At 40.2% G+C, this 110,928-nt stretch overlaps 5 protein-coding genes across 21 annotated transcripts in view; 2 read left to right on the top strand and 3 right to left on the bottom strand.

The window, feature by feature from the left end:
• Positions 1 to 2,627: 2,627 nt before the first annotated feature.
• Positions 2,628 to 21,135, top strand: LOC133550844 (PABIR family member 2). Of its 13 annotated transcripts, none has more exons than XR_009806387.1 (9): positions 2,628 to 4,490; positions 4,573 to 4,642; positions 14,068 to 14,117; positions 14,233 to 14,330; positions 17,317 to 17,398; positions 20,239 to 20,303; positions 20,366 to 20,424; positions 20,492 to 20,567; positions 20,652 to 20,721. XR_009806387.1 is itself a non-coding variant. In XM_061896923.1 (8 exons), exons 1-8 carry the CDS (start codon positions 4,402 to 4,404, stop codon positions 20,722 to 20,724), a joined length of 531 nt encoding a protein of 176 aa, XP_061752907.1. In that variant the 5' UTR covers positions 2,638 to 4,401; the 3' UTR covers positions 20,725 to 21,135. The 13 variants fall into 13 exon arrangements, 11 of the variants coding, with proteins under 11 accessions (XP_061752907.1, XP_061752910.1, XP_061752913.1 ...); XR_009806388.1 differs by having other exon boundaries at positions 2,709 to 4,490; positions 20,369 to 20,424; XM_061896923.1 differs by lacking the exon at positions 14,233 to 14,330 and having other exon boundaries at positions 2,638 to 4,457; positions 20,652 to 21,135.
• Positions 21,069 to 36,692, bottom strand: lg04h17orf49 (linkage group 04 C17orf49 homolog). Its single transcript, XM_061896917.1, has 6 exons — positions 36,363 to 36,692; positions 25,903 to 25,997; positions 25,734 to 25,835; positions 25,446 to 25,666; positions 25,278 to 25,382; positions 21,069 to 21,446 (listed from the first exon to the last, which is right to left on the bottom strand). Exons 1-6 carry the CDS (start codon positions 36,381 to 36,383, stop codon positions 21,382 to 21,384), a joined length of 609 nt encoding a protein of 202 aa, XP_061752901.1. The 5' UTR covers positions 36,384 to 36,692; the 3' UTR covers positions 21,069 to 21,381.
• Positions 36,693 to 37,763: 1,071 nt separating this feature from the next.
• Positions 37,764 to 45,169, top strand: rnasekb (ribonuclease, RNase K b). The gene is made up of 3 exons (XM_061896930.1): positions 37,764 to 38,014; positions 44,717 to 44,799; positions 44,869 to 45,169. Exons 1-3 carry the CDS (start codon positions 37,937 to 37,939, stop codon positions 45,011 to 45,013), a joined length of 306 nt encoding a protein of 101 aa, XP_061752914.1. The 5' UTR covers positions 37,764 to 37,936; the 3' UTR covers positions 45,014 to 45,169.
• An 11,936-nt stretch (positions 45,170 to 57,105) lies between these two features.
• On the bottom strand, positions 57,106 to 97,370 carry nup98 (nucleoporin 98 and 96 precursor). Of its 5 annotated transcripts, none has more exons than XM_061896910.1 (35): positions 97,188 to 97,370; positions 93,433 to 93,542; positions 93,064 to 93,159; positions 92,767 to 92,952; positions 92,558 to 92,697; positions 88,027 to 88,134; positions 84,012 to 84,192; positions 83,762 to 83,928; positions 80,504 to 80,641; positions 80,285 to 80,420; positions 80,130 to 80,222; positions 79,921 to 80,061; positions 78,024 to 78,157; positions 77,734 to 77,921; positions 75,543 to 75,659; positions 73,232 to 73,421; positions 73,061 to 73,160; positions 72,876 to 72,989; positions 72,660 to 72,798; positions 72,417 to 72,594; positions 68,560 to 68,703; positions 68,220 to 68,444; positions 68,034 to 68,160; positions 67,727 to 67,959; positions 65,334 to 65,518; positions 65,014 to 65,249; positions 64,005 to 64,265; positions 63,657 to 63,814; positions 63,443 to 63,583; positions 63,229 to 63,383; positions 60,166 to 60,387; positions 59,859 to 60,100; positions 59,643 to 59,797; positions 57,765 to 57,879; positions 57,106 to 57,693 (listed from the first exon to the last, which is right to left on the bottom strand). In XM_061896910.1, the coding sequence occupies exons 2-35, from the start codon at positions 93,509 to 93,511 to the stop codon at positions 57,494 to 57,496; spliced, it is 5,424 nt and encodes a 1,807-aa protein (XP_061752894.1). In that variant the 5' UTR covers positions 93,512 to 93,542; positions 97,188 to 97,370; the 3' UTR covers positions 57,106 to 57,493. The 5 variants fall into 5 exon arrangements, with proteins under 5 accessions (XP_061752894.1, XP_061752895.1, XP_061752896.1 ...); XM_061896911.1 differs by having other exon boundaries at positions 80,130 to 80,219; XM_061896912.1 differs by having other exon boundaries at positions 80,285 to 80,417.
• A 2,310-nt stretch (positions 97,371 to 99,680) lies between these two features.
• scp2a (sterol carrier protein 2a) overlaps positions 99,681 to 110,928 on the bottom strand; it is a 37,636-nt gene continuing 26,388 nt past the window's right edge. The window contains exons 14-16 of the mRNA XM_061896909.1: positions 105,598 to 105,730; positions 103,258 to 103,337; positions 99,681 to 100,110 (exon numbers count right to left, since the gene is read on the bottom strand). Coding sequence (XP_061752893.1) covers positions 100,015 to 100,110; positions 103,258 to 103,337; positions 105,598 to 105,730 — 309 coding nt within the window. The 3' untranslated portion in view covers positions 99,681 to 100,014. The remainder of the gene's footprint in view (positions 100,111 to 103,257; positions 103,338 to 105,597; positions 105,731 to 110,928) is intronic.

The raw sequence follows: 110,928 nt of genomic DNA, 5'->3' as shown, positions 1-110,928 counted from the left end.
ACCGGACCCCCTCCACAAAGGAGAGTGGGAGATAGAAGAAAAAGAAAAGAAACGGCAGATCAACTGGTCTAAAAAGGGAGTCTATTTAAAGGCTAGAGTATACAAATGAGTTTTAAGGTGAGACTTAAATTCTTCTACTGAGGTAGCATCTCGAACTGTTACCGGGAGGGCATTCCAGAGTACTGGAGCCCGAACGGAAAAAGCTCTATAGCCCGCAGACTTTTTTTGGGCTTTGGGAATCACTAATAAGCCGGAGTCCTTTGAACGCAGATTTCTTGCCGGGACATATGGTACAATACAATCGGCAAGATAGGATGGAGCTAGACCGTGTAGTATTTTATACGTAAGTAGTAAAACCTTAAAGTCACATCTTAAGTGCACAGGAAGCCAGTGCAGGTGAGCCAGTATAGGTATATATGTATGTATATATGTATATAAAGGTATATACAGTACAGGCGTAATGTGATCAAACGTTCTTGTTCTTGTCAAAAGTCTAGCAGCCGCATTTTGTACCAACTGTAATCTTTTAATGCTAGACATGGGGAGACCTGAAAATAATACGTTACAGTAATCGAGGCGAGACGTAACAAATGCATGGATAATGATCTCAGCGTCTTTAGTGGACAGAATGGAGCGAATTTTAGCGATATTACGGAGATGAAAGAAGGCCGTTTTAGTAAGTAAGACCTACACTGTTTCAATGTCCATTTCTCTGTTGATGCAATTGTTGATGACTGAAGTTCTGATATCAACCAAAACTCCTCATCCCACCCCCTGGATAGTAAATAATGTAAATAATTCAATGTATATACTATGATGATTAACTTGTGTGATGACTGTATTATCACCCACTGCGCTCCCCTTACTCACCATTGTGTCTTATACTCAATGGTTAAATGTACATCTTTATGTGCTCGACGCCTCAATCATCAGTATGTTTTCCTCTACAAAACCATTCTTTGTATCACTCCATCTTGTCTTTTAACAAAAAAACAAGAAAGTCCCAATCCGCGTTCAATGAATGTGGTTCAATTTGTCATCCCCAAAGTAAGAACTGAACTGGGCAAGAAAGCATTTAGATTTTCAGCACCGAAGGCTTGGAATAACCTACAAAGGAATATTCAACTTCGAACCCTTGTGACATTGAATGAGTTTAAAGGATTGCAGTCTACCTTGTCTGTGTGCACATGTGTCGTGTCAGCAAGTTTTAATGTTGTAAATGTGATGTTGTATGTGTTCTTTACTGTTTTTATTGTAACCTTTCCCTTGGAAAAGAGATCTTTGATCACAACGGGATTGTTACCTGGTTAAATAAAGGCTGAATAAAAATGATGCTGATAGTATATATTTGTACCATGAATTGATTAACATGGACCCGACTTTAAAAAAGTTGAAAAACTTATTGGGGTGTTACCATTTAGTGGTCAATTGTAGGGAATATGTACTGTACTGTGCAATCTACTATCCATCAATCAAATACGTGTACTTTTAAACAGACTAATTTATTGAAAAGTGTCGATTATTTAAGATCAGCGTACAAAATTCCCATTTCTACTACATACTATATATTCAACTTTAATACATATATGTATATTATTCTTTTAAACACAACTTTGTGTTAAAAACGACCATGTTTTTGAATGAATGGTTTATTTTGAGCCATGCAAACAAAACAAAAGAATGACATAAAATACCAAAGAAATATATAAATACATTATTTTTACACCTACATTGAAAACATTGCATGTGACTAATCTTTTGTAGATGTCAAGATTGGCTCAAAAGGGAGTGGGAAGAAGTAAAGTTATTAGGTCCCACCCCTATACATATTGATTGATTGATTGATCGATACTTTTATTAGTAGATTGCACAGTACAGTACATATTCCCTACAATTGGTAACACCCCAATAAGTTGTTTAAGTCGGGGTCCACGTTAATCAATTCATGGTACAAATATATACTATCAGCATAATACAGTCATCACACAAGTTAATCATCATAGTATATAAATTGAATTATTCACATTATTTACAATCCGGGCGGTGGGATGAGGAGCTTTGGTTGATATCAGAACTTCAGTCATCAACAATTGCATCAACAGAGAAATGTGGACATTGAAACAGTGTAGGTCTTATTTAGTAGGATATGTACAGCCAGCAGAGAACATAGTGAGTTCACATAGCATAAGAATAAGTACATTAGGTTATTTACAATCCGGGGAGATGGGATGTGAATGGAGGAGGGTATTAGTAAAGTGTTGAAGTTGCCTGGAGGTGTTGTTTTAGAGAACTTTTAAAGGAATATAGAGATGCACTTACTTTTACACCTGTTGGGAGTGCATTCCACATTGATGTGGCATAGAAAGAGAATGAGTTAAGACCTTTGTTAGATCGGAATCTGGGTTTAACGTGGTTTGTGGAGCTCCCCCTGGTGTTGTGGTTATGACGGTCATTTACGTTAAGGAAGTAGTTTGACATGTACTTCGGTATCAAGGAGGTGTAGCGGATTTTATAGACTAGGCTCAGTGCAAGTTGTTTGACTCTGTCCTCCACCCTGAGCCAGCCCACTTTGGAGAAGTTGGTTGGAGTGAGGTGTGATCTCACTAAAAGTAACCGGACTAGCTTGTTCTGGGATGTTAGGAGTCTAGATTTGAGGGTTTTGGAGGTGCTGGGGTACCATTATATATATACAATATATAATACATTAATATATATATATAATATAATTCTATTCAGTGGTTTCTGCGTAGATGCTATATATCATCTATATATAACACATTTAAATTCACACACACTTACATATATACATATGCACACACATATATCAATCAATCAATAAATCAATCAATGTTTACTTATATAGCCCTAAATCACTAGTGTCTCAAAGGGCTGCACAAACCACTACGACATCCTCGGTAGGCCCACATAAGGGCAAGGAAAACTCACACCCAGTGGAACGTCGGTGACAATGATGACTATGAGAACCTTGGAGAGGAGGAAAGCCATGGACGTCGAGCAGGTCTAACATGATACTGTGAAAGTTCAATCCATAATGGATCCAACACAGCAGCGAGAGTCCCGTTCACAGCGGAGCCAGCAGGAAACCATCCCAAGCGGAGGCGGATCAGCAGCACAGAGATGTCCCCAGCCGATACACAGGCAAGCAGTACATGGCCACCGGATCGGACCGGACCCCCTCCACAAGGGAGAGTGGGCACATAGAAGAAAAAGAAAAGAAACGGCAGATCAACTGGTCTAAAAAGGGAGTCTATTTAAAGGCTAGAGTATACAAATGAGTTTTAAGGTGAGACTTAAATGCTTCTACTGAGGTGGCATCTCGAACTGTTACCGGGAGGGCATTCCAGAGTACTGGAGCCCGAACGGAAAAGGCTCTATAGCCCGCAGACTTTTTTTGGGCTTTGGGAATCACTAATAAGCCGGAGTCCTTTGAAGGCAGATTTCTTGCCGGGACATATGGTACAATACAGCCGGCAAGATAGGATGGAGCTAGACCGTGTAGTATTTTATACGTAAGTAGTAAAACCTTAAAGTCACATCTTAAGTGCACAGGAAGCCAGTACAGGCGTAATGTGATCAAACTTTCTTGTTCTTGTCAAAAGTCTAGCAGCCGCATTTTGTACCAACTGTAATCTGTATATACAATCTATATATATATATACCCAATGCATTTTTAAGCACTTAATAGATTTCGAACATGATAAAACGGTCATCAAAGTGTCCCTTCAGAGACGTAAACAGGTCACTGCAGTTCCCCAGACGAGCACACGAGGGCGCTGTTCCCGCCAGCTGCAGATCGCTAGTGTTTGCCGAAGGATTGTGTTGTGTTGTGTTGTGTTGTGTTGCTTCCCAAAGCTTGGCCAACTTGACTTTGCTGCTACCGAACATGTTGTGGAAGTGTGCTGGGCGGGCCGTGTGACCGAGCGTGGCCCGGGGAAGCTGCGTGGCGGCGTCACGTCAGAAGCAGCAAAAGTTAGCTGCGCGGCTAAAAAAAAAACCCCGAACCAGGTCGGTGTGGATTGTGGACCCCATGGAAAAGTTCGAGCCGCCCTCCTGACTTTGGACCTCATGCCTTGACACAACTGCGCAGGCTTTAAATTCGCCTTCTTACGGGCTTTTACGCAGTTTGACACAAAACGAGACGTTGTGGATTTGGACCGGACGCTCGGAACCGCTGTTAACCGGACCGGTTCTTCTTGGGGCAGCGATGCGGTAGACAGGGAGGCCGCAGCGTCGCCCGTCCGAACCGCTGATTTGGCGGCAGGAGGTGAGCGGCGACCGGGGCCTGCTGGTCAGGCTTCTAGCGGGCTCGAGTAGGGCCTCTCGCCGCCCAGCGGGGCTCACTGGCCGGCGCTGACTGCCGCCTCCGCCCGGGGACAGGAGATGGAGCGGATGGAAGTGGACCATTGCGCAGGCGCAGCCGGCGGGACTTTACGCAGGTCCAATAGCGCCCCCATGATTACGAGTGTCGGGTTAGTGCTACTACAGGGTGCGTTTGTTGTTCAATGCCCGCAAGGGTCAAGTGGTCACCTCTGACTCTTCTGTGTCCATCAGCGAGCGCATGGCCGCCTCCAGCCAGGTCTCCGTCCGATACCGACGAGTGTCCGTCAACTGCAGCTCTCAGGTCAGCGTGCGTTCTTGTATTTCCACCCTTCTTGAGACATGAAGGAAAAGTATCTTCCATATGAGGAGGTGTGAACATAATCATGGTCCTCTGGTCAACATATGAAATAACAAGTGTGTGTAAAAATTTGAAGTGCTCCCCTCTCTGGTCAACATATGAAATAACAAGTGTGTGTGTAATAAATTGAAATGCGCTCCCTTTGGCTAAAAATGTTTTTTTTTAAAGATACATGTTGAAATAACTTCAAGTAAATAATGAAGATTACAAACAAAAAATGTAAATAACTAAAAGTAGTTTTTATCTTTTAACGTGTCGACTTTTTTTCCTATAAAAATGGGAACAATTTCTCTTTCAGTTTCTGTAATATTGCAAAATTTTCTTGTAAAATTATGACTTTTGTATGTAAAATTATTACTTTTTACTGCAAAAAGGTGACATTTGTCATAAAATTCTGACTTGTATCACAATATTGCCCTTTTTTTTTAAATTATTGTAAAACAGACATTTTTGGAGTAAAATTATGACTTTAGTTTCCCCCAAAAATAGTTTTCTTATAAAATTGTGACTATTGTCGAGTAAAATTACAACTTTTCATAAATTTGCCAACATTTTTCAGCCTTTCTTGTAAAACTGTAATTGAGTAAAAGTCTAACATTTATCATATTATCGCACACAAATGTTCAGTTTTTCTTGCGTTGAGTAAAATGACAACTTTTGTAATAATGCTGCCAAAATTCTACCTTTCTTGTGAAATTCCAATTATTTTTTCACAACAAGCTTTTTTAGATTTGCATAATATGTACATATTATTAATTTTGTAAATACACATCTTTATCTATTTAGAAAGGGTGGTCCTAAAGAGGTCTCAAGAAGGTCAGAAATACAAGAATGTGTGTGTGTGTGTTCTTGTATATCTAACCTTCTAGAAACATGAAGAAGGAAAAGTATCTTCCATATGAGGAGGTGTGAACATAATCATGGTCCTCTGGTCAACATATGAAATAACAAGTGTGTGTAAAAATTTGAAGTGCTCCCCCCTCTGGTCAACATATGAAATAACAAGTGTGTGTGTAATAAATTGAAATGCGCTCCCTTTGGCCAAAATGTTTTGTTTTTTTTAAGATACATGTTGAAATAACTTCAAGTAAATAATGAAGATTACAAACAAAAAATGTAAATAACTAAAAGTAGTTTTTATCTTTTAACGTGTCGGCTTTTTTCCTATAAAAATGGGATCAATTTCTCTTTCAATTTCTGTAATATTGCAAAATTTTCTTGTAAAATTATGACTTTTTACTGCAAAAAGGGGACATTTGTCATATAAAATTCTGACTTGTATCACAATATTGCCCTTTTTTTTTAAATTATTGTAAAACAGACATTTTTGGAGTAAAATTATGACTTTAGTTTCCCCCAAAAATAGTTTTCTTATAAAATTGTGACTATTGTCGAGTAAAATTACAACTTTTCATAAATTTGCCAACATTTTTCAGCCTTTCTTGTAAAACTGTAATTGAGTAAAAGTAACATTTATCATATTATTGCACAAAAATGTTCAGTTTTTCTTGCGTTGAGTAAAATGACAACTTTTGTAATAATGCTGCCAAAATTCTACCTTTCTTGTGAAATTCCAATTATTTTTTCACAACAAGATTTTTTATATTTGCATAATATGTACATGTTATTAATTTTGTAAATACACATCTTTATCTATTTAGAAAGGGTGGTCCTAAAGAGGTCTCAAGAAGGTCAGAAATACAAGAATGTGTGTGTGTGTGTTCTTGTATATCTAACCTTCTAGAAACATGAAGAAGGAAAAGTATCTTCCATATGAGGAGGTGTGAACATAATCATGGTCCTCTGGTCAACATATGAAATAACAAGTGTGTGTAAAAATTTGAAGTGCTCCCCCCTCTGGTCAACATATGAAATAACAAGTGTGTGTGTAATAAATTGAAATGCGCTCCCTTTGGCCAAAATGTTTGTTTTTTTAAAGATACATGTTGAAATAACTTCAAGTAAATAATGAAGATTACAAACAAAAAATGTAAAGAACTAAAAGTAGTTTTTATCTTTTAACGTGTCGGCTTTTTTTCCTATAAAAATGGGATCAATTTCTCTTTCACTTTCTGTAATATTGCAAATTTTTCTTGTAAAATTATGACTTTTTACTGCAAAAAGGTGACATTTGTCATATAAAATTCTGACTTGTATCACAATATTGCCCTTTTTTTTAAATTATTGTAAAACAGACATTTTTGGAGTAAAATTATGACTTTAGTTTCCCCCAAAAATAGTTTTCTTATAAAATTGTGACTATTGTCGAGTAAAATTACAACTTTTCATAAATTTGCCAACATTTTTCAGCCTTTCTTGTAATACTGTAATTGAGTAAAAGTCTAACATTTATCATATTATCGCACAAAAATGTTCAGTTTTTCTTGCGTTGAGTAAAATGACAACTTTTGTAATAATGCTGCCAAAATTCTACCTTTCTTGTGAAATTCCAATTATTTTTTCACAATAAGCTTTTTTATATTTGCATAATATGTACATGTTATTAATTTTGTAAATACACATCTTTATCTATTTAGAAAGGGTGGTCCTAAAGAGGTCTCAAGAAGGTCAGAAATACAAGAATGTGTGTGTGTGTTCTTGTATATCTAACCTTCTAGAAACATGAAGAAGGAAAAGTATCTTCCATATGAGGAGGTGTGAACATAATCATGGTCCTCTGGTCAACATATGAAATAACAAGTGTGTGTAAAAATTTGAAGTGCTCCCCCCTCTGGTCAACATATGAAATAACAAGTGTGTGTGTAATAAATTGAAATGCGCTCCCTTTGGCCAAAATGTTTGTTTTTTTAAAGATACATGTTGAAATAACTTCAAGTAAATAATGAAGATTACAAACAAAAAATGTAAATAACTAAAAGTAGTTTTTATCTTTTAACGTGTCGGCTTTTTTTCCTATAAAAATGGGATCAATTTCTCTTTCACTTTCTGTAATATTGCAAAATTTTCTTGTAAAATTATGACTTTTTACTGCAAAAAGGTGACATTTGTCATATAAAATTCTGACTTGTATCACAATATTGCCCTTTTTTTTTTAATTATTGTAAAACAGACATTTTTGGAGTAAAATTATGACTTTAGTTTCCCCCAAAAATAGTTTTCTTATAAAATTGTGACTATTGTCGAGTAAAATTACAACTTTTCATAAATTTGCCAACATTTTTCAGCCTTTCTTGTAAAACTGTAATTGAGTAAAAGTCTAACATTTATCATATTATCGCACAAAAATGTTCAGTTTTTCTTGCGTTGAGTAAAATGACAACTTTTGTAATAATGCTGCCAAAATTCTACCTTTCTTGTGAAATTCCAATTATTTTTTCACAACAAGCTTTTTTATATTTGCATAATATGTACATGTTATTAATTTGGTAAATACGCATCTTTATCTATTTAGAAAGGGTGGTCCTAAAGAGGTCTCAAGAAGGTCAGAAATACAAGAATGTGTGTGTGTGTTCTTGTATATCTAGCCTTCTAGAGACATGAAGAAGGAAAAGTCTCTTCCATATGAGGAGGTGTGAACATAATCATGGTCCTCTGGTCAACATATGAAATAACAAGTGTGTGTAAAAATTTGAAGTGCTCCCCCTCTGGTCAACATATGAAATAACAAGTGTGTGTGTAATAAATTGAAATGCGCTCCCTTTGGCCAAAATGTTTTTTTTTTAAAGATACATGTTGAAATAACTTCAAGTAAATAATGATTACAAACAAAAAATGTAAATAACTAAAAGTAGTTTTTATCTTTTAACGTGTCGACTTTTTTTCCTATAAAAATGGGAACAATTTCTCTTTCACTTTCTGTAATATTGCAAAATTTTCTTGTAAAATTATGACTTTTGTATGTAAAATTATTACTTTTTAGGTGACATTTGTCATATAAAATTCTGACTTGTATCACAATATTGCCCTTTTTTAAAATTCTTTTAAAACAGACATTTTTGGACTAAAATTATGACTTTAGTTTACCCCAAAAATAGTTTTCTCATTGAATTGTGACTATTGTCGAGTAAAATTACAACTTTTCATAAATTTGCCAACATTTTTCAGCCTTTCTTGTAAAACTGTAATTGAGTAAAAGTCTAACATTTATCATATTCCATCCATCCATTTTCTACCGCTTATTCCCTTTCGGGGTCACGGGGGGCGCTGGCGCCTATCTCAGCTACTATCGCACAAAAATGTTCAGTTTTTCTTGCGTTGAGTAAAATGACAACTTTTGTAATAATGCTGCCAAAATTCTACCTTTCTTGTGAAATTCCAATTATTTTTTCACAACAAGCTTTTTTATATTTGCATAATATGTACATGTTATTAATTTTGTAAATACACATCTTTATCTATTTAGAAAGGGTGGTCCTAAAGAGGTCTCAAGAAGGTCAGAAATACAAGAATGTGTGTGTGTGTGTTCTTGTATATCTAGCCTTCTAGAGACATGAAGAAGGAAAAGTCTCTTCCATATGAGGAGGTGTGAACATAATCATGGTCCCAACAACATTGCATCTAATAGACAATGTCTCATTTGCATCCCTGCTGGTGACATCTATCAAAATGAGGGTGGTTCCAAAAAGGAGGGATTTTTAAAAGTGACTGTGTCGCTTTTAAAAGTGCCCCCCCTCTGGTCAACATATGAAATAACATGTGGTGTATACAATGGTAAATGGGTTATACTTGTATAGCGCTTTTCTAGTACTCAAAGCGCTTTGACACTAGTTCCACATTCACCCATGCAAGGCCCTAACCAGGACCCATCAGGAGCAAGGGTGAAGTGTCTTGCTCAAGGACACAATGGACGGTTGGTAGAAGGTGGGGATCGGACCAGGAACCCTCAGGTTGCTGGCATGGCTATTCATGTACTCAAGTAAATACATAATTATCGTACATAACGATGCCTTTGACCCCGCCCGCTCCCCAACATCTCCTAACTTAAATGTGCCGGCAAAGATTCTCACATTTAAAACCAAAATGACGATTGTAGACGACGACCATGTATCCACTTGTTCACATCGAAGCCTAAAAGGTGTCCAAGACAACAATCTTGTTCTGATATTTTAAATTAAATTTTCCAACTGCGCCTCCTTTGGCCAAAATTCGTTTAAAAAAAATGTAAATAAATATGTATATAGAGACAAACGGTAATAACTTGAAGTAAATAATGAAGATTAAAAACCAATTGCAAATAAAAAATGAACTAAAAGCAGTCTTTTTCTCACAATGTGTCGACTTTTTTCTTATAAAGTCGGTAACAATATCTCATTTCTGTTTATGTAATATTGCAATATTTTCTCGGATTTTTATGTTAAATTTTTACTTTTTAATGCAAAATGGTGACATTTGTCATATAAAATTCGGACTTTTATTACAAAATTGCAGGGTTGTAACGGTACGTGTATTTGTATTGAATCGTTTCGGTACAGGGGTTTCAGTTCGATGCGGAGGTGTACCAAATGAGTTTCCACACGGACATATTAAGTAGCGTAAACAATACTCAAAATGCCGGACATTTGAGGCATTTAAGAAACTCCACCCGGACAGCCCCGCAAAAGAGGACATGTCCAGTGAAAAGAGGACGTATGGTAAGTCTATCCTAGCCCGATAGCTGCTAGCATGCTAGCAAAAGAGGTCATGTTCGGTGCTAGCAGCAATTCACCGGACATGTCCTCTTTTGCGGGGCTGTCCGGGTGGAGTTTCTTAAATGCCTCAAATGTCCGGCATTTTGAGTTATGGTTGCGTGTATTGACAATGTACGTTCAGGGTTAAAAAGGGGTTAAAAACAAAAAAAAACAATGCTGCTGCATTCGTGAAAGAGGGGCAGAGAGCGAAAGAGTTATGATAAACGTGCATGCGCCTCCAGGCTCTGCTTTTTATCTTTGTACAGTGGAGCAAAAAAGTATTTAGTCAGCCACCAATTGTGCAAGTTATCTCGCTTAAAATGATGACAGAGGTCTGTAATTTTCATCATAGGTACATTTCAACTGTGGGTGATAGAATGTGAAAAAAAAATCCAGGAATTCACATTGTAGGAATTTTAAATAATTTATTTGTAAATTATGGTTGAGTTGAGTTTATACCAAAATGGATACATGGATGATACAGCAGAGGATTGGGAGAATGTAATGTGGTCAGATGAAACCAAAATAGAACTTTCTGGTATAAACTCAACTGGTGGTGTTTGGAGGAAGAATACTGAGTTGCGTCCCAAGAACACCACACCTACTGTGCAGCATGGGGGTGGAAACATCATGCTTTGGGGCTGTTTTTCTGCTAAGGGGACAGGACGATTGATCCGTGTTAAGGAAAGAATGAATGGGGCCATGTATCGTGAGATTTTGAGCCAAAACCTCCTTCCATCAGTGAGAGCTTTGAATGGTTGACCAAATACTTATTTTCCACCATCATTTACAAATAAATTCTTTAAAATTCCTACAATGTGAATTCCTGGATTTTTTTCCACATTCTATCTCTCACAGTTGAAGTGTACCCATGATGAAAATGACAGACCTCTGTCATCATTTTAAGTGGGAGAACTTGCACTAAATACTTTTTTGCCCCACTGTATTTATCAGATTTAATGTTTTATTATTCTATAGCAGGGGTGTCAAAAGTGTGCCAGAGGTCATTTGGGGCCCACAGCTAATGTTTTAAAGGCCCACGGCACATTCTAAAATTACTTTTAAAATAAACAAAAGTGAAATAAAAAAGCTTGAAGGTTAATGTAAATGTAATTTGGAAAAAGTTGCAAGGTTGACTAATAAAACAAAGCTTGTTTTTTTTTTTCTTTCAAACTGTCATTGCTCAAAACATAATATTGAATCAAAATCAATGTTATCATGAATTATTGACCTATCCAAGGTTCCCCTTACTTCACATCAAATGTTCCACTAAGAAAAATATTTTTGGTGGAAGATTTTGCAAATGTAGTAAATAAATAACCCCAAAAATTATATTTCGTTGTTTTCTTACTGTACCGAAAATGAACCGAGGTACGTACCGAACCGACTTTTTTTGTGTACCGTTACACCCCTACAAAATTGCCTTTTTAGGGTCCGCCCTGCCCATGGCAAAGGACTCCACAGGAGTCCTTTGCCATGGGCAAGGACCCTATTGAAACTGCTGTGTTTTATTATTCTTTCTTTCTTCCGCACCTATACTCGCCTATGCGCTGTATTTTGACCCCCTTAACATGCTTTAAATTTCACCAAATTTGACACACGCGTCGGTCGGGGATGCCTTCCCAACATATTAGGCAGCCAAACCAGAAAAATCAAAATTGCGTGCTAGCGCCCCCTAGGAAGAGACAAAAAACAGACTGCTTGTAACTTCCGTTAGGAATGTCGTAGAGAGATGAAACAAAATCCTCTATGTAGAACTGACTTAGACCTAGATTCCCCATTAGAAAGTCCTATACCTAAAATCAACAGAAATTTTGCAAAAACTCTTTAAAAGCAAAATTTTCGCAAAAAATGCTATTTTTGCCTCTTTGAGCTGTAATGTGACCCCCTTAAAATGCTTCAAAACTCACCAAACTTGGCACACACACCAGGACTGGGAGGAATTGCGATCTAATGAAAAAAAATAATAAAACTCAAAATTGCGCTCTAGCGCAATTTTTTAATAAAACACAGAAAAAACTGCTCCGAGGAAGAAAACACAAACAAAATTGCTTGTAACTTCCAGTAGGAATGCCGGAAAGACATGAAACAAAAACTTCTATGTAGGTCTCACTTAGACCTACGTTTAGTTAGTTGACATCCTTCGGCAAAAATCTACAGGAATTTGGCAATTACCCCTTCAAAATAAAAGTTTTGTAAAAACCCGTCACCTTTTTCAAATCGAAACTCCTCCCAGTGCGTTTGTCGTTTCGGCTTCAAACTCGCACAGGAGAGAGATTAAACCCTTTTGATAAAAGTGGTCGAACAAAGTTTTGATTACTGCTCCGGTTTGGATTTTATGCGCCTTCAAAGAACCCCTGCGCAAAGTTTCCTAAAAAATGTCATTTTTGCCTCTTTTAGCTGTAATTTGACCCCCTTAAAATGCTTCAAAACTCACCAAACTTGGCACACACATCAGGACTGGCAACAATTGCGAGCTAATAAAAAACCAAACCCCAAAACTCAAAATTGTGCTCTAGCACCCCCTAGGAATACAACACAGACAAACTGCTCCTAGGAAGAAAACACAGACAAAACTGCTTGTAACTTCCGGTAGGAATGTCAGAGAGACATGAAACAAAAACCACTATGTAGGTGTCACTTAGACCTACATTTGAATGATTAACATACTTTAGCAAAAATCAACAGGAAGCTTGATATTTTCACTTCAATACAACAACTGCATTACTTTCACAATGCATTAAATAGTGGCACCAAGGCGTTTTCTACCGTGGGTCTCGGGGGCAGCAGCCAAAGGCGCGCTCGCACCTTCGCACCCTAATTTGACCCCCTTAACATGCTTCAAAGTGCAAGTTAAAGCTATACTATGCCAAGCGAAAACCATTTATCAACAACATCCAGAAACGCCAATCTGTAATTTGACCCCCTTAACATGCTTCAAAACTCACCACATTTTACACACACATCAGGACTGGTGAAAATTGCCATCCAATAAAAAAACAAACTCCAAAAATAAAAATTGTGCTCTAGCGCCCCCTAGGAAAAAAAACTGACAAAACTGCTTGTAAATTCTGTTAGGAATGTCGTAGAGTGATGAAACAAAAACTTCTATGTAGGTCTGACTAAGATCGGGACTCGGGACACGGCGGCAGCAGCCAAAGGCGGACCCGACCAACGCTGCTTGCAGCTTTAATGTTTTTGTTCCTGTAAAATAGTGACATTTTGAGTAAAATTATGACTTTTGTCATAATTGTGCCAAGTAAAATTCCGATTATTATTCTAATATTGCCATTTTTTAAAAGTTTTCTTATAAAATTGTGACTTTTGTCGAGTAACATGTTGACTCTTTCCATAAAATTGCCCACATTTTTAAGCTTTTCTCGTAAAATTGTGAAACGTCCATCTTTTATTGTAATATTGCACAGACGTTCAATTTTTGTTGTATAATTTGGACTTGCGTTGAGTAAAATTTTGACTATTATTAGAATACCGCCAAAAGTCTCAAGTTTTTCTTGTGAAATTCCAACTCATTTTTTCACAACGAGCTTTTTTATATTTGCGTAGTTTTGTATGTATTACTAATTTTGTAAATACAAATCTTTATATATCTCGAAAGGGTGGTCCCAAAGAGCTAGGCTTTTTTCTCAGGTCTCAAGAAGGTAAGAAATACAAGAATTTGTGTGTGAGTGTGAGTGAGTGAGTGAGACCTGGTGGCGACACAGCTAACATGTACGTCTACAGGAGGACAACATGGACGCAGCATTGGGAGGAACCCTGCAGAGAACACAAGTGTAAGAAACATCTCCACACCACACTCCACTCGGGTTGTACGGCAGTTTAGTATCGCGCTACTAAAGAATCAAAAACGGTACTATACGCTGTTTGAAAAATACCGTTTCCCAACAGGCATGACGGCGCGTCGTCACCTGGTGACATTGCTGGTTTTAAGAGCAGCGGAGCATGTTGGGCAGCGCACACACACAGAGTACTTACAAGCAGACACGGTGTGTAGACAGAAAAGGGAGAACGGACGCATTTTGGTGTAAAAAGTCAAGATAAAGGTGAAGTTATAACACTGAAACAGGAAGAGGCTAACATCTATCCGCAGTGTTTTAGCTACTTCTAAATCACTAATCCTGGCCTCCGTGGCGACAAAGTTAGTTTATTACAAGTATTATTATCACTGGAGGACGAGGAATAGAAAAACATGCTTCACTACACAGCGTAGGAGGATACAATAGCTCACCGCAATCACAATGTAAACAAACACCATGGGTGGATCTACACCTGACATCAACTGTAATGATACCAAGTACAAAAGCGTATCTAGTCGATACTACTATGATTACATTGATATTTTCTTATCGTCACAAAATCTTTTCCATTTTTTTTTTTTATTCATATTATGTTTATAAAGTCAGTAAATACGTCCCTGGACACAAGAGGACTTTGAATATGACCAATGTATGATCCTGTAACGACTTGGTATCGGATCCATACCTAAATGTGTGGTATCATCCGAAACTAATGTCAAGTATCAAAGAAGAGAAGAATAAGTGATTATTACATTTAAACAGAAGTGTAGATCATGTTAAAAGAGAAAACAGTGCGACGCCTACCCTTTACATCACTATTTCTTCATCAGTATTGGTATATTAGGTATTTTATTGTATGATCCTGTAACTACTTGGTATCGGATCGATACCTAAATGTGTGGTATCATCCAAAACTGATGTCAAGTGTCAAAGAGATAAATAAGTGATTATTATATTTGAACAGAAGTGTAGATATTTTATTGTATGATCCTGTAACTACTTGGTATCGGATCGATACCTAAATGTGTGGTATCATCCCAAACTAATGTCAAGTATCAAAGAAGAGAAGAATAAGTGATTATTACATTTAAACAGAAGTGTAGCTCATGTTAAAAGAGAAAACAGTGCGTCGCCTACCCTTTACATCACAATTTCTTCATTAGTATTGGTATATTAGGTGTTTTATTGTATGATCCTGTAACTACTTGGTATCGGATCCATACCTAAATGTGTGGTATCATCCGAAACTAATGTCAAGTATCAAAGAAGAGAAGAATAAGTGATTATTACATTTAAACAGAAGTGTAGATCATGTTAAAAGAGAAAACAGTGCGACGCCTACCCTTTACATCACTATTTCTTCATCAGTATTGGTATATTAGGTATTTTATTGTATGATCCTGTAACTACTTGGTATCGGATCGACACCTAAATGTGTGGTATCATCCAAAACTAATGTCAAGTGTAAAAGAAGAGATAAATAAGTGATTATTATATTTGAACAGAAGTGTGGATATTTTATTGTATGATCCTGTAACTACTTGGTATTGGATCGATACCTAAATGTGTGGTATCATCCAAAACTAATGTCAAGTATCAAAGAAGAGAAGAATAAGTGATTATTACATTCAAACAGAAGTGTAGATCATGTTAAAAGAAAAAAACAGTGTGACACCTACCCTTTACATCACTATTTCTTCATCAGTATTGGTATATTAGGTATTTTATTGTATGATCCTGTAACTACTTGGTATCGGATCGATACCTAAATGTGTGGTATCATCCAAAACTAATGTCAAGTATCAAAGAAGAGAAGAATAAGTGATTATTACATTTAAACAGAAGTGTAGATCATGATAAAAGAGAAAACAGTGCGACGCCTACCCTTTACATCACTATTTCTTCATCAGTATTGGTATATTAGGTATTTTATTGTATGATCCTGTAACTACTTCGTATCGGATCGATACCTAAATGTGTGGTATCATCCAAAACTAACTTCAAGTGTCAAAGAGATAAGTGATTATTATATTTGAACAGAAGTGTAGATATTTTATTGTATGATCCTGTAACTACTTGGTATCAGATCGATACCTAAATGTGTGGTATCATCCAAAACTAATGTCAAGTGTCAAAGAAGAGAAGAATAAGTGATTATTACATTTAAACAGAAGTGTAGATCATGTTAAAAGAAAAAACAGTGCGACACCTACCCTTTACATCACTATTTCTTCATCAGTATTGGTATATTAGGTATTTTATTGTATGATGCTGTAACTACTTGGTATCGGATCGATACCTAAATGTGTGGTATCATCCAAAACTAATGTCAACTGTCAGAGATAAATAAGTGATTATTATATTTGAACAGAAGTGTAGATATTTTATTGTATGATCCTGTAACTACTTGGTATCGGATCGATACCTAAATGTGTGGTATCATCCAAAACTAATGTCAAGTATCAAAGAAGAGAAGAATAAGTGATTATTACATTTAAACAGAAGTGTAGATCATGTTAAAAGAAAAAACAGTGCGACACCTACCCTTTACATCACTATTTCTTCATCAGTATTGGTATATTAGGTATTTTATTGTATGATCCTGTAACTACCTGGTATCAGATCGATACCTAAATGTGTGGTATCATCCAAAACTAATGTCAAGTATCAAAGAAGAGATAAATAAGTGATTATTACATTTGAACAGAAGTGTAGGTAGAACATGTTAAAACAGTAAATGAACAAGTAGATTTAATAATATTTTTTTACAGTTTGTCCTTTATGTGTACAAAATAGGTGTATAAATGACACAATGTTACTGCAGACTAAATAAGAGTCGTTGTTTGTTTACTTACTACTAAAAGACAAGTTGTCTAGTATGTTCACTACTTTATTTAAGGACTAAAATAAACATGTTTCATGTAGACTAAAAAAATGTGTTCAAATTAAGACAATAATGACATTTTTTCGTGGTCCCCTTTTATTTAGAAAAGTATCGAAATACATTTTGGTACCGGTACCAAAATATTGGTATCGGGACAACCTTACACTCCACCACCCTCACTTTCACCGTCAAGGCCGACGTTTGTAAGACCGTGTTCGGTCACGCCAAGACGTTTTTCATTTTGCCGACACGTGCGCATATTTGTGTGTGTGTGTGTGTGTGTGTTGAAAGGTGTAAACACTTCCTGTGTGCGTCTCCCAGCAGCGACGGGGCGGTTCCTGTCAGCAGCTCCTGGCACGAGCACCCTCGTGAGGTGAGTGTTTCGTTGCAGGCCACTCAAGAGTAGAGATCGACCGGTTATCGTGCGTACTGATATTTGCCGTTTTGACCTATCTCTGTATCTACTTTTTTTTGCTGCAACATCTGCAGATAGAGCGTACACAGTGTTTAAATATCAGTGAAATATAATAATAAGCAGCTCAAGCAGCAGACATTTTGCCATGCATGAAAAAAGTTTGCCTTTTAAAAAGTAAAAAAAAAAAAATTTTTTTTTGCAAGGACATCCGTTTTTGTCCTTCTTTCCTGGCATCGTCTTAGTACGTTTTGCTTTTTGCTACTGGAACTCTGCTTCTCAAATATTTTCTTTTACGCCCTCCCGAGCCATGACTATAAATAGTATAATTTGCCTGTAAAATTGCTGTAAGTACACCTCTGCACAATATTGTAAGTGTATTAACATTAGAGGAAACAACACAGTTGCCAAGTGCTACGTACGCCTCGTCATATTGTGATCCGGCCAAAAAAAAAAAAAAAAAATGAGAAGGACTGCTTCAAACACTTGTAGGCTCATCAAAGGAGCACCACGAGTTTCATGTTCCATCATTCCATCAAATAACACGGCAGAAACGGGTGGACATGAAAACATCCATCCATTTTCTACCGCTTATCCCTTTTTGGGGTCGCGGGGGCCGCTGGCGCCTATCTCAGCTACAATCGGGCGGAAGGCAGGGTACACCCTGGACAAGTCGCCACCTCATCGCAGGGCCAACACAGATAGACAGACAACATTCACACTCACATTCACACACTAGGGCCAATTTTAGTGTTGCCAATCAACCTATCCCCAGGTGCATGTCTTTGGAGGTGGGAGGAAGCCGGAGTACCCGGAGGGTATTCACGAAGAGAACAGAAAATGTAAATATCTTGACAATTAGATTGTTTTTTAAGTGAAGAGGAGCAGGCAGCAGCTCACACATTCTCATACTTTCTGTAACATCCAGGAAGAAATTAAGAAACTATAATCTACCTAAATGAGCCCAGAATTGTTTTATTAAATGTTGTCAATAGATAGATGGATATAGATAGATAAATAAATAAATAGTACATTAATGATTCCTTCAGAAGAGTTCGCTCTGGAAAATTAAAATGTCCTCACCAGGAATCCTTACAATGCTTTATATCCATAAACTGCTGTAAAATTAAGTATCCATCCATCCATCTTCTTCCGCTTATCCGAGGTCGGGTCGCGGGGGGCAACAGCCTAAGCAGGGAAACCCAGACTTCCCTCTCCCCAGCCACTTCGCCTAGCTCTTCCCGGGGGATCCCGAGGCGTTCCCAGGCCAGCCGGGAGACATAGTCTTCCCAATGTGTCCTGGGTCTTCCCCGTGGCCTCCTACCGGTCGGACGTGCCCTAAACACCTCCCTGGGGAGGCGTTCGGGTGGCATCCTGACCAGATGCCCGAACCACCTCATCTGGCTCCTCTCGATGTGAAGGAGCAGCGGCTTTACTTTGAGTTCCTCCCGGATGGCAGAGCTTCTCACCCTATCTCTAAGGGAGAGACCTGGAAACTCATTTGGGCCGCTTGTACCCGTGATCTTATCCTTTCGGTCATGACCCAAAGCTCATGACCATAGGTGAGGATGGGAACGTAGATCGACCGGTAAATTGAGAGCTTTGCCTTCCGGCTCAGCTCCTTCTTCACCACAACGGATCGGTACAACGTCCGCGTTACTGAAGACGCCGCACCGATCCGCCTGTCGATCTCACGATCCACTCTTCCCCCACTCGTGAACAAGACTCCTAGGTACTTGAACTCCTCCACTTGGGGCAGGGTCTCCTCCCCAACCCGGAGATGGCATTCCACCCTTTTCCGGGCGAGAACCATGGACTCGGACTTGGAGATGCTGATTCTCATTCCGGTCGCTTCACACTCGGCTGCGAACCGATCCAGTGAGAGCTGAAGATCCCGGTCAGATGAAGCCATCAGGACCACATCATCTGTAAAAAGCAGAGACCTAATCCTGCGGTCACCAAACCGGAACCCCTCAACGCATTGACTGCGCCTACAAATTCTGTCCATAAAAGTTATGAATAGAATCGGTGACAAAGGACAGCCTTGGCGGAGTCCAACCCTCACTGGAAATGTGTTCGACTTACTGCCGGCAATGCGGACCAAGCTCTGGCACTGATCGTACAGGGAACGGACCGCCACAATAAGACAGTCCGGTACCCCATACTCTCTGAGCACTCCCCACAGGACTTCCCGAGGGACACGGTCGAATGCCTTCTCCAAGTCCACGAAGCACAAGTAAACTGGTTGGGCAAACTCCCATGAACCCTCAAGAACCCTGCCGAGAGTATAGAGCTGGTCCACAGTTCCACGACCAGGACGAAAACCACACTGTTCCTCCTGAATCCGAGGTTCGACTATCCGGCGTAGCCTCCTCTCCAGTACACCTGAATAAACCTTACCGGGAAGGGTGAGGAGTGTGATCCCACGATAGTTGGAACACACCCTCCGGTCCCCCTTCTTAAAGAGAGGAACCACCACCCCGGTCTGCCAATCCAGAGGTACCGCCCCGTAAAATTAAGTAGATGGTACATTTTTGCGATGTGGAAAAATCACAAATTTTCCCATATTTTGCAATGCAAATGCTCCTCTTAGACCCATGTAGTAAATATGTTTTTTTGCTGCTAAATTAAACCACAACAGTGTTAAAATGTTTTTTAAACAAGCTTATAATATTCATGTTGAAATGCCTAATACCACAAATATCGGTAATCGGCCCCTGAAAATAACCACGCGGGTCGATCTCTAACACGAGTGATAGTAGTACAGAAAGGATCTGTTTAGACCAGCCTTCTTTCTCCAGTGGGTTCGCTCGGACGACAGCACCGTCACGCCAAACTCCTCGCCCAGTCCCAGCCGGAGGTTCAGGTACACGCCAGTAACCCAAGTCCAGGTGGCCGTGGTTCTGTCACTGACTTGTGCTTGTCCAGCAGACCTGCGGGCAGAGCCTGTGTCCGATGGCCCTCCTTGACGCCGCTCAAGAGGAAAGGTAACCTTCGATATTTGCCCATTTTTTTTGTTTCCTTTGCTCAACCTGAGCTCTTTGTGTCTTTCAGGGGGGGCGGAGTCAGATGGTCCGCCCAAAAAGCTTTTTGTCACCGGCGTCCTGGACCCCGCCGCCCACGCGGCCAGGTGACGAACCAATCAGTGCGCTCCGGCTTTCGGTGAAGTGTCCGAAACTTTAACCTGAGTCTCCCCACCCCCCTCCTCCCCCAGCGCCTCGCTTGCAGACTCTGCCCCCAGCCCTCAGTCGTCTCCGCTCGCCCCCCACCTGCACCCGGCGCATTAACAACCCTTTCCTAAAGGCAGTGGGCGGAGCCAGAAGTGCCTTAGAGCGACATCCAGCACGTCTTTAGCCAGCAAGGAGCAACACGTGCACAAACTCTACCGCGCACGTTCAAACCGGACGCTTCTTTTTATTTTTTAGGCGTCCGGAGGGTCCTTATTTCTCCACTTGAAGTGAAGGATTTGCACTCGTATGAAGCCAAAGAGCACCTCGGCGCTCATTTCCAGACTTTTGGAATTCAGCTTGCCGCCTCGAATGTGTTTGTCGGAGGCCAGCGAGCGAGGCAGTCGTCGTCATGGCGACGGCTTGAAGTATTCGGTTTGTACGACAAGACTTTTCACAGGAAGGAAAAAGAACAAAATGTATTTTTATGCAATGTCGATACAGGATTAATAAACGTGTCAAACAGCCGCACTTTCATCAAAAATGTTTGAGATGACTCCCATCAGCCACAATCTCACAGGCTTTTGTTTTGAAAAGCTAGCGGGAGCTAAATAATAGATATCAGCAATGTCCAGTTGTGCCATTGTGAGGTGTACTTCCTAAATGTACGCCATGGCATTTTGGGAGATAAAAAAAAACAGTTAAATACACCACCGTGCCTGGCTGGTTGCCTGGGGGTCAAAGGTCATCCGCCCGGGGTCTGACTGGCGTGGAAGGTCAGCGGGACAGCAGCGGAAGGTCACTGGAGTTCATGATGAGGCTGGAGTCCAGGCTGAGGCTCTCTGAGGAGATTCAACAAACAGAGAAAATGTTAGCGGCCTAGCGACCACGCAGTCTGATAGTTTATACATCAATGATGAAATATTAACATTGCAACACATGCCAATACGGCCGTTTTACTTGAATAAAATTGCAATTTAAAATTCCCCGCGAAGTGTCCTGTTGAAAATGTTGCGGTACGATGACGTGTATGATGACTAAGGTTGGGTATCGAGTATCGATTGGAACCGGGACTAACTTTCCGAATCGTTCAAAAGTTTAAATTTCGATTCCTAGTTTCGATACCCGGTCCACCAACCGGAAGAAGAAGCCGCTGAACACCACCGAAGAAGCGCCCACCGCCGAGCGAGTCAGTCAAGCATGGATAGCGGGCGTCGGCGGTCCAAAGTATGGCTTTATTTTACTAAAAAAAAAAATGAAATATCGGCACAATGTAACACATGCGACAGGACTGTTTGGTGCTTAGGAGGGTGCACGTCGAACATGATGAAGCACCTCCGAGTTCATGGAGTACAAATAAATGCGTGTCCCGTCTTGGACGCGCTGCGCCGACCGTCCTCCTCTGCCTCTTCCTCTGGCTCCGGCTCCGACGCCCAGCCTGGCACCTCGGTGACTGCACTGCAGTCCGAATCCGGTAAGTAAAACAATATATGTGCAATAAATAAATGATAAATGAGTTGTACTTGTATAGCGCTTTTCTACCTTCAAGGTACTCAAAGCGCTTTGACACTACTTCCACATTTACCCATTCACACACACATTCACACACTGATGGAGGGAGCTGCCATGCAAGGCGCCAACCAGCACCCATCAGGAGCAAGGGTGAAGTGTCTTGCTCAGGACACAACGGACGTGACGAAGTTGGTACTAAGTGGGATTTGAAACAGGGACCCTCGGGTTGCGCACGGCCACTCTCCCACTGCGCCATGTGTTTTGCGCCAACGTTGAGGCAGCTAACAAATTAGCGCGCGTATTTTTTCATAGACAATTTACAACCTGCTAGCCAGGCTCCGCCATGTGCTCAGCGTGCTCCGTTCACCGTAGCGGCAAGGGGGAAGATGTCGGTGCCACAGAAAGGTCACAGCACACATAGTCAAAAGACTGCATCCTTTCTCAGAGGTGGAATCTCCAACATTTAGGTTAGTTAAGCAATAACGTTAGAGCTAAGCTAATTGATACTGGGCTAAACAGTAACAGCAACATTAAATGTTTATGTTTGCAGGGATATGGTGAAAACTCTCAACACAAAATACATACCACCTTCCAGGGACTACCTGGCAAACACATTGGTACAAGAAAAATCAGAATCGAGAATCGTCAGGAATCAGAATCGAAACAAAGAATCAGAATCGTTCGGATTCAAACGATACCCAACCCTAATGATGTAGCGGACATTTTTTTTCCAGCCCGATCCAAACTATAAGTTGTCTGCTCTCATCGCATAATTACACAGTATTCTGGACTTCTGTGTTGCTGAATCTTTTGCAATTTGTTCAATTAATAATGGAGACGTCAAAGAAGAAAGATGTAGGTGGGAAGCGGTGTATTGCAGCTGCCTTTAGCAACACAAACGCAGCCGGTGTTTCATTGTTTACATTCCCGAAGGTGAAGCTTTAATACGGAACAGAGCGGTCAAGCCAACATGGTTCCCGACCACATGTCAACCGGCAGGTGTTGGAGAGGAAATTGTGCTAATAAGTCGGCTCTTACCAGAGACATGAGCGGAGTTTCATCCTGCAGCTGCAGACTATTACCTCCTGCCACCGGAGACACTGGCGGTCACCACACCCGTGGCCCCACGCCTCCGACTTTCAGGTACCATATAATCTCACAAAAACACTAGTAACACAATAAGCAGATAAGGGATTTTCCAGAATTAACCTAGTAAATGTGTTGTTTTTTTTATAACTTTTTTCTTCTAGTTCATCACTCTCACTATCCTCATCCACAAATCTTTCATCCTCACTCAAATTAATGGGGAACTTGTCGCTTTCTCGGTCTGAATCGCTCTAGCTGCTGGTGGCCATGATTGTAAACAATGTTCAGATGTGAGGATCTCCACAACCCGTGACGTCACGCACACATCGTCTGCTACTTCCGGTACAGGCAAGGCTCTTTTAATAGCGACCAAAAGTTGCAAACTTTCTCTACTAAATCCTTTCAGCAAAAATATGGCAATATCGCGAAATGATCAAGTATGAAACATAAAATGGACCGGCTATCCCAGTTTGAATAAGAAAATCTCATGTCAGTAGGCTTTAAAAAAGGCTTAATCCGCACACAAGTGCCACATAAAATCTATTAGATCCAGATCCAAAACCCTATTTTCATCAGAAAAGAACATTTTGAAAACTACAGTTCTTGTAATTGGGTGGACTTCCACACTATATTTTACTTTTAGATGTAGTTTCATCTGTCGTGGCTGTCTTTTTTGACACTTGCATGTAATAATAATGCACGCAAAGAACACCATTTCCCATCTGGCACCTCGTTCATGTAGCCACGCCCCCAGGGTAATACTCTTCCGGTGTTGTGACCGGTTTACATTCCTTCTCTTCGGCTACGTCTAAATGGTCGACAACTACAACTGGTTCGGGAGGAACAGTGTTCAGATTGTAATCCTCCACATTTGATGAGCGGAAAAGTAGAATGTTGTACCTCTGAGAGCGGCAACAAGCAGGCTAACTGGCTAGCTTTTTTCCGTCCTTAGACTTACATTCAAACTTAGACAAGTCAGTGCGGAGTTTAAGCAAGAGGAAGCGCGAGTACCAGTGGCTAAGGCGACAGTTTTAACAAAATTAGTTTAAATCCTTTTTTTTTTTTCATATTGGAGTGAGTTTACATTATCACCCACGGAACTTTTGTCAGAGTTCCGGTCGGACGGGTTTGCATGGAGCACATTTCCGGTGCTATTGCGCTGACAATCCACGGATGTTTACAAGCTGCTCGATAGCTGATGTCAATCAAACAATTAGCTCCATTTTTTTTTGACACTCCTCCTTCGAATCCCGTCTATTTCATTTAATTGGTCAAATAAATTAGTAAGTTACTGCTAGTCGATACAATCTGCTGTGTGCTTGTGTCTGCGTTGCAGAACACTTCAAGACTCGTCCACCAGAGGGCAGTATGTAGCTTTTTTTATGCAGAGCTTTAGCGATCTGATAAGTGTACCTAATGTTGTGTCTGACACACTTATAAACTGTTTATGAAGTTTATTTTCAACCATGACTAAAAAAAAATATAGTGGTGATGTTACTTTAGGAAAAGGTGGAGTGAGTATATATATATATATATATATATATATATATATATATATATATATATATATATACACATACATATATGCATACATACATATAAATATATATATACATACATATGTGTATATATATACATATATACACATATGTATGTGTATATATGTACACACATACATATATTTATATATATACATACATACATATATGCATACATACATATAAATCTATATATACATACATATGTATATATATACTTATATATATATACCTATATACACATATGTATGCGTATATATGTACACACATATTTATATATATACATATATGTATATATATATATATATATATATATATATATATACATATATGTATATATATATATATATATATACTTATATATATACATATGTATATATATACATACATACCCCTAACATATGTTAGGGGTATGTATGTTAAATTGGAATAGTACACGCAGAGCAAACGGGTTAAGGTTTGAATTTCACGCCGAACCAAACATGACAAGCACGCCAGATCAGAACACGCCCCCTAGTGGAGGTGCCGCGAGGTTACCTTGGTCGAAGTTGAGCTTCTTGCTGGAAGCGCCGTCGCCGAGTCCTTCGATGTCCACCAAGTCGCTGTTCACGTCCGAGTCATTGAGCGCGCTTAGCGTCACGTCTGCAGACAGGAAGTCAGGTCAAGAAGCGAGGCTCGGCCGCCTGTGCCACACCCGCCACTCACCTGCCGTCTTTTGCTTCTTAATGGGCGGGGCGCCGCTTTGCATTCCTGTCGCCACGACGACCTGGGAGGCGGACACTGGGTTCATGGCGGGCGCCGCTGAGGCAGGGGTGGGCGTCTGGGCGACCGCAGCCTTCTTGGGCGTCTTTTTGGGCGACTCGGAGGAAATGGGCACTCGGCTGTCCTCGTACAGCTTCCGCTTCACCGTGCTCTTGATCTGAGCGCTGCACGGGGCACAAGACACGCGTTCAACATTGGCGCCCGGCGTGCACTCGCCGGCCAAGCACGTACACGGTGCGCTCCTTGATCACGCCGCTGATGCTGTTGAGGTCGTCTCCAAATCGCCGCACGGCCAGGCGCAGCATCTCGATCTCCGTCTCTGTCCACTTGGCCCTGGGAAAGACGGCGTTAGCAAGGAGGCGGTATCGGACACGGCGAGGGCGGGGGGGGGTGGGCTCACCCTGCGGGGCTGCTGTCAGACACCGGGTGCAGCTGCATGGTCAGCTCCCCCAGCTTGCTGAAAGCTGCTCCGGCCGCAGAGAAAATCTCACCAACCTGAAATTTGTTGACATTATTTTAGCATTAGAGCACATTATTACAGTAGCAAACTTTGGACTCGCTTTCTTGATTTAAAGGCCTACTGAAAGCCACTACTAGCGACCACGCAGTCTGATAGTTTATATATCAATGATGAAATATTAACATTGCAACACATGCTAACACCTTTTTACTTTACTAAACTGCAATTTTAAATTTCACGCGAAGTTTCCTGTTGAAAACGTCGCGGTATGATGACACGTATGATGACGCGTGAGCATGACGTCACCGGTGGTAGCGGACATGTTCTCCCAGCACCGAACACGGCTAAAAGTAGTCTGTTTTCATCACATAATTACGCGGTATTCTGGACATCTGTGTTGCTGAATCTTTTGAAATGTGTTCGATTAATAATGGAGACGTCAAAGAAGAAAGATGTTGGTGGAAAGCGGTGTATTGCAGCCAGCTGTAGCAACCAAAACACAACCGTTGTTTCTTTGTGGGGCGGCATAGCTCGGTTGGTAGAGCAGCCGTGTCAGCAACTTGAGGGTTGCAGGTTCGATTCCCGCTTCCGCCATCCTAGTCACTGCCGTTGTGTCCTTGGGCAAGACACTTTACCCACCTGCTCCCAGTGCCACCCACACTGGTTTAAATGTAACTTAGATGTTGGGTTTCACTATGTAAAACGCTTTGAGTCACTAGAGAAAAGCGCTATATAAATATACTTCACTTCACACTTTGTTTGTTGTGAAGCTTTAATATGGAACAGAGCGGTCGAGCGAACATGGTTCTCTACCACATGTCAAACGGCAGGTTTCGGTGAGAAAATTGTGGTAATAAGTCGGCTCTTATCGTAAACATGAGCGGAGATGGTGTCGTTCCTCCTGCAGCTGTCAAAGAGGCAGCCGCGACTTTCTTGGCTCCTCCGTGGCTTCCCTCAGAGACACTGGCGGTCACCACACCCCTCCGACTTTCAGGTATGACTTTATAATCTCACTAAAACACTAGTAACACAATAAGCAGATAAGAGATTTTCCAGAATTATTCTAGTAAATGTGTCTAATAACACCTGAATCGCTCCCACTGTCCTCGTCTTTTTTTTTTCTAGTCCTTCACTCTCACTATCCTCATCCACGAATCTTTCATCCTCGCTCAAATTAATGGGGAAATTGGCGCTTTCTGTGTCTGGTGGTGGCCATTATTGTAAACAATGTAAGAATGTGAGGAGCTCTACAACGAGTGATGTCATGCGCACATTGTCTGCTACTTCTGGTACAGGCAAGGCTTTTTTATCAGCGACCAAAAGTTGCAAACTGTATCGTTGATGTTCAATCAATCAATCAATGTTTATTTATATAGCCCTAAATCACTAGTGTCTCAAAGGGCTGCACAAACCACAACACAAACCACTACGACATCCTTGGTTGGCCCACATAAGGGCAAGGAAAACTCACACCCAGTGGGACGTCGGTGACAATGATGACTATGAGAAACCTTGGAGAGGACCGCATATGTGGGCAAGTCGATGTATATTTGTTACTTCTAACAACTCTAATAAAAAAAACAAGTTAAAAAAAAAAGGAATAAAAAAACAACGTCTACATCAAACCTGAAGTTATAGCATACTTTTAAGAAGTAAAAGCCCCACAGTGAGAGAAATACATGAGTGGGATGCCCAAGAGAAAGTTGGTGGACTGAAAAAGTACATCACGCTGTTTATTAAACGTCGGCCACCATACGTTTTGCCCCAAAAACATTCTGTTGTTTTTGTTTGGAAGCAACACAAACAAAAAAATGTAACACATTTTTATTATCAGAATCACACTTTTGTTGTCATAATCACAATTTTGTTGTCATAATCGCACTTTTGTTGTCACAATCGCACTTTTATTGTCATATTTTAACTTTTGTTGTCATAAATCACACTTGTCATCTTAATCCCACTTTTGTCTTCTTAATCACACTTGTCTTAATCATACTTGTTATCATAATCACACTTTTATTCTCATAATTTAACTTTAGTAGACATAATCACACTTTTGTTGTCATAGTCACACCTGTAATATCATAATTACACTTTTGTTGTCATAATCACACTTTTTATTGTCACAATTCTACTTTGGTTGACATAATCACACTTTTGTTGTCATAATTACACTTTTGTTGTCATAATCACACTTATTATTGTCACAATTCTACTTTGGTTGACATAATCACACTTTTGTTGTCATAATTACACTTTTGTTGTCATAATCACACTTATTATTGTCAGAATTCTACTTTGGTTGACATAATCACACTTTTGTTGTCATAATCACACTTTTGTTGTCATAATCACACTTATTATTGTCAGAATTCTACTTTGGTTGACATAATCACACTTTTGTCATCTTAATCACACTTTTGTCGTCTTAATCATACTTGTTGTCAAAATCACACTTTTATTGTCATAATTCAACTTTGGTTGACATAACCACACTTTTGTTGTCATAGTCACACCTGTAATATCATAATTACACTTTTGTTGTCATAATCACACTTTAGTTGTCATAATCGCACTTTTTATTGTCATAATTCAACTTTGGTTGACATAATCACACTTTTGTTGTCATAATTCAACTTTGGTTGACATAATCACACTTTTGTTGTCGTAATTACACTTTTGTCATCTTAATCACACGTTTGTCGTCTTAATCATACTTGTTGTCAAAATCACACTTTTATTGTCATAATTCAACTTTGGTTGACATAATCACACTTTTGTTGTCATAATTACACTTTTATTGTCATAATCACACTTTTATTGTCATAATTCAACTTTGGTTGACATAATCACACTTTTGTTGTCGTAATTACACTTTTGTCATCTTAATCACACGTTTGTCGTCTTAATCATACTTGTTGTCAAAATCACACTTTTATTGTCATAATTCAACTTTGGTTGACATAATCACACTTTTGTTGTCATAATTACACTTTTATTGTCATAATCACACTTTTATTGTCATAATTCAACTTTGGTTGACATAATTACACTTTTGTTGTCATAGTTACACCTGTAATGTCGTAATTACACTTTGGTTGTCATCGCACTTTTGTTATCATAAGTACACTTTTATTGTCATAATTCAACTTTTGTTGTCATAATCACACTTTTGTCATCTTAATCACACTTTTGTCGTCTTAATCAGACTTGTTGTCATAATCACACTTTTGTTGTCATAATTACACTTTTGTTGTCATAATTACACTTTTGTTGTCATCACACTTTTACTGTCATAACTCAACTTTGGTTGACACAACACTTTTGTTGTCATAGTCACACCTGTAATGTCGTAATTACACTTTGGTTGTCATAATCACACTTTTGTTGTCATTATTCAACTTTTGTTGCCATGATCGCACTTTAGTTGTCATAATCGCACTTTTTATTGTCATAATTCAACTTTTGTTGTCATAATTACACTTTTGTCATCTTAATCACACTTCTGTCGTAATCATACTTGTTGTCATAATCACACTTTTGTTGTCATAATCACACTTTTACTGTCATAATCCAACTTTGGTTGACATGATCACACTTTTGTTGTCATAGTCACACCTGTAATGTCATAATCACACTTTTGTTGTCATAATTACCCTTTTGTCATCTTAATCACACTTTTGTCGTCTTAATCAGACTTGTTGTCATAATCACACTTTTGTTGTCATAATTACACTTTTGTTGTCATCACACTTTTACTGTCATAACTCAACTTTGGTTGACACAACACTTTTGTTGTCATAGTCACACCTGTAATGTCGTAATTACACTTTGGTTGTCATAATCACACTTTTGTTGTCATTATTCAACTTTTGTTGCCATGATCGCACTTTAGTTGTCATAATCGCACTTTTTATTGTCATAATTCAACTTTTGTTGTCATAATTACACTTTTGTCATCATAATCACACTTCTGTCGTAATCATACTTGTTGTCATAATCACACTTTTGTTGTCATAATCACACTTTTACTGTCATAATCCAACTTTGGTTGACATGATCACACTTTTGTTGTCATAGTCACACCTGTAATGTCATAATCACACTTTTGTTGTCATAATTACCCTTTTGTCATCTTAATCACACTTTTGTCGTCTTAATCAGACTTGTTGTCATAATCACACTTTTGTTGTCATAATTACACTTTTACTGTCATAATTCAACTTTGGTTGACATAACACTTTTGTTGTCATAGTCACACCTGTAATGTCGTAATTACACTTTGGTTGTCATGATTACACTTTTGTCATCTTAATCACACTTTTGTTGTCTTAATCATACTTGTTGTCATAATTACACTTTTGTTGTCATAATTACACTTTTGCTGTCATAATTCAACTTTGGTTGACATAATCACACTTTTGTTGTCATAATCACACTTTTATTGTCATAATTCAACTTTGGTAGACATAATCACACTTTTGTTGTCATAATTACACTTGTCATCTTAATCACACTTGTTGTCTTAATCACACTTCTGTTGTCATAATTACACTTGTGTTGTCATAATCACACTTTTGTTGTCATAATTCAACTTTGGTTGTCATAATCGCACTTTTTATTGTCATAATTCTACTTTTGTTGTCATAATCACACTTTTGTCATCTTAATCACACTTTTGTCGTCTTAATCAGACTTGTTGTCATAATCACACTTTTGTTGTCATAATTACACTTTTGTTGTCATAATTACACTTTTGTTGTCATAATTACACTTTTGTTGTCATCACACTTTTACTGTCATGACTCAACTTTGGTTGACACAACACTTTTGTTGTCATAGTCACACTTTTGTCGTCTTAATCAGACTTGTTGTCATAATCACACTTCTGTTGTCATAATTACACTTGTGTTGTCATACTCACACTTTTGTTGTCATAATTCAACTTTGGTTGTCATAATCGCACTTTTTATTGTCATAATTCTACTTTTGTTGTCATAATCACACTTTTGTCATCTTAATCACACTTTTGTCGTCTTAATCAGACTTGTTGTCATAATCACACTTTTGTTGTCATAATTACACTTTTGTTGTCATAATTACACTTTTGTTGTCATAATTACACTTTTGTTGTCATCACACTTTTACTGTCATGACTCAACTTTGGTTGACACAACACTTTTGTTGTCATAGTCACACTTTTGTCGTCTTAATCAGACTTGTTGTCATAATCACACTTCTGTTGTCATAATTACACTTGTGTTGTCATAATCACACTTTTGTTGTCATAATTCAACTTTGGTTGTCATAATCGCACTTTTTATTGTCATAATTCTACTTTTGTTGTCATAATCACACTTTTGTCATCTTAATCACACTTTTGTCGTCTTAATCAGACTTGTTGTCATAATCACACTTTTGTTGTCATAATTACACTTTTGTTGTCATAATTACACTTTTGTTGTCATAATTACACTTTTGTTGTCATCACACTTTTACTGTCATGACTCAACTTTGGTTGACACAACACTTTTGTTGTCATAGTCACACCTGTAATGTCGTAATTACACTTTGGTTGTCATAATCACACTTTTGTTGTCATTATTCAACTTTTGTTGCCATGATCGCACTTTAGTTGTCATAATCGCACTTTTTATTGTCATAATTCAACTTTTGTTGTCATAATTACACTTTTGTCATCTTAATCACACTTCTGTCGTAATCATACTTGTTGTCATAATCACACTTTTGTTGTCATAATCACACTTTTACTGTCATAATCCAACTTTGGTTGACATGATCACACTTTTGTTGTCATAGTCACACCTGTAATGTCATAATCACACTTTTGTTGTCATAATTACCCTTTTGTCATCTTAATCACACTTTTGTCGTCTTAATCAGACTTGTTGTCATAATCACACTTTTGTTGTCATAATTACACTTTTACTGTCATAATTCAACTTTGGTTGACATAACACTTTTGTTGTCATAGTCACACCTGTAATGTCGTAATTACACTTTGGTTGTCATAATTACACTTTTGTCATCTTAATCACACTTTTGTTGTCTTAATCATACTTGTTGTCATAATTACACTTTTGTTGTCATAATTACACTTTTGCTGTCATAATTCAACGTCATAATTCTACTTTTGTTAACATAATCACACTTTTGTTGTCATAATTACACTTTTATCGTCATAATTCAACTTTGGTTGACATAATCACACTTTTGTTGTCATAATTACACTTTTATCGTCATAATTACACTTTTATCGTCATAATTACACTTTTATCGTCATAATTACACTTTTGTTGTCATAATCGCACTTTAGTTTTCATAATCGCACTTTTTATTGTCATAATTCAACTTTGGTTGACATAATCACACTTTTGTTGTCATAATTACACTTTTGTTATCTTAATCACACTTTTGTCGTCTTAATCAGACTTGTTGTCATATTCACACTTTTGTTGTCATAATCACACTTTTGTTGTCATAATCACACTTTTGTTGTCATAATTACACTTTTGTTGTCATAATTACACTTTTTATTGTCACAATTCTACTTTGGTTGACATAATCACACTTTAGTTGTCATAATCACACTTTTTGTTGTCATAATCACACTTTTATTCTCATAATTTAACTTTAGTAGACATAATCACACTTTTGTTGTCATAGTCACACCTGTAATATCATAATTACACTTTTGTTGTCATAATCACACGTTTTATTGTCACAATTCTACTTTGGTTGACACAACACTTTTGTTGTCATAGTCACACTTTTGTCGTCTTAATCAGACTTGTTGTCATAATCACACTTCTGTTGTCATAATTACACTTGTGTTGTCATACTCACACTTTTGTTGTCATAATTCAACTTTGGTTGTCATAATCGCACTTTTTATTGTCATAATTCTACTTTTGTTGTCATAATCACACTTTTGTCATCTTAATCACACTTTTGTCGTCTTAATCAGACTTGTTGTCATAATCACACTTTTGTTGTCATAATTACACTTTTGTTGTCATAATTACACTTTTGTTGTCATAATTACACTTTTGTTGTCATCACACTTTTACTGTCATGACTCAACTTTGGTTGACACAACACTTTTGTTGTCATAGTCACACTTTTGTCGTCTTAATCAGACTTGTTGTCATAATCACACTTTTGTTGTCATAATTCAACTTTGGTTGTCATAATCGCACTTTTTATTGTCATAATTCTACTTTTGTTGTCATAATCACACTTTTGTCATCTTAATCACACTTTTGTCGTCTTAATCAGACTTGTTGTCATAATCACACTTTTGTTGTCATAATTACACTTTTGTTGTCATAATTACACTTTTGTTGTCATAATTACACTTTTGTTGTCATCACACTTTTACTGTCATGACTCAACTTTGGTTGACACAACACTTTTGTTGTCATAGTCACACTTTTGTCGTCTTAATCAGACTTGTTGTCATAATCACACTTCTGTTGTCATAATTACACTTGTGTTGTCATAATCACACTTTTGTTGTCATAATTCAACTTTGGTTGTCATAATCGCACTTTTTATTGTCATAATTCTACTTTTGTTGTCATAATCACACTTTTGTCATCTTAATCACACTTTTGTCGTCTTAATCAGACTTGTTGTCATAATCACACTTTTGTTGTCATAATTACACTTTTGTTGTCATAATTACACTTTTGTTGTCATAATTACACTTTTGTTGTCATCACACTTTTACTGTCATGACTCAACTTTGGTTGACACAACACTTTTGTTGTCATAGTCACACCTGTAATGTCGTAATTACACTTTGGTTGTCATAATCACACTTTTGTTGTCATTATTCAACTTTTGTTGCCATGATCGCACTTTAGTTGTCATAATCGCACTTTTTATTGTCATAATTCAACTTTTGTTGTCATAATTACACTTTTGTCATCTTAATCACACTTCTGTCGTAATCATACTTGTTGTCATAATCACACTTTTGTTGTCATAATCACACTTTTACTGTCATAATCCAACTTTGGTTGACATGATCACACTTTTGTTGTCATAGTCACACCTGTAATGTCATAATCACACTTTTGTTGTCATAATTACCCTTTTGTCATCTTAATCACACTTTTGTCGTCTTAATCAGACTTGTTGTCATAATCACACTTTTGTTGTCATAATTACACTTTTACTGTCATAATTCAACTTTGGTTGACATAACACTTTTGTTGTCATAGTCACACCTGTAATGTCGTAATTACACTTTGGTTGTCATAATTACACTTTTGTCATCTTAATCACACTTTTGTTGTCTTAATCATACTTGTTGTCATAATTACACTTTTGTTGTCATAATTACACTTTTGCTGTCATAATTCAACGTCATAATTCTACTTTTGTTAACATAATCACACTTTTGTTGTCATAATTACACTTTTATCGTCATAATTCAACTTTGGTTGACATAATCACACTTTTGTTGTCATAATTACACTTTTATCGTCATAATTACACTTTTATCGTCATAATTACACTTTTATCGTCATAATTACACTTTTGTTGTCATAATCGCACTTTAGTTTTCATAATCGCACTTTTTATTGTCATAATTCAACTTTGGTTGACATAATCACACTTTTGTTGTCATAATTACACTTTTGTTATCTTAATCACACTTTTGTCGTCTTAATCAGACTTGTTGTCATATTCACACTTTTGTTGTCATAATCACACTTTTGTTGTCATAATCACACTTTTGTTGTCATAATTACACTTTTGTTGTCATAATTACACTTTTTATTGTCACAATTCTACTTTGGTTGACATAATCACACTTTAGTTGTCATAATCACACTTTTTGTTGTCATAATCACACTTTTATTCTCATAATTTAACTTTAGTAGACATAATCACACTTTTGTTGTCATAGTCACACCTGTAATATCATAATTACACTTTTGTTGTCATAATCACACGTTTTATTGTCACAATTCTACTTTGGTTGACATAATCACACTTTTGTTGTAATAATCGCACTTTTTATTGTCATAATTCAACTTTGGTTGACATAATCACACTTTTGTTGTCATAATTACACTTTTGTTATCTTAATCACACTTTTGTCGTCTTAATCAGACTTGTTGTCATATTCACACTTTTGTTGTCATAATCACACTTTTGTTGTCATAATCACACTTTTGTTGTCATAATCACACTTTTGTTGTCATAATTACACTTTTGTCATCTTAATCACACTTTTGTCGTCTTAATCAGACTTGTTGTCATAATCACACTTTTGTTGTCATAATCACACTTTTGTTGTCATAATTACACTTTTGTTGTCATAATTACACTTTTATTGTCATAATTCAACTTTGGTAGACATAATCACACTTTTGTTGTCATAATCACACTTTTATTGCCATAATTACACCTTGGTAGACATAATCACACTTTTGTTGTCATAATTACACTTTGGTAGACATAATCACACTTTTATCGTCATAATTCAACTTTGGTAGACATAATCACACTTTTGTTGTCATAATTACACTTGTCATCTTAATCACACTTGTTGTCTTAATCATACTTGTTGTCATAATCACGCTTTTGTTGTCATAATTACACTTGTGTTGTCATAATCACACTTTTGTTGTCATAATTCAACTTTGGTTGTCATATTCGCACTTTTGTTGTCCTAATTACACTTTTATCGTCATAATTCAACTTTGGTTGACATAATCACACTTTTGTTGTCATAGTCACACCTGTAATGTCGGAATTACACTTTGGTTGTCATAATCACACTTTTGTTGTCAGAATCGCACTTTAGTTTTCATAATCGCACTTTTTATTGTCATAATTCAACTTTGGTTGACATAATCATACTTTTGTTGTCATAATCGCACTTTAGTTTTCATAATCGCACTTTTTACAGTCATAATTCAACTTTGGTTGACATAACCACACTTTTGTTGTCATAGTCACACCTGTAATGTCATAATTACACTTTGGTTGTCATAATTACACTTTTGTTGTCATAGTCACACTTTTGTTGTCATAGTCACACTTTTGTTGTTTTGCACCAAGATCGTTCTGTTGTTTTTGTTTGGAAACAACACAAATAAAATAGTGCAACAAGACCAACACCATCAATCCATCCATTTTTTCTACCGCTTATTCTCTTTGGGGTCGCGGGGGGGCGCTGGTGCCCATCTCAGCTACAATTGGGCGGAAGGCGGCGTACACCCTAGACAAGTCGTCACCTAACACGTACTTCCGAATATTGGTACTACACTTGGTATTAATCGTATTGAGCCACCCATCTCTGGAAAATAGTACAAATGAAGTAAAAATAAATTTAAAAAAATAGGTAAGTGAGAACTTACCTTTGCAGAGGCTGACGTCATGTCAAGAAAAGGTTAGTAAACTTGTTCCTCAGTCCAGAAATAACATGAACTAGCACAGCGAGCTAGCTGCTAGCCGAGGTGAGCTTGGTTGCCTTGAGCCCACAAAAGCAGTTACCGAGTTTCCATCGAGGAGGAGCATGAAGTACTTTTATATGTATCCGATTCGACACCATAAAGTCACTAAAGTTATTTTACAAAGTTCTATTACTCAATGAAAACGTTAAAGCGACAATACAACAAAGCAAGGCAGCAGCCGCAGCTCATTCGCAGGCCTGACGCCATTGGTTGGTGTTCTACGAAAAGGGGCGGGACTTCTTTCGTTTGTCGTTTTCATTGGCCGCTTCACTGGATGCGACACTCCATTGGTTGGTGTTATACAGAAAGAGGCGGGACGTCTTTTGTCTTGTGCGTTTTCATTGGCCGCTTCACTGCATGCGACACGCCATTGGTTGGATTTCTACGGAAAGAGGCGGGACGTCTTTGATCCGTTGCTTCACTGCATACGACACGCCATTGGTTCGTGTTCTACGGGAAGAGGCGGGACGTCTTTTGTTTTGTGCGTTTTCATTGGCCGCTTCACTGCATGCGATACTCCATTGGTTTGATTTCTACGGAAAGAGGCGGGACGTCTACGATCCGTCGTTTCACTGTGTGCGACACGCCATTGGTTGCTGTTCTACGGAAAGAGGCGGGACGTCTTTTGTCTTGTGCGTTTTCATTGGCCGCTTCACTGCATGCGATACTCCATTGGTTGGTGTGTTACGGGAATAGGCGGGACGTCTTTCATCTGTCGTTTCACTGTATGTGACACTCCATTGGTTGCTGCTCTACGGAAAGGGGCGGGACGTCTTTTGTTTGTCGTTTCACTGTGTGCGACACTCCATTGGTTGCTGCTCTACCAAAAGAGGCGGGACTTCTTTCGTTTGTCGTTTTCATTGGCCGCTTTACTGCATGCGACACGCCTTGGTTGGTGTTCTACGGAAAGAGGCGGGACGTGTTATATGTGTCTTTCACTGTTGCGACACGCCATTGGTTGGTGTTCTACGGAAAGAGGCCGGACTTATTTAAATAATAAATAAATGGTAAATATGGTAAATAAATAAATGGTAAATAAATAATATTTCGTTTGTGTTTTTCATTGGCCACTTTACTGCATGCGACACTCCATTGGTTGGTGTTCTACGGAAAGAGGCGGGACGTCTTTTATCTGTCTTTCACTGTTGCGACACGCCATTGGTTTGTGTTCTACAGAAAGAGGCGGGACTTCTTTCGTCTGTCGTTTTCATTGGCCGCTTCACTGCATGCGACACGCCATTGGTCAGTGTTCTCCAGAAATAGGCGGGACGTCTTTCGTCTTGTCGTTCTCATTGGTCGCTTCACTGCGGACGACGAAGGTTGTCGACTTTCACCGAGCAAAGCCGAATGACGAAGAGATCAGCTGACCGCCTCTCCCACGACAGGCTGTCCTCTTTCGTTGTTATTTCGGTCTCTTTTTTTGCGGCGAATCCAAGAAAGAAGCAGCGTGTGATTTGGAAAAGAGACTTGCGGACACAATGCCGTCGTTGCTCTTCTGCGGGCCGAAGATGGCCGCGTGCGGCATCGTGATCAGCATCTGGGGAGTCATAATGCTGGTAAGAGACGAAAAGCCGGGATGCGACTAATTCCTGGACACGCGTGTCAACATCGACGTTTTATTGTCCTGTTTTTTGTGGTGAGAAGTGAGCTTGTCTGTCTCCATATTATCTACACCATCATTCACGTTTAATTAGCGAATCATTAGAAAGAAAATCATCTTAAATCCACGACAGCCGTTGTTTTCCAGCGTTTAGACTGATCCCGTTTTAACCGTGTACGCTGAATCACTTTCACGTTACCGTTACTTTGTGTCTGTCAATGTAAGACAAGAATGAGGAACTTCTGACAAATGTATTTTTTTCGTCTTATCATGTGATTTATTCTCGTTGTCATGTGACAAAACAGGAAGTGTTCTGATCTTGGAAGTGTGAATTTTGTTGGCCTTTGGATTATTAGTTACCGTATTTCCTTGAATTCCCGCCGGGGCGCTAATTAATTTAAAACCTCTTCTCACTCCGGCACTTACCAAAGGCATGCAGTAAAAATTTGAGTGTGATGTAAGGATACCATCATGAAAAGCAGATTTTATAAAAATAAAAATAAAACGTTATCATGGTCTTACCTTTACTTATAAATGAAGTCCATGCTAGCTCCTGATCAAAAGCATCAATAACTTGTTTATAGAAGTCTTCCTTATCTTTCTTCAGTTTTAAAAAACTCAATGGAGATCTTCCTATATCACCTCCACCAGCACATATCACGTCATTAATTTCACTTCTTCTGCAGCCGAGTAGTCGCAAGAAGGATCACTAGCGCCCTCTACCACCAGGAGGCGGGAGTCATTTAATGACTCATATTTGACACACGCAGCTACGGTATTGTGACGGTCTCAAGCCGTCGTCTTGCGGGTTCCCAGGACCGCCAAGGAAGGACATGGCTTGAGCAGTTTGACTTTGTTCGTTTTTCAATAAAACTTTAGTCCAGGTCGCTCTTCCGCTCCTCCTCTCCGCTCGCTCTTGGACTTTAAATCCTACTGAATAGCTCTTAATCTTCTTCCCTTTATGCGATTTCAAATTACCGGTATTGAAATCAGCCTCCTCCATTTTGAAAATGATGACAGAGGAAGTGTCACTCGAGTTTGAGCCGGTGGTAATAGTAAGCACGCGCTAATTATTTTGCAAAGCAAGTTTGACCCGGCAGTAATTCTAGACAGGCGCATACTATATGCCCGGCGGCAATTCAAGGAAATAGGGTATTTTGGGTTAACAGCGCAGAGCCTTCTGGGTAATGTAGTATACAAACATTTAGAAAAACACAGTAAAAATACTTATGTTGTTTTCAACCTTTATTTATCCGTGGTAAGAAAACCACTCTCAACAAATTGTTGCTGACCTGGCAAAATTACATGTTAGAGGTGTTGAAGTGTGATGATAATCCCTCATCGTCTCTCATTTACCAACAAACAGTCTTGCACTTTACAATAAATGTAAATGAGTTGGACATTTTCAATGTTTTCAACTTGTGGACAACAGACAATAAATAAATAAATGAAGCCTTTGGTGTTGTTCCTTTTCTGTAATTGTAATTCTTTATCACATTTAAGTCATTTGACAATGAGCTGTGAGGATGTGTGCTTATACTGCCACCTAGTGTCCATTTTTAAGTATTTGCCGTTTTAAACAAGTGAAACATCCAGATTTTGTTTTCCAATTTTTGTTTTTTTGGATTAAAAGAAACTTATAAAACATTGATAACAAATTCATAACATGTTAAATTGATTAAAAGTAAGCCTCAAAAGATAGTCTTTGCCGTAGCTTTCTCACAATACTGTTGCCAATTCAAGAATTTTGCAACTTTTGTTGTTAAAATTATACTTTTGTTTGACAGAATCACACTTTTGTTGTCATAATCGGACTTTTGTTGTCATTATTGTACTTTTGCTGACATAGGTCAACATGTGTTGTCATAATCACACTTTTGTTGTCATAATCACACTTTTGTTGTCATAATCACACTTTTATTATCAGAATCACACTTTCGTTGTCATAATCGCACTTTTGTTGTCACAATCGCACTTTTGTTGTCATAATTCAACTCTGGTTGACATAATCGCACTTAAGTTGTCATAATCACACTTTTATTGTCATAATTCAACTTTGGTTGACATAATCACACTTTTGTTGTCATAATCACACTTTTGTTGTCATAATCAAACTTTTGTTGTCATAATCACACTTTTATTATCAGAATCACACTTTTGTTGTCATAATCACACTTTTATTATCAGAATCACACTTTTGTTGTCATAATCACACTTTTGTTGTCACAATCGCACTTTTGTTGTCATAATTCAACTCTGGTTGACATAATCACACTTTTGTTGTCATAATCGCACTTAAGTTGTCATAATCACACTTTTATTGTCATAATTCAACTTTGGTTGACATAATCACACTTTTGTTGTCATAATCGCACTTAAGTTGTCATAATCACACTTTTATTGTCATAATTCAACTTTGGTTGACATAATCACACTTTTGTTGTCATAATCAAACTTTTGTTGTCATAATCAAACTTTTATTGTCATAATTCAACTTTGGTTGACATAATCACACTTTTGTTGTCATAATCACACTTTTGTCATCTTAATCACACTTTTGTCATCTTAATCACACTTGTTGTCATAATCACACTTTTGTCATCTTAATCACACTTTTGTCATCTTAATCACACTTGTTGTCATAATCACACTTTTGTCATCTTAATCACACTTTTGTCATCTTAATCACACTTTTGTCATCTTAATCACACTTGTTGTCATAATCACACTTTTGTCATCTTAATCACACTTTTGTCATCTTAATCACACTTGTTGTCATAATCACACTTTTGTTGTCATAATCACACTTTTGTCATCTTAATCCCACTTGTTGTCATAATCACACTTTTGTCATCTTAATCACACTTTTGTCATCTTAATCACACTTTTGTCATCTTAATCACACTTGTTGTCATAATCACACTTTTGTCATCTTAATCACACTTTTGTCATCTTAATCACACTTGTTGTCATAATCACACTTTTGTTGTCATAATCACACTTTTGTCATCTTAATCCCACTTGTTGTCATAATCACACTTTTGTTGTCATAATTACACTTTTATAGTCATAATTCAACTTTTCTTGACATAATCACACTTTTGTTGTCATAGTCACACCTGTAATGTCATAATTACATTTTTGTTGTCATATTTCAACCTTGGTTGCCATAATCACACTTTTATTGTAATAATCACACTTTTGTTGTCGTAATTACACTTTTGTTGTCATAATCACACTTTAGTTGTCATAGTCACACTTTTGTTGTCATGGTCACACATAGGTTGTCATAATCACACTTTTGTCATAATCTCACTTTTGTTATAACCTCACTTTTGTTGTCAAAGTCACACTTTTTTTTGTCAAAATCACACTTTTGTTGTCATGATCGCACTTTTATTGTCATAATTCAACTTTGGTTGACATAATCACACTTTTGTTGTCATAATCAAACTTTTGTTGTCATAATCAAACTTTTATTGTCATAATTCAACTTTGGTTGACATAATCACACTTTTGTTGTCATAATCACACTTTTGTCATCTTAATCACACTTTTGTCATCTTAATCACACTTTTGTCATCTTAATCACACTTTTGTCATCTTAATCACACTTGTTGTCATAATCACACTTTTGTCATCTTAATCACACTTTTGTCATCTTAATCACACTTTTGTCATCTTAATCACACTTTTGTCATCTTAATCACACTTGTTGTCATAATCACACTTTTGTCATCTTAATCACACTTTTGTCATCTTAATCACACTTGTTGTCATAATCACACTTTTGTTGTCATAATCACACTTTTGTCATCTTAATCCCACTTGTTGTCATAATCACACTTTTGTCATCTTAATCACACTTTTGTCATCTTAATCACACTTTTGTCATCTTAATCACACTTGTTGTCATAATCACACTTTTGTCATCTTAATCACACTTTTGTCATCTTAATCACACTTGTTGTCATAATCACACTTTTGTTGTCATAATTACACTTTTATAGTCATAATTCAACTTTTCTTGACATAATCACACTTTTGTTGTCATAGTCACACCTGTAATGTCATAATCACATTTTTGTTGTCATATTTCAACCTTGGTTGCCATAATCACACTTTTATTGTAATAATCACACTTTTGTTGTCGTAATTACACTTTTGTTGTCATAATCACACTTTTGTTGTCATAGTCACACCTGTAATGTCATAATCACATTTTTGTTGTCATATTTCAACCTTGGTTGCCATAATCACACTTTTATTGTAATAATCACACTTTTGTTGTCGTAATTACACTTTTGTTGTCATAATCACACTTTAGTTGTCATAGTCACACTTTTGTTGTCATGGTCACACATAGGTTGTCATAATCACACTTTTGTCATAATCTCACTTTTGTTATAACCTCACTTTTGTTGTCAAAATCACACTTTTTTTTGTCAAAATCACACTTTTGTTGTCATGATCGCACTTTTGTCATAATCACACTTTTGTTGTCTTAATCACACTTTGGTTGACATAATCACACTTGTCATAATCACACTTTTGTTGTCATAATCACACTTTAGTTGTCGTAGTTGTCATAGTCACACTTTTGTTGTCATAATCACACTTTAGTTGTCATAGTCACACTTTTGTTGTCATGGTCACACATAGGTTGTCATAATCACACTTTTGTCATAATCTCACTTTTGTTATAATCTCACTTTTGTTGTCAAAATCACACTTTTTTTGTCAAAATCACACTTTTGTTGTCATGATCGCACTTTTGTCATAATCACACTTTTGTTGTCTTAATCACACTGGTTGACATAATCACACTTGTCATAATCACACTTTTGTTGTCTTAATGATACTTGTTGTCATAATCACATTTTTGTTTTCATAATCAAACTTTTGTTGTCATAAATACACTTTTGTTATCAATCACACTTTAGTGGTTTTTAACTTTTGTTGTCATTATTATACTTTTGCTGACATAGGTCAACATGTGTTATAATTCAAGTTTTGTTGTCATAATTACACTATCATATTGTATTGTATTGTATGATGTCACTCTCCTAGTGTTTACAAAAGAAGGTTTATGTTTGTGTTACTGTATGACTAGTAAGTGTGTGTCAAAGAGAGGTTTATGTTTGTGTTGCTGCATGACTAGTAAGTGTGTGACAAAGACATGTTTATGATTGTGTTGCTGTATGACTAGTAAGTGTGTGACAAAGACATGTTTATGATTGTGTTGCTGTATGACTAGTAAGTGTGTGACAAAGAGAGGTTTATGTTTGTGTTTCTGTATGACTAGTAAGTGTGTAAAAGAAGGTTTATGTTTGTGTTACTGTATGACTAGTAAGTGTGTGACAAAGAGAGGTTTATGTTTGTGTTGCTGCATGACTAGTAAGTGTGTGACAAAGACATGTTTATGATTGTGTTGCTGTATGACTAGTAAGTGTGTGACAAAGACATGTTTATGATTGTGTTGCTGTATGACTAGTAAGTGTGTGACAAAGAGAGGTTTATGTTTGTGTTTCTGTATGACTAGTAAGTGTGTGACAAAGACATGTTTATGTTTGTGTTGCTGCATGACTAGTAAGTGTGTGACAAAGTTTGTGTTGCTGTATGACTAGTAAGTGTGTGACAAAGAGAGGTTTATGTTTGTGTTGCTGTATGACTAGTAAGTGTGTTACAAAGAGAGGTTTATGTTTGTGTTGCTGTATGACTAGTAAGTGTGTGACAAAGAGAGGTTTATGTTTGTGTTGCTGTATGACTAGTAAGTGTGTGACAAAGAGAGGTTTATGTTTGTGTTGCTGTATGACTAGTAAGTGTGTGACAAAGAGAGGTTTATGTTTGTGTCGCTGCATGACTAGTAAGTGTGTTACAAAGAGAGGTTTATGTTTGTGTTGCTGTATGACTAGTAAGTGTGTGACAAAGACATGTTTATGTTTGTGTTGCTGCATGACTAGTAAGTGTGTGACAAAGTTTGTGTTGCTGTATGACTAGTAAGTGTGTGACAAAGTTTGTGTTGCTGTATGACTAGTAAGTGTGTGACAAAGACATGTTTATGTTTGTGTTGCTGTATGACTAGTAAGTGTGTGACAAACACATGTTTATGTTTGTGTTGCTGCATGACTAGTAAGTGTGTGACAAAGACATGTTTATGTTTGTGTTGCTGCATGACTAGTAAGTGTGTGACAAAGTTTGTGTTGCTGCATGACTAGTAAGTGTGTGACAAAGTTTGTGTTGCTGCATGACTAGTAAGTGTGTGACAAAGTTTGTGTTGCTGCATGACTAGTAAGTGTGTGACAAAGTTTGTGTTGCTGCATGACTAGTAAGTGTGTGACAAAGTTTGTGTTGCTGCATGACTAGTAAGTGTGTGACAAAGTTTGTGTTGCTGCATGACTAGTAAGTGTGTGACAAAGTTTGTGTTGCTGCATGACTAGTAAGTGTGTGACAAAGTTTGTGTTGCTGCATGACTAGTAAGTGTGTGACAAAGTTTGTGTTGCTGCATGACTAGTAAGTGTGTGACAAAGTTTGTGTTGCTGCATGACTAGTAAGTGTGTGACAAAGTTTGTGTTGCTGCATGACTAGTAAGTGTGTGACAAAGTTTGTGTTGCTGCATGACTAGTAAGTGTGTGACAAAGACATGTTTATTTTTCAGGCCATGTTGGGAATCTTCTTCAGCGCCAAGTCAGCCGTGCTGATCGAGGACGTCCCGTTCACCGAAGAGGACATCAAGAACGAGTGAGTAGTTTCCAACAGGAAGTGAGGCCGATGTGTTTATTTGACGTGTCGCCGGTTGTCCCCGCCCAGTAAAAACCCTCCTCAGATCATCTACGGCCTCTACAGCCAGGTGGGCATCAACTGCTTCATCGCTGCCGCCGTCTACGTGGCCGTGGGCGCCGTCTCGCTGTGCCAGGTGCGCCTCAACAAACGCCAGGAGTACATGGTCACATAACTACCTCGTTGGCCCGGAGAGGACATCCCATAATTTATTCCAAGTGTAAATGTCTATTCTGCATCATTCCTCAGCTTGGTGATGAAACGTGACAGGAAGTGTGCTTTTCAAAATAAGTGTTTGTGTCCAAATAAAGAAGTAAGTGTACACCCAGAATGCATGGTTTGCTTGTCCTGGCTGTGATGTCACTTCCTCTCCAGCCTCTCACCACCTGGTCCTGCCATCACAGATCTGGAGAAGGTTGTCTACAATCTTTAGTTCTGTTGAAAAAAAATAGCAGTTGCATAATTGGATAGCATTGTCAGTCTAGACCAGGGGTCACCAAAGCCGTACCCGTAAGGACCAGATGAGTCGCCCGCTGGCCTGTTCTAAAAATAGCTCAAATAGCAGCACTTACCAGTGAGCTGCCTCTATTTTTTAAATGGTATTTATTTACTAGCAAGCTGGTCTCGCTTTGCTGGATATTTTTAATTCTAAGAGAGACAAAACTCAAATAGAATTTGAAAATCCAAGAAAATATTTGAAAGACTTGGTCTTCACTTGTTTAAATAAATTCATTTATTTTTTTGACTTTGCTTCTTATAACTTTCCGAAAGACAATTTTAGAAAAAAAATACAACCTTAATGATTTTAAGATTTTTAAACACATATACCTTTTTACCTTTTAAATTCCTTCCTCTTCTTTCCTGACAATTTAAATCAATGTTGAAGTATTTTTTTATTGTAAAGAATAATAAATACATTTTAATTTAATTCTTCATCTTAGCTTCTGTTTTTTCGACAAAGAATATTTGTGAAATATTTCTTCAAACTTATGATTAAAATTCAAAAAAAAATATTCTGTAAAATTCGTAGAATCAAATTTAAAGCTTATTTCAAAGTCAATCAATCAATCAATGTTTATTTATATAGCCCCAAATCACAAATGTCTCAAAGGACTGCACAAATCATTACGACTATGGCATCCTCGGAAGAACCCACAAAAGGGCAAGGAAAACTCACACCCAGTGGGCAGGGAGAATTCACATCCAGTGGGACGCCAGTGACAATGCTGACTATGAGAAACCTTGGAGAGGACCTCAGATGTGGGCAACCCCCCCCTCTAGGGGACCGAAAGCAATGGATGTGGAGCGGGTCTAACATGATACTGTGAAAGTTCATTCCATAGTGGCTCCAACACAGCCGCGAGAGTTCGGTTCAAAGCGGATCCAAGACAGCAGCGAGAGTCCCGTCCACAGGAAACCATCTCAAGCGGAGGCGGATCAGCAGCGTAGAGATGTCCCCAACCGATACACAGGCGAGCGGTCCATCCTGGGTCCCGACGAGCGGTCCATCCTGGGTCTCGACTCTGGACAGCCAGTACTTCATCCATGGTCATCGGACCGGACCCAGGTCAATTCAAAAGTCTTTTGAATTTCTTTTAAAATTTTTGTTCTGGAAAATCTAGAAGAAATAATGATTTGTCTTTGTTGGAAATATAGCTTGGTCCAATTTGTTATATATTCTAACAAATGTCAGATTGGATTTTAACCTATTTAAAACATGTCATCAAAATTCTAAAATTACTAGTGATGATCCATAAATTATTTTTGCAAAAAAATTCGAATGATCTAGTTTTTCTCTTCTTTTTTTCGGTAGAATTTTGAATTTCAAAGAGTCGAAATTGAAGATAAACTATGTTTCAAAATTTAATATTTTGATTTTTTTTCGTATTTTCTCCTCTTTTAAACCGAAGTGTTTTTTTCATCATTTATTTTCTACAAAAAACCTTTAAATGGGAAAAAAAAAATGTCCGACGTAATGACAGACAGAAATACCCATTTTTTTTAATATATATAGATATATATATTAAAGGTAAATTGAGCAAATTGGCTATTTCTGGCAATTTATTGAAGTGTGTATCAAACTGGTAGCCCTTCGCATTAATCAGTAAAAAAGGTTGGTGACCCCTGATCTATTCACTCTTCCGCCTCAAAAATGCTGAAGTTTAAAAAGACACCAAATGGAGAGGAAGTCGCTGCTACTACAAAATAAAAGAAAACAGTGTGGGGGTTTAAATGTTAAAAATAAAGTAATATATTAATTTATTCCGGCAGACATACATATATATATATAAGTATGTATATATATACATATATATATATATATATATATATATATATATATATATATATATGTATGTATGTATATAGCAACACTTCATCACTCTTTTGTAAATTGCCAGACATGCAACAGCACCCACCTGAAATGGATACGGGGAAAAAGCATGAATATTTATCCATGTCCCGCCCCGAATTTTCCAAAAAATTTTATGTTTGTTATATATATTTAATAGTGTGTGAATGGGCTTATATGCTGCAATATATGTGGAAGGGTTGTAATCTTTTCATGGTTGTATATGTAGAGGAGGCATGGACACAAGCGTGGATCTATCCATCCATCCATCTTCTTCCGCTTATCCGAGGTCGGGTCGCGGGGGCAACAGCCTAAGCAGGGAAACCCAGACTTCCCTCTCCCCAGCCACTTCGTCTAGCTCTTCCCGGGGGATCCCGAGGCGTTCCCAGGCCAGCCGGGAGACATAGTCTTCCCAACGTGTCCTGGGTCTTCCCCGTGGCCTCCTACCGGTTGGACGTGCCCTAAACACCTCCCTAGGGAGGCGTTCGGGTGGCATCCTGACCAGATGCCCGAACCACCTCATCTGGCTCCTCTCCATGTGGAGGAGCAGCGGCTTTACTTTGAGTTCCTCCCGGATGGCAGAGCTTCTCACTCTATCTCTAAGGGAGAGACCTGGAAACTCATTTCGGCCGCTTGTACCCGTGATCTTATCCTTTCGGTCATGACCCAAAGCTCATGACCATAGGTGAGGACGGGAACGTAGATCGACCGGTAAATTGAGAGCTTTGCCTTCCGGCTCAGCTCCTTCTTCACCACAACGGATCGGTACAACGTCCGCATTACTGAAGACGCCGCACCGATCCGCCTGTCGATCTCACGATCCACTCTTACCCCACTCGTGAACAAGACTCCTAGGTACTTGAACTCCTCCACTTGGGGCAGGGTCTCCTCCCCAACCCGTAGACGGCATGCCACCCTTTTCCGGGCGAGAACCATGGAGGTGCTGATTCTCATTCCGGTCGCTTCACACTCGGCTGCGAACCGATCCAGCGAGAGCTGAAGATCCCGGTCAGATGAAGCCATCAGGACCACATCATCTGCAAAAAGCAGAGACCTAATCCTGCGGTCACCAAACCGGAACCCCTCAACGCCTTGACTGCGCCTAGAAATTCTGTCCATAAAAGTTATGAACACAAAGGGCAGCCTTGGCGGATTCCAACCCTCACTGGAAACGTGTCCGACTTACTGCCGGCAATGCGGAACAAGCTCTGGCACTGATCCTACAGGGAGCGGGACCGCCACAATAAGACAGTCCGACACTCCTCACAGGACTTCCCGAGGGACACGGTCCAATGCCTTCTCCAAGTCCACAAAGCACATGTAGACTGGTTGGCCAAACTCCCATGCACCCTCAAGAACCCTGCCGAGAGTATAGAGCTGGTCCACAGTTCCACGACCAGGACGAAAACCGCACTGTTCCTCCTGAATCCGAGCGTGGATCTACGTGAGCTTTATTTTACACCACAACGTCAATTCTGGTCTTTCAAAAAACGTTATTTTCTTCGGAAGCAAAATACATATAGCTACATATTATTCATTCGGTCGTCTTAAAGTCCTACTGAAAGCCACTACTAGCGACCACGCAGTCTGATAGTTTATATATCAATGATGAAATATTAACATTGCAACACATGCTAATACCTTTTTAGTTTACTAAACTGCAATTTTAAATTTCCCGCGGAATTTCTTGTTGAAAACGTCGCAAAATGATGACGCGTGCGCGTGAGGTCACCAGTGGTAGCGGACATGTTCGCCCAGCACCGATCATGGCTAAAAGTAGTCTGTTTTCATCGCATAATTACACGGTATTCTGGACATCTGTGTTGCTGAATCTTTTGCAATTTTTTTCAATTAATAATGGAGACATCAAAGAAGAAAGATGTTGGTGGATAGCAACACAAACACAGCCTGTGTTTCTTCGTTTTTTGTGAAGCTTTAATATGGAACAAAGCGGTCAAGCGAACATGGTTCTCTACCACATGTCAACCGGCAGGTTTCGGTGAGAAAATTGTGGTAATAAGTCGGCTGTTACGGTAAACATGAGCGGAGCTTGTGTCGTTCCTCCTGCAGCAGCTGTCAAAGAGGCAGCTGCGACTTTCTTGGCTCCTCCGTGGCTTCCCTCAGAGACACTGGCGGTCACCACACCCCTCCGACTTTCAGGTATGACTTTATAATCTCACTAAAACACAATAAGCAGATAAGGGATTTTCCAGAATTATCCTAGTAAATGTGTCTAATAACATCTGAATCACTCCCACTGTCCTCGTCTTTTTTGTTTCTTTCACTCTCACTATCCTCATCCACGAATCTTTCATCCTCGCTCAAATTAATGGGGAAATCGTCGCTTTCTCGGTCCGAATTGCTCTCGCTGCTGGTGGCCATGATTGTAAACAATGTGAGGATGTTAGGAGCTCCACAACCCGTGACGTCACGCACACATCGTCTGCTACTTCCGCTACAGGCAAGGCTTTTTTATTAGCGACCAAAAGTTGCAAACTTTATCGTGGATGTTCTCTACTAAATCCTTTCAGCCAAAATATGGCAATATGGCGAAATGATCAAGTATGACACACAGAATGGACCTGCTATCCCCCTTTAAATAAGAACATCTCATTTCAGTAGACCTTTAATATCCTACCGATGCGTACAGACCAGATTTGAAGCACTTCGCAGCGTTTATACTTGCAGAAATAAAATAAAAAACGGATCTGAATCACTTGAGGGGGTAAAATCCAATTTGGTGCGGCGTGTAAACAACGTAGTTCCTCACTTAGTTCCATGTGAACTTGCTCATCCCGCTGTGACTGCCTCCATACTTACTGGTCAGAATGCCAAGAATATACTTGAAGTGATGACCTGCGGCTCCAGGGTCCAAGTCAGCTAAATCTCCAGCCGGTGCCTCATTTCCACCGGCAAACACGTTTAGCACCGTTGCGCATGCGTGCACATGCTCGGGAGCCTATAAATGATTCGATTTATTTTTTTTTTTAAATCTACATTTCTATTTTTATGTTTATGATTGCTTTTTTTTTCATTAAATATCCTTTTTGTTTTTTAATACAAAAAAATAATTTAAAAGATGGCGACGTGTGACGTCGCAGAAGCTCCGCCGTAAAATTGACCTGACATTGCGCATGCGTCTCCCGGCACCGATGAGGAAGACTATATTTGATCATTTAGCATATATGGACCATCAAATTCATAACTTTGTAAATATGGACCATATATATTTTGTAATTTAGCATATATGGAGAACATATTTATATATATATATTGATTGATTGATTGATTGATTGAGACTTTATGAGTAGATTGCACAGTACAGTACATATTCCGTACAATTGACCACTAAATAGCAACACCCCAATAAGTTTTTCAACAGGAACCACGTAAATCAATTCATGGTAAAAAATTTAGTTTGTTGACCGGGAATCTTACCCGGGCCGTGGCAGTGAGGGCGCCGAATCCTAACCACTCCACTATATACCACTAAATATATATATATATACATATATATACATATACATATATATATATATATATATATATATATATATATATATATATATATATATATATATATATATATATATATACATATATATGTACATACATATGTTAACATATATACATATACATATATATATATACATATACATATATATGTACATACATATGTTAACATATATACATATATATATATATACATACATATACATATATATATATATACTTATATATACACATATATGTATATATATGTGTGTGTGTGTGTGTATATATACGTGTATATAGAATGTGTATATATGTGTATATATACACATTTATAAACACATACATATATATATATATACACACACACACATATATATATAGACACATATACATATTATATATATATATATATATATATATATATATATACACATATATGTGTGTGTGCGTGTGTGTATATGTGTTTATATATATATATATATATATATATATACGAGGGTTTCCCGCAGCGCTTTGTTAACAACAAAGACCCACCGCCTGAACTAAAGGTTTTTTTGTTTTGTTTTTATGTTTGTGTGTTTTTGTTTTTTTGTTTGTTTTTTGTCCTGTCCAGCTTGTCAGGCAAATCATATAGTTGATGTAGATGCCCATATCGGCTGTTCACATTTACTTTACAAAATAGAAGTGTAGGATACTTCTTTGTATTTGACTTTATTAAATGTATTTATATTATCATTTGGTGTTAATCCAAAGTCTTAACAAGCTGCTACGCTTCATAATGCCTCTGCCTCTGTCAGTTCATCTCTGCAGGAAAGAAATGGAAAAAACTCTACACTTCACAAGTCCAAGGATAGCTCAGTGGTAAAGACTGTTGACTGGAAATGAAAGGTACTGGTTCAAATCCCATTCAAGTTAAGGCTATTTTGTTGTAACCCATCATACTTTACTGAGCCAGGAGTCCTTGATAACATTTTTGTATGAAAAAAAAAACTTTCTTTCCAAGACCCAGGATAGCCCAGTAGTTAAGACTGCTGGCTCCAAATGAAAAATACTGGGTTCAAACCCCACTCTGGTTGATGGTATTTTGCTCAATCTCTTCATACTTTACTGAGCCAGGAGTCCTTGATTACATTTGTGTATGGAACACAATCTGTCTTTCATAAGTCCCAGGATAGACTAGGGGATAATACTGCTGACTGGGAATGAAAGGTACTGGGTTCAAATCCCGCTCTGGTTACTGTTATTTTGTTCTACCTCATCATACTTTACTGACCCAGGAGTCCTAAATTACAATAGTGTATATAAAAAAATCTACGATTAACAAGGCCCATGATAGTCCAGTGGTTAAGACTCTTTACTCTGATTCAAGAGTGCTGGGTTCGAATCCTGTTTGGGTTAACATGTAATTTGCCAAACTGGCTGGAGGGTTTAAGGTGAAATATATTGTGACTGTGTCTCCTATGTAATGTTAAAATTATTATTAAATTACCTTTTTTTTTTTTTTTATCCAATTAACCTATTTTATTTTAATTGTACCCAGGAGAGCTCATTGGTCAACGCTCTTTATTTACTTTTTACTCCTATTCCCACCCACCTCAGGGATTACACTCACTCCCACACACACACACCAACACACACCAACACCCACAGGTAACCCCTGAGGTGTCATCAGTGACTATTTGAGTATTTATTTTTGATTATTATTATCTTTAGTGTTGACTTAATTTTTAACATAACATTACTCTGTGTGGGGGAGAAGAAACAGCCCACAATGTATGTCGTTTTGATGCCATACAGACAAATTACTGATTCCATGCGGGGTTTGAACTCAGTACCCCTGTATTAAGAACCCACAGTGTTGACCATTGAGCTATCCTGGGTCCCATGAGGGTTTAGTTTTCCCTCATATACAAATGTAATCAGTGAACTATGATCGAGGCGAAACAAAAACAAGATCTTCCAAGTTATGGATTCGAACCCAGTTGTACTGCATGAGAGGCAGCAGTCTTAGCCATTGAGCTATCCTGGACCCTGTTGAAATAGGATTTTGACAATCATTTGTTTCACGTCTGTCATACTTTACTGAGCCCGGAGTCCTTGATTACATTTGTTTATAGAACACAATCCTATCTTCTCAAAACCCAGGATAGACCAGGGGTCAAGACTGTTGACTAGGAATGAAAGGTACTTGGTTCAAATCCCACACAAGTTGATGGTATTTTTTTGTAACTCATCATACTTTACTGAGCCAGGAGTCCTCGATTACATTTGTGTATGAAAAAAATCAGTATTTCTCAAGACCCAGGGTAGACCAGGGTTTAAGACTGCTGACTTGGTATTAAAGGTATTGGGTTCAAACCCCACTCAAGTTGATGGTATGTTGTTTTAATTCATCATACTTTACTGACCCAGGAGTCTTCGATTACATTTGTGTATGAAAAAAAATCTATTCTCCACAAGACCCAGGATAGGCCAGTGGTTAAGACTGTTGGCTTGGATTGAAAGCTACAGGTTCAAATCCCACTCAAGTTAATGGTGTTTTGTTGTAACTCATCAGTCTTTGATTACATTTGTGTATGAAAAAAATCCATGGTTCCCAAGACCCAGGGTAGACCAGGGGTTAAGACTACTGACTCGGAATGAAAGGTATTGGGTTCATACTCCACTCTAGTTGACGGTGTTTTGCTCTATCACATCATACTTTACTGAGCCATGATTCTTTGATTACATTTGTGTATGGAACACTGGGTTCAACCCCACTCTGGTTACTGGAGTTTTGTTCTACCTCATTATACTTTACTGAGCCAGGAGTCCTAAATTACAATAGTGTATAAAAAAAAATCTTTGCTTAACGAGACCCAGGATAGCCCAGTGGTTAAGGCTGCTCACTGAAGATCAAGGGTGCTGGGTTCAATTCCTGGTTGGGCTGACATGTAGTTTACAAAACTGGCTGGAGGCTTCAAGGTTACATATATTGTGGCTTTGTCACCTCTCCTATGTAAAGTTAAAATAATTATTGAATTAACTTTTTTTTTATCCAATTAACCTATTTTATTTTAATTGTACCCAGTAGAGCTCATTGGTCAACGCTCTTTATTTATTTTATACTCCTATTCCCACCCACCTCAGGGATTACACTCACTCGCACACACTCATTCATTCTCACACGCACACACACCCACCCACAGGTAACCCCTGGGGTGTCATCATTGACTCTTTGACAATTTATTTTTGATTATTATTATTATCTTTAGTGTTGACTTAATTTTTAACATAACATTACTCTATGTGGGGGAGAAGAAACAGCCCACAATGTATGTTGTTTTGACGCCATACAGACAAATTACTGAGTCCATGAGCGGGGTTTGAACTCAGTACCCCTGTATTAGGAGCCCACAGTGTTGACCATTGAGATATTCTGGGTCCCACGAAAATTTGGTTTTTGCTCACATACAAATGTAATCAGCTAACTATGATCGGGCAGAAACAAAAACAAGACCTTCCAAGTGATGGATTTGAACCCAGTTGTACTGCATGAGAGGGAGCATCCCTAACCATTGAGCTATGCTGGAACATGTTGAAATTGGATTCTGACAATAATTTGTTTCACGTCTGTCATACTTTACTGAGCCAGGACTCCTTGATTACATTTGTTTATCGAACACAATCCTATCTTCACAAGACCAAGGATAAACCAGGGGTTAAGACTGTTGACTCGGAAAGAAAGGTACTAGGTTCAAATCCCACTCAAATTGATGGTATTTTGTTGTAACGCATCCTACTTTACTGAGCCAGGAGTCCTTGGTTACATTTGTGTATGGAACACAATCCTCACTCCACAAAACCCAAGATAGACCAGGGGTTAAGACTGCTGACTCGGAATGCAAGGTACTGGGTTCAAACCCCACTCTATTTAATTATATTTTGTTCTACCTCACCATACTTTGCTGAGCCAGGAATCCTCGACTACATTTGTGTAAGAAAAAAAAATGTCCTCACAAGACCCAGGATACACCAGGGGTTAAGACTGCTGACTTGGAATGCAAGGTACTGGGTTCAAACCCCACTCTATTTAATTATATTTTGTTCTACCTCACCATACTTTACTGAGCCAGGAATCGTCGATTACATTTGTGTACAAGAAAAAAATGAATATACACATACATATATATATTTTTTCTTCCTTTCATTTATATAGCGCTTTTCTTTAGTGACTCAAAGTGCTTTACATAGTGGATGAGACCCAATATCTAAGTTACATTTAAAACAGTGTGGTTGGCACTGGGAGCAAGAAGAGGGTAAAGTGTCTTACCCAAGGACACAACGGCAGTGACTAGGATGGCAGAAGCGGGAATCAAACCTGCAGCCCTAATAGTTGCTGGTACGGCCACTCTACCAACCGAGCTATGCCGCCCCATTATATATAATATATATATATATATATATATATACACACGCACGCACACATATATACATATATATACACATATATACATATATATATATATATATACACACAAGTGTATATATATATATATATATACACACACAAGTGTATGTATATATATATATATATATATATATACACACACAAGTGTATGTATATATATATATACACATATATATATACACATATATACATATCTATATATATGTATACACATTATATATATATATATATATATTATATATATATACACACATGTATATATATACACACACATATATATATATATTTATATATACATAAATATATATATATATATATTTATATATACATATATATATATATATAAATATATACACACACACACACGGGGCTTCACGGTGGAAGAGGGGTTAGTGCGTCTGCCTCACAATACGAAGGTCCTGCAATGCTGGGTTCAAATCCAGGCTCGGGATCTTTCTGTGTGGAGTTTGCATGTTCTCCCCGTGAATGCGTGGGTTCCCTCCGGGTACTCCGGCTTCCTCCCACTTCCAAAGACATGCACCTGGGGATAGGTTGATTGGCAACACTAAATGGTCCCTAGTGTGTGAATGTGAGTGTGAATGTTGTCTATCTGTGTTGGCCCTGCGATGAGGTGGCGACTTGTCCAGGGTGTACCTCTGCCTGATTGTAGCTGAGATAGGCGCCAGCGCCCCCCGCGACTCCAAAAAGGGGAATAAGCGGTAGGAAATGGATGGATGGATGGATGGATGGATAGTCGTGTTTGGAGGAAGAAGAATACTGAGTTGCATCCCAATAACACCATACCTACTGCAAAGCATGAGGGAGGAAACATCATGCTTTGGGGCTGTTTTTCTGCTAAGGGGACAGGACGATTGATCCGTGTTAAGGAAAGAATGAATGGGGCCATGTATCGTGAGATTTTGAGCCAAAACCTCCTTCCATCAGTGAGAGCTTTGAATGGTTGACCAAACACTTATTTTCCACCATCATTTACAAATAAATTATTTAAAATTCCTACAATGTGAATTCCTGGATTTTTTTTTTCACATTCTGTCTCTCACAGTTGAAGTGTACCTATGATGAAAATTACAGACCTCTGTCATCATTTTAAGTGGGAGAACTTGCACAATCGCTGGCTGACTAAATACTTTTTTGCCCCACTGTATATACACATACATATATCCATCCATCCATTTCCTACCGCTCATTCCCTTTGGGGTCGTGGGGGGCGCTGGTGCCTATCTCAGCTACAACCGGGCAGAAGGCGGGGTACACCCTGGACAAGTCGCCAACTCATCGCAGATATACATATATATACACATATATATATATATATTTACACATGTACATATATATACCCACACATACATATATATTTATATAGACACATTAATGTAGATATACACACGTATATGTATATATATATATATATATATACTGTATATACACATATGTATGTATATATACACATATATATGTATGTATACATATATATTATATACACATATGTCCATCCATCCATCTTCTACCGCTTATTCCCTTTGGGGTCGCTGGTGCCTATCTCAGCTACAATCGGGCGGAAGGCACTGTACACCCTGGACAAGTCGCCACCTCATTGCAGATATATATATTTACACATGTACATATACACACATATGTATTTATATATATATCTATATTTACATATACACACACACATATGTATATATACATATAGACATGCTCCGTACACAAAAAATACTGCTGTAAAAAAAGTTCTAAAAGGCGCACTAGGGACACGTCCAGTTCAGCCCAAGATGAGTCAAAATGATGTAGTACATAAGTCCGCCTGTAAGTGGCACTGTGACGTCACCACTAGAAAAAAGTGTGGATGAAAATGACAAATATAACTATTCCCACAAGGATGTCTCTAACCGGGTTGGCACTTTAGTTGTTGATGTATTTGACATGTTGGCAAAGAGAAGAATGGAGAGATATTTCCACTAGACTTTATTAAAAAGGTTCACATGCACTGCGTCAAGATAACAAAAATATCACCTTTCCTGACTTAAGGGCTTCTGTACAAAAGTGATTTTACTCGTGACTTTAAAACTTTCATCTCTTTCCAGAACATTAGTCGACACTTCCTTCCTGTACACTGACAACAAGACTTCTTTATGTGACTACAAACACTCCCAAAGGAAAAAAATAATAATACAAAAATAGAGCACTTTTAGTCCTTCCTCACACATGCTCCTGTGAGCTAACAGTCATGTGACATGTTGCCGTGGTGACCTGTTTGCTTCTCCCGAGAGCAGCACGTCTTCGCCAGAGGAAGGAGCCTCGGAACGCTGCGACGGACAAGGGGGCGCCGCCGTGGTTCACTGGCCGACGATGAGCTGGCGCAGGTACGACTGGGTGAGTCCTCGCAGCTCCTCCAGGGCGTAGTCCTCCGGCATGGGCAGGCGGGTGATGTGCGGCGCCAGCTGGGCCAGCGGCACGCCGAGGGACCGCGAGGGGCCGTCGCCCTGTTGCAGGCGCAGCACCACACGCAGGATGTTGGCCACGCACTTGGCCATCTCTGGGGGGGAGGGAGGAGCCAGGTGAGCATGGAAGGACAGGTGTGGTCACGTGTGAAGGAAGTGGGCGCACCTGACTGGGCCAGGCGCTCTTTGGCGCCGCCGCAGGACAGAAGCTCGATTCTGCCGCACAAAGACGTGACTTTGGTGTGCAGGCGTTCCAGCTCGTAACCGCCGCCGCTCTCCATCTGCCACGTCACAAAGAGGGTTCACTCGATTCTCATTACAGCTCCAATACTAGGATTCTTTCAGGGCCGCCAGGAGGACAAGGACACAGACGCACTTCCTTGTAGAGTTGCACGGTATAGCGGTACTAAACAATCAAAAACGGTACTATACTGTTTGAAAAGTACCGGTTCCCAGGCATGACGTCACTTTTAGGAGCAGAGGAGCATGTTGGGCAGCGCACACACACAGAGTACTTACAAGCAGACACAGGGTGTAGACAGAAAAGGGAGAACGGACGCATTTTGGTGTAAAAAGTCAAGATAAAGGTGAACTTATAACACTGAAACAGGAAGAGGCTAACATCTATCCGCAGTGTTTTAGCTACTTCTAAATCACTAATCCCGGTCTCCATGACGACAAAGTAAGTTTATTACAAGTACCATTATCACTGGAGGACGAGGAATAGATAAAACATGCCTCACCACTTTAGCTCAGCGCCGTCACAATGTAACCAAACGCCATGGGTGGATCTACACCTGACACCCACTGTAATGATACCAAGTACAAGAGCGTATCTTGTCAATACTACTACAATTACATCGATATTTTTTATCGTCAAAATGTTTTCCTTTTTTTTTAAAATTCATCTTATGTTTATAAAGTCAGTAAATACGTCCCTGGACATATGAGGACTTTGAATATGACCAATGTATACTTGGTATCAGATCGACACCTAAATGTGTGGTATCATCCAAAACTAATGTAAAGTGTCACAGAAGAGAAGAATAAGTGATTATTACATTTGAACAGAAGTGTAGATAGATCACGTTGAAACAGAAAACAGCGCGACACCTACCCTTTACATCAGAATTTCTTAACCACATTATTATTGGTTTATTTGGTGGTATATTTTATTGTATGATCCTATATTTTATTGTATGATCCTGTAACTACTTGGTATCAGATCGACACCTAAATGTGTGGTATCATCCAAAACTAATGTAAAGTGTCAAAGAAGAGAAGAATAAGTGATTATTACATTTGAACAGAAGTGTAGATAGATCATGTTGAAACAGAAAACAGCGTGACACCTACCCTTTACATCAGTATTTCTTAACCGCATTATTATTGGTTTATTTGGTGTTATATTTTATTGTATGATCCTGTAACTACTTGGTATCGGATTGATACCCAAATGTGTGGTATCATCAAAAATGAATGTAAAGTATCAAAGAAGAGAAGAATAAGTGATTATTACATTTGAACAGAAGTGTAGATAGATCATGTTAAAAGAGAAAATAAGCAGATATTAACAGTAAATGAACAAGTAGATTGATAATCGATTTGTACAGTTTGTCCCTCATAATAGGTGTATAAATGACGCAATATGTTGCTGCAGACAAATTAGGAGTCTGTTTGTTTACTTACTGCTAAAAGACAAGTTGTCTAGTATGTCCACTACTTTATTTAAGGACTAAATGACAATAATAAACATGTTTCATGTACACTAACATTTTTTGTTGAAATAAAGACAATAGTGACATTTTTTGTGGTCTCTTAAGTAGAGAAGTGTCAAAAAGTACGGAAATACATTTTGGTACCGGTGTCAAAATATTGGTATGGAGACAACCCTACTGCAGTAAGAAACTACCATGATGTTGAGGATTAGTATTTTAGGAGGCGGCTTCACACTGTGGATAGACACGTTAGGGCCAATATTAACCTCTAAAGGGGATCTGGACATATTGAGTACAGAAAGGTCACACGGTGGTAAGAATCTGACCTGCTGAATGTCCCGCAGAGTCTTGGTGACCCGGATGTAGTCCAGGTACACTCTCCCCGCGCTCTCCCAGTCCTGAATGGTGGTGCTGTGCTTGGGGAGCGCCAGGCCCTCCAGGAACTCCAGCAGGTAGTCGTGGTTGTCGTTGATGATGCAGTCTGTCAGACGAGTGCAGAGGGTTCATTCAGGGCACAGACTGGGTGGGTGTGGGTGTAGTACCTGAGGCCAGGTGCTGCATGAGCAGCCGGTGACACTGGCTCCAGTGGCCAGCTCGGTACAGGTGCAGCACCTCCTGGTGCTTGTCCCCTTCATAGTGAGCGCGGGTGCTCTTGGCCTGGTGGATCCACTGCTCTGGGATCAGTAGTCTGCTGGTCAGGAAGCGCTCCCTCCTGAGGGATTCTTCCGTTTCCTCCAGGGGGCAGTGTAGGGTCAGCACGGCCCTCACCGCCCGCTCTCGCTGCCTGTGGAAGACGCCAGAGCGTCAACACACCCGCAACAAAGACGGGGGATGGGGGGGACAACCTACGTGTGGTCGGGGATGTGGAGCAGGATGAAGACGGACAGGTGCCAAAGGCCGGCGCTCTCCAGCTGGGCGGCGTAGCTGGCGTGCAGCAGTCCTTGGCGCGCGTCGCTCAGGTGGCGGTAGTGCAGCGCCTGCAGGACGCTCCACAGGTGCCAGCTCAGGCGGAAGTCCAGGCGGTCCCAGGTGACGCTCAGAGGGTCCAGGAGCTGCTGCAGGCCGTAGTGTCTGCACCAGAAGACCACGCGGGTGACACACGGGCAAGCAGGACGGTTTCCCACATGGTATTGAACACAAGGGGACAGGAAATACAGAGAAGCTAGCGACCGTGCCGAAGAAAACCCTCATATGTGTATATATATATATATATATATATATATATATATATATATATATATATAAAAAACAGCGTGACACCTACCCTTTACATCAGTATTTCTTAACCACATTATTATTGGTTTATTTGGTGGTATATTTTATTGTATGATCCTGTAGCTACTTGGTATCGGATTGATACCCAAATGTGTGGTATCATCCAAAACTAATGTGAAGTGTCAAATATATATATATATATATATAATATGAGGGTTTTCTTCGGCACGGTCGCTAGCTTCTCTGTATTTCCTGTCCCCTTGTGTTCAATACCATGTGGGAAACCGTCCTGCTTGCCCACATGGTATTGAACACAAGGGGACAGGAAATACAGAGAAGCTAGCGACCGTGCCGAAGAAAACCCTCATATTATATATATATATATATATATATATATATATATACACACACACACACATATACATATATATATATATATATGTATATGTGTGTGTGTGTGTGTATATATATATATATATATATATATATATATATATACACATATTTATATAAGTGTGTATATATATATATATCAATCAATCAATCAATGTTTATTTATATAGCCCCAAATCACAAATGTCTCAAAGGACTGCACAAATCATTACGACTACAACATCCTCGGAAGAACCCACAAAAGGGCAAGGAAAACTCACACCCAGTGGGCAGGGAGAATTCACATCCAGTGGGACGCCAGTGACAATGCTGACTATGAGAAACCTTGGAGAGGACCTCAGATGTGGGCAACCCCCCCCCTCTAGGGGACCGAAAGCAATGGATGTCGAGCGGGTCTAACATGATACTGTGAAAGTTCAATCCATATATATATATACACATATATACACACACACATATATGTATATATATTATATATGTGTGTATATGTATATACCGTATTTTCCGCGCTATAAGCCGCACCTAAAAACCAAAAATGTTCTCAAAAGATGACAGTGCGGCTTATAGCCCGGTGCGCCTTATATATGTATTAATATAAATATTTATTTTCATAGAGTTTAGGTTTCGCAACTACGGTAAACAGCCGCCATCTTTTTTCCCCCGTAGAAGAGGAAGCGCTTCTTCTTCTACGGTAAGCAACCGCCAAGGTAAGCGCCCGCCCCCGTAGAAGAAGAAGCGCGCGGCTAATCCGATTCATTTCATTTGTGTGTTTCTGTAAAGACGACCACAAAATGGCACCTACTAAGAGACACGCGTACAACGCAGAATTCAAACTCAAGGAAATAAGTCACGCAGAAGAACACGGAAATAGAGAAGCAGCGAGAGAATTGAACATAAATGAATCAATGGTGCGCAGGTGGAGGAAGCAACAAGATGACCTGCGCCAAGTAAAGAAGACAACACAGAGTTTGAGGGAACAAAGCAAGATGGCAACAGTTGGAGGACAAACTCGAGCAGAGAGCAGCAAGCAGAAGTGTCAGTACCATCACTATTCCAATGAAGGCAACAGTGCCAGCAAGCGAACTTCACTTGGATGATTTTAAAGGTGGTGTTTCCGCTTCATGAAAAGACGCAATCTCTCCATCCGCACACGGACTACTATTTCACAGCAACTGCCAAAAGACTTTCAAGAAAAGCTGTCTACTTTCAACGCATATTGTAAAAACAAGATAGCTGATAAAAGATCCGGCCAGGAAGGCAGGATTCATGGAACTGCCGGACAGCAACAGCGACACTGACTCTGATGACTTCGACGAGACGGAGCCCGCCATTTTGGATGCCGTATTCGCCCAATTTTTTAATTCAGACACCAAACAAGAAAAATTCGAGGGATTTATGGATGAGGAATAACTTCTGAAGGTGAGCTGTAAATGTTTATTTTTTAATTCAGACACCAAACAAGAAAAATTCGAGGGATTTATGGATGAGGAATAACTTCTGAAGGGGAGCTGTAAATGTTTATTTTGTGTGCTGTGACATTAACGTTCGAGCAAAGTTGAGTTACTGATGTTGCTATTGCTCTGCAATATTTTGAGTGTTACTATTGTTGTGATTGCACATTCGCACACAGGTTTGTATTATTAAAGTTTGACTGACCTATCTGACTGTTTTTTTGATATTCCCTTTAGCGCAGCGTGGGCGCGGCTTATGACCCGGTGCGGCTTATAGGTTTACAAAGTTTTTAAATATGCCATTCATTGAAGGTGCGGCTTATAACACGGGGCGGCTTATAGCGCGGAAAATACGGTGTGTGTATATATATACGCACGCACGCACGCACGCACGCACGCACGCACGCACGCACGCACGCACGCACGCACGCACGCACGCACGCACGCACGCACGCACGCACGCACGCACGCACGCACGCACGCACGCACGCACGCACGCACGCACGCACGCACGCACGCACGCACGCACGCACGCACGCACGCACGCACGAGCAGTATAGCTCGGTTGGTAGAGCGGCCGTGCTAGCAACTTGAGGGTTGCAGGTTCGATTCCCGCTTCCGCCATCCTAGTCACTGCCGTTGTGTCCCTGGGCAAGACACTTTACCCACCTGCTCCCAGTGCCAGATATTGGGTTTCACTTTGTAAAGCACTTTGAGTCACTAGAGAAAAAGCGCTATATAAATATAATTCACTTCACACACATATATATATATATATATATATATATATATATATATATATATGAACTTAGACAAACTAATGATCTACAAGAGAAATTGTTCAACACTTTACCTGTCACTGTAGAGTCTGAGCAGATGGAAGCAGACATCATATAGAGGCTGCTTTGGCTCCGCCTCCTCCTCTTCGTCCTCCTCCATGTCGGGCTGTTCCCCCTCCAGGTAAGGGGGCAGGGGTGCACATGCATACTTGCCCCCCTCACACGACCCCTACGGGACACAAAATACAGATGAGGACAGGACTCCCCCACAGGAAACGCGAGGCTCACCTGGAAAGCGGCTTCATATTTGGCGAGGGCGTTGGCCACGGAGGCGGTGGGAGGCAGCATGAACCAGAGGTGGACGGCCACGCAGCGCTTCCAGTCCAACTGCGAGCACACGTTGACCACAGAGTCGGACGTCTGCCACACCTGCTGGGACACAGATCAGGACTGAAATGGCAGGACTTTCGATGAGCATAAAAACCGAGTAATGATAGCGTACAGGCTTTCCGGCGAGCAGGGAGAAGATCCGCAGTCGCTCTTCGGTCAGGTAGCTGTCAGTCTGCATGCGGTTCCAGTCGGCCAGCTGCAAGCCCAGCAGGTCGCGGCTGTACTGGGAGCCCACGGCCTGAGCCAGCAGCAGCGCCAAGCGGTGGTCTCCTGGCACCAGAACGTACACGTGAACACGATGTTTGTACCTCCGCTAAATATGAATATTTCTATTCCACATTTTTAGTGTTGTACCCGTCTTTCTTTCAGGTAAAATGAGCTTTCTCCATTCTTTGTTTCTTACAGCTCAAAATGCGAACACGCGCCATTGCATACAAATAAAAACAAAAAAAATATTCACCTTCCTTCTGCGCAAGTCGACACGCCTCGCTGATGCGGTTTCCAGTCAGGTAGCTAAAGACGGCCTCCGTGTGGCGACCTTTCTGGGCCAGCGCCACTTCCTCCTCCACCCTGTGGGCGGTGCCACGGCTCAGCCAGGCCGAGAAGGTCCGCCGCCTCTCCAGCTGCTGCTGATACTCGCTCAACGACTCCAAGGGCAGTGGTTGCTGGCCCCAGAGGGCCTCGCACAGGGTCCAGACCTCGGACCAGTACCCCAGCAGAGCTGAAGGAAGGAAAACAGAGCTGTGGACCTGAATTCAAATTAGGGACGGGTATCGTGTACATTTTAAACCGATCATGGTAGATATTGGTGGTCCAGGCCTATAGACACATCACTTTTAAATTCGATCTCAATTCTGTACACAGCTGTTGGAATTTAAATTTTCCTGAGGGAACTCTCCTGAAGGAATCAATAAAGTACTATCTATTCATCCATCTATCTATCACTACACCCTGGACAATGGGCATATGCACCCCTCCGCCCCCGCCCCACGCCTTCACCACAGCTTGATTCCCGTTAGGGACGATGGACGGCTGAGTAGCGCTTATACAGCGGCAGCCGGCCCTCCGTAGCTCCCACTATCCCCTCTGTTGCAAGTTTTGTTGATTCTATGTAACATGTTTATGTGTGCTATGGCTAAGAGTTTTTTTTCTCTTGGCCTCAGTCTGGACCCTGTCGCAGGAGTCCAGCCTTTGACTGAATATTTTTTTACTCTCCCAATATTCACCTGTTTCTCGTCTCCCTGTAATGTATGTCTGCTCTTAATTGGACCGTGCTGAAAACGTAATTTCGGTACGTATATGTCTTGTACGTGTGAAGAATGGACAATAATAAAGGAACTTTAACTTGTCACAAATCTGCACTTGGAAAACATGCCCATGTTTACAAATGAGACATTTTTTGGAAGGGACTAATAATTTAAATACTTCAATTAGATAAACTAAATAAAGATTGACCCCGCCTCACTTACGGTCTGTGTCCCCTTGCTGGTCGCTGAGCACGGTGATCCACTCGGCGTAGTCGTGCAACGCTGCCACGCCAGCTTGGGGCCGCACAAAAGGGCAGGCGGAGTCCTCTGTGCTGACGGTGCTGTGCTTCAGGCATATCTCCAGGGGGCGCTGCAGCACTTCATGGCTCTCCTCTTGGCTGTCCTCTCCTGGAGCCTCCAGCTGCTCCAGAAACACCTTGTATGGGCTTTCAGTCAGCCTGCAGGACCACAGAGCACAGACACCGTGTCGACGACCTCGCAAGCTTTAAACAGGGGAGAGGAGGCGAAACTGTGAGTCGTACGGTTTATTTCTTGCTGGTTTTGGCAGGAAACTGAAGTCCATTTTGGCCATCAGGTCTTGCTGGTGGAGCTGCTTGCCAGGGGGCGAGCTCAGACTGTGGCCGCAGTGCGCCAGCATCCAGCCCGGACCCCAGCCCACTCGAAAGGACCGACCCGCAAACAGCCCAGCGTCCATCAGCAAACTTCCCTGCGGCGACACGTCACATGAAGCTACCACACACTACAATGCAGACTCTCCGGATTTTCCGGACCACAAGGCGCACTTAAATACTTAAATTTTCTCTAAAAATCAACAGTGCGCCTTATAACTCGGTACGCCTTATGTAAGGCATTATTCTGGTTGTGCTTACTGACTTCGAAGCAATTTGTTTTGGTACATGGTGTAATGATAAGTGTGACCAGCAGATGGCAGTCACACATAAGAGATACACCAGTAAACAAAACCACAACTTTAAATTAAGTTAAAGTACCCATCATTGTCACACACACACACTAGGTGTAGCGAAATTATTCTCTGCATTTGACCCATCACCCCCCCCCGGGAGGTGAGGGGAGCAGTGAGCAGCAGCGGTGGTCACGCGCGGGAATCATTTTTGGTGATTTAACCCCCAATTCCAACCCTTAATGCTGAGGGCCAAGCAGGGAGGTAATGCCTCCCAATATTTTTTTATAGTCTTTGGTATGAATGTTCACGAACATTACACACGGCGCTCAAAAATCTGTCAAAAGTTTTTAGTTTCGAAGCCGCACCTCTTGATGGATGGTCGGCGCATGAAACATACAAGTGTTATTATGGTGTGTGTATAAAGACAACCATTAGCAGACATTATCTGGCGTTTTGTTTCGCATCATTATGCGAAACCATCTATTCCTACCTTCTAGTATCTGCTGATGTGTATTTGGGATCTGCATAATTCCTGAAAATGTGCGCGGGTCCGCAATCGTAGTCCGTGCCGAAAACGTAGTCATAAGCGTCTTCTTTTTCTCTATCTTCTTGTTATGGGACAATCATCCTCTGCTGTTGCCATTTCTAAAATTAAGTAAAGTTCTTACTTATATCTGTCAGTAAACTCACCATGAAAGCACTAAAACATACTGGTGTAGTGAGTTTACATTATTCACCGAAGGAACTTTAGTTATTAGAGAATTCTGGTTGGACGTTTTTTCACGGGTGTTGTTGAGGTGCTGCTGCTCCATTATTGATTGAAGTAAAGTCTGAATGTCATTAAAACAGTTAGCACCATCTTTTGAAACTTCTTCCACTCCCGTCCTTGCACGGTACACCGCCACAACAAAGATGAGGGGGCGACGACAGTGTGGAAGTGGAGGCACGTAAATAAGACCGCCCACAAAACGGTGCATCCTGAAGAGACTGTCATGATGTGTAAAACATCATCTAGGCAACATTTCGAGCAAAGAACCACAATTACATGTTATGTAGACCAGTGTTTTTCTACCTTTTTTGAGGCAAGGCACATTTTTTGCGTTGAAAAAATGCGGAGGCACACCACCAACAGGAATCATTAAAAAAAAAAAATACTCAATTGACAGTAAAAAGTAATTGTCGCAATTGTTGGATACGACTTTAAAACATAACAAAGCATGCATCAATATAGCTCTAGTGTTTTAGTTCTTGTTTTGCGCTTCTATTTTGGTGGCTTTTTCTTTTTTGGGGGTATTTTCCTGTAGCAATTTTAATGTCTTCTTTTGAGCGATATTTCCTGCATCTACTTTGTTTTAGCAATCAAGAATATTTCAATTGTTTTTATCCTTCTTTGTGGGGACATTGTTGATTGACATGTCATGTTCAGACGTACATTGTGGACGCCGTCTTTGCACTGCAGTAAGTCGTTGCTGTCGTCCAGCATTCCGTTTTTGTTTACTTTGTAGCCATTTCAGTTTTAGTCTCGTTCTGAATAGCCATCCCTAAGCTTCAATGCTTTTTCTTAGGGGCACTGACTTTTTGGTTTAAGCATTAGACACCTTTTTACCTGCACCCTACTCCCCACTGTTTCCCATGTCTATAAAGCAATTAGCTATTGGCTGCCACCTACTAATATGGAAGAGTATTACACGGTTACTCTGCCGAGCTCTCGAGACTCAACAACAACATATAATTTGCAGACTATAATTACTGGTTTGCAAAAAATATTTTTAACCCAAATAGGTGAAATTAGATGATCTCCCACAGCACACCAGACTGTATCCCACACTGTGGTTAAAAAACACTGATGTAGACCACAAGGAAATGTTTTACATTCAGGGAAAATCATAATATGACCCCTTTAATGCGCCTTATATAAGAAAATAGACCCGCTCATCGGCAGTGCGCCCTATGGTCCAAAAAAGACGGTACCCACAAGAATGCCACCAAGCGTGTTTGACGACGACCAACCTTTCCTTGTGTGATGGACTTTTCAATGGGAACAGGCCCTCCTAACCGTCGGACCCCAACAGTTCTAACTGGGGGCTCTGCGGGTCTGGAGGGCAGAGGGAAGGAGGGACCAGGCCTCGCCCAGTGTGACGAGCGGGGATGTTCAGAAGACCGAGACAAGGCAGCAGGTCGGCTAGAATCCGGGAGCTGGGAGAGGAGGCCGGAGGAGAAACGAGCCTGAAGAAGACCGCTGGCTATGAGGAGAGGAATCACAATTCAAACATGGACCTGCTATAACCACAATCAAGTACAGTTCAAAAGTTCAAACCTGGGGGTCGACTTTGAGTTCCCGGTACGACGAGGCGAGGGGAGGAAAAGTCAGAGTAAATCTTCATCTGATCGTAGACCATGTCGCCCTCTTCCTCGTCCTCAGCAAAAAGGGATGCCTTCATGATCTAGCACAAGCCCAACAAGGTTATTGAGGACACTTTGAGTGGGCGGGGACAGTCTTCACCTGGAGCGAGTGGGGGTTGATGCCCAGTGAGGATGCTATGTGGCTGGATGCAGGGACGCCATCTGGCTCAGCGTAGGTCATACTCCCGTGTTTCCCAGGCGTCGCCTCCGACGGGCTCACCGGCATGTCACAGTCACCCTCGTTTCCTAGAGCGCTCTCAGTAGGAAAACCCTGGGTGATGTCGGCCATGTCGCTGTCCAGCTCAGAGACGTCCACGACTGTGGCCTGACAAGACACCGCCGGGTCATCATCACCTTCTTTTAGCCCCACCAAAAAACTGAACTTTCAGAACAGACTGATGGAAGCACCACAAGTCAAGTGCGCCACGGGCAGGAGGTACCTGAGCCTGCTGCTGAGAGGGGGAAGGAAGCGGAGGTAGTTTGGTTGGCGGAAATGACATCTTCAGCTTCTTGGGATCAGCCTTAAGCGGAATGTCCTCCTCTTCATCAGAGTCCTGCAGGCCATACTTTGAAAAATGGGCGACCTGAAAGAGAGGGAGTCGGTAATACCAGCATTAGAGATCGAGCGATATGGTTTTTTCAGGGCTGTTTTAGTAGTCAAGGTCGATAACTTGGCTAAAGATGAATATTATGTCAGTAAACAGCTGGACAAGGATTCACCTTGTTTTAACATTAATATTTTTTTAAGCAAACCTCGGACTTGTAGCGGCGTGTTTTATACAACGCCAATGTTGACATCCACTTAGTGCCAAAAAACATCAGAGGAGCATCGACACTTTTCTTGTATAATAAGTCTCCTATTTGTCAAGTACACAAAGTTTGGATTTTTGGCAGGTAGATATGTCTCTTTTTTATGTCCTATGTTGAAACAAAGAACTTGAAACTCCGAGCGTTGCTTTAATGGCCGCAGGCTATTTGTGTCACTCCATAGCTGCGGTAGCAAACACAAACAGGGGGAAGACACCAGGAATGTAATACGACTGTTGTCCGGGACAAGTTCATGTAAGACTGTGGTCCGGGACAAGTGCATGCAAGACTGTGGTCCGGGACAAGTGCATGCAAGACTGTGGTCTGGGACAAGGTCATGCATGACTGTGGTCCGGGACAAGTTCATATAAGACTGTGGTCCGTGACAAGTGCATGTAAGACTGTGGTCCGGGACAAGTGCATGCAAGACTGTGGTCCGGGACAAGTGCATGCAAGACTGTGGTCCGGGACAAGTGCATGCAAGACTGTGGTCTGGGACAAGGTCATGCATGACTGTGGTCCGGGACAAGTTCATGTAAGACTGTGGTCCGGGACAAGTTAATGTAAGACAGTTGTCCGGGACAAGTTCATGTAAGACTGTGGTCCGGGACAAGTGCATGTAAGACTGTGGTCCGGGACAAGTGCATGCAAGACTGTGGTCTGGGACAAGGTCATGCATGACTGTGGTCCGGGACAAGTTCATGTAAGACTGTGGTCCGGGACAAGATCATGTAAGACTGTGGTCAGGAACAAGTTCATGTAAAACTGTGGTATGGTACAAGTTCATGTAAGACTGTGGTCTGGGACAAGTTCATGTAAGACTGTGGTCTGGGACAAGTTCATGTAAGACTGTGGTCTGGGACAAGTTCATGTAAAACTGTGGTTTGGGACAGGTTCATGCAAGACTGTGGTCCACGACAAGTTCTTGTAAAACTGTGGTTTGGGACAAGTTCATGTAAGACTGGTTTTGGACAAGTTCATGTAAGACTGTGGTCCGGGACAAGTTCATGTAAGACTGTGGTCCGGGACAAGTGCATCTGTGGTCCGGGACACGTTTATGTAAGACTGTGGTCCGGGACAAGTTCATGTAAAACTGGTTTGGGGCAAGTTCATGTAAAACTGGTTTGGGACAAGTTCATGTAAGACTGTGGTCTGGTACAAGTTCGTGTAAGACTGTGGTCTGGGACAAGTTCGTGTAAAACTGTGGTTTGGGACAGGTTCATGCAAGACTGTGGTCCGGGACAAGTTCATGTAAAACTGTGGTTTGGGACAAGTTCATGTAAGACTGTGGTCGGGGGCAAGTTCATGTAAGACTGTGGTCCAGGACAAGTGCATCTGTGGTCCGGGACACGTTCATGTAAAACTGTGGTTTGGGACAAGTTTGTGTAAAACTGTGGTTTGGGACAAGTTTGTGTAAAACTGTGGTTTGGGACAAGTTTGTGTAAAACTGTGGTTTGGGACAAGTTCGTGTAAAACTGTGGTCCGGGACAAGTGCATCTGTGGTCCGGGACAAGTGCATCTGTGGTCCGGGACACGTTTATGTAAGACTGTGGTCCGGGACAAGTTCATGTAAAACTGTGGTCCGGGACAAGTTCATGTAAAACTGTGGTCCGGGACGTGTTCGTGTAAAACTGTGGTCCGGGACGTGTTCGTGTAAAACTGTGGTCCGGGACGTGTTCGTGTAAAACTGTGGTCCGGGACGTGTTCGTGTAAAACTGTGGTCCGGGACGTGTTCGTGTAAAACTGTGGTCCGGGACGTGTTCGTGTAAAACTGTGGTCCGGGACAAGTGCATCTGTGGTCCGGGACACGTTTATGTAAGACTGTGGTCCGGGACACGTTTATGTAAGACTGTGGTCCGGGACACGTTTATGTAAGACTGTGGTCCGGGACACGTTTATGTAAGACTGTGGTCCGGGACAAGTTCATGTAAAACTGGTTTGGGACAAGTTCATGTAAAACTGTGGTCCGGGACAAGTTCATGTAAGATTGTGGTACGGGACAAGTAAAACTGTGGTCCGGGACAAGTGCATCTGTGGTCCGGGACAAGTGCATCTGTGGTCCGGGACAAGTTCACGTAAAACTGGTTTGGGACAAGTTCATGTAAAACTGTGATTTGGGACAAGTTCATGTAAAACTGTGATTTGGGACAAGTTCATGTAAAACTGTGATTTGGGACAAGTTCATGTAAAACTGTGATTTGGGACAAGTTCATGTAAAACTGTGATTTGGGACAAGTTCATGTAAAACTGTGATTTGGGACAAGTTCATGTAAAACTGTGATTTGGGACAAGTTCATGTAAAACTGTGATTTGGGACAAATTCATGTAAAACTGTGATTTGGGACAAATTCATGTAAAACTGTGATTTGGGACAAGTTCATGTAAAACTGTGATTTGGGACAAGTTCATGTAAAACTGTGATTTGGGACAAATTCATGTAAAACTGTGATTTGGGACAAGTTCATGTAAAACTGTGATTTGGGACAAGTTCATGTAAAACTGTGATTTGGGACAAGTTCATGTAAAACTGTGATTTGGGACAAGTTCATGTAAAACTGTGATTTGGGACAAGTTCGTGTAAGATTGTGGTACGGGACAAGTTCATGTAAGACTGTGGTCCGGGACAAGTTCATGTAAAACTGTGGTCTGGGACAAGTTCATGTAAAACTGTGGTCGGGGACAAGTTCATGTAAAACTGTGGTCGGGGACAAGTTCATGTAAGACTGTGGTCTGGGACAAGTTCATGTAAAACTGTGGTCCGGGACGTGTTCATGTAAAACTGTGGTCCGGGACGTGTTCATGTAAAACCGTGGTTTGGGACAAGTTCATGTCACAAGTCACAAAGTGCAATATTTTGGGGTAGTGGGGGTGTATATTGTAGCGTCCAGGAAGAGTTAGTGCGGCAAGGGGTTCTGGGTATTTGTTCTGTTGTGTTACGGTGCAGATGTTCTCCCAAAATGTGTTAGCCATTCTTGTTTGTTGTGGGTTCACAGTGTGGAGCATATTTGTAACAGTGTTAAAGTTGTTTATACGGCCACCCTCAGTATGACCTGTATGGCTGTAGACCAAGTATGATTGCATTCACTTGTGTGCGTGACAAGCCGTAGATATTATGTGACTGGGCCGGCAGCAAAGGCAGTGCCTTTAAGGTTTACTGGCGCTCTGTACTTCTCCTTACGTCCGTGTACACAGCAGCGTTTAAAAAAGTCATATTTTACTTTTTGAAACCTATACCGATAATTTTGAAACAGATACCGATTATTTCCGATATTACATTTTAAAGCATTTATCGACAGTCTGATATTATCGGAAATCTCTAGTCTTTGAGCTTAACGTTTCTGTGCTTTGTGCCTTTAAATAAAGACAACTCAAAAAGGCTGACACATATATACGCCGAAATGCCAAATATTGGCACCGATAACTGGTCGATCACTCATCAGTATGGATTAATTAGATCTTTGACAGTAAAACCGGCCCCTATAACACTGACCTCAAACACCCAGGACCCAGTCTCAGGTCTGTACTCCAGGAAGCGAGCTCCTTGTTTGCGGGAGGCCTTCTCCAGCCGTCCTTCGTAGTTCATGTCGGTCAGACGATCAGGGCTTCGAATTTGCGTGCAGCTCGTCTTGTCGTTTGGCCAGACGCCATCCAGAGTCACCTCGGCACGCCTGTGGCCGTGTGGGGGACGACTCGGATCGGTTACGAGGAAATTGGCCAATGATTCCTAACTTACCGATTCAGCCCCTCGCCCTCGGGAGGCTTGTTTTTATCATCGGGGTAAACAATGACCTCCTTGCGTCTGAAGTGGACAATCTCGTCAAGGTTGAGTCCGGTCACGTTCACCACGCCGGCAAAGAAAATGGAGCCGTAGCCTGCCAGGGACGTCACAATAAGGCGGTGAGCGGTCCGCCCAATCAGGGCTCTGCGCGCGACCCAAACATTGCGTCACCTTTACGGCCAACAGTGAAGTTCTCCACCACGCACACGGCGTTGTCGTCCACCATCTCGGCCAGTTCGTCCATAGAAGGGATGGTGTAGTAACCCACACGGTTCAGAACGATGCCTGAAAGCAGGAAACCACGCGGTTAGCCGAAGCCTGGCGAGGTTCCGTTGCTGGATGAGCAGTTATCAGACCTGCTGGGTGAGGAGACGTGTTGGACTCCTGCAGTAAGTCTCCCCGCTCTTCCTGCAAAGACTCCTCCCCCAGGGACACGGACACATCCTCGCTGCTCAACTGTCGGCAGGGAAAGAGCGTGGTGGTAAGTCTTGTGAAGACACACGTCACATGACATCATGACCACTGACCTCCAGGCCGTTCCGAGCGGCTTTGTGCATGTTCAGTTCGCAGATGGTGTCCTGCAGGCTGGCCTGGGTGCGTCCTTGCGGTATGGGCTTTGCAATCGGGTTGACATAGAACTGGGTGACCTCGAGGTCATCCTCCCCCCGGCTGTTGTGACCCGGACCATCCCTCAACTCACTTTCGTCCCCCATGTTGCTGTAGAGAAGAGTGTGTGACGTCAAGACAGAGTGGATAAGTTAGTCAGAAATAGGATAGCATCAACTTTATCCCACAGTTACAGTGGAACCTCAATTTGCAGAATGTTCGGTTTCCAAACTTTTACATCGTGGAACGTATGCCTCTGTGTGCAAACGCCTCTTTATTTATTTTGAGTCCCGTTGGCAGCCATGTAGTTCTTGCTCATACTGAAGATTGAGGAAGCCGGCTTTAATTATGAAGAGTAAACTACCTCTCGTTCAGCGGTACCTCTTCCAAGAACGCACACACACACAGCCCCTCGGTTACGCACTCCTCATTCCCCCTGTCTGCTTCTTTCTTTCCTCTCAGGAGCCGCTCCTCCGCGATGGTAATGTACAGTAAGGGGAGTTTACTTCTTAAAATGTTTATTGTTGTAGCAATACGGTCGAAGGATTTTATGATCGTTTGTGAGGGCACCACAGGGTACTTGCGTGTGTGTGTGTTGGCAGAGCAGACCAACAGCACAGTTCAGCTTGTTGATGTTCTAGATTGTTAATAAAGACATATTGAATTAATCACCTCCTTGTTATGTTTGACATTTAGTATTGTATAGCACTTTATATTATGTTCAAAGCGGACAAACCTTTACTAAAATAGGGACTTTTGTCGAGGAATTGCCTCTTCCTATGAAAATGTCGATTTAAGAACCCTATTCAAGTTTGTAAATTGAGGTTCCACTGTACGTCCACAATAAGGTAAAAACATGAAAACAAGGGGGAAATGTAAAGGAACACAAAGGACTAGGGTTGTCCAGATACCAATATTTTGGTACCGGTACCAGAATTTATTTGGATACTTTTCTAAATTAACGGGCCGACAAAACATTGCATTATTGCCTTTATTTTAACAAAACATCTTAGTGTAAATGAAACATGTGCAATGCGTTATTACAATTTAGTCCTTAGATAAAATAGTGAACATACTAGAAAACCTGTCTTTTAGTAGTAAGTAAACAAACAAAAACTCCTAATCAACATTATGAGGGACAAACTGTAAAAATGGTTTATTAACCTACTTGTTCATTTACTGTTAATATCTGTTTATTTTCTCTTTTAACATGTTCTATTTACACTTCTGTTAAAATGTAAATCACTTAGTTACAGGATAATACAATAAAATACCTAATATATTAATACTGATGAAGAAATAGTGATGTAAAGGGTAGGTGTCACGCTGTTTTCTGTTTTAACATGTTCTATCTACACTTCTGTTCAAATGTAATAATCATTTATTCTTCCCTCCTTTGATACTTTACATTAGTTTTGGGTGATACCACACATTTACGTATGGATCCGATACCAAGTAGTTACAGGATCATACATTGGTCATATTCAAAGTACTCAAGTGTTCAGGGACGCGTTTACTGACTTTATAGATATAATATGAAAAGGAAAAAAGATTTTGTGACGATAAAAAATATCGATGTAATCATAGTAGTATTGACTAGATCATTACAGTGGATGTCAAGGGTAGATCCACCCATGGCGTTTGTTTACATTGTGACGCCGGTGATCTATTGTATCCTCCTATGGTGTGTGGTGAAGCATGTTTAGCTATTCCTCGTCCTCCAGTGATAAATGTACATGTAAGAAACTCACTTTATTCGTCACCAAGAAGACCAGGATTAGTGATTTAGAAGTAGCTAAAACACTGTGGATGGATGTTAGCAGATAGCTAACTAGAAATGTCTTAAAGCAGCTCTTCCTGAGGGTGTTTCAGTGTTATAACTTCACCTTTATCTTGACTTTTTGCACCAAAATGCGTCCGTTCTCCCTTTGTCTACACACTGTGTCTGCTTGTAAGTACTCTGTGTGTGGGCGCTGCTCAACATGCTCCTCTGCTCCTAAAACCAACAATGTCACCATGTGACAATGTGCAGTCATGCCCGGGAGCTGATAGTTTTCAAACAGAGTATGGTACCGTTTTTGACTCATTAGTATCATACTAGTACCGCTGTACCGTACAACCCTACATACAGCAACAAAACTCAAATTAAATAAAAACCTTGCAATTAATACATATTGCGCACATATAGATAATCCCAATGCAGATGTGGCAGAGTGTGTGTTAGTTCCAGACCTGTGTCCGTTCTGAGGGTACTCAGATGGCGAGGCCAGATCGTCTGCATCCTTGTTGGCAGGACTGCTGTATTGACTGCTGTTCAAATTCTTCAGCACAAGTTTCTTGATGCTCTTCCTATGGGCGAACACACAACTTTTAGATAAAACACAAAGCGACTTCACACCACTTTGTTGGGTTCAGCAGCTTCGTTTTTTTCTCTTAAAAAAAGGCTTAGCGGCCACATGCGTGGACAGCACCTTTTAGCTCTTATTTTCAAAATTGTATACACTACTGAATTGGGGTCTTATGGCCACATATGTGGACACTTATACTGCCATCTGGTGGTGTCAGAAGAGTATAAAGTACAATGGATTTTAAAAATAAAAAAGTGTAATAAGAAAATAAGAATTAGCATGTCACTAAAAATGAAGTACACGTTTGTGTATTTATGGACTAAGTACATCATATCAAAAGATTATTGTTTTTATTGTAATTCGGGTCCAATAAGCCCAAATAGCAAAAAGAAATAAAATAATACGTAAACAAACAGCTTGGGCTTTAAGAGGTTTATCAGGACTAAAAAGAAAAGTTGTTTTTTTGAACTGGAAAAATTTCCAGTTTTCCCAAAATTCCGTAAATTTTCTTACTACTTCAACATTTCTCGACCGATTTGAAAAATGTCAACGCCAATCGTTTCAAGTCATTCAGACCATTCAAGGTTTTTTGTTTCACCGTTTTCAAAATAAATTCCTGCTTTCCTCGAAAGTCCCAAATTTTGGGGAAATTTCTATTGAACTAAATGGGACATTCTTTAAAATCCCACAACTCTCACATGTTTAATCTGATTCAAACTGTTCCAACTTCAAAATATTCAGCTTGTTTGGGAATTGTGTGCTTTACTTCCCATAATACCATTTTTTAAATGTTTTATTTTCACCATTCTTAATGAATTGTCCATTTTTCAAACTTCCACAAACTCCCACCGAATTCCACCTTCAACTCATCCTGGATATTCTAGATACCATTTTTCAGCGTACAACGAATTTCCAGGAATTTATTTTTCTTTTTTCTAACCCTATTTCCAACCTTTTTTGCTTGACTACTCCTTGTCCTTTTTTCAACCCATTTGAACTGTTTAGTCAAAACATTTTTCTTAGTCAGGAAAAAAGAAAATATTCCCGGCTTCCCCGTAATTCCAGGAATTCGCCCAATACAATTTCTCAATTAAACAACTGTTAATATTTCAACATTTCTTGACCCATATAAACGATTCCAACACCAACCAATTCAGCTCATTCATGCTCCTAATCATTTAAAAAACAAACCCTGCTTTTCCCCAAATTCTAAAAAAATCCAGGAAGCTCCCATTTAAATGAATGGGACATTTTTCCCAAGTTGCACAATTCCCACATTTTTCAACTGATTCAAACCATTCCGACGTCAACACATTCCACTCAACCTGGACATTCAAACCAACACTTTCACAAGTTGTAAACCGGATTACGGTTTTCCTGGAAATTCAAACTCTTCAACATTCAAACCAACATTCAAACTATTCTTACATTCAACCTACATTCTGTCAGCATTTCACTTCAACTTCAGCATTTAGAACCTTTACTAAACCAGATAAGAAACCCATTGAGATCAAGGTCTCTTTCACGAGGGAGACCTGGCCAAGAGGTCAACAGCACATGTCACAGAGCAGTCTCAAAAAAGTATTACGATAAGACATACATTTTAAAATACATAGAACTGTAAAACAATAATGATTTAAACCTTTTAAAAACACAGGCACTGTCCAAACGTCCATTGCTGTCTGTCCCTCAGAACAGAACGGAAGGCTCTGAATGGAAGTAGTTTAGTGAGTTTTAGTTTTGTCTGCAATGCATTCCATGCCATAGGGGCAGCAATGCCAAAAGCTTTTTTGGCAAATTCAATCCGTACATGGGGAACAGTTAAAACATACAAATTGTTAGAACGTAATGCATAAGAGCTGTTTTTTCTTTGTAACGAAGTACACAAGTATGGAGGTATTAAAACTAAAAGAGCTTTATAAATGATAGTCAGCCAATGTGTGTCTGCGTGCACTCAATGAATGAACAATGAGCATTAGAGCATTCACACACCATTCCTTCAGGAATTGCCTCTTCCAGTTAAGGCTAAGCCTTGTGCCTAAAAACGAGAACCACATTCATCCAGTATCAGTCACCTGGGAATGAAGGCTCCATTGGTGAGCGAGGGCTCGTCGTCATCCAGGCCGTCAAACAGCTGCGACTTGGTGGTGCCCGAGGAGGTCAACGCTTTGGGACGGACCCTTGTCGCAGGTCGCGGGGTCAACTTGTAATGAGTGGGTGTGGTCAGCGCTTTCTGGGCAGTTGGATTTGTCGGTTTCATGCGCTGCCAAGACAAGGAAAAAAACATCACATGGATTGGGGTGACTTCCCTGTCCAACAGTACACTTTTTTCACAGCAGAATATAGAAGTTGGATAAAACCACACCTCCTCCTTTTTCTTCAGGTCAGACAGAGGGTTTCTGAAGAGCGGCGAGTCTCCATACGGAGAATAAGCCAGCACGCTGAACTGCTGCTGCAGCAAGGCTTGCTGGGCCGCCGCAGCGTTGGGATCGGTGAGAGCTGGGAGGAACAACAACAAAACAGGAACATCAGAAGTGTCGCATGTGGACGTCAGTGCGGCACAAATTTGCTCCAAAACATCCCATTTTTTGTGATTGGGAGGATTATATCAGGACTGGGCGATTTTTTTGACTCGTGGGGGGAGGAACTTACACAAAAAAATTAGTCTGGGGGCCGGTATATCTATTTTTAGAAACACCAGTTCAAAACCTGATTCTAAAAACGTAATGACAGACCACCTTAAAAAATGGAATGGAATTTTACATGTTTTACTGAATGAGACAACCACAATGCAAATAAAGAATGTGGGATTTACAATATCAACTATGAATGATAAAACACTGAATATTAACATATGAACGTCACTCACCCTTTCCATCCACATATTTTACAATCAACAAAAATGCAACAAACAGAGAAGTATGAAAGCGAAGGGTTAAAAAAACAAAAAAACACCTACAATCTGATATATCACTAAGCTTTAGAACTTTGTTGTAAAAATCTCCTTCCGCGTCTGTCCTTGACACCCGCATTTTCAGGCTCGCTCTGGAAACATTCTGTGGAAACGCTCCCCACCCACACTGCTTGGTTCCTCATCGGACTTAAATTACCATAGTACCTAATTAGATTACCACAGTAACTAGCAAATCAGTGCTTTTCAACCTTCTTAGAGCCGAAGCACATTTTTTGCGGTGAAAAAATGCAGAGGCACGCCACTAGCGGAAATCATTAAAAAAAACGAAACCCAGTTGATCGTAAAAAGTTGTTGACGCAATTGTTGGATATGACTTTAAACCAAAACCAACCATGCATCAATAGAGTGAAGTGAATTATATTTATATAGCCCTTTTCTCTAGTGACTCAAAACACTTTACATTGTGAAACCCAATACTTGAGTTGCATTTTTGTATATATTATATTTTATATATATTATTTGGACTTTTTTGCGGTTTTCCTGTGTGTAGTGTTTTACTTCCTGTCTTGCGCTCCTATTTTGGTGGCTTTTTCTCCTTTTTTGGTATTTTCCTGTAGCAGTTTAAATGTCTTCCTTTGAGCGCTATTCACCGCACCTGCTTACTGTGTTGACAATCAAGACTATTTCAGTTGTTGCTATCTTTCTTTGTGTGAACATTGTTGATTGTCATGTCATGTCATGTACGGATGTACTTTGTGGACGCCCTCTGCACCACTCGCTGTAAGTCTTTGCTGTCGTCCAGCATTCTGTTTTTGTTTACTTTGCAGCCAGTTCAATTTTAGTTTCGTTTTCCATCGACATCCTTGAGCTTCAATGCCTTTTTAAGGGGCACTCGCCTTTTTTGTTTACTTTTGGTTTAAGCGTTTAGCATTTAGCTACCTGCTGCCACCTACTAATATGGAAGATTATTACACGGTTACTCTGCCGAGCTCCAGACAGCACAGACACTCAACAACACATTATTTGTAGATTATAATTACCGGTTTGCTTAAAATCTTTTTAACGCAATTAGGTGAAATTACATAATCTCCCACGGCACACCAGACTATCTCACGGCACAGTGGTTTAAAAACACTGTAGTATATAATGGAAAAGCGCATATTCCAACCATTGAAATACTTTGCATACTTCAAGACTTACTGTCATTAAAAAAAACATCACTGCGAATTATAATGGCAGCTACACTTTCCGTCTTTTAGATCTAGAAAACAATTATTTGGGAACGTCTGGCAGGCCAGATTGAAAAGATTAATTTGCCCAGGTCTGGATTATATGATCAGATGCTGACCAACAGGTTGTTGAGGCGCTCCAAAGCCCAGCGTGCCAGTGCCAGTGTTGAATCCTGTTGTCCCAAATGCGCCCATGGTTCCCAGCGCAGAGCCCAATTTGTTCTGGTTATTCCCAAACAGCGACGTCTGTCCGGCGCCCACTGCGGGACAAAGACAACAGGCCCATTAACAGTCACATCGATAAGTGAGGCACTACGTTGACATGCACCTGTTCCAAATGTTCCCAGGCCGGTTCCCAGTGCTCCAGTGGCCGGCTTGTTGCCGAACAGATTCCCACCAGCGGGGTTTGCGCTGAAGCCTGCTGACGGCAGAAGTCAATTATATCGCATAACTTCCAACCTTTATATCTCCTTGGGCACTCACCAAAATTTGAGGGGTTGGTTCCACTTCCCAGCGTTAGCGCAGTCTTGTTGCCAAAGAGTCCGGTGCCGGGGCCGAAGGAAGTAGCGCTGGTGGTGGTGGTGCCAAAGCCGCTGGTTTTATTCCCAAATATGCTCTGCTGTAAAAAAAAAAGGCAACAAAGAACCCGGTGAAGGTGTGTCACGTCAACACCGTTCCAGCAACTGTGCTCAATGGGGGTACCTGAGCGCCCACGTTCCCAAAGCCACCACTGCTTTGGCCAAAGAGTCCGCTGGCGGCCCCAAAGCCGGGCGCGGTGCTGGTCTGAGCCGTTCCGAACAAACTGCCAGTCTGAGACGCCGCTGTGTTGCCAAACAGACCCTGAAACACCCCAATGAAACCAGGAGGGAATTAAAAAGGGAGGATTTTGATAGCCAACTGATACACGTTTAAAATTAATTCTAAAAGCGGTGGTTGAGAATACGAACATCACATACTCAGTCCTGCTAAACTTGAAAACATTTTATCTATTTTGTTACTTAACTCTAAAGGCCTTATATGGCCACATGCATGGACAGCACCTTTTAGCTCTTATTTCCAAAATTGTGTACACTACTGAATTGGGGTCTTATGGCCGCGTATGTGGACACTTATACTGCCATCTGGTTGTGTCAGAAGAGTATAACATACAATGGAATCTGGAAAAAAAGTGTAAAAATAAGAATTAGCATGTCACTAAACATGAAGTACACATTTTTTACTTATGGACAAGTACATCACATCAAAAGATGATTCTTAGTTTTAATTCTAATTAGGGTCCCATAAGCCAAAATAGCAAAGAGAAATAAAATAAGCACGTAAACAAACAACTTGGGCCTTAAGAGGTTAATATTGGGGATAGCTACCGAATTTGGGACTTTTTTCAGGTACCGACCAAATCCTGTTAGTACTACTGGGTACAGATTCATGCTAAATTAAACAGCACTAGGGTTGTAAAAAAAAAAAAAAAAAAAAAAAGATTTTCAGATTAATAACATTTTTTATTTAAAACAACAAAGCTTTTTTCTTATCTCTTCTGTGCAGCCACTCAGGAAAATCATATTGTTAATGTAGATCAGGGATCTCAGACACGCGGCCCGCGAGACGTTATTTTGCGGCCCCCACCTTTATATGAAAGTTTCATGTTAGTGCGGCCCGCAAGTTTGATATGAATGGCGCTTGACAGCGTTGTGATATTTGGCTCCAAAATGGCTCTTTCAACGTTCTGGGTTGCCTACCCCTGCGTTAGTGGAAAAGCGGCAAATGAGTGAAAGCGACAGAGACGTTGCCATGGAGACGAGGGTTTTCTTACGTGCCTGGGCGCAGTCACACTGTGACACCTGTCCGTCAATAATAACAGTCCTGACAACCTGGACCAATTCAAACCGTTGTTTGTTTTTCTATTGTTTGATTTGCATTGCCTCACACGATGGGCACTACATATATTTCTATAGGACGCCGGATAACACTCTGGAAGCCGTCCTTTTTTTGCGCTCGCTATCCAGGTACTTTCCCGGCTATTATCCGCCGACCGCCGTGTTGCTGTAGTGAGGAAAAGCGGAACGACACACATTGCGGAAATAACATTATTCTCTCTGGGTCGGCTAAATACATGTATAATTGGCGCCTTGCATGGCAGCTCCCTTCATCAGTGTGTGAATGTGTGTGTGAATGGGTAAATGTGGAAGTAGTGTCAAAGCGCTTTGAGTACCTTGAAGGTAGAAAAGCGCTATACAAGTACAACCCATTTATTATTTATAATCCACAACCCCAAACATGTCTTTTTCAAAGCCTGCAGCGAAGAGAAGGGTTAGTGATGTGCAAAGACAATTCCAGGAAAAGTGGGAGATGCGATATTTCTTTGTTGAGCACAGGGAAACGCTGACATGTCGTATTTGCACAGAGAAAGTTGCGGTTCCAGAAGGCATACAATTTGAAACGTCATTATACAACTAGAACATGCTGAGGAGCATGCAACATTTTTTTAAAGAAATCTTTTCTTGCACTCTTCGTCCAGCTGCCCCCAGGAAATTGAGTTTGAGACTGCTGATGTAGATAATCTATATCTGCTTTACACGTTTACTTTAGAAAGGAGAAGTGTTGTCTTGTTGCCTTGTTTGTACATCACTATTTAAAATGTTTGGGAAGCATTTTACTAAACAAAACCAGTTTTCTTTTCAGTAATAATATAGATACTGATCAGAGAAGAAAGCACTGAAATGCAAGTGTTTGCACAGGCAGGTAAAATCTGTTGGAATTGGGTCACTAGGTAAAAGCTTGGGAATAAAAGTAAAAAAATTGCGTCAGACTGTCTGACTTCTTTAATTTGTTTTCAAGAAAAAAACAACTTGCTTTTTTAAAGTTGTGGCGGAAATGAATGCGCCACATTCTGTTTCATTAAGGAGGAACCCTGCAATGGTAGAAAAGCGTATGTGTGTACTTGAAAAATTAAAATATGTGCGAGGTAAAAAAACAAAAAAAAAACATGCACATTTTGGAAGGTCAGTGTACCGTATTTCTTTGAATTGCCGCAGGGTATACAGTATGCGCCTGCCTAGAATTACTGCCGGGTCAAACTCGTTTCGCAAACTAATTAGCGCATGCTTAGCATTACCGCGGGCTCGGGATTAACGCTGGGTCAAACTCGTTTCGCAAAATATTTTTTTTATTAGTGCATGTCTACAATTTCCGCCGGGTCAAACTCGTCACGTCAAAAGTGACACTTCCCCTGTCGTCATTTACAAAATGGAGGAGGCTGATTTCAATAATTTGAAATCCCATAAAGGGAAGAAGATTAAGAGCTATTCAGTAGGATTTAAGGTCCAAGCTATTGAATGTGCTAAAAAGAACAGTAAGCAGCTATGTTTTATTAATATAACGTAGCTGCGTGCGTCAAATATGAGTCATTAAATGACTCCCGCGTCCAGGTGGTTGAGGACGCTAGTGATCCTTCTTGCGACTACTTGGCTGCAGAAGAAGTGACAACCAAGCAAGAGTGAGCAGCGATCGTTTATTTTTTCCTCTCGCTTGCACTTTTAACATGGAGGATTACATATCTAAAATAAAACAGTTTTCTAAACTGGATTTTCAATCAAAGCAGGAGGTAATAAAGGAAGATCTCCATCGAGACAGAGAATTTTAAAACTGAAGAAAGATAAGGAAGACTTCTTTAAACAAGTTATCGATGCTTTTGACCAGAAGGAGCTGCGCATGGACTTCATTTATAAGTAAAGCTAAGACCATAATGGTTTTTTTTTTATTAAATGTGCTTTTCATGATGGTATCCTTACATCACACTCAAATTTATAAGCGCAGGCCTAAATTTACCGCATGCCTTTGGTAAGTGCCGGAGTGAGAAGAGGTTTTAAATTAATTAGCACCCCGGTGGCAACTCAAGGAAATACGGTATGTGGACTTCATAAAAATGTGATCATCCCTAATCAGCATCCCTTTGGCTCTTACCATGGTGCTGGTACTGGGTTGGCCCATGGTGTTGGTGTTGCCAAAGGTGAAGCCGCTGCTCTGTGCGGTGGTTGTCTGGCCGAAGGGTTTGAAGAGGCTGGCAGCTTGCTGCTGGTTCTGTTGGCCAAACAGACTCCCTGTGGTGGCATTGAAACCTCCCGTTGAAGCTGCAGGGAGAGACAGGAGATTTAAGTGAGCTTGTTTGCGTGACAAATCAACAAAAAAGCAAGCCTCCTTCGGCACAAGTCACCTTGACCAAAGGTGCTCTTGTTCTGTCCAAATGAGAAGCTGTTGTTGGGCGCCGCCGAGCCAAACAGGGCGGTGGGGGCAGTGGATGTGGCTGCGGCGGCACCGAAGATTCCACCAGTCCCAGCAGGCATTTGGTTAGTGGGGCCCTTTCTTCCCGCCTGGTAGTCCTCCAATCTCAACTCCTAAAGTACAAAACAAAAAGGTTGTGGTATTGCTGAGTGCGTTTGCTTGGTCGCGGTGTAACGCAAGTGGGGGGCACAGCTTGAGCCTGGCGATAAATCAAATGGCAGGAAGACACGTCAATGTTTGCGATGAAAAATTCCGCTTTCAAATTGAAAGATAGGAAAACGCTTTTATAAGAGTCCCGAAAGAAGTGGTTTATAAAGAGATTAAAGTCAGGGAAATGACAAAAGCGCGTCCAGGGAAATGGCTCTCAAACATCTCTCTTTCATCTTGTTGAAATGTGCTTGTGTCTGCAGCCATCACTTCTTTTAAAACGGTTTGTTTGAACATTTGATTTGTTTGACAAACTTTCTTTGGCGCAATCAGGTTTATTATTTACTGACTAATTATGAGCAGAACTAAGCGTCAACTAAGGACAAGATATGGCATTTGTTTGATCTTTTATGGTTGCTATGCCGAAATGTAACTACGGAGAGCTCTGATGGTGGAAATAAACCAACATCATGTAAAGTCCTAGTCATTTTTTTTTCCTTTTTTGGCTCTTGCCAAAGACTCCCTCCCCTCTCTGTGTCTGCCCTGTTTGCCTCTTGTCCTTCCGGTCTTGTTTAACTTTCTCGTTGCCTCTTTTTGATTTGCTCTTCAAAATCTAAACAATGAAATTTATCAACTGCCCTCACAACAAAATTGACAAGACCTCGGGTTCAGGGGAACCTGTCGGAACGGCGGCAAACACGAACACTTGAAAGAAGCAGAGTGTCGCGTGACAGCCGACCTTTTCAGTCAAGGACGTTTACGATATGTACCTATTTGAAATCATGATACCAGGACATCTGCTGATTTCCCTGTATCGACAAATTGGAAGAGGCTGGCAGCCATTCAAGTCACCCTAAAACTGCCACAAACGATTGGAGGTTGCGGGCAGAACGGTGGACACTCAGACATTATAACATGGCACCACCTGCCCTGCAGGATGAATTTGAGGACCAGAAACAGACAATTACAAATGTAAAGTTTAAATTTCTTCTCGCTTGTTCAAACAACAATTTTAATCTTGTTGAAAGGCCCTTCCATCAAGATTCCCTTTGAGGACAATGCAGCGAAATGAAACAAACTCCTTACTTGTCAAGAATACCCGGGAAAAAAAAAAAACCTCTTGTTCCTTTGCCACCACTTGCATAGCAACTCCAGGCCTAACACACATACACCATGGACCACGGCTACATATGCTAACCCCATCCCACGCCTTTGCTATTTTATGATGGACAACAAAGCAGCGTGCTGGTGGCAGGCAGTTTCGGGCCGGATGCCTGCCCCCCCCCCCTGTTGCAAGTCTTGTGGTTTCTGTGTTAAAATGTTTGCGTGTGCTCATTGGCTACCAAGTTTTTTTCCCCCCTCGGCCCCAGTCTATGCCCCCCCGACCCCCCGTAGGAGCCCAGACTATTTTTTATTTTTTTTACCTCACCCTTCTCCAGCGTCTACATTTTTTCAACATTTTTACAGGACGCTGTAGTGGTGGCCCATCATCGTTCCTGTTATGTCTACCTGTACCACGTTTGTCTAATCTTGAAAATGAAATTTTGTTGTGCTAGAGCAGGGGTGCCCATTACGTCGAGCGAGAGCTACCAGTCGATCGCAGAGGGTGTGTCAGTCGATCGCAAGCGTGGCATTAAAAAAATAGACATAGACGGAGGGTACGCTTGAGCCCGGCCCAAGATGGCGGCAGGGATGGCGAGCGAGCGGCGAGGCTGGGGGTGCCGGTTGCGACGCCACAATCGAGATCAGGTGCGTGAATCGCGCACCTGGATACGATTAATGAATCCTCTCGCACTGTTTAAAAGGGCGTCAGCCGTGAACGTCAGGGTGAGAGGTGGAGAAACAACGAAGGAACGAGAGGGAGAGACGACAACACAAGCAGCAGCGCATGCAACCCGGAAGAGAGTGAGAGGCAGACGCAGACAACAGGGAAGGCTGAAAAGCTACACGCAAAAGAGTTTGCTTATTGAAAAATAAATAAGTCTACACCTGATCAAAGTCATGTCCTTCCTTGGTGGTCCCTGGAACCTGCACGACGGCTTGATACCGTCACAAGTGTTTAAACATAAGTATGCAAGTTGGACAAATGAGATGGCAAATCAAACCACTTTCATGTGGTATTGGACAGAAAGAAGGACTTTTTTTCTCCTCCATTTGAAAATGCGGACGTTATCAGCACCACTGTCTGTTTCCAATCAATACAAGTCATCAGAATCAGGTAATACACCAACTTATATTCTTGTCTTCATGAAAGAAAGGAATCTATATGTGTTAAACATGCTTGTGTTGTCATTAAACACCATTAACTTGTTAACAAAATTGTATCTTTCATAAATAAATAAATATAAATTATAAATATGAATGAGGTAGATCTCCTCGACTAGGTCAATTGAAAAGTAGCTCGCCTGCAGAAAAAGTATGGGCACCCCTGTACTAGAGCAATGACAATAAATGGGCATACCATAAATACTGTGATTGTTGGTTCAATCAAATGTATTTTCATTGTTGATTTTCATGGCAGAAACTAAAAGCTTAGTTGCTGTGCAGGAAAGCAAAGTGCATAAATCGACGTGGATGACCACGCTGTAGCGTCTGTAGTGCTATTTGTTAGCATCAAGAAAATATCCTCAATAGTATTAACAGTAGATTTATATATCTTATGGAAGTAGGCTCAACAGAATACTAGAATCTTGATATCGCTACATGTGTTTGGAAAGCAAACATTGCTGAACTGAGAAATTTAGCTTAATGATCACAAAATATCAACTTCACACCATTACACAACTGAATCGTAAATGACGGTGAAATATTTGTACCGAAAAATCAACTGCAAAAACTAAACTTATCATTTTTCCCATTAGCAGTGAGATCACAGCAATACAACACTCGTTAACATCGATCAAATATGTCAGTTGCAGGACTTCTTGCCCTGGTGTGGGACCTGAGTGGAGGATGTTGTTGTGGCTTGTGCAGCCCTTTGAGACATTTGTGATTAAGGTGTGATGATCCGTTGCCCGGATCATGTTTTGTTTTAGTTTAAGACTCAATTAGTTCTGCTTCAGCACCCGTGGGTTTTTGTTTCTTGGTTGCCATGGGTTTCTGGGTTAGTTTTCCAGTGCTAGTTTTCTGCCTTAGTTCATCCGTGCATGCTCGTCTTGTGTTTGTTGTATTTTTCCTGCGTTTTTGTGTTACGGAAAATTATTGTCCTACCTGCACGCTGCCTCCGGTGTTCCGTCTGCATCTTGGGGGAACGATCCGCGCACAAACATGAGACCCGGACGTAACATAAGGGCTATATGGGTAAACTTTTGATTGATTGATTGACTTATCGATGCACAAATAAGTCCAAAATTGCTTTTACAAATGAATGCTTAAGTGGTGAACCCCTCCACATGTAAATAAATGATGTGCCTCCAGTCTTAACTTCAACAGTCGACTTCGGTCATGATGAAAGGTTTAAACCTTTAGAAAATATTTTTTCTTAAAAAGTGCATACATCCACTGCATCCCATTTTCAATATTTCTTCATGACATCTTGTTTATTGGCTTCTAAACTTTTCAAAAGCTTCACTGATGCAGGTAGATAAACAAAAAAATAACAAGAGTACAAGGTACCAATGTACTAACAAATTAAAAAGCTTCCATACTTTTTTTGTTCTCAAGTACACTAATTCTCCACCAATCACCTTCAACGAACTCATCAGCAACACCAGCAGGTCGTTAAAGTACTCAGATGCGGCATTGACATTTTTTTGTGTTCCCCTTTGTTTGGAAAAGAAGCGAAAAAGTTTAGAAGTCACCTCCAAGGACTTGTTCTCGTACTCCTTCATCGCGGTGATGCACTGATGCTTGGTGTTGATGTTTGTGGTCACGCCCCCTTTCACCATGGTGTCATTTGCGGTTGGGGCCTGAGGATGAAACATGGCAATCACTTACATTACCTTCGCAATATAAATGATAAATAAATGATAAATGGGTTGTACTTGTATAGCGCTTTTCTACCTTCAAGGTACTCAAAGCGCTTTGACACTACTTCCACATTTACCCATTCACACACACATTCACACACTGATGGAGGGAGCTACCATGCAAGGCGCTAACCAACACCCGTCAGGAGCAAGGGTGAAGTGTCTTGCTCAAGGACACAACGGACGTGACGAGGTTGGTACTAGGTGGTGATTGAACCAGGGACCCTCGGGTTGCGGCCGGCCACTCTCCCACTGCGCCACGACGTCCCATATGGACTCATTTTCACGGTCACCACATTTTGCCCTGTCACAGACTGGGGGTGACACCTTCCAGGTGGTCTAGGACTTGAACGTGTGACCACCAAATTATTTTTTTTTATTGAATACTCCAGTGATTTTCAAACTGCTCCATCTAGTAGTACGCTTAAGAATCAATTCAATATTATAACAGTCTTACTGTTCAAATTGTGTGTGATGTCATTGGCCAAAAATAAATGTTTTTAATGAATATTTAGGCCTACTATGCTACTGTATTCTAATGTCGGTCATTATGGTGGTACTTGGAGAGCCAAGTGATTTCTGACGTGGTAGTTGGTGGAAAATTTCGAGAACCACTGGATTAATCCATCAATTATTTTTCAACCAAAGGACCACGCTTCAAAGTGGGAACTACAAGTGATTTTTTTCTGTGATAACCGTTGAAAGGCATGTATTAGGATCTGTTGATCAGAAATTAGCCAATAATAGGCCCTTTTCCACAGGAACTTTCTCATTTACCAGGGTAAATAAAGTCCCACCACCAAAAACTACCCGGGTAGATTTAGTTCGAGAACTTTTTGGTGTTCCAAACAGCAATGTGGGACTTTTGGAAAAGTTCCCGGAAGCTTATCAGTGGCAACAGTGCTGTCGAACGCTGATTAATTGAACACATTTGGGTGGGTTCCTAAAACACGCGTCTGCCCTTACAGTGTGCGAGCACGACTTGTTTAGGTCTTATTTCGACTTGCCACTTGCAGAAACTTTAGTGGGGCATCTTTGTGCTGATTAGTTGGACTATCTTGCAGTGTTTGTGTATTGTTTAGATTTTTAAAAATGTCATTTTGTTACACAAACCTACGAGAAGTGAACAAAATTTAAACGTTCTTACAGAAGAGTATGAAGCCAAACACAAAGCAACGACCTCAGCTGATTAGTAAGACTTTGTTAGATGAATGTAAAATAAAAGGAGGAAGTACAGGAGTAGAACGAAGGCAAATAATAGGGATGCACCGATTAATCGGTAACTGAATATATCCATCCATCCATCATCTTCCGCTTATCCGAGGTCGGGTCGCGGGGGCAACAGCCTAAGCAGGGAAACCCAGACTTCCCTCTCCCCAGCCACTTCGTCTAGCTCTTCCCGGGGGATCCCGAGGCGTTCCCAGGCCAGCCGGGAGACATAGTCTTCCAAACGTGTCCTGGGTCTTCCCCGTGGCCTCCTACCGGTTGGACGTGCCCTAAACACCTCCCTAGGGAGGCGTTCGGGTGGCATCCTGACCAGATGCCCGAACCACCTCATCTGGCTCCTCTCCATGTGAAGGAGCAGCGGCTTTACTTTGAGTCCCTCCCGGATGGCAGAGCTTCTCACCCTATCTCTAAGGGAGAGCCCCGCCACACGGCGGAGGAAACTCATTTGGGCCGCTTGTACCCGTGATCTTATCCTTTCGGTCATGAAAGGATAAGATGACCATAGGTGAGGATGGTAACGTAGATCGACCGGTAAATTGAGAGCTTTGCCTTCCGGCTCAGCTCCTTCTTCACCACAACGGATCGGTACAACGTCCGCATTACTGAAGACGCCGCACCGATCCGCCTGTCGATCTCACGATCAACTCTTCCCTCACTCGTGAACAAGACTCCTAGGTACTTGAACTCCTCCACTTGGGGCAGGGTCTCCTCCCCAACCCGGAGATGGCACTCCACCCTTTTCCGGGCGAGAACCATGGACTTGGACTTGGACTGAATATATTCGGCCGAATATGGCAAAAAAAGCCACATTCGGCCTTCGGTGGAATGAGTTAAAAACAAGGCCGAATAGTGGCGTGTGACAATTTTTTGACGCGGTGACGCTATCAACCAACGTGTAGTGACGTGGTGACGTTGGGATATGTTGTGTACCTGTATAAGTGTATGAGGTTACAAGCACACACTTAATTGACATTTACTTAAGCCTTCTGTTTACATTATTATCATATCTATTGTGGCTAAGCAGACTTTTGCCAAAAGGACAATAATTAATTTGTTGTGGGTTTATCCACTTTAATGCACTTTATTTTTTTTTTGGAATGCATGTTTTGTTTGAAGGCCTAATATAAATGAAAAACTGTGCTTTTTTTGAAAAGCAAAGACTACTGGAATATTAAAAAAATGTCAATATTCAATAACAAATTACTTTATTTGAAAAAAATATCTAAATATTTATTCTAGGCTATTTATGCTATATTAAAACAATTGTGAAAAACTGCATTCATTATTCGGCCAAGCGTTTAAATTTTATTCGGCTTCGGCCACAAATTTTCATTTCGGTGCATCCCTAGCAAATAACATCCTATTTACTTTATTACATGTTTTAAAAGTAGTCAGTGACACTTCATTTCTGTAGTTATTAGCCTCAATCACAGTGGACATAATGCAAATGTTAACAAGCTAACGCTAAAAGCCGATGTATTCGTGTTGTCGGCGTGAGATAAACACAGTCATGTATTATTGATATATTGTTATTTACAGAGAAACACTTATATGTATTATTGATTTATTGTTATTTACAGATAAACACTGACATTTATATTTGATATATTGTTATTTACAGATCAACACTGACATTTATCATTTGTTTATTGTTATTTACAGACAAATACTGACATTCATATGTTATAGTTTAAAGATAAACACTGACAAGTATTATTGATATATTGTTATTTACAGAGAAACACTGACATGTATTACTGATATATTGTTATTTACAGATAAACACTGACATTTATATTTAATATTTTGTTATTTACAGATAAACCCTGACATTTATATTTAATATTTTGTTATTTACAGATAAACACTGACATTTATCATTTGTTTGTTATTTACAGACAAATACTGACATTTATATATTATAGTTTAAAGATAAACACTGACATTTATTTATATTTTATTATAACAGATAAACACTGGCATGTATTATTTACATATTATTTACTGATAAACACTGACGACAATTGATATATTGTTATTTACAGATCAACACTGACATTTATCATTTCTATATTGTTATTTACAGACAAATACTGACATTTATGTATTGTAGTTAAAACATAAAAGCTGACATTTATTATTTGTATTTTGTTATTTACAGATAAACACAGACATGTATTATTTATATATTATTTACTGATAAACACTGACGACAATTGATGTATTGTTATTCAGATAAACACTGACATTTATTATTCATAGTGTTATTTACAGATAAACACTGACATTTATATATGATGTTATTTACAGATAAACACTGACATTTATTATTGATATATTGTTATTTACAAATAAACACTGACATTTCAATATGATATATTGTTATTTACATACAAACCCTGACATGTATTATTGATATATTGTTATTTACAGATAAACACTGACATGTATTATTGATATATATTGTTATTTACAGATAAACACTGATATTTATCATTTATATACTTATTTACAGACAAATACTTACATTTATATATTTTAGCTTAAGATAAACGCTGACATTTATTATTTATATTTTGTTATTTACAGATAAACACTGACATGTATTATTTATATATTATTTACTGATAAACACTGACGACGATTGATATATTGTTATTTACAGATCAACACTGACATATGTCATTTCTATATTGTTATTTACAAATACTGATATGTATGTATTGTAGTTAAAAGATCAACACTGACATTTATTATTTATATATTGTTGTTTACAGATAAACACTGACATGTATTTACTGATAAGCAATGACTACAATTGATATATTGTTATTCACAGATAAACACTGACATTTATTATTCATAGTGTTACTTACAGATAAACACTGACATTTATATATGATATGTTATTTACAGATAAACACCGAAATGTATTATTGATATATTGTTATTTACAGATAAACACTGACATGTATTATTTATATATTGTTACTTAGAGATAAAACATCTATCGACTTATGTCTTTGATGACGTGGATGCAGATGGCCCAGCCCTACATGTGACCACAGCGGGACCACCTGGTATATTGTCATTCCTTCTACAGGCTAAATGAAGAAGAAAACTTGGGAAGACTCACGTTAAACTTGACTGTGGTTCCAGGTTGCTGCGTGGCCGTGAAGCCTGCACTTCCAAACAAGGACGTGGCTCCTCCAAAGGGGTTGGAGGTGGTGTTGGTTGACCCAAAGAGCCCGCCAGTGCTGGTACTGGTTCCAAAGCCTAAGATAACAAAAACATAATCAAAGTGCCATCCTGGGAAGTCAAAAGCGGATGGTAGGAAGCGCTTACTTCCAAAGGAGGTGGGTTTGTTGGCGCTAAATGCATTGTTCTGCTGGGAGAAGAGTCCGCCGCCGCTTCCTGCCGCCGTGTTGCCAAACAGATTGCTCGATGTCGCACTGGGGGTGCCGAACCCAAAGCTGGTGCTGGTGGATGACGTCGCCGGCTGGCTGAAGGTGCTGGTTCCAAACAGACCGCCTGCATGAGAGCACGGAGCATTGAGAGAAAGGCAGGTACCATGACTTCATGTGTGCGGACAACGACACGTCAAAAAACAAAACAAAACCAAAAAAACAACAATCGACCAACCGGGTTTAGTCTGAGTGGTGCCAAAGAGCCCTCCGGTGTTGGTGGTCGCCCCAAACGCGGTCGTACCGAACCCCCCTGTGGTCCCAAAGCCTGTGTCTGCGCACACAGAAATGACGTGAGTACATGTCGCACAAGGATTAAAAAATAATAATAGGCGCCGCAAGTTTCCCTAGCTGACCCAACCAGTGTCGCCCCCAACTGTCTGTCTGCCAAAGCTACTTGAGTCATCCTTGATAAGACCGTGTCTGAATGGCCAGAAGTCAGAACAAAGCTACAAATCTAATTGGAAAGCGCAAATATCACATTTGGCCCGACTGATCGGTCTGTTTCATAGAATGATAAAGAAAAGAAACACAAGGTGGAACTTACTTTGCTGTCCAAATGTTGATGCGGTGCCAAACCCTGAGGAGCCCCCGCCAAAGGGAGTACCAAATGACTTGTTGAACATCTTGCCCTGCTAGCAGGACAGCACAGGCTCACTGGACACAAGCAAACAAGGTCAGTAAGTCCTTTGTCCACAAGCCCTGAAAAAACAAAGCAACACAAGGCACCAAGTACAAAACAAAAAAAAAGCAGTGACGTTGTCATGTTGAGTAAATGGTAAATAAAAAGAGAATACAACAAATCCTTTTCAACTTATATTCAATTGAATAGACTGCAAAGACAAGATATTTCATGTTCACACTGGAAAACTGTTATTTTTTGCGAAGATTAGCTCATTTGGAATGTGATGCCTGCAACATGTTTCAAAAAAGCTGGCACAAGTGGCAAAAAAAATGGAGGAAGTTAAGGAATGCTCATCAAATACTTATTTGGAACCTCCCACAGGTGAACAAGCTAGTTGGGATCAGGTGTGTGCCATGAATGGCTATAAAAGCAGCTTCTATGAAATGCTCACTCGTTCACAACAAGGACGGGGCGAGGCTCACCCCTTTGTCAATAAGTGCCTGAGCAAATTGTTTAAAAACATTTCTCAAGCAGCTATTGCAAGGAATTTAGGGATTTCTCCATCTACGCTCCGTAATATCATCAAAAGGTTCAGAAAATCTGGAGAAATCACTGCACGTAAGCCATGATATGACACACCCTGGATGCCTCAGGCAGTACTGCATCAAAAAGCGCCATCAGTGTGTAAAGGACATCACCACAGAGGCTCAGGAACACTTCAGAAAACCACTGTTGGTAACTACAGTTGGTCGCTACATCTGTAAGTGAAAGTTAAAACTCTACTATTCAAAGCCAAAGCCATTTATCAACAGTCTCAAACGCCACCAGCTGGGGGGCCGGGCTCAACTAAGATTGACTGATGCAAAGTGGAAAAGTGTTCTGTGCTCTGACGAGTCCACATTTGTAATAGTTTTTGGAAACTGTGGACTTCGTGTCCTCTGGACCAAAGAGGAAAATAACCATCAGGATTGCTCTAGGCGCAAAGTGTAACAGCCAGCATGTGTTTTGGTATGGGGGTGTATTAGTGCCCAAGGCATGGGTAACTTACACATCTGTGAAGGCACCATTAATGCTGAAAGATCCATACAGGCTTTGGAGCAATATATGTTGTTATCATGGACGCCCCTGCTTATTTCAGCGAGACAATGCCAAGCCACGTGTTACAACAGCGTGGCTTCATAGTAAAAGAGTGCGGGTACTAGACTGGCCTGCCTGTAGTCCAGACATTGAAAATGTGTGGTGCAATATGAAGGCTAAAATAGTCAAAGGGAGACTGTTGAACAACTTAAGCTGTACATCAAGCAAGAATGGGATATAATTCCACTTCAAAAATGTGTCTCCTCAGTTCCCAAACCTTTACTGAGTGTTAAAAGGAAAGGCCATGTAACACACTGGTAAAAATGCCTTTTTTGCAATGTGTTGCTGCCATTAAATTATAAGTTCATGATTATTTGCAAAATAAAGTTTTTCAGTGTGAAGATTAAATATCTTGTCTTTGAAGTCTATTCCAATGAATATAAGTTGAAAAGGATTTGTTGTATTCTATTTTTATTTACCATTTACACAACATGACAACTTCACTACTTTTGGGGTTTGTAATATTCGAGATCGCCACATTTCTTGTCGTCGGTTTACAAAACACTTTATATACATATTTATATAATATGTAACTATAAGCTCCATTCACAGACAGAGTCCTATTGCTTTTATGAGCGGTTGAGCAAGTCAAAAGCCGAAAAAAGAAAAGAAAAAAAATATATATATATTTTAATTTTTTTTATTTGTGGCGGGCCGCCACAAATAAATTAATGTGTGGGAAACCCTAATGTTATATATGTTATAGGGCACTACCAACCGGTAGGAGGCCACGGGGAAGACCCAGGACAGGTTGGGAAGACTATGTCTCCAAGCTGGCCTGGGAACGCCTCGGGATCCCGCGGGAAGAGGTAGACGAAGTGGCTGGCGAGAGGGAAGTCTGGGCTTCCCTGCTTAGGCTGCTGCCCCCGTGACCCGACCTCGGATAAGCGGAAGAAGATGGATGGATATATGTTCTTAACAAAAAATGAGGAAAAGTCAGTGAGTCTCAGTTTGACAAATTAATTGTATCATTTTTGTTTCCATAAAAAATGAAAACGGGTCCCACAGACCCAAACAAACACCACACTCATTAATTGTGTTAAAGGCCTACTGAAAGCCACTACTACCGATCACGCAGTCTGATAGTTTATATATCAATGATGAAATATTAACATTGCAACACATGCCAATACGGCTGGTTTAGTTTACTAAATTGCAATTTTAAATTTCCCGCGGAGTTTCTTGTTGAACACGTCGCGGAATGATGACATCACGGACTGTCAGGACATATTAGCGCAGCACCATTTGCGGCTAAAAGTCGTGTTGCTGAATCTTTTGCAATTTGTTCAACTAATAATGGAGAAGTCAACGTAGAAAGATGGAGTTGGGAAGCTTTAGCCTTTAGCCACACAAACACACGGTGATTCCTTGTTTAAAATCCCGGAGGTGAAGTTTTACTATGGATCAGAGTGGTCAAGCGTACATGGTTCCCGACCACTTGTCAACCGGCAGGTTTCGGTGAGGAAATTGTTGTAATAAGTCGCCTCTTAACGGAGATCAGCTGAGCTTGCGCCGTCCATGCAGCTGACGTCGACTTCCCCTCAGAGACTGGCCGTAAAACACCCTTGGACACACACCTACGACTATCAGGTACTATTTAATCTCACTAAAACACTAGCGACACAATAGAAAGATAAGAGATTTTCCAGAATTATCCTAGTAAATGTGTCTAAAAATATCTGAATCCGTCCCAATGCAATCGCCTTTTTTTTTAAACTTTATTTTATATTTTTCTAGTCCCTTGCTATCAATATCATCCTCGCTCAAATTAATGGGGAAATTGTAGTTTTCTTGGTCCGAATAGCTCTTACTGCTGGAGGCTCCCATTATAAACAATGTTCAGATGTGAGGAGCCCTACAACCCGTGACGTCACGCACACAACGTCTGCTACTTCCGGTACAGGCAAGGCTTTTTTTATTAGCGACCAAAAGTTGAAAACTTTATGCTCGATGTTCTCTACTAAATCCTTTCAGCAAAAATATGCCAATTTCGCGAAATGATCAAGTATGACACATGGAATGGACCTGCTATCCCCGTTTAAATAAGAACATCTCATTTCAGTAGGCCTTTAATTTAACATTTGATAGGTCGGCACACAAAAATGATTGGACTGATATCGAAACTCCTCGAGTCGAATCGAAATTGGATGGAGCACGATACCTTCAGGCACACCCTTGCTTCACATCTTGTTCGGGCAGCAGCGACACAAGTTGACAAATGTCCATGTGCAGCAAATACACGTCGTTGCACAACACGATGACGTCACTCGGTGCCATAAAGCTTTGAAAGTAAACATGACGTCACTTTTTTCCTCGCCGCGGCGTTACTTTCCGCTACCACGTCGAGCTGGAGGAAATCCACCGCCTTCACGTCACCAACCAAAAGGTCGTGACACGACGTGTTTGTTTATCTTTTTAAAAATAAAATTGTTCTATCCGAACCTTCAAGCGCATGTTAGCCGCCGAGCTAGCGCGCTAGCTTAGCGGGAATGAGCAAAAAAAGACGCGCGAACGGACACGACGTCTTCCTGTTACGTTACCTTTGACGAAGATATCTCTTTCTTTACCGGCCCCTTTGTACAATGTGAGTACTAAATGGAGGTCGGAGGCTTCATAAAGCCCCGCAGTGAGAGCTTATCGCTAGCTGGCCGGCTAGCTTTGTCAGCGCGGAGGGAAACTGTCTCACAACAGACGTCATGACGCACTGACATACTTCTTCATCTCATGGCGGGTCGCAACTCACCTTATTTATGCTGAGCGCCACCTACTGTACTGGAGGGTGCATGCCAAACGCCGCGCACACTTCCATTAACTGCATTACTCGTCTTCACCGCGAGGTGGCGACATATTAGCAGTAACAGCAGTATTTGAGCATTAAGATGAAAGCAGATTCATGAGGTTATACGTGCATTATATCAAGTTATACGTGCATTATATCAAGTTATTGGTGCATTATATAAAGTTATATTTGCAATATATCAAGTTATTGGTGCATTATATAAAGTTATAGGTGCATTTCGTAAAGTTATAGGTCCACTATATCAAGCTATTGGTGCGTTATATGAAGTTATAGGTGCAATACATAAAGTGTGGCACAATATAAAGTTATATGTACATCATATAAAGTTATATGTGCATTATATGAAGTTATAGGTGCATTTTATGAAGTTATATGTGCATTATATAAAGTTCTAGGTGCATTATATAAAGTTATTGGTGCATTATATAAAGATAGGTGCATTTTATGAAGTTATATGTGCATTATGTAAAGTGATAGATGCATTATATAAAGTTATATTTGCATTATATAAAGTTATTGGTGCATTATATAAAGATAGGTGCATTTTATGAAGTTATATGTGAATTATGTAAAGTGATAGATGCATTATATAAAGTTATATGTGCATTTTATAAAGTTATATGTGCATTATATAAAGTTATTGGTGCATTATTTAAAGTTATAGGTGCATTACATAGTTACATTTGCATTATATAAAGTTATATGTGCATTATATAAAGTTGTATGTGCATTTTATAAAGTTATATGTGCATTATGTAAAGTGGTAGATGCATTATATAAAGTTATATGTGCATTATATAAAAATAGGTGCATTTTATAAAGTTAAATGTGCATTATATAAAGTTATTGGTGCATCATATAAAGTGGGGCACAGTATAAAGTTATATGTGCATTATATAAAGTTATTGGTGCATTATATAAAGTTATTGGTGCATCATATAAAGTGGGGCACAATATAAAGTTATATGTGCATTATATAAAGTTATAGGTGCATCATATAAAGTGGGGCACAATATAAAGTTATATGTGCATTATATGAAGTTATAGGTGCATTATATAAAGTTATAAGTGCATTATATGAAGTTATAGGTGCATTATATAAAGTTTTAAGTGCATTCCCACCACTTACTGTATTGTTGTGAGAACCAAAGTCCCCTCCCATGACCTTCACTCATTAATTGTATTATTTACAGACTTATTTTTCTTTTAATCTCCTTTTTTCAGTGCCGATGGCTCCAGGCCCGTCGGGTAGGCAAAGCCGGAAATAGTCCACGGCCCCCAACTGAAAGGGGGCCCCTTGACGACAACTATTTATGTATTCTAATTTAACAGCAACTTTGTGTTTCTCTGGTTATAAAACACAGTGACAATGTCAAAGACACAGTAAGAACCCCTCCTTTACCTGACACATGAAACGTGACAAATTATTTACCCACTGTGGGTAAATTAAGAGTGAACAAATTATGCTGACAATTTTATTGAATGAAAAATTGTGAGCAAATGCGTGTTTAAAAATCAATTTACATTTTATATTGTTTTTATTAGTATTTATTTTTTGTTTTTATTCAGTCATTGGTGGAGCTCAGGATAGTATTTGAATGTTGTTTTTAATATTGTTGTGCAGCACTTTGGAAACATTTTGTTGTTTAAATGTGCTATATAAATAAAGTGGATTGGATTGGATATAAAAATTCAGTGTAAAAATAAAATAAAATACAAATTCAGTGCCAAATAGGCTGCTTCAAAACGCAAAACCCACTTGGGGTGAATGAACATATTATGCTGACAATTTCATTAAACAACTGGGGTTGGTTTGGACTTGGAATTATGTTGTTTTGTTGGACTGATTAAAACATGAAAAGCTAAAAAAAAAAAAGAAAAGTCAAAGAAGCATTGAATGAAAAATGGGGTAAATGTCCACTGTGAAGAGACTGAGCCGACAGCGGGCTAGGAAATATGATTGTCCTGACCAAGATGGAGGCCAGGAGGCGGGGCATGCAGCAGAGTGGAGAGGCGGGGCACGCCTGGAGCGACATTACAGCCATCAGCGTCAGGTGCGGACACAACACACCTGCGCCCAATCGCTATATCTTCTGCTGCAGCATAAAAAGGGGGAAGGAGGAGCAATCTAGGCAGAAGAAGTAGGAGACAACCAGACAGAAGATCAGACGAGCGAGAACCACGGAGAGCCAGACGGAAAACCAGAGAAGGAGGCACTGAAATAGCGACCGACTGACTGCGGGCGACTTTTATTTGCAAAAATAAAGAGTCAAACCTGTGCAAAGCGATGTCCTCTGTTGATGATCCATGCAACCCACACGATGGCGACAGGAAGTCCGTTACATGCACTTATTGAACATGTTGGCCAACAACCACAAATACAAAACGCAGTAACTATTGAACATTAAAGGCATTTTAATTAAAGAAGAGTTTTTTTACTACAATGTTTTATTTGTCTTCTTCAAGCACAACAGAGGTGCAAATACCAGGTTCCAGTTCCAAAAAAAACACTTTTTTGCTTCACAGGAAGTGGATAAGAAGTGACGGATGTGTCCGAAGTGATGTCATCACAGCCGAGATCTTCCCGGTGAGATCTGAAGGCTCTGCAGCTTCATGGCCATACCCATGTTGCCCGTGACCTTCAGCTTGCCCTTGAAGAACGCCTGAGAAGAAATGTGTCCTGCTTTAATACCGTGCTTGGAAGAAAAACTAATTTGTGTCCTCAAAATTCTACACACAAATCCCCACTTGTGGCATCATATTCAAAAAAATACTCGACGCTGCAAATCCTGCCAGAGGTGCATCAATGTAATGAGCAGAGGGTCTGAATACTTACGGACATGTGATAGTTTTTTTTTATTTTTAATACATTTGAAAAAGTATTTTCACCTTGTCAATTGGAGGACAAAAATGGATCTATTCCATATTGGAATAAGGCTGTAACAACAAAATGTGAACACCACACAAAAGCAGTGAAGTTGTCCCGCTAAATAAAAAGAATACAACAAATCCTTTTCAACTTATATTCAATAGAATAGACTGCAAAGACAAGATATTTCATGTTCACACTGAAAAACCTTGTTATTTCTGCACATAATCGTGTACTTGGAATTGCAAAAAAAGGCATTTTTACCAGTGTGTTACATGGCCTTTCCTTTTAACAAGACTCAGTAAAGGTTTGGGAACTGAGGAGACACATTTTTGAAGTGGAATTCTTTCCCATTCTTGCCTGATGTACAGCTTCAGTTGTTCAACAGTCTCCTGCCTCATATTTTAGCCTTCATATTTTCAATGGGAGACAGGTCTGGACTACAGGCAGGTCATTCTAGTACCCGCACTCTTTTACTACACTGTTGTAACACGTTGCTTGACATTGTCTTGCTGAAATAAGCAGGGGTGTCCATGATGGCCACATATGCTGCTTCAAAAGCTGTATGTACCTTTCGGCAAGTAAGTTACCCATGCCTTGGGCACTAATACACCCCCATAGCATCACACATGCTGGCTTTTCACACTTTGCGCCTACAACAATCCGGATGGTTCTTTTCGTCTTTGGTCCGGAGGACAAAACGTCCACAGTTTCCAAAAACAATAAATGTGAACTTGTCAGAGCAAAGAACACTTTTCTACTTCGCATCAGTCCATCTTAGATGAGCCCGGGCCCAGCGAAGCCGGCGACGTTTCTGGGTGTTGTTGATAAATGGATTTTGCTTTGCATAGCAAAGTTTTAACTTGCACTTACAGATGTATCGGCCGACTGTAGTTACAGTGGTTATCTGAAGTGTTCCTGAGCCCATGTGGAGATATCTGATGTGGCTTTTTGATGCAGCACCGCCTGAGGGAGCCAAGGTGCGTAATATTATGGCTTGCGTACAGTGATTTCTCCAGATTGTCTGAACCTTATTTATTTATTCCGGCAATCTTCACATAAAACAAAGAACAACAACAAAAAAAGGAAAGCAAAAAAACACTCATTTGAGCAATGATTGAGCCGAAAGGGTGTAGGTTGAAGCAACGCTTATATAAACCTACCCCATCACAACAAGAACAAGATTCAAAATATATAAAATCTAAAACATGCTTCACTTATATTACTTTTTTTTAAGCAATATATAAGCAACATATATGTAGCACACGTCTCATATACACAGTTTAACATTTACCTTTTGATGATATTACGGACCATAGCTGGTGAAATCCCTAAATTCCTTGCAATAGCTCGCTGAGAAATCTTGTTCTTAAACAATTTGCTCAAGCATTCGTTGACAGCGTGGTGACCCTCGCCCCGTCCTTGTTTGTGAACGACTGAGCATTTCATTTCACCCAATCATGGCACCCACCTGTTCCCAATTAGCCTGTTCACCTGTGGGATGTTCCAAATAAGTGTTTGATGAGCATGTCTCAACTCTCTCAGTCTTTATTCCCACTTGTGGCAGCTTTTTTTGAAACATGTTGCAGCCATCAAAATCCAAATGAGTCAATATTTGCAAAAAATAAAGTTTCTCAGTTTGAAGATGAAATATCTTGTCTTTGCAGTCTATTCAATTTCCGGTAAATATAAGTTGGAAAGGATTTGTTGTATTCTTTTTAATTAGCACAGGGGTGCCCACACTTTTTCTGCAGGCGAGCTACTTTTCAATTGACCAACTCGAGGGGATCTACCTCATTTATATATATCATTTATTTTTATTTATTTATGAAAGAGACATTTTTGTAAACAAGTTAAATGTGTTTAATGATAGTACAAGCATGTGTAACACATATAGATGTCTTTCTTTCACGAAGACAAGAATATAAGTTGGTGTATTACCTGATTCTGATGACTTGCATTGATTGGAATCAGACAGTAATGATGATAACGCCCACATTTTCAAATGGAGGAGAAAAAAAGTTGTCCTTTCTGTACAATACCACATGAAAGTGGTTGCTTTTTGGCATCTAATTCATCCAGCTTCCATACACTTTACAAGAAAAACATTGGCGGCAAATTCCGTAGCTTGCTTGATTGACATTCACGGCACCCGAGGGTCTTGTGAGATGACGCTGGCTGCTGCCAGTTCATTATTATGAAAAAATGACAGAGAGGAAGGCGAGAAACACTTTTTATTTCAACAGACTTTCGCGCCGTCCCTTCCATCAAAACTCTAAAGGCCGACTGCACATTTTCTATCTTCACAATAAAAGCCCTGCTTCATGCTGCCTGCGCTAACAAATAAGAGTCTCGGAAAGCTGGCGTGCACAAGTGATGTGCACGCCAGCTTTCTGAGGGATCGCTTGTGCACGCCAGTTTTCCGAGACTCTGTATTTAGTTAGCGCAGGCAGCATGAAGCAGGGCTTTTATTGTGAAGATAGGAAATGTGCAGTCGGCCTTTAGAGTTTTGACGGAAGGGACGGCGCGAGAGTCTGTTGAAATAAAAAGTGTTTCTCGCCTTCCTCTCGGTCATATTTTAATAATAATGATCTTGCAGCAGCCAGCCTCATCTCACAAGACCCTCCGGTACCGTGAATGTCATTTAAGTGACGTCTTGGTGAAGATTGATGATCACTAGTTTTTAGGTCTATTTTTTTTAAAAGCCTGGCTCGAGATCGACTGACACACCCCCTGCGGTCGACTGGTAGCTCGCGATCGACGTAATGGGCACCCCTGATTTAGCATGTACAAAAGGTGACAAGTTCACTGCTTGTGTGCTGATGTGTGTGTCCTTGTCTTACATAAAGATCTTGAACGATAAGACAAAATTCCCCCCAAAAAGTTCAGTTCAACTTTTCTTTTAAAAGACGTTAGTTTCAATCTGGAGGAGATCCCATACCGTCTGTGGGTTCAACTTGCCGGTCATCAACTCCAGCAGGTCCTTGTCACTCATGGTGAGGGTGCAGTCTGCCTTGGTACCTAAAAGCAAGGTTGTGAGTTAGAACCTCAGACTGGACTACAATAAGTTGTCAAGAACCTCCAGATGCTAAGTTCACTGACTACTTCTCCCCAGCTACTTTGTCCAGATCTTCCCGGGGGATCCTGAGGCGTTCCCAGGCCAGCTGGGAGACACAGTCTCTCCAATGTGACCCGAGTCTTCCCCGTGGCCTCCTACCAGGGAGGCGTTCTGGGGGCTCTGACCAGATGCCCCAACCACCTCATCTGGCTCCTCTCCATGTGGAGGAGCATCTCCTTCCGGATGGCAGAGCTTCTCACTTGTCAGAGACCTAGCACCCGACGGAGGAAACTCATTTGGGCCACTTGTACCCGTGATCTTGTCCTTTCGGTCACAACCCAAAGCTCATGTCCATAGGTGAGGATGGGAACGTAGATCGACCGGTAAATTGAGAGCTTTGCCTTCCGGCTCAGCTCCTTCTTCACCACAACGGATCAATACAGCGTCCGCATTACTGAAGTTACCGCACCGATCTGACGATCCGCTCTTCCCTCACTCGTGAACAAGACTCCGAGGTACTTGAACTCTTCCACTTGGGGAAGGGTCTCCTCCCCAACCCGGAGATGGCACTCCATCCTCTTCCGGGTGAGAACCATGGACTCGGACTTGGAGGTGCTGAACCTCGCTCATCCCAGTCGCTTCACACTTGGCTGCGAACCGATCCATTGAGAGCTCAAGATCCTGGCCAGATGAATCACATCATCCGCAATCCTGCAGCCACCAAACCGGATCCCCCCAACACCCCTGACTGCACCAAGAAATTCTGTTCATGACAGTTACAAACAGAATGGGTTACAAACAGCAGCCCTGGCAGAGTCCAACCCCTGACTGGAAACAGGTCTGACCGGCAAGGCGGACAGAAACCAAACCACCACAAACAGTCGGTCCGATACCCCATACTCTCTGAGCACTCCCCACAGGACTTCCAGAGGAATGCCTTCTCCAAGTCAACAAAGCACATGTAGACTGGTTGGGCAAACTCCCATGCACCCTGAAGAACCCTGCCAAGAGTATAGTGCTGGTCCACAGTTCGACGACCAGGACGAAAACCACACTGTTCCTCCTGAATCTGGGGTTAGACCTGAATAGACCTTACCGGGAAGGCTGAGGATGGTTGGAACCCCCCCCCGTTCCCCTTCTTAAAGAGAGGAACCAACACCCCGGGTCTTCCAATCCAGAGGCACCGCCCCCACGCAATGCTACGGAAATGCAAGTCCTTGCATGCAGGAAGAGTTGTTGGATTCCAGAAAATGTCCGATGCGTTGTAACGAGACAAGCGGGTGAAGTGTCAGGTTCATTTTTAACAATTGATTTGGTTCTCTTGCTCAAATCCTCCGATCATTGAGACAACGGCAGAAGATTTAAGTGCACTACCTGGTGGCAGCTAGCAGAGACGCTGATCAACACAGCTGGCAGCGGCTGTCCTTGCTACGAGCCATGTTTTGTAAAAATCAACCCGCAATCCGTACATTGGAGCAATGTTCACGGACTAGTGGGGCGAAGCCAATTCAGCAGGTTGATTATAAGGCAAAAGTGGGCAGACATGTCTTTAAGGAAATTAGCATTAATGTGTTAAGCCCAAATAGTATGAATTGAGTATGAACTCATTAGCATTAGGTTGTAACTAGATACTTACATGACCTTGTTAGCATTAGGTTGTAGCTAGATACCTGAATGACCTCGTTAGCCTTAGCTGGTAGCTAGATACCATACTGAAACTGTGGTACGGTAAGTGGGCGCCATCTAGTGGTATGCGAATAATCACTTGATTAAAGTAGTGTTTTATTTTCCTGTACTTAAACACAGTGTCACTGTTCAAACGGTGTTTAATGCTACTGTGGCCAAATATATTAAATATGGGCACTTTCTATTCGGTTTGCATTGTATTGAACAGTTTTATATTTAACCATATACATGTTACACAGAGCGAGGCAAAAGTGACCACACATGGGGAATAAACAATTTGACCAGATTCTTTTTGTTTGTTTTTTTCAGAGACCCTTAAGATGCCTTTGCTGAAGGAACGACAAATTAAAATAGTTTTGATGGCCATCTCTAGAAGAATTCAACATTGTTTGGGCAAGTTTGCCTCAGCCTGTACATTAAAGGGCGTTTGGTTTTAATAGGAAATATCTGTTTTGTGAACCCAAATTAGAAGTGTAACATTGTTCGAGGGACAGATGGGAGTCATTCAACTTCTCTAAATAAATATCCTTTCCATACCAGCAGGTTCGTTGGCGACAGAGCCGCTGCCATTTTTCACGTCCACAAACCAGGTGGCCTCCTTTCCACCGGGGCCATCCTTCACTTGGAAAGCAAAAACTCCTCCGATCTTCTTGACCAGCTGCTCTCCTTCCTGCGGGACGAGGAAAAGCTTTTAAAGATGGACAAAAAAATCCCGGAAATGTAAGCATCAGTGATGGAGTCCTTACCAAATGCTAATAATAATTCATCCACCAGTCGGTTTATTTATCCTTTCATTCCTACACATCACACATGGATCAGTCCTACACATCACACATATATTAGTCCTATACATCACACATATATCAGTTCTACACATCACACATGTATATCAGTCCTACACATCACACATATATCAGTCCTACACATCACACATATATATCAGTCCTACATATCACATATATCAGTCCTACACATCACACATATATATCAGTCCTACATATCACATGTATCAGTCCAACACATCACACATATATCAGTCCTACATATCACACATATGTCAGTCCTACACATCACATATATATATCAGTCCTACACATCACACATATATCAGTCCTACACATCACACATACGTATATCAGTCCTACACATCACACATAGATCAGTCCTACACATCACACATAGATCAGTCCTACACATCACACATAGATCAGTCCTACACATCAAACATATATCAGTCCTATACATCACACATATATCAGTCCTACACATCACACATATATCAGTCCTACACATCACACATATATCAGTCCTATACATCACACATATATCAGTCCTATACATCACACATATATCAGTCCTACACATCACACATATACAGTATATCAGTCCTACATATCACACATATATCAGTCCTATACATCACACATACGTATATCAGTCCTACACATCACACATAGATCAGTCCTACACATCACACATATACATCAGTCCTACACATCACACATATATATCAGTCCTACACATCACACATATATATCAGTCCTACACATCACACATAGATCAGTCCTACACATCACACATATATAAGTCCTACACATCACACATATATCAGTCCTACACATCACACATATATATCAGTCCTACACATCACACATAGATCAGTCCTACACATCACACATAGATCAGTCCTACACATCAAACATATATCAGTCCTATACATCACACATATATCAGTCCTACACATCACACATATATCAGTCCTACACATCACACATATATCAGTCCTATACATCACACATATATCAGTCCTACACATCACACATATACAGTATATCAGTCCTACATATCACACATATATCAGTCCTATACATCACACATACGTATATCAGTCCTACACATCACACATAGATCAGTCCTACACATCACACATATATATCAGTCCTACACATCACACATATATATCAGTCCTACACATCACACATATATATCAGTCCTACACATCAATCAGTCCTACACATCACACATATATCAGTCCTACATATCACATGGATCAGTCCTACACATCACACATAGATCAGTCCTACACATCACACATATATCAGTCCTACATATCACATGTATCAGTCCTACACATCACATATATATCAGTCCTACATATCACATGTATCAGTCCTACACATCACACATATATCAGTCCTATACATCACACATATATCAGTCCTATACATCACACATATATCAGTCCTACACATCACACATAGATCAGTCCTACACATCAAACATATATCAGTCCTATACATCACACATATATCAGTCCTACACATCACACATATATCAGTCCTACACATCACACATATATCAGTCCTATACATCACACATATATCAGTCCTACACATCACACATATACAGTATATCAGTCCTACATATCACACATATATCAGTCCTATACATCACACATACGTATATCAGTCCTACACATCACACATAGATCAGTCCTACACATCACACATATATATCAGTCCTACACATCACACATATATATCAGTCCTACACATCAATCAGTCCTACACATCACACATATATCAGTCCTACATATCACATATATCAGTCCTACACATCACACATATATATCAGTCCTACATATCACATGTATCAGTCCAACACATCACACATATATCAGTCCTACATATCACACATATGTCAGTCCTACACATCACATATATATATCAGTCCTACACATCACACATATATCAGTCCTACACATCACACATACGTATATCAGTCCTACACATCACACATAGATCAGTCCTACACATCACACATAGATCAGTCCTACACATCACACATAGATCAGTCCTACACATCAAACATATATCAGTCCTATACATCACACATATATCAGTCCTACACATCACACATATATCAGTCCTACACATCACACATATATCAGTCCTACACATCACACATATATCAGTCCTATACATCACACATATATCAGTCCTATACATCACACATATATCAGTCCTACACATCACACATATACAGTATATCAGTCCTACATATCACACATATATCAGTCCTATACATCACACATACGTATATCAGTCCTACACATCACACATAGATCAGTCCTACACATCACACATATACATCAGTCCTACACATCACACATATATATCAGTCCTACACATCACACATATATATCAGTCCTACACATCACACATATATATCAGTCCTACACATCACACATAGATCAGTCCTACACATCACACATATATAAGTCCTACACATCACACATATATCAGTCCTACACATCACACATATATATCAGTCCTACACATCACACATAGATCAGTCCTACACATCACACATAGATCAGTCCTACACATCAAACATATATCAGTCCTATACATCACACATATATCAGTCCTACACATCACACATATATCAGTCCTACACATCACACATATATCAGTCCTATACATCACACATATATCAGTCCTACACATCACACATATACAGTATATCAGTCCTACATATCACACATATATCAGTCCTATACATCACACATACGTATATCAGTCCTACACATCACACATAGATCAGTCCTACACATCACACATATATATCAGTCCTACACATCACACATATATATCAGTCCTACACATCACACATATATATCAGTCCTACACATCAATCAGTCCTACACATCACACATATATCAGTCCTACATATCACATGGATCAGTCCTACACATCACACATAGATCAGTCCTACACATCACACATATATCAGTCCTACATATCACATGTATCAGTCCTACACATCACATACATATCAGTCCTACATATCACATGTATCAGTCCTACACATCACACATATATCAGTCCTATACATCACACATATATCAGTCCTACACATCACACATAGATCAGTCCTACACATCAAACATATATCAGTCCTACACATCACACATATATCAGTCCTACACATCACACATATATCAGTCCTACACATCACACATATATCAGTCCTATACATCACACATATATCAGTCCTACACATCACACATATACAGTATATCAGTCCTACATATCACACATATATCAGTCCTATACATCACACATACGTATATCAGTCCTACACATCACACATAGATCAGTCCTACACATCACACATATATATCAGTCCTACACATCACACATATATATCAGTCCTACACATCACACATATATATCAGTCCTACACATCACACATATATCAGTCCTACACATCACACATATATCAGTCCTACATATCACATGTATCAGTCCTACACATCACACATAGATCAGTCCTACACATCACACATAGATCAGTCCTACACATCACACATATATCAGTCCTACATATCACATGTATCAGTCCTACACATCACATATATATCAGTCCTACATATCACATGTATCAGTCCTACACATCACACATAGGACTTGGAACTAATAGTGACATTTAGTTGAGGGTTCTCCCTAAACTGTGCGCTGAGAGGGGCATCATTTGTTATATGATTATCATTAAAAAGTATATACTGGGGTTATAATATTTTGGTACCGGTTCCAAAACATATTTAGATACTTTTCTTAATAAAGGGGACCACAAAAAAAGGCTTTATTGTAACAAAAAAATGTTAGTGTACATGAAACATATGTTTATTATTGTCATTTACTCCTTAAATAAAATAGATAACTTGTCTTTTAGTAGTAACAACAAACAAACAAAGACTCCTAATAAGTCTGCAATAACATATTGTGTCATTTATACAACTATTATTTTGTACACATTATAGACAAACTGTAAAAAATTGATTATTAATCTACTTGTTCATTTACTGTTAATATTGCTTATTTTTTGTTTTAACATGTTCTATCTACACTTCTGTTCAAATGTAATAATCACTTATTCTTGTCTTCTTTGATACTTGAGATTAGTTTTGAATGATACCACACATTTAGGTATGGATCCGATACCAAGTAGTTACAGGATCATACAATAAAATATAATACCTAATAAACCAATACTGATGTAAAGAGTAGGTGTCACGCTGTTTTCTGTTTCAACATGTTCTATCTACACTTCTGTTCAAATGTAATAATCACTTATTCTTCTCTTCTTCGATACTGTACATTACTTTTGGATGATACCACATATTTAGTTATGGATCCGATACCAAGCAGTTACAGAATCATACATTGGCCATATTCAAAGTCCTCATGTGTCCAGGGACGTATTTCCTGACTTCCATCCATCCATTTCCTACCGCTTGTCCCTTTTGGGGTTGCGGGGGGTCGCTGGAGCCTATCTCAGCTGCATTCGGGCGGAAGGCGGGGTACGCCCTGGACAAGTCGCCACCTCATCACAGGGCCAACACAGATAGACAGACAACATTCACACTCACATTCACACACTAGGGACCATTTAGTTATTTCCTTACTTTATAAACGTAATATATATATATTTTTTTAAGGAAATTGTGACTATAAAAATATTGTTGTAATCACAGTAGTCTCCACGAGATATGTTCTTGTACTTAGTATCATTACAGTGGATGTCAGGTGTAGATCCACCATGGCATTTGTTTACATTGTGACGCCGGTGAGCTTTTGTAACCTCCTACAGTGTGTAGTCTAGCCTGTTTAGATATTTCTCGTCCTCCAGTGATATTACTTTTATGAAACTTACTTTATTTCTCGCCATTGAGGCCAGGATTAGTGATTTTATCCTTTTGCCATATATCTGCAATACATATAAAAATCGCCTCCACATCCCAGACATGCTGACAACGCTCCAGAAAATGGCGTGAGTTTTGTTTACATCCGTTTTTTGGTACAT

This window comes from Nerophis ophidion, linkage group LG04, assembly GCF_033978795.1.
Source record: "Nerophis ophidion isolate RoL-2023_Sa linkage group LG04, RoL_Noph_v1.0, whole genome shotgun sequence".
NCBI classification, from domain to species: Eukaryota; Metazoa; Chordata; class Actinopteri; order Syngnathiformes; family Syngnathidae; genus Nerophis; species Nerophis ophidion.
This window is presented reverse-complemented; position numbering and strand designations above follow the sequence as displayed.

What these genes read in the sequence shown, in the direction of transcription:
- LOC133550844 (XM_061896918.1), top strand. Translation starts at nt 4,402, where the DNA reads ATGGAGCGGATGGAAGTGGACCATTGCGCAGGCGCAGCCGGCGGGACT. An exon ending in CCGTCAACTGCAGCTCTCAG is followed by an intron (nt 4,643 to 14,067) that starts GTCAGCGTGCGT and finishes GTACGTCTACAG; the next exon opens with GAGGACAACATGGACGCAGC. An exon ending in GGCACGAGCACCCTCGTGAG is followed by an intron (nt 17,399 to 20,238) that starts GTGAGTGTTTCG and finishes TTCTTTCTCCAG; the next exon opens with TGGGTTCGCTCGGACGACAG.
- lg04h17orf49 (XM_061896917.1), bottom strand. Translation starts at nt 36,383, where the DNA reads ATGACGTCAGCCTCTGCAAAG. An exon ending in GTGATCAAGGAGCGCACCGT is followed by an intron (nt 25,667 to 25,733) that starts GTACGTGCTTGG and finishes TGCCCCGTGCAG; the next exon opens with CGCTCAGATCAAGAGCACGG. An exon ending in TAAGAAGCAAAAGACGGCAG is followed by an intron (nt 25,383 to 25,445) that starts GTGAGTGGCGGG and finishes TCCTGTCTGCAG; the next exon opens with ACGTGACGCTAAGCGCGCTC.
- rnasekb (XM_061896930.1), top strand. Translation starts at nt 37,937, where the DNA reads ATGCCGTCGTTGCTCTTCTGCGGGCCGAAGATGGCCGCGTGCGGCATC. An exon ending in TCTGGGGAGTCATAATGCTG is followed by an intron (nt 38,015 to 44,716) that starts GTAAGAGACGAA and finishes TTTATTTTTCAG; the next exon opens with GCCATGTTGGGAATCTTCTT. An exon ending in GAAGAGGACATCAAGAACGA is followed by an intron (nt 44,800 to 44,868) that starts GTGAGTAGTTTC and finishes GTCCCCGCCCAG; the next exon opens with TAAAAACCCTCCTCAGATCA.
- nup98 (XM_061896910.1), bottom strand. Translation starts at nt 93,511, where the DNA reads ATGTTCAACAAGTCATTTGGTACTCCCTTTGGCGGGGGCTCCTCAGGG. An exon ending in AGCGCCTCAACAACCTGTTG is followed by an intron (nt 78,158 to 79,920) that starts GTCAGCATCTGA and finishes TGTTCCTCCCAG; the next exon opens with CTCTCACCGATCCCAACGCT. An exon ending in CTCCACATCCCCGACCACAC is followed by an intron (nt 60,101 to 60,165) that starts GTAGGTTGTCCC and finishes CGTCTTCCACAG; the next exon opens with GCAGCGAGAGCGGGCGGTGA.